Genomic DNA, 134,370 nt, shown 5'->3' on the forward strand with positions numbered 1-134,370 from the left:
AATAGCTACCTCATGAGCCAGATAACTTGAATTTTCCCATCTATACAGCAGCCATCCAGACTTTATTGCAATCTTCCCCAAAACTTTGGAGCAAAGTAGGTTTGAGAAAGATCAAACAAAAACTGGGGGAAACCCCGAAGGTGCACTAATCCACCATGGCGCTGTGGGAAAACCTGGGGGAAAACACTTCCCAAAAGCATTAAACTAGGGGCAGGTAACCCATATGAAAGACATCAAACCAAGCTCTATGTATATTACAATCCCACAAGAGTAAAGGGAAAAAACGAAGTACAGAATCCAGCTTCCAAAGAATGACGGCATTAATACTTTAGAACAAGTTTCTAGTTCTCAAGCTTGCAAGAATATGATTGCAAATATATGGCCAATGCCTAATGAAAGGTGTGAAGTCAGCCTGGTCAGCATAACAAGGCAGACTATCTTACCTTCCATGTATTTCTGTTAAGCAGAGGCTAGATGGTCATCTGTCAGCAATGCTGATTCTATGAACTTAGGCAGTTCATGAGAGGGAGGGCATCTTGGCCATCTTCTGGGCACTGGGGGTGTGGGAGGGGGGAGGTAGTTGTGAATATCCTGCATTGTGCAGGGGGTTGGACTAGATGACCCTGGTGGTCCTTCCAACTCTATGATTCTATTGTGGTTTAAATGTCAGTGAACTTGAGCCCATCAGACAATAAACAAGTTCTGAGTACAGGTTTATTGTTTTTATTTTTTAAAAAAATATTTCTATCCTGCTTTTCATCAGCAGGTCTCAAAGCAGCTTGGTTCATTAAATTCAGGTAAAAATCTCACTTCATAACAATATAATGCAAATAACAAGGGGAGGGGTGGTTTGCCATTGCTTGCTTCTGCATAGCAACAGTGAGCTTCTTTGGTGGTCCTCCCATCCAAGTATGAAACAGAGCAGACCCTGCTCAGCTTCATCCTGGGACAAAATTTTAATGGCATTTTATTTTCAGTGCACATAATGCCCAGGTAAATTGGGTCGCAAACCTGCTTCCTAGAACTGCAATTCCAGTTGTTCTTGACAAATTTCTGCTCACTGTTAAAAAGAGATGAATCAACAAGCAACCAAGGATATCCAGAGAGGTCAAAGTGTTTTGTCTCCTTTCAGACCATAGCTGAAAAACATGTTTTACAAAGAATTTAAGGGAATTTTTAAAGCTTGATCCATTGTTTTTTTTAAAAAAAATTCCTTGTTATCGCTATGTTAATTGTGTATGTCGCTTTTTATTTCATTTTATTGCAAACTGTTCAGTATGAATGTAGTCAATAAATAAGGCGGGATGGGGGAAATGTGCTGCTGCATGCTCTGTTTTCCTACCAGGCGTGGAATTTTTCACATTATTTCAACTACTTTATTCTCCAGACTCCCAGAAGGATATTTGCAATTATAACCAATTGTTTTAACTGTCGGTTGCATCTGCTGGCGTTTTCTTCTTCTGTGGTTGCTTTCCTTGTTGATTCCATTAATGTTTGTAAGCCACTTCAAAAGTTTCAATTTTATTTAATTTCCTTTATACCCCACCTTTCTCCCCAATGAGGACCCACAGTGGCTTACATCTTTCTCCCGTTCCTTCCTTTCATCTTCACAACAAAGCTGTGCAGTAGATTAGGCTGAGTGTGTGTGAGTGGCCCAAGATCCCCTGGTGAGCTTCCACCGCAGAGTAAGGATTTGAACTTGGGTATTCCACATCCTAGTCTGACACTCTAGCACTACACCATACTGGGTCTCACAAGACAGATTTTTGCTGTATATATAGCAAAGGCAATATTCAGTGCATAAACCTCATACTCTCAAGAGAGGAATGATTTTCTACCAAATTCCCCCTCCCACTCCAGACACCCACTTTGCACATCTTATGCTGTTAATGAGGATCTGCAGAGTCCAGTAAAAAAAAAAAAAAAATTGTGGGTTGCTGCAGGTGGAGCAGGTGGGAAAGCCTCTTTCAGATCTTGTAGAATACAAGCCAAGATCACTAAAGACAGACACAGTCACCTTCATCCCCAGAAATGCAGCTCAAGGAACTTACATAGCAAACCTCAACAGAGGTCTTGTATGCATGGCTGTTTCACTTGATGTCACCCCTTCAGGTCTTTGTGTTGATTAGGCATGCTGTTTCCAACCATCAGGGGTCGCCTCGCTCTCCCCCTGCGTTTCCCCGCATTTTGCCAGCGTTTTCAGGAACCTGTTTTAGATCTCGAATTTGAAAACGCGGTCAAAACACGGGGAAATGCAGGCAGAGAGCGAGGTGACCTCTGATGGTCCGAAACAGCATGCCTAATCAACCCAAAGACCCAAAGTCGTCGGAAGGGTGTCAGTGAGCCATGCATAAAAGACCAGAGTTGCATCCTTCTAAGCCCAGTGGCTTCAAAGTTCTCAGAAGGGTCAGTGAGTTTACAGTCTGCTGAGCTTTTCTGCCCAGTTTCCACGTCCCCTAAAATATTTTCACATATTACAACAGTAGCATGCAGTTAGCAAGCAATCTCTGACAGATTACTTGTTGAAGAGAATGGTGTTTAAGAGCAACTATTAAGGTCCATCAGGAGTAGCAGCAATCCAAATTGGCATCCCTTCCCCTTTATCGCCTCTATATTTTATGTGATTGATTGGTTCTTCAGTTCATCCCACAAACCTGTCTGTGCAGGAATTCCCTTGCCTTTTCAAAACTTTGAAGTTCTGACTGAAAAACAAACCCTAATGCTTTTTGTTCAAGGAATGACTCTGAAGAGCCTGGCTTTAACAGGATATTGGATTAACTCATCAATTCATTCATCTGGGGCTATTCTGTATTATATTTAGGGAATCTTGGTTCATGCCATAATAGCACATTCTCAGACTGAACCACTGCAATAGCAACCACTCTTAATGCAGGAATTCACTGTGCCACTCTTTGAGCCTGAGGCAAGAAATGCCATTGACAAATACATACTGACATCACCACACAGGGAAAACCATGTTTCTTCCAGAGCACACGACACCCAACGCTTCTGCGCCCAACACATTCTAACCTCTGATGACGGGCTGCAAATATTTTGGGCATGTTTCAGACACCAAATGTTACAAGAATCAACGCACACAGTACTCTATGGACAGATTACATATGACAAGATACTCAAGCAGTCCTATGCCTCACAGTGAAAGGGCTGCAGTGCAAAACCTTAAACCCCAGCACATGGATCTTCGCTGTGTAAATGAACGTCAGCTGTGTGCAAGAGAATATTTTTTAAACAATACGTTTGTCTTAAAAGAAATCCTGTTAGACAGAGCTTCAGCCTGAAACGTTGAAGAGTTAATTATTAGGAGTTATGCATAACTTCACTCCCTGACATTCTGGGGTTGCTTCTGTTTCCTGTGGCAGCTATTTTGTGGTTACATCCACCTCCTTGTGTCAGAATTCCAAAGGTGTGGCAGGCTTAAAAAGGTTGGGGACTCCTACACTAGAGAGACAACCGGCGCTCCTTGCCAGCTGTCGCGATCCCTCTTACGTGGGTACTGAGGGAGAAAGAGAGCTTGCTTGTTCGTTCGCCAGAATGTTTATCTGGAGTTTCTATTTTCTCCTTGTTAGTCCCCTTTACTTATTTGACCTCTGAAGAAATGAGACACCAGAGGCTTTTTCAAGTTAACAGAGAACAGAGATTTACTAAACACTATCCAAGGGATATATTTGGAGGGGAAACTGTAGTTAGAAGCATAGAACCAGAGCTATTGTGTAGAAGTTTCACTTCAGAGAAGGCATAGATCTTAGAGGTACAGAATTACAGTTCTTAGATTAAGTTCACAATTTCAGTTCAGTTCCCAGAACTACTTATAGATGTTCCTATTCAGACTCTGCTGTCTAGCTAACCGGGAGTTGGAGATTATACAATCTCTCTTCCCCAGAGAAACATGGAAGTATGGAGATTTCTCCTCAAATCTCTCTTCCAGTTCTCACAATGGATCTACCCCACTTCAGTGGCAGTAATCCCTAAACAACACCTTGTATTTGGAATACCTCCTTCCCAGAGCCTATTCCTTCCCAGTGACCTCAGAAAGGGCTTTTCCTCCCAATCTCTGCCCGTCATTCCATAGGATTTGTTTTACACCAGTTTAGGCAAATCTGAACCCTCAGGTTCCAAGAGTCAAACACATCTTCTGAACATGCAGGTTCAGACAATCAGAATCCAATTCCTTTCTTCAGAACAGAGTTCCTTAGCTCCGTCCACTCCCTTTCTCTGAGCTTCTCTCAAAGATTTTTGTTTGTCAGAGCAGCCAGAAGCAGAAGGAATACCAGAGAGATGAGAAGAGGCTTTTAATGTTGATTTATCAAGGTCAGCCTTGTCTGCTCAGTCTGGCAGAGGCTCTCCAGGATCTCAGGTGGAGGTCTTCCACATCACCTACTACTTGCTCTTACAACTGCAGATGCCAAGGACTGAACCTGGGGTCTTCGGCATGCAAAGCAGATGGTCTACCACCGCGGCCCCTCCACAATAACTATATTTGTGCCTGCTTAGGAAACATAACTCTTTATGATCTAACCAGTTTTCCATGCTCCAGACTCCTCTATGTCAGACTACTGCAATGCTCTCTATGTTCGCTGCATCTGAAGGGTTACGTACCTCTTTGGTTTAAAGGGCTTGACTTACAATCAAGACTTCACTTTTTGTATAACACATTTCATTTTTAGCAGCATCTGCCCAAAGTATCTTGGTTGAATTTCTGTGACAGATGGGTTACCCGTGATACCTTTAGGCATTCGCATTTTTTAAAAATTTAAAATATTTATACCCATGTTTGCTCCAAAGGTGCTTTCCAATGATTAAAATATTAATACAGTAAACAAAATAATATGAAAAAACACACACACCACCAACAAATAGGCCAGTTATAAAATCAGTGAATTAAACCAGCAGCGTCCAGGATCATCATGATAAAATAAAAGCCAAAGCAAACAGTGCTGGGCTTAATCACCAGCATTTCCATCTTAAAAGAAATTGCAGACTGGCAGGGACCGAGACCATTGTCTGCCTGAGACCTTGGAAAATTACAGCCAGCCATGGTAGGCAATTAAGAACATAAGAAAAGCCTTGCTGGATCAGACCAAGGTCCATCAATCCAGCAGTCTGTTCACACAGTGGCCAACAGGTTCCTTTAGGAAGCCAACAAACAAGATGACGGCAGCAGCATTCTCCTGCCTGTGTTCCAAAGCACCTAATGTAATAGACATGCTCCTTGAATAACATATACATGGTATATATGCCCTTTCTTGTAAAAAGAAAAAAAGAATAGGTATGTATTATGGCTGGTATTCATTTTGACTAGTATCCATGGATAGCTGTATCCTCCATTAATACGTCCCCTCTTAAAGCCTTCCAAGTTGGCAGCCATCACCACATCCTGGAGCAGGGAGTTCCACAATTTAACTATGTGTTGTGTGAAGAAATACTTCCTTTTATCAGTTTTGAATCTCTCATCCTCCAGCTTCAGCAGATGACCCCATGCTCTAGTATTATGAGAGGGAGAAAAGCTTCTCCCTGTCCACTCTCTTCATACCATGCATAATTTTATAGACCTCTTTCTTAATCACCTTCTGGGTTACAGAGCTAGACACAGCATAGGACTTCTACATATGTTTATTGAACACCTTAATATAGGCTTCTCTCAGCCTTCCAATGCATGTACCCTGCAGGAGATTCTTCAAACCAAGAAAAGGAACACAATGGAACTGAAGACTTTGCTGCCTCCTTTGGGAACTTCTGCAGATCTTTTTCTTTGCTGGAAAGGAAGACTTGCCCTCCCCCAAGAGTTGTGTTAGTCTTCCTGACTGCTGTTGATTGTAATCTTGAGTTTGGCTGTCCCTCCTCCCTTTAAAAAAATTCCCACAACCTCTCTCCTGGAACAAAGGCCTTATTTCAGTTTTGCCTCTCCAATGGAAATTCCTAGCCCTTCAACAGACGGATAGGGTCAACTCCATTACCAGTTCTGCACAGCATTCCTCTCTCTGGGAAGTGTCTGCTTATTTTGGATGAACCTTTAGCAATAGTCCAAACTTTTCCCAGTATGGGCCAAGTACTTGGCATCTCGTAACACAAAACATATTTAAATAAGAAAATGTGAACAAGACAAATAAGTGCAAAGATGTCTATTCCATGTTAACTTTGGAAAAGCACAAAGAGAACTTTGGAAAGGCACAATCTGACTTTTGGAAAGACACAAATAGGGAGAGAGAATATTCAATACAGTGCATGTAAAGTTAAATGAATGAATGTGCAACCTATGTGAAGGTGAATGATAATTTCAAGCAAGCAGATTATGTGCCAGCAAAGGAGAGAACATTATAACAATGTGCTTCAAATCTCCCCCAAGCCAGGACCCACCTTTAGTTGCTAGGCGGCGGCAACTGACCCAGCAAGCATGTTAACAGGAAGTCATGGGACATTAGTTTTTTGACAGGAAAAAAAGGGTCCAGAGTTATGACCTCACCAGAGAAATGGCTTTGTGCTGCTAGAACACATAGAAGAAGATGATGAAGTTGGTTTTTATATGCCAAATTTCTCTACCACTTAAGGGACACTCAAACCGGCTTACAATCACTTTCCCTTACCCTCTCCGCAACAGACACCCTGTGAGGTAGGTGGGGCTGAGAGAGCTCGAAGAGAACTGTGACTAGCCCAAGGTCACCCAGCTGGCTTCATGTGTAGGAATGGGGAAACCAACCTGGTTTACCAGAGTAGCATCCGCCGCTCATGTGGAGGAGTGGGGAATCAAACCCGGTTCTCCAGATTAAAGTTCACTGCTCCAAAACACTGCTCTTAACCACTATACCACGTTGGCTATCCATGAACTATTGGAAGATCTATTGCTGGGGACATGAACCACCCAAGCTGTGCTGGGAGGGGGAAAGAAAGAGAATGCAAGGAATAGTTCTTGTAGATAGGGGTGAGCCTCTGTACTCACCTGTGCTAAAAATGAACCCTCACCATCCTGTTACTCCTTCCCAACATGTGTGCAAAGAGAAACAGACGGCCCGGTACTCTAGATCTGCATAAGCAGGTCTTTCAAAAAAAGCAGTAAAAAAGGTGAATCTTTGGGGACTTACGGCCCAGGAGATGAGGATTCTATTCCATGGGTTGCTGTTCCATTCTGACACCAAAAGAAATAACTTACAACTAGTACTCAAATGCAAGTAGAATTTTATTTACACATTCAGCCCTTCAATTGGACAGGAAACAGATTTGTAAATTACAGATGATGCATGTGATGGATCTGAGTTAAACTGAGAGTGACAGGCCCAAGATAATCCAGCAAGCTTCATGGCACAGTGGGCCACGCAGACCCTAGTCTAGCACTATAACTACTACATCATGGTGGCTCTCAACTGCTTTCTGAAAGAGGGAAGTTTGCATCTCACCCTTGGACGGACGCTGCCAACCACATCTCTAAGGGAACCATAATCAAAGGGCAGTGGCTGAAAAATGAACCAATCTGTCTTCAGCAATGACCAGTTTCTGCAGAGACCACCATTTAATGCTCAGGCAGCCCATTCCTGGGGGAGGTGGATACATGGCGGCCAGAAATGGCACACTACGCCGCCTACGAAGAGGTTTCCTGGCCATTGCAGAAAATAAAAAAAGGCGAAAATGGGGGAAAGCCCCCATTGAAAAGAGCAAGGAGGTGACACAAAAAATGGTGCCGTAGTTCCACCACAGCAACAAGGGGCATTCCCGGGCTGGAAGGGGTTAGCAAGCTGAATAAAGTCAGCTCCGCCCCTGGGAATACCCTGGGATGTCCCCTCCCATGCTAGCACCACGTTCTCTTCTGGGATTTAGTTCCAGGAGAGGCTGCGCCGGCAGGGGAGCCCTGTGCAGCTCCGCGGTGCCCAGGTGCTGATGGGAATGCCCCCCGCGTCAGCGCAAGTGCCCTTTTTCCCGTGACAAGTGGATTTGAACATATTTTATGTTCAAATGTGGTCATGCCGCCTCCAAACCACTCCCCCCCCAGGAGTGTGCTCATAATAAGCTCAGGCAAGTTGATACATGGCAAATGTTGTGTGCCTCTCACAGGAACCGTGGCTGTGGCCCACTAAGGAGTGAAGTAACAGCACACATCATTTTGGTCGCAAGGATAGCTCTGGTTCTGGTAGCAATGAGGCTTCCTGGGGGTGGACACAAAGTTCCCCATCACACCTGAAACAAAGCACAAGAACTTCGATGCCCTTCCTTCAGCGCTGCAAATACGATTGAGCCCTTTCGTTGCAAGAGAGGAAAAGTAACTCTGTAGTAGCCAGCAGAGCCATAAATAAAATATGTTCAAATCCATATTTCAAAGTGATTTGCTGTGACAATTCCGTTGCGAGAGCAGAGACATAAAAATAATACCCTGTTCCACATATCAAAAATGGTCATTGTTCTGTCTAGTTCCATTCCCCCCCCCCTCAAAAAAAAAAAAAAAAACCCAATCTCCACCCTATTTTAAAGGAGCCTGTCTGCTGGTACAGGTGTGTTTATTCAATTTCCACAACTTGGATTTGTGTGGAATAATTAGCCTGCTGCTAGGCAGAAATTTCCCTTACTGTAAACATAACATAATTTGTGCTTTCCCCTTTTTTCTGATTAGCTGTTTACAAGCCCTACCTTCTGCAGGGCTTGTCTAGGGCTGCCAACCTCCAGGTGGTGGCTGGAGATCCCCTGCTATTACAACTGATCTGACAGAGTTCAGTTTACCTGGAGAAAATGGCTTCTTCGGAAGGTGTACTGTGCTCCATTAATGATGATAATGAAGAAGAGTTGTTGTTGTTTTTTGCCAACGTTCTCTGCCTCTTAAGGGAGAATCAAACCGGCTTACAATCACCTTCCCTTCCCCTCCCCACAACAGACAACCTGTAGAGGAATTTGGCTGGAGGCCATGAAAAGGGGAGGCTGACCTCAAGTGACCACTGATTGTAAGTATGCTTACAGTGCAACCCTTAGAATGCTTTCCTGGATGTGAACCCGTTAAGTAGAACTGAGTAGACCTGTTTAGGATTGCACGGTTAGTTGAAGAAGAGTTGGTTTTTATATGCTGACTTTCTTTACTACTTAAGGAAGAATCAAACCGGCTTACAATCCCCTTCCCTTCCCCACAACAGACCCCCTGTGAGGTAGGTGAGGCTGAGAGAGCTCAAAGAGAACTGTGACTAGCCCAAGGTCACCCAGCTGGCTTCATGTGTAGGAATGGGGAAACAAATCCAGTTCACCAGATTAGCCTCCGTCGCTCATGTGAAGGAATGGGGAATCAAACCCAGTTCTCCAGATTAGAGTCCACCGCTCCAAACCACCGCTCTTAACCACTACATCACGCTGGCTCTCCCCTCCCTAAACCCAGCCCTCGTCATGCTCTACCCCCAAATATCCAACTATTTCCCTACCCGGAGCTGGCAACCCTAGGCTTGTCAGCTGTTCATTGGTGTATCTCACTGGAGAAGCAGATACAACATGCCAACAGGAACAGTTTGTTTTTGTAAGAAGGTGGAACTCGACTCCTGGAAGTCCCCGGTCGAATCAAACCCTCTTCTGGATCCCTTGCTGGAGTGTGTTGCTTTCCCCGGAGCTGCCCAGCTAACACAGGACTGACTCCATTTTGAAACCTTTCGCAATATTTTATAACAAAGGGATGCTTGGAATTATGCAAGTTCTGCAAGCCAAGGCCTGGTACCCCACCTTCACAAGGCGACTAAGAAAGGTTTCTGCTTCTGGTATCTTAAGTTTTCTTTGTTTTCAGAGTTTTGAGAAATATCTTCCTCCTTTTCCTATTAAAATGCGGTGCAGACTGATTATAAATTAAACCAATTTTCTTTTTAATTGCATTACTAAAGCTTGGACGGAAAGTTCCAAGGAGCAATGGGATACTATTAAAAGGGTTGTGGGTTGTTGTTGTTGTTTTTTTAAATGGTACACCTTGAGCAGCACACTGAAGACATAAAATATAAAGAATGGTGTGGTGCCGAATGAGGGGGGGAAACCCTTTCTGCACTGTGTAGACTGCAGAGACGGCAGAGTGTTTTACAGAATGTAAACAGGAAAACAGAAAGATGGAGGGGCTGGGAAGCAGAGCTTACAAAAGATGCTTCTGTACACTTCTCATTTATCAGAGTTGCAGCTTTCTTTTTACCAAGCATTAGTGTCCATACTGTAGCACAAAAATAAAATGCAGGTACTCCAGTATCTCAGTCTATGAACCACTGTCCCATTAAAGAATCTGCAAACATCTGTAGATTCCTGAACAAGAGCTCTTCTTTAAAAAAAGAAAGAAAAAAGAACAACCTGCGTGGTTTTCAGATGCTTTTTAAGAACTCCAGCTCCTGCACCAGCGGCATTGAGTCACTGTTTAGATCATCAATCTTTGCTTCTGGTGAAATCATATGGTTTCCACCTCTGAGCAAAATGGAGCACCTTCTTACGCTGGTCCTCGAAGTTCTCACGCAGTCCTTTACGCCAAAGCCTGGGCTCCAAATCCAACATGCCACCAATGATTTCCTTTAAAAAAAAAAAAGCAGGACAAAAGAAGAACCATATTGCTCTTAATTATGGTTGAAAGCCCACACCTGTTCCAAACGAGGACTGCAAAAAGGTATTGGGAGGGGGGGGGAATCATTCTAGCTTTGCATTTTAAGAACAGGTGACTCACACATTTGGGCAAAATGCATTATGCAAAAGACTGCGTGGGTGGACAGGGAGAATGAGGTAGAAGCAAGATCTCCAATCCCTGGTAAAGGCACCCCCACAGTGTTTGAGATTCCATTACACACACACACACACACACACACACACACACACACACACACACACACACACACACAGATTGTTAGTCCCTTAAACGATTATTGTCTTTCTAAAATTACTGTATTGATTGTGCTGAAAAATTAGCCTTCTGTCTTCGAGCAAATGTTTACAGTAACTCTTGCTTTGTGTGAAGATCTCAGCATCTTAGCAGAACTACCTGTCAAAGCCACAAAAGACTGCACCTGCCCTCAGGCATGCTTATTTCGTCTCCTGCATTCCAGTGCTAACGTAAGCAGTGAGCTTCTCAGCACAGCACGTGGGGGAACATCTCACACGCCAGCTTCATCTAAGCAAAGGGAGCACTGCACGCATTTCATTTGGCCTCCAAAATGTGAAAAAGGATTTTTTATTCCCCCCCCTCCCAAACCATGCTTGTGTCTCTAATCATAACATTGATTACGCCACACAATTAGGCTTTTGCCTTCAAGCAGACGTTTCATGAGGCTCTGGTTCTGCGCGGCAGGATCTCAGCATCATGCAGAACTACCTAATGACAAAGCCACAGAGAATGTGGCTCTCAACAAGCAGGCAGAAATAAAGCTGGTGTGTTTATTTCAATTCTGCCATTTAATGCAAGCATAAGAAGTGACGGCTCTTTTTTACATCACATGGGGGAACATCTCGTGCTCTACCTTCTCTGAAGTGAATGAGAATCGTACATTTCCATACCTTTCCAAAATACAGAGGGAATTTGTGCTGATCTTCGATGACATGGGCAAATCCTGCTTGCAGGCCGAAGTCTACAGAGAAGTAGGGCAAGCCTTTTGGAACCTAAGCGCGGAAAACAAACAGTGCATGAATGATATCCTTCAAAGACAGATGTTTAATGTCAGCTCCCCTAGATACTTAAAAGTGACAGCTAATATATTTATTTAGTAACACCCAGCCTGCAGTCATATTTATTTAGACACACAACCTTATCAGAGCTTCAGGGTGGATAACAAAAGCAAAACGCAGAATGATTTAACCCGGTGCCTCAAAGTCCAGCCCACAGGGACATATCTTTCAGTGCCTCTGAAAGGTTTTCAGGAGTGGATATTGGCAATTCTACAATAGAAGTTGGTTCTTGTAGGTTACCCGGGCTGTGTAACCGTGGTCTTGGAATTTTCTTTCCTGACGTTTCGCCAGCAACTGTGGCAGGCATCTTCAGAGTAGTAACACTGAAGGACAGTGTCTCTCAGTGTCAAGGGTGTAGGAAGAGTAATATATAGTCAGAAAGGGGTTGGGTTTGAGCTGAGTATTGTCCTGCAAATGTATTGTCCTGTAAGTATCAAGATAATGTGCTAATGAGGGTATGGTATGGTAATAGTATAGTATGTTAATATGGAACCATTGTATCCTGAAGTGATCTGTTAATGTGTGTAATCTACTCTGAAGATGCCTGCCACAGTTGCTGGCGAAACGTCAGGAAAGAAAATTCCAAGACCACGGTTACACAGCCCGGGTAACCTACAAGAACCAATGAACTCTGACCGTGAAAGCCTTCGACAATACTACAATAGAAGTGTTTCATACCTGGATTTGGGGGGGGGGGCTTTCTTCATGCCCTACAGTGTGCCCTTCAAATTCAGCTGGGGAAGCAATGGAGGAGGGGAGGGGCTGTGGCTCAGTGGTAGAGCATCTGCTTGGCATGCAGAAGGTCCCAGGTTCAATCCCCTGCATCTCCAGTTAAAATTGTAGATGATATCCAATATGTTTAGGCATAAATGCTAAGAACAGCTGGTGCAGATATACTCTAAACACAGATCTGGGCTTATCTTGCATGGAAGTCATCAAAGGAAGTTGTTCCAAATAGTTAAAACTTTCCCACAGTTTGGACATCAAAGTCACTGAATGCTTCACACAGCAGTCTAGTCTGATGTGATTATAGCGGTGGTATCCTAGTCTTCCTAACAGAAAGCACTCAAAGTGTGAAGGGCAGATGGACATCTCCAAACACTTAAACCCATGAGCTGGGGAGGGGGGGGCTCTGAACAAAGCCCCCCTGCACTTGTATACAGATTGAACAGAGCAGCCTGTTTGCCCTCTTTACTGAGCATGTTTACAACTGGAAACATTGAAGTAATGATAACATACCCACAAGAGACATAAATCCTATAGAAAAATGTGAAAATGGTTCTTAGGGTAGTACAGGTATATTCTCAGTAGCAGTCACTAAAATGGTCTCTTGGGGAAACTTATGATCCTGTAAGAATGCTTTATGGAGCATTTTAAGTATGATGTTAAGAGCAGTAAAGATTTCCCAGGCCACACTCAATGATACAAAAACTCCATCTGTCTCCAGGAACATAGGAAACCAGCAGCCAAGCAGGCGTGGGAAACATGAATACGGTTTACCGGGGCACAGTCCGGGCTTCAAGCCCATTAGCACGACATGGTTTGTTTACGACTTTTCAGGAATACAACATTTTTTTTCTCTTTTATAACTCATGAGATTGCAATGTGCCGGCATTGTAGAGACAGGCTCATGTTTCAACCTTACCCAACAAAATCATGGTTGAGAAGCCGTACTCTGCCGGCATTTTGTATTCTCGCAGGAGGAATAAACATCACCGCTACATCTAATCTGTTATGCCTAGGAAATGCGGTAACCCGAATTCAGCAATACCTCTACGCACATTCTTTAGCAACATACACAATTGAGAACATGTGCTTATGTTTCGGAGCCTTAATAGCTTCAAATTATCTCCTCGCCGCTAAGTTACCTAGGCGTGTCACAGAAAACCCTTTCTGAATTTTCGCTTTAAAAAAATCCTGCTTAAATATGCTTTGCAAAAGTAATTTTGATACCAGACTTCCGTAACTAGTTTAGTATTGGGAAATGAAGAGCAGGGAGCAATCAGAGATGGGAAACGGGAATACAAAGCAAGGGAAAAGGGAACACAAATTATGCTACATTAGAAGCACTTAGCCCTGAAATTTAGTTTTGCAGCTATAAAATTAAATGATGTTTGGAGCATTGGTTCTGAATGTTCTGAAACACAGAAATAATCCTCCTTACCAACATTTGCTCATCCTTTTTATGACTTAAGTATACGGAAGCAAATAAGTCTACACCCATGCTGTTCCACTGCAGAATCTATAACAATGTAAAGCTGAAATACCATTCCATTCTTGTTCTGATAGTTAAAATTGGCCATGAGATTTAAAAATCCCCCTCCCAGCTATAAAATTAAATGATGCTTTGGAGAATTGGTTCTGAATGTTCTGAAACACAGAAATAATTCTCCTTACCAACATTTGCTCATCCTTTTTATGACTTAAGTATACAGAAGCAATGTTAAATAAGTCTACACCCATGCTGTTCCACTGCAGAATCTATAACAATGTAAATCTGAAATACCATTCCATTCTTGTTCCGATAGCTAAAATTGGCCATGAGATTTAAAAATCACCCTCCCAGTTCTCACCTGAGCTGTCTAACCAGCACCAATCTGTATCGATTTTAACGTTCAAAACTACAACCGAAGATCTTTATACCAATTTCGTTGTTTGGCCTGTGAATTTAAATCTCATATTTTCTATCAGCTGTGTTTTCTCAGCTCTGCCTTTCAATATCTAGTTCAAGGGAAGGAAATCACTCACACGTAAAAAAAAACCCTGGTTTGTGCCAAACAAAGAACAAGATGCTTCAATACATACACATCTGCGAACATCTTTTGAAGACAAATCAATCAGCTTTTTATTCATGGACCATTCTTCGTCACACTCCATTATAGCTTTCTGAAAAAATATTGCAACGGTATATGAAATGTTCTTCGAATGGCACAGTAAGTCATGACACATAAACTAATCAGAAAAGAAAAGCAGGTCAGAAGAGTGAGCAGTTTTAATAACGCATATTAATTTTATAATGTAAGAAATTAATTGGAAACATTCTGCAATTTGTAGAATTCAATTTACATACATTACAGAAAAATGAAGACATATTTATTTTATTAGGCACCTTTCTTTTTTTTAAAGAAAAAATAGTTTTAGAACTGCTATCTAACTTGAGGCAGACACAAATTACCTTGAAACAAGAACTTTCCATTTACTGAGCTAAAAAGGAAACAGAAACTTAGCAGTTCTGAGAATTTATTAAGTTCCGTTTGCCTTTTTTGTACATTTTAAAAAAAAATTCAAGTTAAAGCTCACTAAGTCAATTGAAATCTACAATACTTGTATTTTGGATTTCAGTCACTATGTTTTCATATTGGAAAAGGTTGAAAGAAAACAAATAAAGAAACCCAGCTTCAACCAACATTCCCTTCATATGTATATCTAAGCTCCCTAAAATCTACAGAAATGTTAAGAGGTATGTTACTGCCCAAGCAATGAAACCAAGACAGAGTCTCTGACTTGCATACTCTCCTCCCATGCCTGCACAGTCATTTCAAGCGTACGCCCAACCCCTTACAGCACATTCACACACTCAGGTCCAGGCCACGGTGGACCCCTTCCCATCCACACTGTAAAATGGGACAGCGAAACCGTGGGGCCATCACGACCAGCCTAAACAGCAGGATTCATACTGATTAAACCAGGCAATGGTTCTGGACTTGGTAAGAATCAGTGTGGTGTAGTGGTTAGATTGGCTCTGGGAGATCTGGGTTCAAATGCCCTCTCCATCATGCAGTTTGCTGGGTGACGCTGGACCAGTTACTCTCCCCTCCCCAACCTCCCACAGAGGGCTGTTGTCAGGATAAAAGGAGGAATGCAAAACCATGCATGCTGCGTGGTGAAAGCCAGTGTGGTGTACTGATTTAGAACAGTGGACTTTAATCTGGTGAACCGGGTTTGATTCCCCACTCCTTCACATAAGCGGCGGACTCTAATCTGAAGAACCGGGTTTGATTTACCACTCCTCCACATGAGTGGCAAACTCTAATCTGGTGAACGGATTTGATTCCTCACTCCTCTACAAGAAGCCTGCTGGGTGACCTTGGGCCAGTCACAGTCCTCTCTAAACTCTCTCAGCCCCACCTACCTCACAAGGTGCCTTTTGTGAGGGGGGAAGGGGCAGTGATTGTAAGCAACTTTGAGACTCCTTAAAGGTAGAGAAAAGCGGGGTATAAAAACCAACTCTTCTTCTTCCTCGCTCTTTGCAAAGAGTGAGATTGAAAATGTCCTACACGGATAGACACGGCTCACTTTCTGCACCTTCCACTTTGCATGAACCCTTTAGGAGTCTGCACTTCAACTGCTTTTAACTTGGGCAGCAGATGGTAAGTTAATGATGAAGTTTACATGAAGTTGCGTTACATTTTTTGAGCTTCACCAAGACTTTATGTGAGCTCAGCTTTAAAACTGAAGCACAGCAACCAAAGCATCCTGAGGGGCAAGAGAGACTAAACATCATAAATACCTTGAAGTAGATGGGAGCCATGTCCCCGACTTCTCTCGGGAGAGGGATGCATTCGTACACCATGTGGTATCGCCTCTTTGTGCTCAGGTGCGTTTCGAGGAAGATGCAGTCCAGTTCTTCAGCTTCAAACATCTTCACCAAAGTTTTTCTGAACGCCTGGAGAAGGGTTGGAATCAAGTTAGCTATGGTTTACAAAAAAAGATTAAAATATTTAAAAGATTACGTAACACCCTTGTATTAGTATCTAGAGTCACTGAGAAGTCTTCCGTTCCATAGGGTAATGTCACATTACATTTGGCATAATGAGCTCATCCTTGGAACATTAGAATTCATTTTAAATATTTATGCAGTGTGCTAATGCCACTGTCAGGTATCTTCAGATCAGTCAAAATGATAGTCATGCTGAAGTTCAGAAAATCTGAGGGCACCGTAATTGGAGCCGGTCACAACAGGAGGTCCCAAAAGTGTTGTTTCCCCAAAAAGTTAATGCCTTGTCTTCTATTGACTCCAAATGCCAATGTTTTTCCGCTCTTCCTCCCAATTATACAATTCATCAAAAAGTGACATTTTCATCAGGTGTGATTGACCTTTAAGTCAGATACTAATATTCCCTTAAAGAAAAGTAATCTTTCTTTCGTCTCCATTGGGCACAAGTTTACCCAACTCTTCACTGTAACAGATCTGACCCGGGTTTGTGCTCCCCCATCCTCTCTATAGGATGGAATGTCACAATTGATTACGGAGCGGATCAATTTATATCTGAAGTGGCGGGTGGAATCTGGCATTCTTTTTTTGAAACAAATAACTAGATGCCTGAGTTTCAGGTGGAAATCACGGTTTGGATTTCCAATAAATGATAGTTGATTTTGGGCACCCAAATTTGAAATACTGTAATGGTTCCTGGCAGAGAGGAGGTGGGTGCTAAGAACTTCCTTCAAGTTGAGCTCCGTCAAATTCTGTCCAGCTAGAAACCTCAGCTCTTGAAGCTCCTAAAATCACTGATAATCTGTAAAGCTTTAGAACCATACATTACAGAAATCACATGTAATTTTAAATCCCATAAGCTTCACCATCTCGGTAAGGTTAGGGTGTGTTACACTCAGAGGCAATTTCCACATATAATTTCCATTAGTAGCAATTTCCACATATAACTGCATTTTTTAAAAGATGGGAATGGCTTAAACAGTTTGTCCTCCAAACACATGTATTGGAAAGAAAATCAAGGCTTTCTGATGCACTTATGAGGGCAAGCAGTTCAATCCTGAAGGGGGGGAGTTGGCTTAGGAGCCGGCGTGACCCCCAGCGGCGTAAGTGCCCCGTTATCCCAGGATAACTGGCATTTAAGCTGCCATGGAGGGCATCCCCACCGGCCCTGGGACGTTTTAATTTGGAAAAAAGGCTTTTGTTCCCCTTTGCGGTAGCCAGGAAGTCTCTGAGGCTTCTCAGCTGCATTGTCCCGGCTGCCACGATTCACATCCTGCCCCCTCCAGGAATGGGCTCTAAATAAAAGCCATGGATGCAGACTCATCATTAATCAGATTAGATTATTCCTAAACAATATTTTCTTATTAGTTAATAAGCCAATTCCTTGCCTAATTCCTGATTTTGGCAATGCCTGCTTAATTGCAAAAGTTTACACCAGCATCTACCTAACAAGGTCAAAATTCAGGCAGGACGGAGGATTATTCGGTATCCTTGTGCAGCACCAGAGACAACTTTGGCCAACTGGAGTACAAGGGTCCTGAGGAAGCAATCAACGGTACTTGAGTATGTCCCATATTGGCACAATCCTACCCACCATGACAAGACACTTGAGGGGTTTAATACTTGGCACTACAAAAGAAGCAGCGAAGTTTATCAGCAGGTCGCTGGTAGGGGTATTAGGTTTTTCACAATGTTATTCAAAGAGCAAAGCTTTAGAGCCAGATATGAGCTTGTCAAAAGTCAAAGAACACAGGCCCCGAGCAACCTTAGGGTCCAGTTACAGAAACATTCTCGGAACCTGAATACTGTCTCCCAGACAAGAAAGCACTCTGCTTTCCTAAGTAATAAGAAGGGATTAGAAACAACAGAGAGGAGGGAAAGGCAAAAGGTTACAGCGCTTGTTGAAGTCAAGGCAACAAGTCTGCAAAAAATTATACCTCCGGGCCAGGCAAAACTTCTGACTTGACTTTACAACTCGTGCTGTAGAAGTACAACTGCTCCAAGACTGCCACAATTCCAAGCGGAGGGCTATCAACCAAAAATACTGCCACCAGGCTGTCCGCACAGTGAGGATATTTAAATGCAAATTAAATTCAAACACCTCCCTGGCCAGTATCTTCAAGAACCACACACCAGTAAGCGGAACTATTCATTATGCTATTCTAGTCGCTGCGACCAAGAAGTAATTCAACAGCTGACAGATTACTGCCTCTCCCTTCTACTAGTAGCCACCCTGCCAACAGTGTTTTGGAGACTTGTGAGCAAAATTAAACCGAGAAGGGCACTTTTGCCGCTGCAGTTACTAGAACAAGAATCTTCTAAGCATTTGAGCAACGCACAACCCCCCGCTTGCTGTTTGAATTCCAATGGTTGAAGAACAGCTTTTGGGGACAGGCCACAGCTTGGTGGTAGAGCATCTGCTTTGAATGCAGAAGATCTCAGATTCAATCCTCAACACCTCCAATTAAAAGGATCAGGTAGAAGGCAATGTGAGAGACTTCTGGAAAACCCTTCCACGTGACCTTGGAAAGCTGCTGCCAGTCAGAGGAGGAGGAGGAGGAGAAGAGGAGGAGTATGAGTTGGTTTTTATATGCCGACTTTCAAATCGGCTTACAATCACCTTCTCTTCCCCTCCCCACAACAGACATCTTGCAAGGTAGGTGGGGCCGAGGGAGCTCTAAGAGAACTGTAAGTGGCCCAAGGCCACCCACACACCTTCATGTGTAGGAGTGGGGAAACAAATCCAGTTCACCAGATTAGCCTCCACCGCTCATGTGGAGGAATGGGGAATCAAACCCAGTTCTCCAGATCAGAGATCACCGCTCCAAACCACCGATCTTAACCACTACCAAGCTGGCTCTCAAAGAGAGGTGAGTGGCAGATCGGGGCACTAAAGGGGGGATATCGCGGAGGAGCCATGAGGGCTGTGATGGGGGAGAGGGGGGTGAACACAGGAAGGGGGTATAAAAGAAAGACCCAAACAGGCCGATGAGGAGGGCAAGCTGCCAGACCAAGGGTGACGTGGTTGTGGATAGTCAGGGAGAGAAGGAACAAGGTGGCACAATCCCCTTCTCCCATTCTGAGGCCTACAGGGTACTTCCACAGCAGTGGGCACAACGGCAGGTATACAGGCAGTGCAAGGGGAGAAAATGGAACATCACAACTTAAAAAAAACACCTAACAGCAGCAGGGTGCAAAATCTTTTATCCTTGTGTAGAGATCATACCAGCTGTGGAGGTTCATTTCTCTCTATTGCTTGACCAAAATAGTGTGTGTGTGTGTGTTTGTGTGATTAGACAGGAATTTGGAAGGCTTGCACAGACAATCCATTCCTTCTTCACAGCCAGCACACCAACTGCTTTGAGGGAAGGAAGAAGAAAGCATGGCAATGAATGCCTACAGAGATTCTAGTTCTCTTACAGTATGATCCTATGGAGAATTATTCCAGTCTAAACCCACTGAAATCAAGGGGCTTAGACTGCAGTAACTCTGCCATAGGATCGCAACGTTATTGCTTCATATCTTATTTTTGCACTGTGTTCAGTCAGCTGTAACCCACCCTGGAAGTCATTTGGCTGAAAGGCAGAACCATTCAAATAAATAAGTAAACATGAGGCCTCTGCACCCACAGGCGGAAAGGGTGACCTCAAACTTTACAATGTTAATGGCCAACGGTTTCCAAAGGCACATTCAGACTGGTTTAAATCCATTAAGGAACATGTCATACAGAAAATTAGTATGTAATGGCTAATTTTCATACAAGTTCCAAACAAAATAAAAATTAGCTTACAACTGTAAATGTTCAGAAGCAGTGCCCAAGTGGAAAATGACAAGGTTAGACTTAACATGACTTTTGTGCTAGGATTTACAAAAAAATACTGGAGAATTGAGGGGACCTTAAGCAAGTGAGTTATCTTAGGCACCAGAATTCAACCCTGGTTCTAAATGTGGGGTCGCAAAGCCTTGAGTTTGGTAGACCTGTGGTACACAGAGATGAAATTGGCAATAACTTCTCTGTGCCAAGCACTGTAAGCAGTCGGACCCCCTCCTCCCATTACAGAATGCCATGAAAGATTTTTGAAAGATTTTAATCTTCTCATGAAAGTTATTATAATAGCTTTACTTGACTTGTATTTATTTAATGGATCCATAAACGGCCAAGCTACTCAGGAGATGTGCATTTTGCAGAGTAGATGGATCTTGCAACCGTTTTTGCAGAATTTCCCAAGCATATTTAATTACTATTTCCCATAATATATAAACAAAGTATTCTCTCTGCTTTCCCAGAGTTTAATCTATGTTTAGCTCCTTCCTCAACTCCAGCAGCCTCCACATGAGACCAAGTCCTAGAAGGCTTCTGGCTTGAATGACCTAAAGCTGACTCCATTAATCCTGCCAAATTAACAGTATCCTCAAGTGTAAAGCATTCCTTCCTTTGAATTCGATACAAATAATATGACTTGTCTGACACCACCACCTACTACAAATCCTCATTAAGGAGAGGTTAGTTTCAGCTTGTTTGACCACGGCCTCGAGCCAAAGGATTTAAGTTTTTAAGGGCTTACGGTGCAGTGACACTAACATGACCTGCAAATGAGTTACACAAATTAGTTTTTATCAGGGACTTGGCCTTGCCAGGGGTCTGAAATTCTCCAATCAAAGCTATTTTGGATCCAAATAAAAATGTTTTAAATTATGTTTTAATTCCATTAATTTAAAGCACAAATACCCTTGTTCTCACTTTGAGGAGCTGAGCAACGCCTATGTATGGTCCCATCAAAGGCACCTTAGAAGAGCAGGCATGCCTAGCTTCATCGTTTGCTTTCAAAGCCATGCTGTAGTCCAGGGATAGGCAGCTCTTGGCATGTGGGCCAAACACACCAGGCCATTTTGCTTAGCATGGAGGAGGAAGAGGAAGAAGAAGAGTTGGTTTTTATATGCCAACTTTCCCTTCTACTTAAGGGAGAATCAAACTGCTTACAGTCACCTTCCCTTCTCCTTCCCACAACAGAGACCCTGTGAGGTAGGTGGGGCTGAGAGAGATCTAAGAGAGCTGTGACTAGCCCAAGGTCACCCACCTGGCTTCATGTGTAGGAGCGGGGAAACCAACCCGGTTTTCCAGATTAGCCTCCGTCGCTCATGTGGAGGAGTGGGGAATTAAACCTGGTTCTCCAGATCAGAGTCCACCGCTCCAAACCAATACTCTTAACTACTAGACCACGCAGGCTCAAAAAAAGGCAAAATTCTGTTCCGGAAGCTAATAGGAAATGGAGTGAAAATAAAATTGCCAGTGTGCATTGCCTCTGTATAAGCCTATGGAGCAGCTGCATTTGGGATACTGCTATCTAGAACTGTTTGCGCACTGATTCAAAAAGGATACAGTACAGATGGGAAAAGGTACAAAACCCTACCAAAATAGCTGAGGAGTTGCTGCATCTTCTCTACGAGGAAAGACTAAAGAGCTTGAAGGTTAGGAAAAACAGTGATTAAGAGGGGGAACGTTAGAGGTTGATAAAATTACACGGTGGGGGAGGGAGAGGGGGGGAGAGAGGGGGGAGAAGGGGGAGGAGAGAGAGAGAGAGAACGTTTTCTCCCAAATCTATAACTCTCCTTCACCCATAACTCAACGCCAGCCAGTGAAATTGATTGGCTCAGGACAGACAAAGGAAAGTACTTCTTTGCACAGCATGTAATTAACTTAGGGAATTAATTTATTTAGTACCTATATCTCTTGTGTCAACAGAGCAGTTCTTGCTCCATAAGAGAAGGATACCGCACAGTGAAAGCATTTTCCTCTTAGCCTTGCTGTAGAAGACAACGATTTGGTAAAACAGTCTGACCATTTTAAATTGGCCCTGAACTCTTTTCTGCCGTTCCGTGGATATTTAATGTACTCTTTGTCCTGGATAGATGTGCAACCACTGTACTTATTCGAAGAACAGTTTCTCTTATTTTCAACCGTATCACCTGATAAACTAGCATACTGAAAAAGCTGCTAACCTTTACAATACCCTCTCAGTTTTATTTTTATGTGGCACAGCATTTTTCAGAATGCTGACTTATTCCAAACTTTGCGTAACTGTGTTAATTTCACCCCCTTTTTTGTTACTGTATCTTCACAAGCCTTCATTTCCTGAATGCTTGAAAGAACACTGAATACTGTTTGCTCAAAAGAAGAAGAAGAGTTGGTTTTTATATGTGGACTTTCTCTACCACTTATCAAAGCAGCTTACAATCACCTTCCCTTCCCCTCCCCACAACAGACACCCTGTGAGGTAGGTGGGGTTGAGAGAATGTGACTTGCCCAAGGTCACCCAGCCGGCTTCGTGTGTAGGAGTGGGGAAACAAATCCAGTTCGCCAGATTAGCCACCGCCACTCATGTGGAGGGGTGGGGAATCAAACCCGGTTCTCCAGATCAGACTCCACCGCTCCAAACCACTGCTCTTAACCACTACACCATGCCATGTGCTTGGGAGGGGGGGCACAGAAAAATCAGTGAAAATATAACTGCTGTACCAGGGTTGCAGGCAGGTTGAACATGGTAGTGAAGTGCCTGTGTTATAATATTAATTCCGAATTAATATAACACAGTAGGAGGTTGATAGTTCAAACCAGTTGTTTATTAGGCCTAATATACATACGGGGTGAAACTGCCCAAAATGCGCAGGACAGTCCTCACACTCAAACAAAGGATTACAACAACTTTTATAACCTTGGATTAGGGATGTTACAATTACGTCAATTCACTGGACATTGGCTGTCTAATTCATTTTAATTAGCATAACGTGTACACATTGGCCAAAGCTGTTTCTAGGCAAGCACCAGGTCTTGTGACCACATTCCTAAGACATTGCTTTTCTCTACAGGTGCACGGCTGTGCCAGCAGCTCATAATGATGTCTGCCAGACTTATGCTAACTTAAATGATTATACATTAGGGCATCTGTTTCAAGGATCAATACTTTACCCCTTATACCTGGGGCTGCAGGTCTATTACATATATGTGCTCTTCACATGGTACTGTGCCAGATGCTAAGTCTTATATTTTGGGCTTAGCATCTTTATAAGTGCAAGTATGCGAACTGGAGCATAAAAGCATACATTTCCAATACATTTCCCATAGTATATAATGATTTCAGGCATTACAGTAGTCCTTTCCAAGAGCTATGGATGCGACATTCTCCTTTTAGAATGAATGAGACTTTGGCTTGGATCCCTAAGAGCATTTCTGTGGATGGATTTCCACCCTCGAAGCATGACTTTTTCACCTCCCCCCTCTACTGCAGAATAAATGTCCTCCACCTCACAATATTACTTCTTTGGGAGGTGAGAAAGTCACAGCCCATGGGCAGAAATCCTTCCATCTGCAGAAATCTTCAAGTGGATCCAGGCCACTGGCTGAATTGGGCCTGCAGTGTTTAGATTTTATAACAACATCAAACCCAAAGATTTGGCTACCTGGATTTCTTCCCAGATGTCTTCATCCAGAAGGGTGGCTGCAGTGAAGTGCTGCATAGGGACAATCAGGCAGTGACCTTCAGTAAGGGACTGGTAGTTTGGCAGTGATAAGTAGACCTATACAAGGAAGGGCAGAAAATACATGAATGTTTAAGTTCTAGTTAGAACATAAAAGCCATGCTGGATCAGACTGAAGCCCATCTGGTTAGAACATAAGAAAAGCCATGCTGGATCAGACTGAAGTCCATCCTGTCTGTCAGCAGTCTGTTCACACAGTAGCCAACCAGGTGCCTCTAGGAAGGCCACAAACAAGACGACTGCAGCAGCATTATCCTGCCTGTGTTCCACAGCACCTAACATACAAGAACACATGAAGTTTCCTTATACTGAATCAGACCCGTGGTCCATCAAAGTCAGTATTGTCTACTCAGACCGGCAGTGGCTCTCCTGGGTCTCAGGTAGAGGTCTTTCACTTCACTTACTTGCCTAGTCCCTTTAACTGGAGATGCCCGGGATTGAACCTGGGACCTTCTGCATGCCAAGCAGATGCTCTATCACTGAGCCACGGCCCCTCCCCAGGGGCCTCCTGTGAAATTTATTTTATTTAGTTTTTGAATTTCTAACCTGCCCTCCCTGGCCAAAGCCAGGCTCAGGGCGGGTACCAACAATAAAATCACAATTTATATCTATAGACTAATAAAAACATCTAAAACAGTAAAATGCTGACTCGAAAATTATTAAAAACAGAAGGTGCATCAAAAAATATAGTACACGCTGCAGCATAATAAATAACACGGCCAAACAGGCAAGCCACCCCTCTCTAAATGCGCCAGTTGTAAAAGAGTAAGGGGGGGGCGGAGAATAGGGAGGCCAGCATTGGGGAGGGGCTGTGGCTCAGTGGTAGAGCACCTGCTTGGCAGCAGAAGGTCCCAGGTTCAATCCCCGGCATCTCCAGTTAAAGGGACTAGGCAAGTAGGTGATGTGAAAGACCTTTGCCTGAGATCCTGGAGAGCCGCTGCCGGTCTGAGCAGACAATACTGACTTTGATGGACCAAGGGTCTGATTCATTATAAGGCAGCTTCATGTATTCATGTGTTCAATACCACCTACGGCTGCCCTCAGTTGTAGGCCTGGCGGAAAAGCTCTGTCTTACAGGTCCCACAGGGCCCTGATGTTACTGGGCAGAGCATTCCACCAGGCCGGAGCCAGGCCTGAAAAAGCCCTGGCTCTTGTCGAGGACAGCCACACACTCCTAGGGCCAAAGACCACCAAGTTATTTTCAGCAGAACGTAACATCCTTCAGGGGTTGTACCAGGAGAGGTGGTCCCAAAGATACGAGGGTCCCAGGTACTGGAGAGAATAGGTATGCATCATGACTGGTATTCATTTTAACTAGTTAAATGGCCTATATCTAAAGTGATTGCCGTTTTAAATAAAGGCAGTCCTGTTTCTGCTCCTCCCCAACAGAAAGCTAGGACCACACTAGACTTATGGCAGCAGATCCCTCTCTTCACATGCACGCCTTCCCTAATCACAGTGAAACCCTCCCCCAGCCCTGGGGCTTAGTGCTCTACTATATTCTCTTGCTGTCACTTTCTTTTTAAGTGCAATCCAACACTGGAAGTGAATTTAACTGGGAGGAAAGAATCTGGCAGGGCAGATTTTTAAAAGGTCAGCTGCTGGTGGGGACAGAAGGATTCAGGATCCTTCTGTTAGGAGGTACAGCTTTGCATTTAACTACTGCAGCAATTTTAACGTTTGCATGACACTGGAAGTTCAAACGAGATGCTTGAAAGTGAGTGGCGAGATAAAGTAAAGAAGGTTTATCTGATGTGAAAACTCACATCTCTCCAAAGGATTCAGGATCCTTCATCTTTGCACATCTTTTGCTGTTAAAATTGGACCACTCAATACAAATTTTGGGTAGACCCATACCTAAAGACACAGGTCTTCCAGGTATCTGACAAAGTGTGAGCTTCAATTCATGAAATCTTATACCCTGGAAAATTTTGTTTGTCTTTAAAGTGCTACTGGACTTTTGTTCTAAAGAATAACACAGCTGTGTGTGTGTGTATGATTTTGCTGTCACAGCTGACTTATACCAATCCCTAAGGTTTTCAAGGCAAGAGACGTTCGGAGGTGGTTTGCCATTGAGTCGTGTGTCTGTGTGGGCTGAAAGAGTTCTGAGAAAACTGTGACTGGCCCAAGGTCACCGAGCAGGCTTCATGTGGAGGAGTAGGGAATCGAACCCAGTTCTCCAGATTAGAGTCCGCTGCTCCACGTTGGCTCTCACTAACACAGATACCCACCTGAAATAGGCCTTCCTCCATTGCATCTGATAGACTGCTGGGCTTAGAAGTGTTTATTTATCAAATGAGGAGAAACAATCCACTTCTGCATTTGTTTGACTCTAACGGGGACTATGGATAACTATACTATAAAAATTTGATGTCCTGATCGAGTAACATGGCAGGCAGCTCAGGATCATTTTTAAAAATTGATTTTATACCTTTTGGTAATAAAACAAGTCAACAGCATAACAGACCAACCCTTCTTACTTATCCACCTTAAATTTGGACTGGTCTGATTCAGTTTTGCTTGGCTTTAATCATAAGTTTTTTTAAAGAAGCCAAGATTCCAGGTAAAACATTCTTTTCATAATCATATTTACACTAAGAGCCATTTGTCCCACAGTGAAGTTTTTGCACTTTGGTTTGGAATTATAAGAGGGATTTACCAAGCCACAGTTCCAATAATAAAATGTTTTTCAACTGGAAGACCAGGGTGATTGTTTGAAAGTCACTTCTGAGCTGCTCTTTGCTGGTGCACACCAACAAAAGAGCAGCTTAAGAATATCCTGAGAAGGAGACTAGTGTGGCTCTTCATGCCCCCCATCAGACTATTTAACATTATCCGCAAGTCTTGCAAGACCACACTTTTATAGCAAGGTAAAAAATAATAATGCATTTATCCCAAGTCTTACCAAGTAATACATCGAAAGCCGCACTTCACACATGAAACATAAGGCAATTTGTTTTGATTGCGCTTCGGTGCAGCAGCGTTAATTTCTTGGACATCATTGCGCCCAAGTATGTTCTGGGACACCAAAATTCTTTATGATGGCAATAAAACATACTGCTGAAAGGCTTTTTATTCTACAACCTAAGGATTTTGTGTGCTTGCGTTATCAGAAAGATACCAGGTAACACAGACAATGCTAGAAGTGTCACATTTAATCACGGCTGCAATTTCACGCAAAGCTGATTCAACCTGTACTTTACCGCTGCAAAATAACTCGCTGAAGTCCTTCCAGGAGCAGAGATGCTTGTCTGCATAGAGGTAAGACTATGTAGTTGTAACACTTAAAAATTATAGGCATACAAAATAGTTTTCTGTAACTGTGCGCACACAAAAGGAACAGAAGTATCCGGTACTCCCAGAGAATTTCAGTTTTTTATTAGTGTGCCTCCACAACATGAGAACTGGAAATTTTGTTCTGTCTGTCTCTGTCTTGTTTGAGATACTGTTGAGTCAACGTGGTGTAGTGGTTAAGAGCGGTGGTTTGGAGCGGTGGACTCTGATCTGGAGAACCAGGTTTGATTCCCCACTCCTCCACATGAGCAGCGGAGGCTAATCTGGTGAACTGGATTAGTTTCCCCACTCTTACACATGAAGCCAGCTGGGTGACCTTGGGCTAGTCATACTCTCTCAGCCTCACCTACCTCACAGGGTGTCTGTTGTGGGGAGGGGAGGGGAAGGTGATCGTAAGCCGGTTTGATTCTTCCTTAAGTGGTAAAGAAAAACCAACTCTTCTTCTTTAACTAACAGTGCAATACTAAGCAGGTCTACTCAGTTCTACTTAATGGGTTCACGTCCAGGAAAGCATTCTAAGGGTTGCACTGTAAGCATACTTACAATCAGTGGTCACTTGAGGTCAGCCTCCCTTTTTCATGGCCTCCAGCCAGATTCCTCTACATTTGTATCGCTCTTTATATAAATTACACCTCTCATGGGATGTTATCAAATCCCAAAAATCCAAATATGGCATTCAGAACAACACATGAACACATGCAAAAATATATACAGATTCCCTCTGATCCCTCTGAGCACTATAAACAAGGGAAGCCAGCAAGTCCCACCTCTTTCCCTCAAACACAATTTTTAAATTCCCACCACATTAAAAAACAATCTGCTCTGTCGCAATGGAAGAACCAGCAAGGGGCCCCATCTAGATATATATTTTCCACAAGGAGAAGATGCCATTAGAAACCGATGCTTTAATTAAGTTGGCGTATTATAATAACGACAAAAATACAAAAGAACTGGACGCTTGCTGGAATGTTACTATTTCAAGGACGGAAAAAACACTCCAATCTGTAAATCGCAGAGAGGTAGTAATGTAATAATCATGCGGATTTTAGATAAATAGAATATTGCTTGGTTCATTGTTATGGGTATTTTTTTTTTACTTTAGCAGCACGGTTTTAGTTTCTTTTCAAGCATTTGTATTATGAGTATTTTAGTAATGTTATATTTCCATTTTCTTTTATTGTTATATTCTCATTTTCTCTTCATAATTTTTTTTTTAAAAGGAGAAGATGCCATTGCAGAAAAGGGAAACCAAAATGGTCAAGAGGTTGGAGAACCTCTCCTGTGAGGAAAGGGGAAAGAGTGTAAGGATTTAACTATGAGGCGAGATGACTGATAGAGAAATAATGCATGGTGTGTAGAGAAAACAGAGAGAGAGAGATCCAATAAGGACAATGAACATAAGATTCACGACAAAGTACACAACGCATAATTATCTTATGGAATTGCCTCCCAGATGTAGCGGTGGCTACCAGCTTAGATGACTCTAAAAGATCATTAGGAAAATTCGATGAAGACAGGAGCCTCCACATTCAGAGGCAGAGTGGGAAACAGGACGCCGGATTAGACGAATCATTTACTCTGTTAAGCGTATCCCCACAGCACAAACAGAATAAACTTGGAACTGTAACTTGCCCCTTTCCATTCCTTTCACAGAGCACGGCTCTGCTAATAAAATCTTGTCCTTCTGGAACATGCACCTGTGCCGGCAAGCTGCTTCTCCATTTGCTCGCCTTTATGAAAAAAAAGGGTTAGTCAGGAGCTTCAGTCTGTTATTAGGCACAGATTAGCTTACCTTCACCCAAGGCACAAGCAGAGCGTTATTAGAAAAATCGGTACCTCCAGAAAGCAAGGGGGACGTCCATGCAATTTAAGAAGGAGAAGTACATGCGGCCATATGTTCCTTCCTACGTTTTGAGAGCTTTAGATAATGCTCTAACCCAGATACCACTGCAAAGTTTATGGCATCGAGGAGCTTTTTCTGTTTGCGAAGAGCTCTCGGTGGAACTCTCTGCCTACAACAAGCATATGGCCAGCTTGCTTAGGGCATTTAGGAAAGGGGGGGGGAATCTTCCCATTTAAAAAGGCATTTGGCTGACTTTTAAATAATTTATATTTTATTCTGGTTCCAAAACTTTCTGAAATATGGACAGGCAACCTATCAACTAACAGGGAAGAGAAGACAAGAAGCACCAGGGGGAAGCTTGCGGGGGTGGAGAGAAAAAGAAAAGAAGAAAAAGTGAAGGAAGCCACAGAGATAGACTAGCGAGGTTCTCCCATTACAGGCTTTGGCCCTGTCAAAAATCGATGGGGCAAAAGCATACTGTGATTTTTTGGAACTGTGTTTTAAATGTTTCACTTGTTGTGTTGAACTTTCTAAGCTTAGTCACTGGCTGCCATGACAGGGTGTCTTGTGTTTTTTTTTAATTGCAAGGTATGATTAAAATGTTCAGAATACATAAAAATCCCAAACCACCTTATTTCTCTCTCTTTTTTGAAGTACTACTCTCTTGTGGAAGAGTCGCCTCATACTCTAGAGCAGAGGTTCCCAAACTGTGCTCCAAGGAGCACTTGGTGCTCCGTGAAGCATCTCCTAGTGCTCTGTGAAGAGACTGGAAAGAAAAATACTACTGTCATTCAGTTTAGTATATAGGTGCTAGGTGAAAATTAGTGCTCCGTGATGAATTTCTCTCCTGAAAAGTGCTCCATGACTCAAAATGTTTGGGAACCTCTGCTCTAGATAATGATTATTTTGCAGTGGGAAATAATCTGATGTCAACTTACAGATGTCCTCTTCAATTAAACCAAAATGTGTCTAAAAGGGAAGAGATGGGACTGTCTGTAGGCCTGTATGACTTTGTTTTGTCTTTGCGAACCTCATTTTATTTTACATCTTCTAATTTCAACTTCTCTCTCCTCCGTGACCCCTTGCCCTCTTACTGCTGAACTCCGCTTTGACCTCCTGATTATTTACTCTAAATATTCCGCTCTTGTGTATCATTGCAGCAAGGTCGTCTCCAAATCCGGAGCCTCTGAAGTGCTGCGGAAGATTAACTTGATCATTCAAGACGGTGTCTTATCATCTTCGCCTCACCCTTGAAGAAGTGGTTCTTTTCTCTTAATTGGAAAGGCCAGGAACATTCAAAGACAATAAGTCATAAGAAGCAATTTCACTTTTAATCTCATAAAAAACCTCTGGCACCGAAAAAACAACCCTCTTTCATCCCTTCCCATTTGCATGTCAAAACAAGCTCAGCTGCTCTCTCACCTTGTTACCAATTGCAATGATCAGATGTTTCGGAAGTTCAGGGCTACCGAAGCAGTGGGGACACTTCTCCATGCACGCGGTGAGCTGCCGGTGCTCCTGGATGGCTTGTCTCCTCTGCCTTTCCTCCTCCTCACCGCTGCGCTCACCCTTGGCAGCGTTGGAAACAAACATGTCGTCCAGCGTGTAGTACTCTCGGTCAGTTTTATCTGGAAACTGGAAGGAAAGACAGCTTCAGGAGCTACAGCGCAGCTGACTAAGTGCCAAACTTGGACCGTGGACATCTGCATTCAAATCCTTGCTCAGCCAACGAGAGCCAGCGTGGTGTAGTGGTTTGGAGTGGTGGACTCTTAATCTGGAGAACCAGGTTGGTCTCCCCACTCCTACACATGAGTGGTGGATTCCAATCTGGAGAACCAGGATGGTTTCCCCACTCCTATACATGAGTGGTGGATTCCAATCTGGAGAAGCAGGATGGTTTCCCCACTCCTGCACATGAGTGGTGGATTCCAATCTGGAGAACCAGGTTGGCCTCCCCACTCCTACACATGATCAGAGGTGGTCTGCCAACCCCTGCCTCTGCGTAGTGGCCCTAGACTTCTGCAGTGGTCTCTGTTCCAAGCACTGATCAGGGATGACCCTTTTTAGTTTCCGGGATCCGACAGTATACGGCTAGCCTGGGCCATCCAGGTCATGACAAATAAGGGAACTAATGTGTGGGAAACTGAAAGAAGAGAGGGATGACCAAGAGAAAAGCCAGTCCCAGGCATAAGGACTACATGTCTACTAGCAAGACCCTTGCTCTGGAAAACACAATCCTTTATGCCCTGGGCCTTTTCAGTTGCTACCCTGCTGCTGTGGAACAGCATCCAAGAAAGGGATGAAGCAGGAAATTATCCTTGTGGGCTCCCAATAAGGCTATAAAACAGAGCTGTTTAAGAGAGCTTAAAGAGGGTCCCTGGCTTATCTGTTTTAACGATGTGCTTAAATGATTTTACCTGATGACTATTTTTGTATAGCGGAAGTTGTTGCGACCCGCTTTGGGTCCTGACTGCATCATGAGAAAGGCAGGATACCTAAATACCCTCCCTAAACAGGCAAACAAGTCAGAAAGTGCAGAGGGAGGATAGGAAATATATCCGGCAGACATGCACAAATGGGTGGAAGAAGCAAGAAGATGAAAAGTGAATCATAACCTGGGGCAGAAAGGAGGAAAGAACTCTAGTATACTCAAAAGCGACCCCACTGTGACACTTACACATGCAATATAAGGGCCTGTTCAGGCACTCCAAATGTTACCAGGCAAGCTGTCCTCAAAGAAGCATTTGCTTGAAGAACCGCACAAGAGACAAATATTGTCCATGGCCACAGCTTCCTGGTTATAGCTACAGCAGCTCATTTTTCAGCTGCCAATATTGTGGGAATCAGTCCAGATACTTACTGGTGGCTGAATCACTGGGCAGCATGTTACATATATACATACTCATACATGCCCAGGAACAATCACAGTAAAATGCCTGAGTACAGCAGGGAATGTCAGAAATAATCTAAAAGAGATGGAACAGTGGTGAGAGGGGAAAGGGGGGTTAGGAAGTGACAGAGAAACATCAAGGAAGATTGTCATAGAAAAATAAAATAGGAAAGCAATAATTAGTACCAGGCAGGATAGGATAAGTAATGTTATAATAACAGAGGAAAGCTACTTAGGTAAGAAAGAGGCTGTTGTTTTTGCACACATGGATATATGCACTTGCAGTTTTCTCCAAATAAATGCACAGAAGTACATAAAAATATGGATAAATGGGAATCAAAAAGTGCATAAAAACAGTGAATGGGGAGACTAATGCATGTACCCTAAGTTAATTATACTTTACTCTCTTGTCCTACCAATGTTTGCTGGACAAGTTAAGTATAAGCATTTTTTCATATCTTCCACTGAGATCCCAAAGAGCTCCTTCTCAACCATTTCTCACATTTATATGAACTCCAAGGAGCTCAGGACAGCAAGAAGATTATCCCCATTTTATTCTCACCACAACTCTCTGAGGTAGGGCCATGACTGATCCAAAGCCACCCAAGTCTTGGTTCATGGCTTGGTCTTATTTATTCCCAGTGTAAGGCCAGTCCTCCTAACAATTACACCACCTTTGTGCCTCAAGTAAATAAGAGGAAAACTGTCAGCAGAGTATCCCAGAAGGGTAACGTGTTGCTATCTGTGATATAATCTGGTATCTGACACATTTTCATGCGGTTTCCATAGAAACAATATACATTTGGCTCAGAAAACTCCTAACAACGTACAATACAAATGTCCTTACAAAGTGCGAGAATCCACAAAACCTGTGTTACAATGCCACACCCTACATCACTTATACAGTTAAATCCACTCAATACAGACCATATAACAACTGCAGGAGACTTGTAAAAAGTCTCGGACAGTATTTCTTTAAATGTAAGGCTAGCCTTCATTGCTTCAAAAATCTACAAAGCAGTGTTCATTTTAACATCAGTATACTGACAACACAATACTGAATTTTAGAACTGACACACAGCGCAAAGATGACAGACTAATTTACAAATATAATTTTGCAGAATGTAGTCAGAAGAAGTAGAGGAGGAGGAGCTGGTTTTTACATGCCGATTTTCTTTACCTTTTTTGAGGATAATCAATCCGGCTTACAATTGCCTTCCCTTCCTCTCCCTACAACAGACACCTTGTGAGGGAGGTGGGGCTGAGAGTGTGACTAGCCCAAGGTCACCCAGGTGGCTTCATATGTAGGAGTGTGGAAACCAACCTGGTTCACCAGATTAGAGTCCACCTCTTAACCACTACACCACACTGGCTCCCCCCACTTATTATCACTTTATTATTGTGATTAATTAAAAGATACAACTAAGAATGCTCTTACTCATTTTTGCAAGGCAAATTCAATTTTAAAAAACCATCCATGCATCCCCTCTGAGATCTGCATTCCAGATATAGAGTAGTAGGAATGCGCTACAAGAAAAGTAACCAAAAACATGACTGCCTTCCACCAGTACTTCACTGCTTGCCCCTTCTTATTGGTTCTGCTTCATCTAGGAGCCAGTGTGGTGTAGTGGTTAAGAGTGGTGGTTTGGAGCGGTGGACTCTGATCTGGAGAACCGGGTTTGATTCCCCACGAGTGGCGGACTCTAACCTGGTGAATTGGGTTGTTTTCCCCACACCTACACATGAAGCCCAGCTGGGTGACCTTGAGCTAGTCACAGCTCTCTCAGCCTCACAGGGTGTCTGTTGTTGGGAGGGGAAGGGGAGGTGATTGTAAGCTGGTTTGATTCTTCCTTAAGTGGTAGAGAAAGTCGGCATATAATACAGCATATAAAAACCAACTCTTCTTCTTTTCCTTCTTCATCTATATTCCCCTGCCCCTGCCTTCCTGACAAAGGCTATGCCTTTCTTCCCTAGCCTCCTTGCACACACAGACATGTCAATTTCCGGCGTGAAAGGGCCTTGTCAATTTCAGTCACCTGGGGGGGGGGGGGTCAATGCAAACAGTGAAATTGGCAGGTCCAGAGCCCTGGAAGGTCCAATTTAAACATTTAAGCTGGACCCAGGCAAAAGCTTTCCCACAACTGTCTCAATTGAATGCTCTTGTCACAAGTGGTAGCCCACACACATGGAACATTTCCACACTGCAGGGGCCAGACTTTCCCAGCACACCATTGCTATGCATGTAGCGACTGGCATATGTGACAAGAGTGTTTTTTAAAATACCATAAGCTGCCTGGAACACTTACGTGGGTGCTCTGCCAGTTACATTTTAATCAGACTAAAAGGTTTGGGAGGTTTTTGGGGATTTTCTTTGGAGGTCAGAACATAAAGCAATCTAAACCGAAATATGTAGGTCCCCTCTCCAATGACAGACAGGCACCTGCCTCTTTAAAATAAAAACAAACAAAAAATCGGGGACAACTTCAGTGCCTCCCTCACCCTTACCTCAGTCACCTTCTCCGTATTAAAAATCCCACCGGTCTCCATTAGACCACATGTGGACTTCAAGTACTGTGATCGTTTCTTGGAGGGTTTTGCCATAAAAGAAAAACGCTGATGGGATACACCTGACAAGACTGCATGAACAAGTGCAGAATTGCACTGCTACTAGAAAAGGTGCCCCTCCCCACACACAAACACAAATGTTCCTGTGATTGCCGGGCTTCTGATCAGACAATATGACCGAAACTAGGCAGCCGTTTGTTTTCCAGAGTACTTTTCAGAACAGGAGGAGGAGGAGGGAAAAGAAGAACGGTGATTGTACGCAGCACTTCTATTCCACTCAAGCTCCTTTGACAATACTTAGGCTTCCTCTCCTTATGCAAAACCAAGCATCTAAGGATGTCACTCGGGCTTGTGCGCATGACATTCCAAACTTCAACATTCATAAGTTTGGGAAACAATTCTATAGAAAACGGGAGACAGGGTCAAACAAAATATTGTCGAAGGCTTTCACGGTCAGAGTTCATTGGTTCTTGTGGGTTATCCGGGCTGTGTAACCGTGGTCTTGGTATTTTCTTTCCTGACGTTTCGCCAGCAGCTGTGGCAGGCATCTTCAGAGGAGTAACACTGAAGGACAGTGTCTCTCTTATACCAAGACCACGGTAACACAGCCCGGATAACCCACAAGAACCAAGGGTCAAACAAAGTTTCTGCATTCCAGCAAGAAAAAAATTATTTCCAAGTGCAACTACACAAAGAGAACAGATGCACATTTTGTCTTCTTGGATGATTTCCCCTCATCCAGTCGAGCTTGTTATTTTGAGACAATTAAAAAAACCTGCTTTTGTCTTCAGTCTGAAGACTGAAAAGCAAACTCTAGGCCTGTCGGGCAAAGGAATCTCCATTTATTCTAAACAATCACCAAGTATAACATAAAAGCCAACAGACAGATCACGATGGGTGGCAGTGTTAGTCTGTCTGTAGCAGTAGAAAAGAGCAAGAGTCCAGTAGCACCTTAAAGAATAACAAAATTCCTGGTAGTGTACGAGCTTTCGTCACAGCTCCCAGCGTACTGTAGTGGTTAAGAGCGGTGGTTTGGAGTGGTAGACTCTGATCTGGAGAACCAGGTTTCATTCCCCACTCCTCCACATAAGCGGCGGAGGCTAATCTGGTGAACTGGATTTGTTTCCCCACTCCTACACACAAAACCAATTGGGTGACCTTGGGCAAGTTACAGCTCTGTTAGAACTCTCTCAGCCCCACCTACCTCACAGGGTGTCCGTTGTGGGGAGGGGGAGGGAAAGGTGATTGTAAGCCAGTTTGAGTCTCCCTTAAGTGGTAGAGAAAGTAGGAATATAAAAACCAACTCTTCTTCTTCTTCAGATAAGCTCATACCCTACCAGAAATTTTGTTAGTCTTCAAGGTGCTACTGGACTCTTGCTCTTTAAAAGCCAACAGCACAGGACCTGCATTCGTTATAGGCTACATCTGTGATCTAAAGCGATACCACACACAAAGGAAAACTATGCAATGCTGTGTGTGTGTGAGGTGCCACCAGGTCACAGCTGACCTATGGCAACCCAGTAGACTTTTCAAGGAAAGAGACTAACAGAGGTGGTTTGCCACTGCCTTCCTTTGCATAACGACCCTGGTATGGTGGTCTCCCATCCAAATACTCACCGACCCTGCTTAGCTTCTGAGATCTGACGAGATCAGGCTACCCTGGGCCATCCAGGTCAGGGCTATGCAGTGCTGTTTAATATTTTGGAAAAACTTAATTTTTAATGGGACCATGGATATTACTTGATCTAATCCCATATTTACACTTTCTATTAATTTTATATTAGATATTGATTTAATTGTTGGATAGGATAAGAATATGGTAATTAAAATAGTATTGGGGTTAGCTCTGTTAGTAAAAGTTTATACAATTTATTTTAAGATAAAAGAGGGTGGGGGGAAGTCAACTTGCGATTACCGTATATACTCACGTATAAGCCGAGTTTTTCAGCCCAAAAAAAGGGCTGAAAAAGCCACTCGGCTTATACGCGGGTCAATACGGTAGAGGGGGGAGGGAGGGGGAGGAGGGAGGGGGGATCTTACCCCCGCCGCCGCCTTTCCCCAGCCGGGAGTGGCCTCCAAAGGCCCCCTGCGGCTGCAGGGAGGCCGCGCCGCCGGATCCGCCGCTTCCCGCCACCAGGAGCCCAGAAGGTAAGCCTGCGGGGGGGCGGGGTTATAAGCCAACCCTCTGCTTATACGCGGGTGCCTAATTTTTCCCCATTTTGGGGGAGAAATTAGGCACCTCGGCTTATACGCGGGTTGGCTTATACATGGGTATATACGGTAATTTAGTAATATTATAGAATTTTTAGCATTATTAGTTTTTGTTAATATATTTTAATATATGTTGATATATTAAAATGAGAAAATAAAAAAATATTTTTTTTAAAAAGGGTTATGCAGTGCTAGGCACTGTTATCTTCTGGCGCGTCAGCTGCCAGTGTCAAAGAGGCATGCTGCTTACAACACACAACAGCAGCTTGCCTCTACAGCCGAATGAACTGCTCCAGAAGAAACCATGCATTGGATCCAGCCCGGTTTGGCAATTTCCACTGATACCCCTTTCCCACTGCAGACCCCCCTCATGACTTATTTAGCCCGGTTCCCTCTCTTTCTCAGCTCCCCCTTTCCCTTCTCTCTGGGTTGCTGCCGACTACCAGCCTTCAAAGAACCTCTACTGCTTCAGTACTCTTTGACTGCATTGCCGTTAAAAAGGCTCTGCTCTGCAACTGCATCTCCCGTTTGGCTCTTTCCCTCCAGCCACTGCAGGGATTAATAACAGATGCACATACACCCTCCGGGAATGGTGGGATCAACTCCTGCCCCTTCCCGTTTCTCCTGGGCAAGCGTGTCCGAGTTGGGCATGAAATGATCACAGAAATCAGACCGGCAGCATAAAGTCGCAGAAACACCCATCAAATCTGAGCGAGATCAAATGAAATGCGAAATGACTGTAATCCTCTGATCCTGTTTTTTGCTCATCTCTAAGAAGTTCCTTCTTCTGGAGTTACAAGCACTCAGAAACGATTCACACCTCTATGCCATGGATATGGGTCTGGCCCTCTTTTCAGCTGCACGTGGCCATTGCTACCAATGACACAGCTCCCTGTCTGAAGCAGTTAGTTAAGAAAAGATTAAGACAACCCCCACCCGCCACCCCTGCTTGTGGTCAGGATCAGGAAAGGGTAGAAATAACTGTATACCCCTTTCATTCTTCCCCCTCTCTAAAGATAAATCTCCTGCCTTTCCTATTTAAGGTAAGGTGACGCTTGATCATTTGCCTTTCGAACCTCTGTAGGTGTGACTCTCCCTATCCTTCTTGTTTTCTCCTAATATTCCGCTTAGAGATGATCAGTCAAACCCCCCTGCTTTCCCCTTCAAATCCTGTTACCCAGGGGAAAAGATGTTTGTGTGTAAAGTGCCATCAAGTCGCAGCCAACTTATGGTGACCCCATAGGGTTGTCAAGGCAAGAGATGAACAGAGGTGGGTTTGCCATTGCCTGCCTCTGCAAAGCAACCCTGAAATTCCATGTTGGTCTCCCATCCAAATACTAACCAGGGCAGGGCTAAACTAGATTCTATGGCAGCTACAGATTGGACATGGAGTTACCAATGCCATTTTAGAGAAGAATCTGGCCATTTACGAACGCAGCGAGGGCCCGATATTGATTTGGCTCATCGTGAATCTGGACTGGGTAATCTTGTCGTCATCGTCCCCCCGCCCCCCACCGGTACCTTTCCAAGTATCAAAACAGCCAGTGGGGGTGGGGAGAACTCCACTTTGGCTCTCAGTAGTAACCTCTGCACATGGGGGAACAAACCAGACACATTTATAATAAACATTGATGGAAATTCTGGGGTACGGGACATTTCTTCACACAAGGATTAAGAAAGTTCTAGAGGAGGAACCAGAAATTCATTTCGCCGGATACTCTGTACAATTAAAGGGGAATTTCAAGGCCTTTAATACCAACACCACACTGCAAGAAATGGATGCCCATCAGCCTACATATAACCATCTTCTGTAATCTATTATTAATTATTATTTTTAGACGCTTATAAAAACTAGGCACTGTACAAATAATAAAGAAACACAAGAGACCACAGTGTCAGGCTCACAATCTAAACTAGGCAAAAGATCCATAAGTGAAAGGGAGTTTATTGGTGCCGTTTATAGCTTGCCTTTCTTGCTGAGACTAAAGGTAGATTTTTAAAAATATATGTATTTAAAATAACAATGCAATCAAACACCACCCAACAAACAATGCAACAGGACTACAATTTCAGAACTGGAAAACAATGCAAATGCTGTCTACCGCATGATACAGTAGAGGAAACTGACAGATGCGAAAAATGCCGCTTGCAAGAGTCAAGTTTTTATGCATCAAGTGGAGGAAAGATGGGTGGGGCGCAGAGCTCAATTCTACATTAAGGATGTTATTAATAAAGGAAGCCATCCTGATATACCATACACACCAGAGTCCGCTTCTGCCACATTTTTAAGCCAGTGCTTTATTTTAAATCTATTCACTTTGAGCCCCATAGAATGTATGTTCTATGCAGACACAAGTCCCTCTGTACCCGTCCCTCGATCCCTCCATTTTTCTTTCATCAGTTTCCCCACCATTATTTCCACTCTTTCCTGCTCCATTCCCCCATCTCTACTCCTTCCTGAAGCGGCTTGGTGACACCATAAGGCTTTTACTCTCCTATCCCATAAATGTACAAAGTTAGGGGGGAAATCATCACCAACTATACAACAGTTAAATTGTGGAACTCCCTGCCCCAGGATGTGGTGATGGCTGCCAACTTGGAAGGCTTTAAGAGGGGAGTGGACATGTTCATGGAGGATAGGGCTAACCAGGGATACTAGTAAAAATGGATACTACTCATGATTCATACCTATCCTCTCCAGGATCAGAGGGGCACGCCTATTATATTAGGTGCTGAGGAACACAGGCAGGATGCTGCTGCAGTCGTCTTGTTTGTGGGCTTCCTAGAGGCACCTGGCTGGCCATTGTGTGAACAGACTGCTGGACTTGGTCTGATCCAGCAAGGCTTTTCTTATGTTTTTAACCAATATTTACTCTACTATATGCTTCTGTACTCAGGTTCATTGGTAAGGCACATGATTTGCATACAGGAAGTCCCAGGTTCAGTCCCTGGTGTCTCCAGTTGATATTGGATATTAGAGAGACTTTTCTCTGCTTGAGAGGCATGAGAGCTGCTGTCTATCAGAGAAGACAATACTGAGCTGGACCAGACACTGGTCCATCTCGGTGAAAAACAGTTTCATAGGCTCCACACAAGCACAGTGAAGCAGGCGCTCCCCCCAGTCCTCCATCTCACTTTCTACAGGTTTGGACGGGACTTGGATGTTCCTGCAAAGGGCTGCAGCAGTGAAAACCTGAAATTCTCCCAAGGTGTTTGTGCAAATATTATCAGAGGACAGGAACACAATCAGTTCATGGGGCTTTTTGCTTGGCAGATGTGCACCACAGGGGTACCAAAAGGGGTACAAAAAGTATCTTTATACTATAAGCAGAGAAGAGGTGCATTGTTGGCTAGGATGCTCAGGAACAAAAGGAGTATTTACTGCAACTTTTACTTCTCCTTCCCCCCTTCAGAGTTGAAAATTACAGCTTTAAATGGCAATGTAATAGTTATGTAAATATTATAATTAATCCCCAGACAAAGATAATGTTCCTAGAAGAGATTGTTAATACACATGGATGAGGAGTAAGCACCACTCTTTTGGGGTGATAGCTCCACATATAGAAGAGAAAAGAAAAACAAACAAACCCAAATCTTATTACATAATATCCTGTAGCAACATGTGTACGTATTTGACACTATTTATTACCACAGTTTTGTAACTAGTTTTCTATTTATCGCCTCTCGTCAGCAGATCTATTTCTTACTTGCATTCACCCACTAAAACCTTCATTCTCCCCAGTAATTACTCTAACGCAATCATAATTCAAGATGCCCCTCATGTATGAATGCAAGGAGAGTTATTGCTGCTGCTGAAAATCTGCCAGGAAAAAAAAGTGTATAGATTGTGTAAACTGGATCAGCGCGATTTTAAATTGCCATGGCAACACTGACATCATCCATTTTAAATGGCAGAATTCATATTTCAGGAACGTTATATTCCAAATATACTACAGGAAACTGACAAAATCAAACACTGCTCATATTTGTGAACATGAGGCTGAATGAACTGCAAACAGATATCGAACAGTGTAAAGGTATGCGGGGCAGGATTCAAACCACCGCCAACAGAGCTCTGCTTGCATATTGGGCTGGTCATACACACACCCTTTTTTCCAATAACACCCCTAAAAAGCTGCCTGCAAGGTCAAGTGAACAGCCAGAGGGACACACATGAAACGTGGAGGGCCACTACTGGAAGGGAGTATCACCACTGCCCCCAGGCTGGGGTAAAAGTGCCTTATGCTCACCTGCAGGGATATGAGTACACAACTGGGAGGAAGCTTACTGGAAGTAATTAATTTGCACTGATAAGGATTCATTATGCAAATATCCTTATTACTAGTCTTAATACCACTATGACTTCTTACGTATATATTTGTTGACTAATTTGCGAACGAGTAAAATGTCTGCCCTGATCGACATAGTCCAGGCTAGCCCAATCTTGGCAGATAAGAACATAAGAAAAGCCATGTTGGATCAGACCAAGGTCCATCATGTCCAGCAGTCTGTTCACACAGTGGCCAACCAGGTGCCTCTAGGAAGCCTACAACCAAGACGACTGCAGCAGCATTATCCTGCCTGTGTTCCAAACCCTGCGGAAGCTAAGCAGGGTTGGCCCAATTAGCAGCTGGATAGAAGACCACCAAGGAAGTCCAGGGTTGCAACGCAGAGGCGGGAAATGGCAGGACACCTCTGTTCATCTCTTACCTTGAAAACCCTATGGGGACACTGTAAGTCAGTTGCAACTTGATGGCATTTTCCACCACACAACATCTGCCAACAGTAACCTTCGACTGAAATAAAGCAACTGAAAATAATTGAATTGAACTAGTATTGCACAGACCTGCTTTATCAATTATATTGGGCAGCCATACCAACAAGACCTACTCCAATCCACGTTGGCTTCTGCAAGTGCTGCAGAAATGTAAGAAAAGTTTTTTTAAAACGTAAAGAGAGATAAAGACCATGAGCTAAAGCCCCACTGAAACCAAGTGGATGAATGCACAAGATCAGATATCAGATTGCACACTATGCTTCTCAGAACCAGAGGTTAAAAGTGGAAGGATACAAGAAAGTGCAAATTTTAAGCATAAGCAGAAAAGGCCAAATTTAACCATAGTACAGCTAGCAGGAGTTAATAAATGGTACAATAACTCACCCCTACATAATGCACTGGAAAAGGGTGAGAAGTTGGGAAGCTTGTAGTTGGGAAGATATCTCCAACGAAAAAACACAGCTTGCTTGTTTTTTTAAGTGAAGAAGTATATTCCAGTAAGGGGGGAACTTGACAGGGCCCTGGTCTGGGCTGAAGGCTCATTGCTATGATAAGCAAGGTTAGAATGTAAGAACAGCCTGCTGGATCAGACCAGTGGTCCATCTTGTCCAGCATACTGTTACATACAGCAGCCAACCAGTTGCCCTGGAGGGCCAAAGAAGGCACAGAGGTAGGTCTTCCCCCCCTGCTGCCTCCTAGCACTGGTACTCAGACGTTTGCTGCCTCTGTAGATGGCACCGCCCTTCAGTCACCATAGCTAGTAGCCATTGGCGGACCTCTCCTCAACGAAACTGTCTAACCCCCTTTTAAAGCTATCTATGCTCGTGGCCATCACTGCATCCACTAGCATTGAATTCCACAGTTCAATTACTTGTTGAGTAAAGAAGTCGGTCCTGAACCCTATTTCCCAGCAATTTGGGAAAGTACTAGTACCTTCCCAAGTTCAAGTGCTATGGGAGAGGGAGAAAAAGATCCCTCTATCCACTTTCTCCATGCCATGTATAATTTTATAAACTTCTGTCGTATCTCCCTGTAGCAGTCTTTCCTCTAGACTGAAAAGGCCCCGACTCGCCAGCGTTTCCTCATACAAAAGGTGCTCCAACCACCTCATAATCTTGGTCGTCCTCTTTTGTACTTTTTACAGCTCTACAGAATCCTTTTTGAGATGCGTTGACCAGAACTGCACACAGTATTCCAAACGGGGCTGCACCACAGCTTCATACAAGAGCACTACAACACTGGTCTTTTTATTTTCAGGACCAGGCAAGGAGGTGATGTGAAAGACCTTCGCCTAAGACCCTGGAGAGCCACTGCTGGTCTGAGCAGACAAGACTGACTTTGATGGACCAAGGGTCTGATTCAGTATAAGGAAGCTTCATGTGTATGTGCTCATCAGCATCTCCTCCCTCCTTTTCTTTTCTTTGTGTGTCTTTTCAGTTTCCAAGCCTGAGGGCAGGGTCGGCCTCTCTTCATTGATGAGAACTACTTTGGGAGCGGACTGGCCATTTAGCTTACAGGAAATATTCCCGTTGGGCCACTGCCCTGGAGGAAGGCTGGCAGCCAGGAATGAGCACAGCCAAGCCCCAGTAGCTCTGCCAGTGAGGCAGAGTCCATTCAGCTCAGACCTGGCCGGTGGCGCCCACAAGGGATGTCAGTCTACCTGTCACCCCCTTCGTCAGCCTGGCTTGTTCCCGAGTAATTTTAACGTTCCAGTCTGCCCCTGGAGACAACCGTCTTAGTAGCTGAATATAAACATGACAAATGGTGCAATCCTGGGTAGATTTATTCCAGTCAAAATCCACAGAAATCCACGGGTTTAAAGCTGGAATAACTCTGCCTGGAAATGCGCCGATGTCCTCGTTTTACTACTCTGGCTCTGTCCCTTTTCTTAAAACTAATTATTTCAAGACGGCTTTGTTACAAGGTGCCTTCCACCTTCACAGCTCTGTCTCTGCTCCTAATTCCCACTGAGCATAATGCAGATTCAAAATCATCTTTTTGGACAGCTCTGTACACCCAAGTGAAATCTATTTGGCTTTCATGTCGAAAAGCAAAAGGCGCCGAGACAGACCTCGATGTGAAGATTTCCCTGCCGAGCGCAAGTTCAGAAGCAGTTTTAAGAAATGGGGCGTATACTCCTGCTTCTCTTACACTATACATTGTATTCATTCTGCGTTAGAAATTACCCTTCAGCATTCCTACCGTAGTTGCAACAGAACTTACTCCTTAGGAAGAGGAGTTGGCTTCCGAGAGACAGACCAAGATACAGCAGTCAAAAAAGACAAATGAAAGTATTTCACAATACTGAAGGGACCCTTTTCCTCATATGCTAGGCTGAGTATCATTTTCGGATTTTCCTCAATTCCCACCTTCCTCCCTTTGAGAAGATGACATTCATTTCAATGGGTATATTTCTCATTTCTCTCACAAATTGAAAGCAAGGAAGAAAAAGTCATTATATGGTTGGCAATTTCTGTGCATTCCATTAACAGAACTGACAAAAATGGCTTCGTTCTGCAAATGTTTCAAAACGCCCGTTCTGTTTCGAATTTGCTTTCAAAGTTCATACAGTCATAGTTTTTAAAAGATGCATGTCATAACGATGTGTTATAGTCATATACACAGTGAAAACCAGTCAGGTGTAGGGGACAGCATGTCAAACTTGGACTGGGAAGATCTGGGTTCAAATCCCCACCCTTGGGAGAAGTCACCTTCTCTCCTCCTGACCTGTTTTAGAAGGGGCTGTGTTAGTGAGAATGAAACAGACCCTTGATCCATGAAAGTCAGTATTGTCTACTCAGACCGGCAGTGGCTCTCCAGGGTCTCAGGCAGAGAGGTCTTTCACATTACCTACTTGCCTGGTCCCTTTAACTGGAGATGCCGGGGATTGAACCTGGGACCTTCTGCATGCCAAGCAGTGGCTCTACCACTGAGCCACGGCCCTTCCCTATTATCTTACTGCAAAGTAATGGAATACTGTAGAAATATGCTAGACATCTTATGATGCCAGTTAACATTTTTTCTTATCCTACCCAGCCCATATGTATCAGTACCCAGGGCCCAAATTTTCCATTTCCCTCCTCTTCAAACCATTAGATGTGTCTCCAACCATTATCTCCTCACAACAACCCTGTGAGGTAGGTTAGGCTGAGAGTGTGTGACTGGCCCAAGGTCACCCAGTGAGCTTCCATGGGAGACTAGGGGTTTTAAACCTGGGTCTCCCAAGATCCTAGTATGACACTCTAACCACTACACCACACTAGCTCTTCAGAACTGCAAGGTTAAATACATGCCTTAGGGCTTAACTATATGTTAAACGCAAATGCATGCAATCAGCACCAATGGTCCCTCTCTATCATTGAAAGCAAAGAGAAGTTGGCAGCAGTGGCTTAAGGACTGCCTAATCCTTATTCAGCCCGCTCCCCTCATCATTCCATATCTATTAATTTTTTTAACCTTTCCTTCAAAGAGTTAACATAAGGGCAGCAGGCATAGTTTGCTTTTTCTCTATTATAATCAATCCTGAGATGGAAGTTACAGGCAGAGAACATGTAACTGGCCCAAGGTCACCCAGTGAACTTATGGCTGAATGGGGATTTGAACTCAGACCCCCCAGGCCTAGTCTGAAACTCTAACCACTATACCACGCTGTACTGCCATCCCAGCACTACTCAAGTTATCCCCCCCCACACACACACACACCTGGTGTGTAGGATTCCAAATGAAAGTCTGTCCTTGCAAACACATTAGGGTTGCCAGCCCCCTACTGGGGGCAGAGGATCCCCTGCTTTGGGGGCCCCCGGCACCAGCCAGCTGGCCGGCAGGTGTCTTACTGGGCTTAAAATGAGACCTAGACATGGACATTGCTGCCACGATGGTGTCACTTCCAAAAGTAGGATCATTACATCGGTGACGATGATGGAGACACTCTGGTATTTGGGCAAAATATGTTAAAACAGCTTCAGCTAAAGAGTTTTTGCCCAAATACCAGAGCATCTCCTTTATCGTTGGTGACGTGATGGCTTCACTTCTGGAAGTGACGTCATCGTGTCACCAACGACGAGGCCTAGGCCTAATTTTTAAGTCTGGTAAGACCTCCCCTCCCCCGCTGGTTGCCAAGGGGTACCTGGCAAACCTAAAGCATATGCTTAGACCCTCAGGGAGGGAGGAAAGTAATTAGGGAGGGGGGCTAGTTTGGAACAAAGACATCATGAGCATGGAGGGGTTAAGCCTCCTTCCACTACCGCTTCTCCGTTTCACACCACTCCCTCCTGAATATAGCATGAAGGGGGAGGCAGCAAAAATCCATTCCTTTTGGATCCAACCCAATGTAATTCATAGTTTTAATCCGACAGTCTCACATCTGGAGTTTTTTTCAGTAACCGATTCTAATTATCAAATTGCTACAGGAAGAGAAGTACTGCATATATTAAGAGTTAGGACAATACAAAGGGAAAAACAGTAAGACTTTAATGTATTAAATACAAGCTTTAACTAGCAAATAAGGTGTGTTATAAATAAGAGCCCAGTATTTTTTAAATTTACGTCACTATTCCTACAGGACTGTATTGTAAAAACATTCTAGATATCAAGAAAACTTTTTAATATTTGCTTCTGAACATTGAACAGGATTTTAGGGCATGTTCTATGGCATGTAATCAGCTACACATGAAGCTGCCTTATATTGAATCAGACCCTTGGTCCATCAAAATCAATATTGTCTACTCAGACCAGCAGCGGCTCTCCAGGGTCTCAGGCAGAGGTCTTTCACATCACCCACTTGTCTAGTCCCTTTAACTGGAGATGCCGGGGATTGAACCTGGGACCTTCTGCATGCCAAGCAGATGCTCTACAAACTGAGCCACAGCCCCTCCCCTAAAGGTTTCTGGCCATAACTTTGGGCCTGGCTCCATGAATACCCTAGCATACACCTAATGATCAATTGCAGCTGTACATTGCTCAGATGAGCAATAGTGAACAACCATCTTTCAAGGAAAGTTGCCTTCTATTACAGATCTGGTCACTGAGGAACCTCTGAGAAGCTTCCAAGGAACTCAAAAGTTCCCCAAAACACAACTGGAAAACCACCACCACAGAAAAATTGAGAATAAAATTAAGTATGTCCTTGTCAGAAACATGCTGCATTTAAATCTCACTAATCACAGGAGGAAGCAAGAAGAGTCATCATTAGGGTTGCCAACCTCCAGGTACCAGCTGGAGATCTCCTGCCATTACAACTGACCTCCAGCCAATACAGATCTGTTCGCCTGGAGAAAATAGCCACTTTGGCAATTGGACTCTATGGCACTGAAGTCCCTCCCCCAAACCCCGAGCTCCTCAGGCTTTGCCCCAAAAACCTCCCACCGCTGCCCAAGAGAGACATGGCAACCCCATTCATCAGCAACCACATACAAATGAAGCACTTCTGCACATTAGTGAATAAATGAAAAACCTATATTTGAACAGATCCGTCACTGAGCTAGTTTTCCACAGTCTCAAAATATCCATGTAAAAGCCTCAAGAACACCTTAGAACACTGCACATCAAATGGAACTTATTTTAGAAAGTTGAAAGTTAAAAAAAAATAAGGGAAAAGTTCTTTCAGCTTTAATATAAATTCAGACACGTCAGGCCTTACCTTTGAAGCCATTCTCATGAAAAGCTTATTTTGATCCTCCGCCGTTCTCATTTTTTCATTCCTGACCAAATCCTTCAGGCTCAGATTATCATCGTCCTGAAAATATCTGACCCTTTCCTTATCCATGTGAGTAGTGACCTGAAAGTGAATAGCAAGAAAACAAACAATAATTTTATATAAGTGCCAAATATCTTTTAAAAAAAAACAACCTACACAAAAGGCCAGAGCTTGAATTTTACAGACACCTTGATTTGTGCAACATAGTCCAAAACTGATATAAAAGTGAATTCATAGTAATTATCCGATCTCTCAGATAGTTTATTGTAGTAATACAATGGGCTTCTGCAAAGAGCTCACTGGGCAAAAAGCAATGAACAATATTTTTGCAAAACAAACTACTGTGCGAATCCTATCAATTTAGATAGGAGTCAAAGGAAAAGGTCAGAGAGGGACACTATCTTCTTACCTACTGTTGTATCAGCTGTCAAACACCCCAGCTATGAGTGAAAGAAGGGAGCTGGCAAACACACCACCTTTATAATTGCTGTTTGCACTGCAACCCCCATTCTGTATTCAGAATAATACAATTTGTTAGAGGTCAATATTTTAGAATTCACTCTTCCCCTGGAAAACATTCAAAGATCAAATGAACCCTTAAGTAAAAAAAGAGTTCGTAAAGCTATGGCTTTCCATTCTATACCACAGTAATCTAGAACTACCCTGACAGCTTTCTTACATTGTTTTGGGGTTCTTGTTACATTTGGCTCTTTTCCCACCAGACACACTAACAAAGGTTGCTTAAGAAGCATATTTGAATAAGCTGTGAAATGAGAACGTTTATTTATTATAAAAATACACACCGCCTGTCTTTTCCTCCTTCCTCCTTTTGGTTCCATCGGTTCTTCCGGAGAATTCACAGGCCAGCTTCTACCAGCTTTATCAGTTCTCAGAAGGATCACGTCATAGTCTTCTTGGGGGACTGTTGTCTATATCAAGGATCAAAAATAGCTTTTAAAATATGGCAAGAAAGTAAACAAAAGCAGGAGATACTAAAAGCACTAAAACATTGTAAACAATGGATTTCTAAAATAAAAAGTGTGTGCATGAGTTTATAAAAGAACTAAAGAAAACAAGCTAACCAAAAAGAAAACAAGCTAACCAAAACAAAATTATTCAAGGAGAGAGAAATAGTGGCCATTGACTATAATCCCTGCTCTGAAGAATAGCTGGCCCTATATAAACAGTATCATTTAGATGCTCTATTCCGGGCCTTCCATGAAAGCACATTAACCATGCTAAATAAACCAAAATTTGAAACTATAGCCTGTAGTGGATTTACAAACACAGATAAGAGGGAACCATGGCATGGTTAGCATTTGTGCCCATATTACTCTGAACTATTATTAAAGTTATGAAGGGAAGGGAAAGTTAACTCTGGGGAAAGTTAATTCCCAACACTGGCTTCTGAGTTGTAAACCATGGTTGGCAAGGGTCCAGGGTTTCTTCTGCATCAGACCCAAGCAATAAGATGTCAGCGAGTGGGAAATTATTTTTAAATTTGTAGAAGAAAAAGAGATGATAAAACAAAATTAGAGGGGCTGTGTCTAAGCTTCTTGCTTAGTAATTAGAAAGCAGCAGCTCGTTGTATTTTAATTGATTAAATTAGCTCTAATAAGAGGAATGTCATCAAAATTGGGCATATTAAAACAGACTTTGTCAAGCTTGATAAACACCTATATAAATCTCAATCTGAAGCCATTTTCAGACAAATAAACAACGTGGCTGGCTCACATCTGCTCATCCTGCCCGTAATGACAGCTTATCCCTGAAAGCACCGACAGAGTAAGAAAGTTTTGTAGTTATGAAAGCATCAGGGCTCTAAGGGCTTAATTATATTCTTCAGGAAGACCTTCACAAAAATAATGGATAAAGGAGTGAAAAGAAAAATCAAGATGTACACATTTTAACGATCAAATGAGCTTGTTCCTCCATTACCCAATAGATATTTTTCCTTGGCAAACCTTTTAAAAACCATACCTTTACTCTTCATCTTTTCCCCTCTGCCCAGAACTGTCCTAAGCTATTGTCTGGTCCTTTTTCCAACACCAGGACAACTACAAAGAGTCAGTACTTCAAAGACGTCCACTCTTTATGATGCCACTGGACTTCCATTTTATTACGCAAACTATCGAATCTAACGAGTGACATGACAAGTACAACTCAATGCACAAGATTGGACCGCAAATGTGCAGAACTGTCCATACGTAAGGGCAAAGTACCATTTCACAATGAGATCATAGCTACTGTCCACTCTGTTGTGTTACGCTGTTGTGTCACTATTCATAATCAGAGAACTGAGTGTACTGCAGAGCTCTTGTAGTTCAAAAGCATAAACATAAAGAGTACATGGTCACCCATAAAGGCTCTCTGGATGAAATAAAAGCTACTGTATCTAGGCGAGCAAGCATAGTGGGACACTGTACGTCACTGTACCATGGAAGCTCACTGTACCATGGAAGCTCACTGGGTGACCTTGGGACAGTCACTTGCTCTCAACCTATTCACAGGATTGCTCTCGTGAGGATAACAATTCTAAGTTGCTCTGGGTCTCCCATGGGGACAAAAGCAGGGTACAAACATCTAAATACATAAATAAATCCATATGTCTGTGATGACGGGTTGGTCCATATAGTGGGAAGCCCACAAAAGTACAATACAGGGCATGGGTTATATGCAAAGGTTCTCTTCCACTTGCATAATTGCGCTTACAGTAGTGGAACAGCAGTAGAAAAGAGTAGCATCTTAAAGACTAACAAAATTAGACATGTGTCTAATTCACTCTTCTTTACTTAAGGATAGATGGAATCACCTTCTAGCTCTATCTGAAGAAGTGAGCTGCAACTCACAAAAGCTCATACCCTGCCAGAAATTTTGTTAGAAGAAGAAGAGTTGGTTTTTATATGCTGACCTCCTCTACCACTTAAGGGAGACTCAAACCGGCTTACAATCACCTTCCCTTCCCCTCCCCGCAACAGACACCCTGTGAGGTAGGTGGGGCTGAGAGAGCTCTTAATAGAACTGTGACTAGCCCAAGGTCACCCAGCTGGTTTTATGTGTAGGAGTGGGGAAACAAATCCAGTTCACCAGATTAGCCTCCGCCACTCATGTGGAGGAGTGGGGAATCAAACCCGGTTGTCCAGATCAGACTCCACAGCTCCAAACCACTGCTCTTAACCACTACAGCACGCTGGCTCTTAGTCTTTAAGGTGCTACTGGACTCCTATTCTATCCTAAGGTGCTACTGGACTCCTATTCTTTTCTACTGCTAGTGACAAACACGGCTACCCATCGTGATCTAACTCCTAGTGAAATAGAAGTTGGCGCATCTTAGTATGACTTTCCGATTTTGTGGAGTAGGGATGATGGCAGAGGGCTCAGCATTCTGTAAACTTTGCTCCGCTCGTGGTACTCTGAATTCAACTCCATGACTTATTATATCACTGAATGTGCTTAACCTCTGCATCAGACCTCAGGCTCTTATTTACACAAAAAATCAACTCAATCTATATGATAGATGACTCTGAGTCATTTACTGGAAATGCTGTCTATAATATTTGGGCATTCAATTCAAACTGTGGACCACAAAAGCTTATGCTAGAATAAGACATTAATATGGTGGGGGGGGGGTTAATGCTACAAGGTGCCTCATGATTCTTATTTATTTTATGGCATGTTATTTAAGCATAATTTAAATGTTTAAAAAATTCAGTATGTGTTTTTAAAACCATCAATTCTTATTCAGTTCAGACGTCTGCAAACTGGTTTGAATATTCAGGAAGTGCAATATAACTGATTATAATTATAAATGCAATAAAATATTATTATTAATAACAAACCAGGACTAAAATCCATCTCAATAGTATATGGAGTCCAATTAGGCAGCACTACGGACTCCTAGCAGACATAGGATTAAGCTGTTAGAGAAATGGGGACTTACTCCTAACAAAATTAAGCTGAACTGAGAAACTAATATCAAACAATACTAGCACAATCTATGATAGGAAAAATCCCAAGAACCACACTGCATATCAGATCTAGATATTCAAGATAGCATCCAGGCACCTGACAACTTCCCTTGCCTTGGCTTAATTTAAATCTGCTCTTTACAGAATTCTTTGCAGAATTATTCCTCTTAAAAAAGGTAAACGAAAGTGCTTTCCCTATTTATGAAGCTCCACTGCTCAAGGACACACGAATACATTTACACAGAAAAGTCACGCTCTGCCTCCAGTCTAGGGTTGCCAACCTCCAGGTGAGACTTGGAGATCTTCTGGAATTACAACTGATCTCCGGACAACAGAGATCAGTTCCCCTGGACAAAACGGCAGCTTTATCAAATAGATTCTATGGTATTATACCCTGCTGAGGTCCCTTGCCATCCCAGACCCTGCCCTCCCCAGGCTCCGCCCCCAAAGGCATCTCTCAATTTGAAAACCATAGTTCACATGGACCTCCTGTTACATCTGCAGCTACCTGTAGCAAATAATCTGTATTGAGAGTTTCAAATAAAGATAACCTTTCAATTAAAGGTAAAGGTCCCCTGTGCAAGCACCGGGTCATTCCTGACCCATGGGGTGACATCACATCCCGACGTTTTCTAGGCAGACTTTGTTTGCGGGGTGGTTTGCCAGTGCCTTCCCCAAACCATTCAATTAGCCTACAAAATTTCATAGATGGCTTTAAAAGGGGATTAGTCTGACTCATGGAGGATAGGTCTACCAGTGGCTACTAGCCATGGTGACTAAAGGGAACCTCCAGTTACAGAGACAGTAAACCTCTGAACACCAGTTCCAGGAGGCAACACCAAGGGAAGGCCTCAGCCTCTATGCCCTGTTATTGGACCTCCAGAGGAACTGGTTGGCCACTGTGTGACACAGGAAGCTGGACTAGATGGACCACTGGTCTGATCCAGCAGGGCTCTACTTATGTTCTTATCCAGTATTACTTTTTCTAACACTAGAACACATTATTTGAATTCTGGTCATCAGCATACATTATATGTTGCCCAGATCAACATAAATGTCCCTTTGATGTTCCAAACAGGTGATTACAGTCTATATTCCCCCCAAGTGACCTGAATATGGCCTGTTTCTCTCTTGCCTATTAACGCACTGCTTTAAAACCTAGGAAAACAAAAACCAGAGTGTCTAAAGATGGCATGTTAAGTAAAATACAATCTTGGCGTTGCCCCCAAGAGAGACAGGCTGTTCCATAATTGAACAGTAGGAAATGAAAAAGCTCTCCTATAACACACAGTTTAATTTGAAGAGTAGCCAGTTTACTCTGAGCAGCCAAGCAAAAGAAGCTGACAGCAGACAGATAATTTGAGGTCGCCAACTATTAAACTGGAACTGCTGCTCGACACTTAACAGCTAAAGTAAATGATAAAAATTGCAAGAGTCCCTCTTATCAAAAAGACGGGAGGGATGATATCATTGCCCACAAAGAAATGGGAAAAATTCATTTCTTAAAATATTACTGACTCAATGAGCAGATGCATATTGCATGAACACAAAGAGGATGAAAGGAAAACCGCAGCTTTCCACCGAGAGCCAAACGAAATTAATCTAGGCATGGTATCACGGAGGCATTATAAATGATGTATAACGTTTAGATGAAGAAACTAACTTTGATACCCGTAACAGCTAGATACTCAGGAATAAAGCATAATATTTGCATTCATAGATTCAGATCACCTATCTACAAATAAATATTCAGAATGTCTGTCTTTTTGGTTATAATTGAACTTCCAGTGTGCAGCTTCAGAGATAATTATTTTATTTAAACTATTTCTATTCTGCCCTTCATTTACAAGACACCCCCAAGTAACTCACTGTAACCAAATAAAATATATCACTCATCACAATAAAATCAACACTGAAAGAAAAAAATCCAGCAACCAGATAAATAAACCAACTGTGTTATAGAAAACAGGATCTTAAACGTAGAGTTATCGTTACCACCATTATAATCAAAGCCAATTTAAACCAAAGCTTGTCAAAGCAAAAACTAAAGAAGAGGGGGCAAAACATGCCTCATGGAGGTAAGCATTCCACATCCTCGCTGCCACCACAGTGAAGACCCCATCCTGTAAGACTACCTGCAGAACACTGCGGGAGGGGCACATGGAACACAGCTAAGTTCATGTGGGAGAAGGCAGCCCCTCAAGTAGACAGTTTCATGCCTATTACCAGATAATGGCAGGCAGGAGGGCAGATTTTAAGGTCCAGCAAAGTCTGCAGTCCTTTGTCAGCTGGGCATTGGCAAGTTGGTCTAGGAAAATCCAAGAAAGCTCTCAATACTAGCCTTACAATGGTTGGTTAGTAGGTTGTGAGGGGTCCTTTCTGTGTTGTTGCCCTGACTGGAGAACGCCCTCCTCGGAGACACTTGTGTGGCACCAAATTTGCTTTCTTTCAACACAAGGTTTGAGTTCCTGCGTATCTGGCAGGTGATGGTATTTGGCAATTTTGGGGTAATCTCTTGGTGGTTTTACTTTATTCTTAATGTGGGTTTGGAGTATTATTTTCAGCTTTTGTGCTTGATAGATTTTTCTTTTCTTTAAGAGACCTTGAAGGCTTTCTACAAGCAAAAGGGCACAGCATCAATTATTTTTTAAAAAGAAACAAAAAGTGTTTGATAACTGCAGTTAACTGAAGCCAGTGTGGTATAGTGGTTAAGAGTGGTGGTTTGGAGCGGTGGACTCTGATCTGGAGAACAGGGTTTGATTCCCCACTCCTCCACATGAGTGGCGGACACTAATCTGGTGAACTGGATTTGTTTCCCCACCCCTACACACGAAGCCTGCTGGGTGACCTTGGGCTAGTCACAGACCTCTCCAAACCTACCTCACTAGGGAAGGGGAAGGGAAGGTGATTGTAAACCGGTTTGATTCTTCCTTCTCTAAGTGGTAGAGAAAGTCAGCATATAAAAACCAACTCTTCTTCTAACTCCAGTGCCATAAAATTAATTTTTACTTAGAACATAAGAACATAGGAAAAGCCATGCTGGATCAGACCAAGGCCCATCAAGTCCAGCAGTCTGTTCACACAGTGGCCATCCAGGTGCCTCTAGGAAGCCCACAAGTAAGACAACTGCAGCAGTACCATCCTGCCTGTGTCTCATAGCACCTAATATACTTCTTCTCAAATGTCTCCCATCAACATATTGGCTTTCAGCAAGTTCTTCTCTTCAGTTCCAGCTAATCAGCAACATCCGGGCTGCTAACTAGCAAAGAGACCTACATAACACAAGAGGCAGTGTCTTCCATATTTCAAGATGTCTTTAAAATATGCATGTAAACAGCCGCTGGCATAGCTGCGTCTGGCAAGGATGAATTCCCTTCTGATGGGAAATGAAAACTTGATTCTTTTCATGCCACAAATGCAACCAAAGCCCACCGTCTAGCTGATGCCCTAAAAGGAGAGCAAGATGCTGCCCACCTAGTGATTTTCACTGGCCTCAGCTGTCAGGCCGCCATCAGTTAAGCATACTTCAAGGGCGCATGCGGTAGAAGCTGTGCAGTTTAATTGAAAGATCAACCGCACTCTCCCAGATGCCCTGGCTCAAAGCCAAACATCTTCATCTAACACACACAGGAATGCAGCTTAATTACTCATCTTAAATCTGTGTAATTACTTTCATAAAAAAATGTTTTCCTTACATTTTAGAGACCACTGACTAATGAACCTTAGAACACCAATTAGGCATACTGTTCATACTGATGAGCTCCTTTTATAATGACTTTTCAAAATCTAAAACCTTCCTAATTGTATCACACTGAATCAAGGGATGTAACCAATTCATGTTTAATTAATCTATGGTTTAGATTTTTTTTCCAAAATGGGCTGCAAGTGTTGACTTTACAGCTCATGATGCTTTCCAGGTTACGAACTATCTTCAAGCTTTTGATTACAGAAGGCTCTCTAAGTATAGAAGGGTTCTTTTAGGCTTATAGGAACACTGCATTTGGGGGGGATGAAGAAGAAGAAGATAAGGAAGATGAAAAAGAAGAAATTGAAGAAGATGATGAAGAAGAACTGGCTTTACTGTCAGCCATCTAGTAAATCAATATGGATCCAAAGGCAGAACATAAATATCTTTATTTAAATAAATAGGATGTTTGCAGAACATCTGCTTTAGTCACTTCAAGGCTCTGCAGCAACTTGCAAGAATACTCTGACATTGTGATAGATGTGGCTAATGCTCAATAAATGTGGGGAAAATCCATGTGGGACAAGATCCCCATGCCCACGATTCTTAAGATGGGATCCCATCCTGAGGAATTTTTCAACAGTTCCTTGCTACACAACCAATTCAACATGCCCATGCCTCAGTAATTCCCAAATTGTGCACTATGAGAAATAAGAAAATCCAGTCATGAAAGACTCCTATGAGACCAAACCACCCTATGCACAGAGAATGTTGCCTTCCTCGTTGCTTCCTGACTCCTGCTTGGGTTCTGCATCCTTCCAATCAGCCTTCACTGGGGTTAGTTAATCCTGCTACGTTTTTGGATCAGGTGTGATTGGATCATTCAGTTACTTCTGATGCAGGAGGTTTATCTACCCTAAGAGGAACCTGCCTGCTGCGTCTCTATATGAATAGGGGAGGGCCGTAGCTCAGTGATAGAACATCTGCTTGATACACAGGTCCCAGGTTCAATCCCTGGCATCTCCAGCTAAAGGGACAAGGCAAGTAGGTGATGTGAAAGACCTCTGCCTGAGATCGTGGAGAGCCGCTACCGGTCTAAGTAGACAATACTGACTTTGACGGACGTTATTCAGTAGAAGGCACTGTTCTGAGCTACCCTTCTGATCAGGAGGCAAGCTAAGATTGGATACTCCTGAAGAAACACACACTACATTTTTCCCTCTTACACTCTTAGAACTTTTTGTTCAGGAAAAGAAATCCTCGTTGAGCAGAAATTTGGGGAGCACGGCCACAGCTCAATAAAAGCAGTGTACCAGTAAAAAAAATGTTTCTCTGACACACAGGCATTCTCCATTTACTTTGGATAAATAAGCTAGTAAAAACACAAATCCAATTTTACTGAAGAGACAGCACCAAATGCATGTGTCAGACAAGATTCAACCAAAGGAACTGGCAGATATTAGAAATTATGATGAGCTGGAAAACATTTGCAATGGGGGTATACAGGCCGGAACCCATCTGCTACTAGACGTCTGGTATCATCCAAGATTCTGGATCGGGTTGCATATTTTTACATGCACTTAACCGTTCATTTAACCCCCATGATACCATGTCTCTTGTCAACTCTGATGCATACTTAAAATTGCTTTTTTGGAAGGTAATGTTTATATGTGTTCCCTTATTTATCCCTAATTAGGGAAGTCAGCAATAAAGCCCACGTGAGACCAGGGCCCTGCGGGACCTCAAAGAGTTCCGCAGGGCCTGTAAAAACAGAGCTATTCTGCCAGGCTTATGGTTGAGGCCAGCTACGGTTTCCTACATATGATTGCTGGCCTCCTTAACCCTCACCGCTGTAGTACTTAGTTCAATCTGCTTGCCTAGTTGTAATTCATATTTTACATTTTAGAGACGCCTTCAGTAATTTAAGTAAATTAAGTAAGAGCCCCGTGGAGCAGAGTGGTAAGCTGCAGTACTGCAGTCCAAGCTCTGCTCATGACCTGAGTTCGATCCCGACGGAACTCGGTTTCAGGTAGCCGGCTCAAGGTTGACTCAGCCTTCCATCCTTCCAAGGTCAGTAAAATGAGTACCCAGCTTGCTGGGGGTAAAGGGAAGATGACTGGGGAAGGCACTGGCAAACCACCCCGTAAAGAAAAGGTCTGCCTAGGAAACGTCAGGATGTGACGTCACCCCATGGGTTAGGAATGACCTGGTGATTGCATAATTTTATAGGGCTATTTTAAATGTTGTTTTAATGGTAGAGAAAGTCGACATATAAAAACCAACTCTTCTTCTTCTTCTAACATGCAGTGCAGTCAAAGCTCTGCTCAAGACCCAAGTTTGATCCTGACAGATGTCGGTTTCAAGTAGCCAGCTCAAGGTTGACTCAGGCGTCCATCCTTCCAAGTCTGGTAAAATGAGTACCCAGTTTGCTGAAGGTAAAGCGTAGACTGGGGAAGGCAATGGCAAACCACCCTGTAAATATAGTCTGCCCATGGGAGCAAGCCCAGGTCAAGATCCTCTGGTGAAATATATTCGTCATTTTTGGCAGCCACCATTTTGTTTAGGCAGGAATTTGAGCCCTGCTGTTGCCTGAGGAGGCAGAAAAAAAGCTTTAAGGCAGATTGAGAACAGATAAATTATAGAGATTTGCTGTGGTAGAGCATCTGCTTGGCATGCAGAAGGTCCCAGGTTCAATCCCCGGCATCTCCAGTTAAAGGGACTAGGCAAATAGGTCATATGAAAGACCTCTGCCTGAAACCCTGGAGAGCCGCTGCCAGTCTGCATAGACAATACTGACTTTGATGGACCAAGGGTCTGATTCAGTATAAGACAGCTTATGTATTCATGTGAATTAGAAATAAGTAGAAGTAGATTAGTAAGATCTGTAAGTTTCCTATCGAAGACCTAAATGCAGCAGAGAGCAGTGCTGAAAGCTGCTCTCCCTATGCGAGGCAGAAAACAAACTGAGAAGGGGTCAATTTCCCTCAGGAGACTGGAAGTGAAAGATCTGTTCCTGCCTCCCTAAGCAAGTGAAGGAAATAACCCAGTATGAAGATGCCCTCCTCCTCAGACCGAGAAAGACCCAGTACTTGCACAGAGGACCACCTTTACCTACATATAGTTTGCCCTTTCTGGCTGAGACTCCAAGCGGATGTATGTGGTACAGAGTTCTAGACTCTCCCACCCCAGGGTGGAGGAATGAAAACTGAGGATCGACCAAAAGCACAGACAACATACACAGCAGTTAGGGAAGCTGCCACTTCACAATCTAATGGATCAGTTAAAAGTACAATGAAAATATGAGCTTGCCTTGAGGGTCATTCAATCAAAAGGAGCAGTATAAACCTTTAAAACAAAAGTTTAAAATGCAAACACCTCCTTGATCATTTTTGTGTGAACCGTTCAGTGTGCAAATTTTTTTGGAGAGATATTACTTCCTAATAAAACCCCGAATATAACTTTCTGAAGAATCACACGTCCCTTCATTATAATGCCACAAGGTACCTGCTGAATGTCTTTTAGTGTTGTTATGATGATTTAGTTCTATCAGCTCCCTGGAAGGCATCAAGCTTTATAAAATCATCTGCATTCTTCCTGATACATTTTTGTCAAGCTGTCAAATTTTGTATTTTGCCAGCTTTATTATGCATTTTTGTAAACTTGTAGATGCAGCTTATTTGCCATTGTTTCTTCCATTTCAGTCAGCTTTCTTTGCCCATGCCTCTAACATGACCGTTTACCTTTTTTTAAAAAAATTGTGTTATATATTATTTAAATTGAGTATCTTTCATGGTGCTAAGGTCAACTTTGTGTACGTTGTAAGAGGCTTAATTCTGCAACGGCTGCTGTCCTTTCCAACTAGCAAAGGGTACTTAAACACAGACCATGGTAATTAGGGCATTATTTGGAAGAGAACTTGTGCTGGAATAAATTGCCTCTTCTACTGTTGGCTTCTGAAGCAGCAATGAGAAAGTCATTTATTCTCTCAAAATTAGAAATCCACATAAATGTTCCAAGGTGACCTTTCCCAGTCAATGTGAACATAACAAATGGACCCATTTATTAGGCTGACTGCATTTGGATCTTCCAATAGTACAGGTCTGATGACCCAATATGGGCTGAACGACACCTAGGGGTGGTACGGGCATTACCAGATTATTTCCTTAACAGAATGGGAGTGGGCTGAAGAACTGCATATTATATTTTGTGAACAGGGTTGCCAACAGGCCTGGAGAAAAATTTCCTATCCCATAAAGGCTTAATGGAAATAGGCAGCTGAAGTGTTTTGGGCCATGGAGGTAAATAACGCCACCTGGTAAGTAACATCCCATTGTGTGTGTTAAGTGCCATCAAGTCACTTCCAACTCATGGCGACCCTATGAATCAACGTCCTCCAAAATGTCCTATCTTTGACAGCCTTGCTCAGGTCTTGCAAACTGAGGGCTGTGGCTTCCTTTATTGAGTCCATCCATCTCTTGTTGGGTCTTCCTCTTTTCCTGCTGCCCTCAACTTTTCCTAGCATGACTGCCTTTTCCAGTGACTCTTGTCTTCTCATAATGTGACCAAAATACGATAGCCTCAGTTTTGTCATTTTAGCTTCTAGGGTCAGTTCAGGTTTGATTTGATCTATAACCCACTGATTTGTTTTTTGGCAGTCCACAGTATCCTCTGTTAATGGGACTGTTTTTTTCTTCAGACTGTTGGCAACCCCTACTCAATAGTTAATTTCTTCCTCTCACTTTAACCAAGCAACACTGACATTAATCACAGTTATGGGTAGCTAGATTACCTGCTTAGTCAGGGTTGGAAGCTGCTTCAACTATCCCAGTTAGCCTTAACCACAGTTAACATTAGTGCTGGGCTACCGCTGAGGTGGGGAAATTCATTTCAAGGAGGAAATGAGCAATTCCATGGTTAAGAGATTAGCCCTGATTCATCTGCAGCAACCTCTGCTGAAGAAAAGAATCTTTCCCTTTCATTTGGAGATGGAGATAGAGAGAAAACAAGCACTGGAGGTTGTTTTGAAACTGTCATTCAGCTCTATGACATACATTTGTACTCATTCCCTGCATTAATTTGATTGAATAAATCCTGTCAAAGTTCTATACCAGTCTAGAGTAGCATAAGATGACTTGATGCACTTAAGTTATTTGTAGAGCAGAAAGTAATTTTCTGGTCCCATTATATATACAAGAATGCAAAAGGGAAAGAGGAGGTCATTCTTTTCCGCTAATCTTTTGATACATACTCATAATTTTGCCAAAGCACTGTCAATAGCACAATAAATTCACTAATCCTCTTAAGATCCCAGAATGAATACTTTCTGAATCAGCTATTAAGTGCGTTGAGCTTTCTTATTTTCAGACATGCACCTCACTATTTTTAAATGAATAAGCTCTTATAAATATACAATGTAAAATATTCTCTTCAGGATTCGAATTTCACTTTTCCTGAAGTGCTTTCGTTCAATTAATTTCCTTCATAGAGCTTATATATCATTGTTAAAGAACGATCACACAAGAATCAAGAGACTTGCTTTCACTACTTGCATACAGGTAAAAATGAATTATAACACTTAAAACTGTAGTTAACCTTTTTTGTTTTAACTGTCCAACCCTAAGATACAGGAGAATTAGTAGTAAACTGACATCTTATACATTTCTACAATAAACATTTGGAGTTTTCGAGAGGAGAATTAAAAGGCCAAAACCCTCTTTGACATTGCTTACTGCTTATTATTACTGGAAAATAAAGCTATCAAAATGGTCGCTATTGCTTATAAACTTATACCAGCAGTGATGTTTGACGCCCTAGCTACTGGCTGTTAATCAAATTTTAATTGACCATTGGCCTCGTAAGTGATTTAAATAAATTTGCATATATAAAACTTCAGAAGAAGGAGGAGAAAGAGTTGGTTTTTATATGCCAACTTTCTCTACCACTTAGGGAAGAATCAAACCAGCTTACAATCACCTTCCCTTCCCCACAACAGACACCCTGTGAGGTAGGTGGGGCTGAGAGTGTGTAACTAGCCCAAGGTCACCCAGCTGACTTCATGTGGATGAGAAGGGAATCAAACCCAATTCTCCAGATCAGAGTCCACCGCTCTTAACCACTACACCAAGCTGGCTACACCAAGCCAATAGCAAAGATTAGACATTCCAACAAAAACAGTTTCCAAAGGTAGATAAGCGTCTTCTCAGTTCCCAGCCCCATCCATTAACGTTGCACCAAATTTGCCACGCCTATTAATTTTGCCCCCTCTAATCAACCTGACCTTTTGTTGATTAACAGGACAGTCCTAAAAATACTTTCCTGGAAGAAAGCCCCACTGAACCGGAGTAGCCCTGCTTAGGGTGGCATTATTAGTAACTAACTTTAATTAGAAGATTAAGTTACTCTTGCAACCCTGCTTAAATATGTTCTTGCATTAATCTCACCCTTTTTTGCCTTGCTGAAGCCTCCAACATTGTAACTGAGCTGTATTCCCAGTGGTTACTTTTTAGGTATGAGGCTCTGGGTTTTGAACCACAACCGCATGGCCTGAGGCTGGGATTTTGTCTTAGTGAGCTACTTAGGACAGCCTTTGCTCAGAGCCTGTTCAGAAAATGGATGTGTGGGCTATACATCCACTTTCGAAACCAGCAGTTAGTTGAAAGCTTCGAGTATGGCCAGGCCTAAAATAAAGGCTTTTACCTGTACCCTACCTGTGGCTTCTGTCTTTTCTAACTCCAGTTCCACCAACTCAGGGGCTCTGAGCTGTCGAACTCCTAGTCTAGACTTGTGCATTCATCTACATCCCCAGCCTGGTCCTTACACAGACTCTCGTTTTGCTGAGGCATTCAGCTACATTTACAATCCATAGTCAATTAAGCTACCTATTTGGCTTGCTGGCAAGTCTGATAGCTTTTTAAATTGAAATATTTGTTTGCTGAAAGCCATACCAGCTCTGCTAGAAAAAAGCACTTCTGGCGGGTATTTTGTGACTTCACGAACTATTTAGACATCTGAAACTGACTCAAGTTCCATGACAACTTGCATTAACACCTTATCTTTAAAAAAGTAAATCACAACTGGAGTTGGCTATAAAAAAACATTATTTCGAACAGGGCAAAAAAAAATGAAGCATACTAGCAATCCACCCATCTGGGCTCGCAAATTCAGCATGATCATTATCACTTTAGTCCCTCTTTAATTAATGCTGGCATCCTCCAACAACAATACGGCACCCAAAACAGAACTGCAAGCTGAATTTGAAAGAAGATGGACGTTAGAGCAAAAGGCAGTTTGTGAGAAGATGTAGAATGCCGAACTGCACAACAAACTGGATTTTCAGTGGATTCCATCCCATATGCTCTGTACATGCTAATGGAGAAGTTGGTTATAGCTGGAAACTCAGACAGAAATGACAAATGTCCTACTGCAACAAACCCTGCCCCCCAAATACAAGCACTACAAAAAATGTAAGACCGTCTAAAGAAACTGTTTTCCAGAACAGAAATAAACAGAAAGAGGATTACAACACAACCAGCTCTTCCCACAGAATCATAGAATCACAGAGTTGGAAGGGACCACCAGGGTCATCTAGTCAAACCCCCTGCACAATGCAGGAATTTCACAGCTACCTCCCCCCCACACCCCCAGTGACCCCTACTCCATGCCCAGAGGATGGCCAAGATGCCCTCCCTTCTCATGATCTGCCTAAGGTCATAGAATCAGCATTGCTGACAGATGGCCATCTAGCCTCTTCTTAAAAACCTCCAGGGAAGAAGAGCTTACCACCTCCCGAGGAAGCCTGTTCCACTGAGGAACCGGTCAAACTGTTAGAAAATTCTTCCTAATGTCTAGACGGTAACTCTTTTCCTTTAATTTCAACCCACTGTTCTGGTCCCACCTTCTGGAGCAACAGAAAACAACTCAGCACCATCCTCTACATCACTGGTTCCCAACCAGGGGTCCATGGACCCCCAGGGGTCCGCGAGAACTAAATTAAGGTCCGCAAAACAAAGTTCTAAACCCATAATAAATTAATATTTTCACTTAAAAGTTCTCTATTATAAAAATATATATATTCAAATATTATTCTAAGTTTAATGATTAAAGTTTATTTTCAAATTCTCTGAATTTTTATTTTGAACCTTGGGGTCCCTGCACCGAACAAAAAAGTCCTAGTGGTCCCTGGTCAAAAAAAGGTTGGGAACCACTGCTCTACATGACAGCCCTTCAAGTACCTGAAGATGGTTATTTCAAATTTCAATACCTTTATTGGCATACCATCAAGCAGTGGTTATCCTATCACCTCTCAGTCTTCTCTTAAGGCTAAACATACCCAGCTCCTTCAACCTTTCCTCATAGGACTTGGCTCTGCCCACGGTAGCACAAGCAGGGTTTAACACCAGCCTAGCACTATCTAACTTCAGATTCTCAAAACTCTTAATTCATGGATCAACTCTGCATATTTTGTAGTCCAGGTGCCCTGATTCACACACAGAGATGTGAAGATGTCTTCGCAGACCTATCAAGGTCAGTACTGTCTACTCTGATGGTCAGCAAGCCTCCAGGGTCTCAGGTAGGGGTCTTTCACATAACCCACTGCTTGGTCTTCTTAACTGGAGATGCCAGGGATTGAACAACAGACTTTCTGTATGCCAAGCAGATGCTCCTTCACTGAACCACGGTCCCTCACCAAATTCATATTGTAGGCCTTAGTGTAGACAGTCTTACTTAAGAAATGTATATTTCACCTTTTCCTTGCACCCACAGTGGTTCACCACAGAATACAATAACACAGGCAAGTAAAAATCTATACTTAAAGCCAACCAGCAAATAAAACATAAATAAAACATCAGCACAACTTTAACAGAAAAGAGAGTTTAAGAATGAATAAGGCTTGGCTTCCTGTCCTGAAAACCTCCAGACTAACAAAGACTACAGTCCACAATAGCCATGCGAATTAACTTTGGATTCCACATGTTAACAGATCACTTCAGGATACAATGGTTCCATATTAACATACCACACCCTCATTAGCACATTATCTTAATACTTACAGGACAATGATTAGCACATTACCTTTGATACTTTTTGCAGGACAATGACTCAGCTCAAACCCAACCCCTTTCTGACTATATATTACTCTTCCTACACACCTGACACAGAGAGACACTGTCCTTCAGTGTTACTCCTCTGAAGATGCCTGCCACAGCTGCTGGCGAAACGTCAGGAAAGAAAATACCAAGACCATGGTCACACAGCCTGGATAACCTACAAGAACCAATGAACTCTGACCGTGAAAGCCTTCAACAATATTTTAAAACATAAATACTTCTTTACTAAATTGATTAAACTTTGGACATAACTGCCACAGAATATAGTGGTGCCTGTGAACATAGATGGCTTTAAAAGAGGGTTAGACAGAATCATGGAGGCTGGGTCCATCATTGGCCACTGGCCATAGGGATCAAACAGAACCTCCCTATTTAGAAGCAGCAAACATCTGAATACCAGTGCTAGAGGGCAACATCAGGGGAAGACCTCAGCCTCTGCGTTCTGTTGGTGGCCCTCCAGGGTAATTGACTGGCCACTGTGTGAAACAGGATGCTGGACTAGATGGACCACTGGACTAATCCAACAAACAACACTGGAATAACAAAAGACTCTCGGAAACACCTATCACTCCATTCACAGCCTGAAAGGCATGCCTTACAACCTTTACAGAAGCTGGATAACAAAGTTGTCTCTTCTACCTCTATGGGAGGAATTACTTCAATTGGCGTAATATATGGCAGTACTCACACAGTCATTAATGGATGGATACACACTGATGTTCTATGAACCCCAAGTGTTTTCCCCTCCTACAAAGCAAAATAAACATGCGGGTGGGTGGAAGTAGGAGCCAAAATGGATTGAGACAATTTGGTACACTTAAGACAAATTACTGTAAAGCCATCTCTATACAGAGCCCTTCACTGGCATAAACTTGGGCAGGATTCTGCTCTGTTTTACTGTCAGCCGCACTGAATTGAGGCACAAACAGTCCAGCACCGTCCCTGAAAGCAAAAATGGATTTTTGTCCCCTAATTTGATGCCTCAGAGCTAACACCATTCAATTAAGATGATGATTTATAGATACTATTCTCCATAAAGTTAAGGTGTGATGCAGAAACACCAGATATTGACATAATTAGAAAAGTGAATGCAGGGAAGCTAATAAAAGTGTCCTGGGTTGCCAATTATTTTTCCTCTAGTTGGGTACTATTTTTTTCAGAGCATCTTGTTATTGACTCCTTGATTACCTTTGGCCACATCCTCAGATGAGTTGGTTCAGTCTTGATGCTTATTAGAAGATTTAAGAGTTTAGAACACAGCAGAGCGCTGAAGAATTCTTATGTGCTTCATCAACAAAGTGAGCTATTTAAGCTACAATCTATTCTGAAACTATCAGAAATCTTGCGGGGAAATGTAAAGTAAAAGTTATTACGCGATGTTTGAAACAACCCAAAAGTGTGTGTTCCTAAACATACCGAAGGAATAGATTAAAAATACTGCAACAGAATAGATCCAAATCCCCAAAAGGCCTATTTTACAATAACAAAGGAACAGATACAAATTACTAAATATAATTGACCAAAATCCCAAAAAGACATACTTTATCAGCCACTATTACTGGGGGGGGGGGGTTTAAATCTATATTTGGAATTACTTATGAGTCTATCATCAGCTGCTAAAAAAAAAAAAGAGTACACTGCTACAGCTTTCTCCAGTGTGGTATAGTGGTTAAGAACGGTAGACTCTAATCTGGAGGAACTGGGTTGGTTTCCCCACTCCTCCACATGAAGCCTGCGGGATAACCTTGGGCCAGTCACAGCTCTCTCAGAACTCTCTCAGCCCCACCTGCCTCACAAGGTGCCTGTTATGGGGGATGGGGAGGGAAGGTGATTGTAAGCTGCTTTGAGGCTCCTTTTGGTAGAGAAAGTGGGTATAAAAAACAACTCCTCTTCTTCTTCCACCACTACATCAGCAGACTCTTCCCTGGTGGTGCACTTCCAAGTACTTTGAGAAGTTGTAAACCCCAGACACGACTCTCAGGAAAACAAGGGATCTGTAGTATGCTGTGACACTTTGTTTATTGCACAGAAGAACTGAGCATGTCTGGAATGACACACGCCCACACACGTTACCTTTGTTTGTTGCCCAGTGTTGGCACTGATCACTACAACATCTTGGATCATTCTGGTTTGGTCACAGATTATTGTGCAACTGATGGCCTGATGGAGAAAATGCCTGCCACCTGCAGTTTTAGACGACCAACCAAACAGCGGTGCTTCCATCAGTAGAGGAAGACGTGGGGCTGGACACAAAGAACTGGGAAACTAGTTCTGGAAGCCTGGATGGTACCTTCAGGCTTTTTGACCTCGAACATGGCAAATGGTTTTTTGAAAGGGGGGGGGCAAGGAGGAGGTTCAAGCATGATGGTCAGCACAACAAAGAATATCACTGGCTTAGCCCAACTGTTTGTGGGTCCCCTTGAGCTATGCTGGTGGTGCTGTAGGAAGCTTTCAGTGGCCCAAAAGCCATTAAAAAAAAAAAAAGTAAAATAAAAATCAGGACGTGCAATTCCTTAGGAGGAGGAGCCAGTATCCATGCCTACCACCAATGAGCGATAAGCTTGAAGTTTAGAACAGGGTTTGGATGCAGAGCATGGAAACTAGCATAGAGACAGAAACAATGGAGTAACACACCCTTGCTAAATTCCTGTTTGATTTGGCAAATTCATCAACTTCTGTCTGATCTTCACACGTGTAGTTAAATTGTGGAACTCCCTGCCCAAGGATGTGGTGACGGCTGCCAACTTGGAAGGCTTTAAGAGGGGAGTGGACATGTTCATGGAGGAGAGGGCTATCCATGGCTACTAGTCAAAATGGATACTAATCATGATGCATCCCTATTCTCTCCAGGATCAGAGCAGCATGCCTAATATGTTGGGTGCTTTGGAACAGGCAGGATAATGCTGCTGCAGTTGTCTTGTTTGTGGGCTTCCTAGAGGCACCTGATTGGCCACTGTGTGAACAGACTGCTGGACTTGATGGGCCTTGGTCTGATCCAAAATGGCTTTTCTTATGTTATGACCTGCTCCCAGCATCAAAAAAGCGGCAGGGTATGATGGGTAGGTCTGGCTGTGATTAGTGGTGGTACATGCTGTAAACTTGGTAGGACAAGGCTACTGCTGTCTAATATTGACACTATGCCTATTAAGGAGCCAGAATGGCTCTGTCCATCTAGGCTGGAAGCCACACGGTCTTCTGACCTTCAAAAAAGATTCCACCCATTCTCTGTGCTGCACTTTAAGCTCCTATAACGTCTTTGGGGGTGCAACCTCCTTTCCTCGGCCTTCAATCTTCAACACAGATGCCACAAGGAACTGCACTCATCTCTTCCAGTCCTTGCCTTCCTCCCCGTCTTCCATCTACATTTCACAAGCTACTCTGGGCAGAGACCTGTCTTATGGGTTAAGATACTCCACAAAGGTTCTTTTACCCTGGACACATAACAGCGATAATACACGTACTCCCAAACACAAGCAGTAGGAACTCAGAAAAACATGCTATAATACTGAACTGTACTAAACTGGGTCTTTAAGAAATTCCATTCACACAGCCATATTGTTTACATAGCACAAGTCCTGTGTGGGAAGTACTCTCTGATGATGTTTAACAAGCATATTAGAACGTGTCACTGTTTTCGGTACCGTGTATTGCTCACTGTTGCTTTTGTTTTAATATTCAAAGAAATTATTGTTTCCTTACCGCCTCCTCAGACTTTCTAGCCGGAATCTGTGCTCTGCTTTCTTTTAGCTTACGTGCATTGTCAAGCTGGGTCTGAAGCTTTGCGGCTAAATCCTTTGGACAGAAGAAAAACACTAAAGTTAGCTGTACCGCCTTTTTCTAACAAGCACAACAAATGTGTCTTATGTTGAAATACATTCTTCTCAATGGTCCACATTTTTAAAAATCACCTTACAAACATATGATGTCAATACCCTGTAAACAAACCATTATTGCAAGCACCTGAAGTTCCTATTTACAGCTGCAGCGTGCACCAAAGACAAATCAGTTTAAAATAATGGAACCAATCCCGAAGTGGCTTCTAAAGAGATTAGCGGTACGTTTTGGCAAACGGGTTTAATCAGCAAATGGTCACGGGGCTCCCAAATACTCTTGAACAACAATGCCTCTTGGGACTAAAGCAACATGAGCAAAAGAAGAGGGGGGGGGAGAAATAGAAATTATTTAAAGATATTCAATCCTCTTGCTTCACATACCGTGTTTCCCATCAATTCTGCTTTCACAATCTTGGCTCCCAGTCTGTTCATTTCCTCTTCACTTAGAATACGGGGACTTTCATCCTTTGCAGCAGAGCTGGTGGAACACACACACACACAAAGTATTCAACATCCACACCATGAGAGAGGAGAAATATTTCATTAACGTTAAGTGCCCCAATGTACTAGACTGGAGCATACAAAGTCATTTTCTCTCTCCCTCCCCCAGTTTATGTTCTTATGCAGTTCTCAAAACAATTTGTAAAGAAATGTAATGGTTTTATATGGCTTACAAATGTTATATAGTTTGGCAAAAACCACAGAGTCTTATTTGTTCATGCCCCCACTGAATCTGCAACCATGTCCAAGCACCAGTCCCCAGAAGGTAGACAGGAAATGAGTCATAAGCAGAAAACACAGCTTCCTCTTAACCAGAGTCCTCTTTTCAAACACATCAATGTGCATATATAAAATAAGCCCAGCAAACGCAAAGAACTACATATGGTTTATTTATTTTCCAATTTGTATCCTGCCCTTCCCAGCAAGCTGGCTCAGGGTGGGTAACATCATTAAAACATAACATATTTGGAGGCCCATTACAATGAAGGAAAATGTGTTCTACTTGATTGCCGTACGAGTAATGCAGAATAAAATGAGCAGTCTTCTCACAAAACCGTTACTTAAATTTGCAGCAAGGCTAGAAAGAACTATTTCTCAGGATGTTTTCAGAGTTGTCATATGCTTTTTAATATTAGCAGCAATACTTATACCTTCCATCTTTATTTTCTAATGCCTAGAGAGCCAGTGTGGTATAGTGTTTAAGATAGGTGGACTCTAATCTGCTGAACTGGGTTGGTCTCCCCACTCCTACACATGAAGGCAGCTGGGTGACCTTGGGCTAGTCACAGCTCTCTTAGAGCTCTCTCAGCCTCACCTACCTCACAGGGTGTCTGTTGTGGGGAGGGGAAGGGAAAGCAATTGGAAGCCAGTTTGATTCTCCTTAAAAGGTTGAGAAAATTGGCATATAAAAACCAACTCTTCTTCTTTTTCTTCAATTCCCCCAAGGAGTTCAAAACCACCTCCATACAAAAGAAATATCAACAGGCAACCAGTTAGTGGGCCACATCCCTTCCTCTCTTAATTATTTTCATGTTTTATTTATGTCCCACTTTTCTCCCCGTTGGTGACCCAAAGTGGCTTATCACATCATTCTGTCCTCCTCCACCCTACCCTCACAGCGACCAACCTGTGAGGGACATTAGATTGAGAGTGACAGGTCCAAGGACACCTGGTGAGCTTCCATATTAGAGTAGGGAGAGCCAGAATGGTATAGTGGTTAAGAGCAGTGGACTCTAATTTGGAGAACCAGGTTTGAATCCCCGCTCCTCCACATGAGCGACAGATGCTGATCTGGGTTGGTCTCCCCACTCCTACACATGAAGCCAGCTGGGTGACCTTGGGCTAGTCACAGTTCTCTTCGAGCTCTCTCAGCCTCACCTACCTCACAGGGGGTCTGTTGTGGGGAGGGGAAGGGAAGGTGATTGTAAGCCGGTTTGATTCTCCCTTAAGAGGTAGAGAAAGTTGGCCTATAAAAACCAACTCCTCCTTCAAACCTGGTTTTCCAAGGTCCGAATTCAACACTGTAACCACAACACCAGCTCTCACTTTATGGCCAGCTCCAAATACCCATCTCTTCCTTGTGGCTTGACCCATAAGGACTCATCCACAACTAGGATAAAGTCCAAGTTTGTGTAATGGAAACAGTCTAGCTAGACTGAGCTACATTTCAGCATATCTGTCCCCATCCCTCTTGCCTCTCTTTTTCATCCCTACGATGTTCCATTCAGTCAAAATTCAGACTGCAAGCTCCTCAAGGCAAGACCTCCTTCTGCTTATATTCCTCTCTATAAAGCCCTATGCATATTAATGGAATAAGAACCTTTTTAGTTATTCTCCTTTTCCTTCTCTCTTTCTTTTCATCATGTCTTTCATATTGGGAGCTATTATTTTAAATTGTGTTTTTTTTAAAAAAAATAGCATAGAGCTGGAAAAGGTAACAAAAGGGCAATCCAAGACCTCAAGGGGTTGATGCACCTTCCTTACAAGCAAAAACTAAAGAAGCTGAGACTTTTCAGCTTCGGGAAAAGGATTATTAAGGGGATGGAGGATTATAAGAAGTGTGTGGAGAAAGTGAGTAAAGAGAACTCTCTCCTTGCTCCTCTTATAATACCAAACCTTTAATTCCACCAATTCAACTGATTGGCAGAACGGAGAAAAGGAAGTACTTCTTTATACCATGCAAATTTATCTTATGGAATTCACTGTCTCAAGATGCAGTAATAGACTCTAGCTTTGAAGGGCCTAAAAGAGATTTAGACAAATTAATGGAGTATAGTGCTTGAACAAGGCTGTTAATGACAGGACATTTTGGAGGACAGTCCCCATGAGTTGGAAGCAACTTGACAGCACTTAACACACACAGGTCCACCAATGGCTACAAAAAAACCTCCATGTTCATATGCAGTTTACCACTGAAAACCAGCTCCTGATGGGAAATAGCAAGGGGGCATTCAAGTACTGTTTGTAGGCTTCACAGGGGCCGCTTGTTAGTCTTTGTGAGAGACGGGATGCTGGTCTGATCACGCCAGGGCTCCTCTTACATTCTTTGTCCCAACTGCTTTAGCGGAAAAGTAGCATTATAAAGAAAACTAGCAAATAAAGCAGTGTGTAGAGAAGAGAAATGGCTTGCCCAAAGCACCTCGTATAGTTCAGAAGCAGTTATAAACTTTGGGGATAGAAATACATTCTGGTTTTTAGACAACTGTGAGAAAGCTCCACTCTTTGGGCTACAATGGTTATCACATCACCCGTGATGCCTGCCACCTGCTGAACCAACAACTTTATGTGCCAATTTACACCCACAATTTGATCTCTAACCGTATAACCTCTCAACCTGTCTGTCACTAACAGCCAGTTATCTGACACTACAACTGCCATGATCCAGAGAAAGTGCTCACAACCACCAAGCCTGATCAATTTATCAAGCTCTAACTGCATTTCTTAACACTCCTTTATACTGAACCTCAAAGATAGAAAATGGAAAAAAAACAACCCAGGGTGTGATCAACTTGTTTCAAATGCTGAGCTGGTGATCAAAAGTGAAATACTAAGAGAAAAGGAAGTTTCCAATGACCGATATAGATGTAATGCTGCCCTCCCTTTAACCATTGCTCATAGCTTTGGAGCAGGCTGTAGGACCACACTTTGTATGGGTGCGAAAGCTGGACAAAGCTGATAGGAAGAAAGTAGATTCCTTTGAAATATGGTGTTGGAAGAGAGGGATACAGATACCGTGGACTGGCAAAAAAAAAAAAAATCAGTGGGTTATAGATCAAATCAAGCCTGAACTGACCCTAGAAGCTAAAATGACTAAACTGAGGATATTGTATTTTGGTCACATTATGAGAAGACAAGAGTCACTGGAAAAGACAATCATGCTAGAGGTTGAGGGCAGAAGGAAAAGAGGAAGAACCAACAAGAGATGGATTTACTCTATAAATGAAGCCACATCCCTCAATTTGCAAGACCTGAGCAAGGCTTTTAGATGGGACGTTTTGGAGGACATTGATTCATAGGGTCGCCACGAGTTGGAAGCGACTTGATGGCACTTAATACACACACACAGCCTCTCCTCCTTCACGGCTCAACTCTCCCCCTACCCCAAATAGATCTGAGTTACATTAGAATAATCTAACTATGGGTCCAGAACTGTTAATCCCAGCCCTGCACTCACAAGCTCCACTGAGACCCTGGCAGCCAGCAGAGGGTGACCCAGTAGCCTGTGAAGAAGGAGAAGATTTTATAGAAGATTTATAGTGCCCAAGTAGGCACTAAAGCAATAAAACAATAAAATAATAGTCTAAGCAAAGGCTTAGGGCTAAAAAGAAAGTAAAAATACGCTCCACGGAGCGGAGCTCAGTCACAATGCTGCTCTCAGTTTCAACCGGAACCGGAACCTTTTCGTGAAGAAGGAGAATCCTCCACGAAGCCCCAGAAGGAAGTAGATACCCAAGCAACAGCTACACCCAAGGGAGGCATGGCAGGAAAGGGGAGTGGGAGGGGCAAGAGCCCACGTGGGCCAAGCATGCAGCCCTTTGAGGAAAACAGGAGGGAGCAGCCATTGGCACTGGGCCCAGCCCCAGAACTGTTGTGATTGTCAGAGCCCAGGGCTGGCCCGCCTCCAGGCAGCCTTTTGAAAAGCTGTCTAAGGGTTGGCCAGGGAGGAAGAGCCAGTCCTCTCCTGCAGCTAGCAGGGAGAACAGTAGGACAGCTAGAGAGAGAGGGCCGAGATGAAGCTGAACTTTCCTCCTTTTGTGCTTCTGAGGCTCATCCTAGGCCAACATCAGGAAGGAGGTTGGACAGCGAGCCAGTCCCAGGCTCTGACACCCTGGCAGGGGAGCCTGATACTAGGGCTCACATCTAAGCAGGATTTGTAGTCACATTTAACAGTGGTGCTAACAAAACTTTCTTATCATTAAGAAGAAGAAGAGTTGGTTTTTATATGCCAACTTTCTCTACTACTTAAGGAAGAATCAAACCAACTTACAATCACCTTCCCCTCCCCACAACAGACACCCTGTGAAGTAGGTGGAGCTGAGAGAGCTCTAACAGAGCTGTGACTAGCCCAAGGTTATCCAGCTGGCTTCACGTGAAGTAGGGAAACAAATCCAGTTCATCAGATTAGCCTCCGCCGCTCACGTGGAGGTGTAGGGAATCAAACCCGGTTCTCCAGATCAGAGTCCACTGCTCCAAACCACCGCTCTTAACCACTGCACCCTGCTGGCTTAAAAAGAAAAGTTTAATGTTTTTAGTCTGGAAACTTATTGTAGGCTGCTCAGTGGTTCATCTTTTTAGGACTGTGTTTTTATGCTGTGGCCGGGTTTTTAATGCTGGATTTTAATCAATAAACGTTAATTTTTTTTCTTATTGTGTTTAGTTTTTACGCTGTCTTGGGCAGGTTCCCTGGAGGGACAGCATAAAATTTTCTAAATAAACCAAACCTTCATTAAACCTTAAAAGAGAACTGCCACACAGCTAGCCCTATGAAATTTGTATCAATATCTGTCCCTCCTCTTATTGCCCTCATAAACAAATGGGACTCTGTTCAACGTGATTAATCCAATGACCAAGATTAAGTAGGGCTGATTCTGTGAAACATAGTTTTAGCAAGCACAAGATATTGCAGCAATGTTTAGGGGTTTTCTTCTAAACTTCACCCCCTTCAACTTCAACTCAACAGCTATTAGAACCCAGGATGAAGTGGGAACAGTGGAACTTACCAACAGCACGAAACAAATTAGAGCTCATCTCTTAGTGACCGGCATTTTTAATCAGAGGTTTTATTTCTTTCTGAACAATCTGGTTCTTCTCTCAAGTTCTAGTTGGATGATTCTTTTGCTAATACTGAGCGCCGCACTGATGGCACAGGCATGCACAATAGGAGTTCAACTGCACAATAGGAAACCATCCTCCCTGATAATTTCACCCTCTCCTTCCAACAGTGACAAAGAGTCTGGCCTGGTCACTTTGCTGCTGCTTTATTTCTGGGCAAAATCAAGTCCTGCAACATGCCCTCATAGAACTATCACGTTTCTATGATATGTCCATGGCATCATAAGAACATAAGAAAGGCCATGCTGGATCAGACCAAGGTCCGTCAAGTCCAGCAGTCTGTTCACACAGTGGCCAACCAGGTGCCTTTAGGAAGCTCACAAACAAGACAACTGCAGCAGCATTGTCCTGCCTGTGTTTCACAGCACCTATAGTAGGCATGCTCCTCTGATCCTTTTTGGCTGTTGAAATAATCTAATCATTTTGGCTGCTGAAATAATCTAAACAATCTTAAACCATCTAAATCAGGGGCATCAAACTCATTTGTTATGAGGGCCGGATATGACAGAAATGTCACTTGGTTGGGCCGGGCCATCAGGACAGGGGTGGGGGGATTGACTTGGATGGCTCATGGGCCTGATAAGAGGGCCGTATGTTTGACACCCCTGATCTAAATAACCTCAAATAAAACCGGCCTTCAATGAACAATGGCTGAGGGGTGTGGATGGGCATGTTAGATCCAGCCAGGGACATAATTTTAAACACAGTTCCTTATTCTGTAGACACAGAATAACCTTGCACTGTGATCCTGGTTAGTGTTCGTTTTTGCCCGCCTGTCACCTGGAGAAGACAGACAGAACAGAGTCCTAATTTCAATTTCTCTACACACACAGTCCAGTAACCTGTTGGCAAATCCTGTTTCCACCATTGTAACTTTCCTTACAGCTCTCGGTCATCTCTGGCTTTAACAATCTGGGAAGACAGGAGGGTCAACCTCTCAAGCCAGCATGGTGTAGTGGTTAAGAGCAGTGGTTAGGAGCGGTGGACTCTGACCTGGAGAACCGGGTTTGAGTCCCCATTCCTCCACATGAGCAGCAGACTCTAACCTGGTGAACCGGGTTAGTTTCCCCACTCCTACACATGAAGCCAGCTGGGTGACCTTAGGCTAGTCACAGTTCTCTTTGAGCTCTCTCAGCCCCACCTACCCCCCAGGGTATCTGTTGTGAGGAGGGGAAGGGCAGGTGATTGTAAGCCAGTTTGATTCTTCCTTAAGTGGTAGAGAAAGTCAGTATAAACCAACTTCTTCTTCAAGATCTGGGCTTGGCTCAGGGGGCACTAACTGCTTACCCCTACACATTATTAGTGCCCTCTGTGACACAGCCTTGGTCCTGAGCAGAAGCACCTCAGACTCCAGGGAAATAGCATCAAGAATCATGCCCATTCTCAGAGACAGAGTAACTCAGACTGTAGACAGCAGGTCATGAACTCCAGGTGAGAGACAATCCATTACCCAAGCCAGATCCTGAACTGAGGAACACAGAAAACAGAGAAAGCTGCTCAGGTCCTCCTAGAAATACAAGCAACAACGGCTGAAACTCTTCATTTCCCTGTAGCTCCTTGCCTGAAGCACCAATAGACCTACACTTAGGAATTTCATAGCTCCAGGCCAGTCACTCTATTGCTCAGTCCTTTCTTCCACTCATTGGGCACAAACAGAGCTATCACCCTCAAGGACTGATCAAGGTGCAACCAAATTCTTTCCACGGCCCCACCTATTGCAAAGCACATGCTTGGGTGGGGGGGTGGGTAAGCAAACCAAAAATCAAAGAAAGATATCACAATTAAACCATCCAAACTATATCTGCTAGAAATTCAGGTAACGATAACATTGTTCATCTACCCACACAACCATAATACCATAATTCTGACCAGAAATCTTCCAACAGTGAACCTAGAGAATACAACTGGAAAGCCCTATGAAGCTTCAAAATGGGATCTCTGCAGACCAAGAATCCTGCTGAACACTAATTCCAAATAAAATCTGTGAACCAAAAATGGCTTTCAAAGTCAATGCTTTGAAATCACTCCAAAGATAAATCCAAGCTTCTAAAGCATATGCTCATGGGGATACCTAGAGAGCCAGCATGGTGTAGTGGTTAAGAGCGGTGGACTCTAATCTGGACAACCAGGTTTGATTCCCTACTCCTCCACATGAGCGCCAGACTCTAACCTGGTGAACTGGGTTGGTTTCCCCACTCCTAAACATGAAGCCAGCTGGGTGACCTTGGGCTAGTCACAGCTCTCTTCGAGCTCTCTCAGCCCCACTTTCCTCACAAGGCGTCTGTTGTGGGGAGAGGAAGGGAAGGAGATTGTAAGCCAGTTTGAGTCTCCTTAAAAGGTAGAGAAAATCGGCATATAAAAACCAACTCTTCTTCTTCTAATGAACATCCTGTTCTCAAGACTTAGATTTCTGATCTACAAGCACTCCAAGGAGATTACAAATGCTGCTTTGTGGTGGGTTTGGAAGTGGTTGGGTTAAACCACCACTCAATTCCACTTTTTGTAAATGTGCATCATAAATGCAGCACAGAAGAGTTTCCAGCCTTCTAAGTGTTTCAAGTAAGTGTAATCAACTCTACACAGACAAAATGTCATTCACCCTGAAGAATCAGAAACACTTTACTTCCACAATAAAGTATAGGCCTTTCATAGGCACAAAGAAGAGGGAGGCGGGGAGAAAATGTCTTCAGCAGTATACAGCAATACTCTATTGTGATTCACGTTGAAAACTACAGCACGTTGTCCGCATTGAAATTAAACCAGCATGGAAAATGAAAGAGTGTGACTAAGCTACAAAATGGTACGCAAGTGAATAACTTTCGAATCTACAACTCAGGTTTTATGACTTTTTCAAGTAAAAAGAAAAAGATCAGAGCTGGAGGCGATCCACTGACATTACATTGTACGTAACCATTTTGGAAGTAATTATTAAGCTTACTAAAACTCTGCTACCAATTACTATTTGTGTCCTATCTCTGAAGGAGAAATAAAAAGGCCGCACCAGTCACAGGAAATAAAAAATAAGGCCAATGGAGCAAAATAGGTAAAAATATATTTTATTACTCAGAGTAATAAAGAAGAGTATAAGTTCAGTAGCAAGTTGCTAATGGAAGGGAAGCAACTTGCTACTGAACTTATACTCTTCTTTGGAAAACCACTGCAAGACTAACAGATTTCCCTGAAGAAGCCTCTTGGGCGAAACGCGTCGTAGGGAATTTTTATCTGAGTAATAAAATATATTTTCACCCATTTCACACCATCAGCCTTGGCCTTATTTTTTATCTCCTATCCAAGAAGTAACCAAGAAACTGGAGTTGAATCCTATGCACTGCCAAGTCCTGGCAGAAGCAGATTTTTGCTGCTTTGACACACCAGCCCAGAAAGGAAATGCCAGGGACCTGTGTGAACAAGAAGTCATGGGATGTGGGCAGCTGCAATGAGGAAGGAGGAAAGGTAAGGGCAACGTCATCCATATGCTGGCACAAGAAGAAGAGATGGGCAATTTCCCTTCACTCCCAAACAGCAGTTGCCTGGGTTGCATGGCTTCTGCCCATGCAGGTCCCTCAACCCCCAGCAGTAAATAACCCCCAGTCCTCAATTACTCTTCACTTTGAGTTTGGATGCACTGAATTTTATTATCTGTAGACATGAGGCAAGTATTAAGTCCTAAGTGTTGACATTAGGTGGGCTAGGAAGCAAGACAGACGAGCATGACTGCACAGCTTCACCAAGCACAGCTTCACCAAGCCCAAATCATGCATCTGAAGGGCCCCTATATTTAGCTCCAAGTCTTAATTTGTGCTAAGATTTGCCAGGACTCAGTCCTGGGATTTGTTTTCGATGTAACTTGCAATGGAGTAAAGACAAACAAAAATACCCCTGAGCAAGCGCAAAGTATATTTCTGTTCCCACCAATTAAGTACAGAAAATCCCCAGCATTTGAGAATTAGGGGGCAAGTCTTTCAGATCAGCAGGTGTTATTTTCAGGCCGGCTGGAACCCTCAGAATCTCTTTTCCCCCTAGAAATTAGATATTGTTTACTTTTCCCACCAGTTATACAAGTTATGTGATTTATCCAGTCTCTTGGGTGACTTTCAGGAAGAAAAGCAATTATAAATTAAGTACAAAGAAATTAAAGGTCATAACCCTAAAAACATATTTCAGCTTTATCCCTCCTGCAACGCTGTAAGACCTTTCTGCAAAATAAATTCTTAGATACCCTAAATATGATGATTTACTATGGGATGGCTCCTTGTTTTCCAATGCATCTTCTGTGATCTCTTCCTTTTTTTCTCTCGGATCATTCTCCCTGCTGGTAATAGCCATTTCAGTTTTGGATGGCTTTTCATCAAGGGTGGCCCTTTCAGTTGTGAGTGGTTTTTCATCAAGGGTGGCTTTCCCATCTCCTTCCTTTGGTTGTGCTCGGCGCCATCTTGGAACATCCTCGGTACTGTAATCAGGCTTTCTGAAGACACGTCTCACTGGAATGTCCTCAGTATCATAGCTGGGCTTTCTGAAGCCAGAAGTTGCAGAGCCATGAGTATGTAATTTTGATGATGAAAAACTCTGCACTTCTTTCTCTCCATCTTCACCAGGTTTCCAAAATGCAGGTTTCATGGGGCTTGGTAATGATTTCTCACAACTTCTTTGATGGGAATATTGTGCAGTTCTACAAGAAAAATCTTTGACTGCAGATCCTTTACTACTATGACTTGGCTCTTTCTCTTCTCTTAGTCTATCTCTCACATAATATCTCGGCTCTTGAAAATAATCTTTGTTATCTCTGTCCTTAGGTTTTCCTTTGTATCCATCCCTCTCCTCTTGCTTGTCTTTGTCCTTCCTTTGTCTCACATGGATCTCCTTCTTTGAATAGTCACTTTTTTGCCATTTTCGACGTTCATTTCCTTTTTGGATTGCAGCCCTCTCAGCTTCTTTTAATCTTGACTCAAACAGTTCTGTTGACTACAAGAAAGAAGGGAAAAACACATGGCATTTTTGTATTAAGGAGGTATGAGAATACAACCCAAAGGGAGGGAATACTCTATGTCAGATTTTAAAAGAATGGCATTTGAAACTGTAACGTGAGTTTGATAAGTCTGGTAATACCTCATGGAAATCCACTATTAATTATTTTTATCTCACCTTTTCATCAAGAAGTACCTGACCTTTCAACAAAAAGGAAGAGACAGATCATTCACAAGACAGTTTCTCAGCTTTTGTTATATAAGTCCAAGAGTTGGTAACATCTCACCCCACCCTCAAAGAGGTACTAAATTTTGTGCAATACTTTCTTCACAGTGGTCATTGACAAAATTTTGTTCTTTAGTAAAAGAATACATGTGGTGAACTGTGTCATCACCTCTGTATGCTGCAATAGCTGAAAAAATCACAGAAGATCCACACTTTCTTAACATCGTGCATCTACAGAGAATACACTGCGGCCTTCTGAATACTTCTGTTTAAAAAATGTCACATTTAGTCCGTGGACCAGAACAGATGTCAATATCAGGTAAAGTAGAAAACTTTTTTATGTGATAACCTGTTCTGATTGGTAGCATACCATTTTTTATGATGTAATCAAGCCAATTTTTTCTACCTTTTCTAATCTGAGCAATAACTTGCAAGCCAAGTGACCAATTTCAAATTTTAAAGCACAGTTGAAAAGCTAATAAATTCCCCTGCAAATAACTAATACCAATAATGCCTCTATCAATTGCCATTTTTGTTATGTAAGGCATAAATCTAAGGAAAAAGTCCATTTTTTCCACCTTTCATAAGGTTTACGGCATATAGCGCTTTATCTGCTCCAGACAGTTACCTGAAGTATATTAGACAATTGCTGCTTATTCTTTTGCCTTTACAATGAGCCACAGCATGAAGAAATTCATTATATGCCACAATCAGGAACATGAGAATGGGTCCACGTTTTATTTCATTTTTATCAAATCTAACTTTATAATAGGTAACTTTGTGTTACGGCAAAGAAACATCTTTTAATTTTGTGAGTACAGCAACTATTCAATATGCATACGTTTTTATTTACAAATCTTAAATTATCGTGATTTGATGAATCTTATTCTCTAAGGAAACATATATAATAGTAATACTGTGTTATGGCCTCAGTAGTGGCTTCTTCTGTGTTTGATTTTATAAATTTGTCCCTTTAGAACTATCATAGTCTGATAGCTATTTATATTTACACTGGAAGCCCTACCATCTAGGCCTGGGACAATATAGACTAACTAGAGGACAACTCAGCAGCAAGGAGACATCCCAGAGTCAATGGAATTGCCGTCTAGACGAAATCACTGGGCCTCACTTCCCAAATCAATGCTTCATTTGATGAAAACCAAGAACAGAAGCCTTTCTAGCCAGTCATTTATATTACCTGTGTACAACATCAGCAAAGGGGAGGGTCCACCAATAATTTACAGTATCGAGGTAGACACCAAGACATTATTCTGCTACGCTTTGCAGAAGAATCTCATATGGCTTCTGGCATGCATGTCAAACCATGAAGACCAATCAACATGCAGTTGGGTGGGCTTTAACATACTTATCCATGATGATGTCACATTTGTACAATACAATATTGGCCACTTGCCCACAATAAATGCTCCTGCAACTGAAATGTCAACTGTTGATGAGGTCCTTGTTGCCCAAAGAAGACAGTTGTACATGGGAAATCAATATCATACAGTCTATGCACTTGTCTAAGACTGGGTATGTGTTTGATGAGGCACTTTAGGCAAAAGCTGTAGAAACCCTATGGAAACATTACCTGATATTAATATGTCAATTTTTGGCTCTTGGCCCACAGACTAATTTGGAGAAAATGGGTAGGACGAGAATTTGTATCATAAAGTTCAATTTTAAAGCAAAACAAAATCAATAAAAAGCTTGATGTTGATTCTCACCAAAGTGGACTGATTTGGCACAAGGGAAGCACTTGATAGAGAATCTAAAGACCTGGACTAATTATATATGCTCTGATAAAGGTGGAGTTCCCCCAGCCAAGCTGCCAGATACGAAAAATTGGCAAATGTGCCAATCAGTTGCCCAAGATGAGAAAAGGGAAGATGGATTTGGTTCTCCTGCACCACATTCCTGCCAAATGACCAATTAGTGAAAATGCCAGTTTTCTGACAGGGCTATGCACTGCAGCCACGACTGTTTCACACATATATACTAAAAGCATTATGCAAGTGAAGACTGGATCCCATCAGCCATGTCTACTAATCGACCCTTTTACTGGGGAGCTCCATTTTCCCCCTCTTTGAACAAAAAAAATTTTATAGTAGGGGGAAATGTTCCTCTTTCAATGCTTACCCCGTATCTTTCAGCTATGATTTCTTCTAAATCCCTGTTCTCTCTCTCAGACTGCTCCTTCATTCTTTGGTATGATTTCTTCAGCCAGCCTAACCCACCATCTTCTACAACTGCCGCTAAAGAAACAAAAGTAATTTAAAAAGTGATATTTGCATACTACACATTCATATCATAACCCCATTACTAACTGCATATGGCGCGCATCACGCACATTATGTTAGCACAGACAGAAATACACTTAATGCTGGCACAGTTCTCCAGTTGGCGCTCATGTTCTTATACTTACTTAGAAATACAGCTCACCTTCAACATGGGGGGGAAAACAGTCCTATCCTGGATTGTGTGAACAAAGCAGAATTGACAGACTCTCCATTTTTATGCATATCATTCTTCTGGCACATTCAGCAAATAGCCAAACTCGTGCTGAAGCATAACATCTTCTGCTATTAAATGCTTTCAAGGTCTGTATTCTACTGTTGTTCACATCACAGCAAAGAGCTGCGATGCACAGAATTGAAGACTTACAACATCCCCGACTATGAAGAGATGGATACACTGGAGTTTGCTCTTCCTAGTGTTGCAGCAATCTCTACCATTCCTTGCACAACAGACTTGGTACTATATTCTAAATGAATTCACAATCCACTGAAAATGAATTCACAATCCACTGAAAAGAATTTTTTTTTAATCTGCACTTCCCGCAGAACACTAGGAGAAGAAGTGAAGTGGAAAAGGCTACGGTACATAAATAATATCCTTCACAAACCGCATCCATAATGCGCTCCATTTAAAATGGGATTCAGAGAGTTCAGCAGCTGAATATGTTAAAGCTGCAATTTGTGTAATGGAACGAAAGAGACCAAATGAGATGACAACAATTTATCATGTCCCGCTACAATCAGGTTCTTTTTTTTAATTAGTTGAACAATGGAAATCTCCACTGTGAAACTGAAGGTCAAGCCACTCAAGATTTTAGAAAAATAACGTTAAAAAATATTCTGCAAAGCTATGTGCAACGACTTTAATCCAGAGACAGCACCAGAACCTGCATGCAAATATTAATCTAGTTTTAATTTAGCATTAATGAGGGGTATGCGGAAGACAGATGGTTGAGCTATAACTTTTATAAAAAGACAACACTACCATCTTAGCTGTGGTACCAAAATGACAGAATATTCCTCCCCAGGGATATTACTCTGATCACCCTTCTATCACTGTTTTAAGAACATAAGAACATAAGAAAGGCCCTGCTGGATCAGACCAAGGCCCATCAAGTCCAGCAGTCTGTTCACACAGTGGCCAACCAGGTGCCTCTAGAAAGCCACTAACAAGACAAGTGCAGCTAACTCCGCTAACAGGTGATGACTTTTTGTTCCATCTGGCACTCCCTCAATGATCCCTTCTTGCTACTTCATGCTTTAATTGCTTTCTCCATTCCTTATATATGCTTTAATTGCTCCATCATAATTGCTTTAATTGCTTTCTCCATTCCTTATATATGTATTTTAGTTTAGGTTTTAATAGGTTTTATGACGTGTTTTAATTGGTTAGCCATCTTGGAGACCCAAGCCATAGAAAGGCAGGACATAAACTTTGTACAAAAATGAATAAAATAAAATACCTTTTATTGAATTATCCTCCTCTGATGGTAAACCTGTGCCACCATCCTTCCAGTAAGGGTTAAGTTCTCTTTCAGAAAGCAGGGACTGAAAGTAAGGGAAAGACGTCAACTACAGATCTGTCGAAGCCCCTTCACCCCTCACCAAATCCAGTTTGATGTTTGTTATGCCTTCGACCATTCTCTGTGGGTATCGAAGCTATCCCCTTTCATTTTGTTTTTTAACAATAAAAGACTGCAAACACATTTAAAAAAAATTAAAAATCTAATTCACTACCTGATTTGAAAAAGGAGAAGGTGCCCCCAAAAATCTGCCATAGATTAAAGAAATAACAATAACAATAATAATTTAATAATATATTGGATTTTTAGGCTGCTCTATGCCAACAAGCCGGGCTCAGAGTAGAATACAACATTATGATACAATTTAAAACCAGTACAGTATATAATTTAAGTTAAAGTTAATTAAAATAGACAGCGCCCTGCATTTATGACATCCTAACAGAGGAAGAAGGGGAAGGAAGAGAAGGGAGGCCAGCAGGACAGCAATCATTGCTGTCCTCAACCAAACGCTCAGTGGAAGAACTCCATTTTACATCATTTCTTGGTACAAAAGATTCTGACAAGTAAACAATCCCATGGCTTGCTTTATCACAAGCCACATAAAATTATAGAAAAAATGGCTACCTATACTTCTATCATTCCAAGACTTTCAAGAATGCTGTATTTTAGCCATTAACAATGGAATGTCAACATCCATGGAACAAGCAAACAGTGGTATATGTAACTCATTTGTTTGAGCAAACGGATATTGTTTTTTAAAATCTACAAATGGTCTGTCTGCACAAGCTGAAAGTCCACCAAAGCACCAAGCATTTAAGTTTGTAGGCAAATAAATAACTGTAGGTTCTATAATAAAGTCCCCAGAAGCTATTTATCCAGGGTTGACACCTCTGCCCCCACAATTACCTCAGGGGACCACAAGCCCCACTGAAAGTACGCTGCTGGGGAAGTCAACTGTCATAGAATCATAGAGTTGGAAGGGACCACCAGGGCCATCAAGTCCAACCCCCTGCATAATGCAGGAAATTCACAACTACCTCCCCCCTCCACACCCCTAGTGACCAGAAGATGGCCAAGATGCCCTCCCTCTCATCATCTGCCTAAGGTCTCAGAATCAGCATTGCTGACAGATGGCCATCTAACCTCTTCTTAAAAACCTCCAGGGGAGGAGAGCTTACCACCTCCCGAGGAAGCCTGTTCCACTGAGGAATTGCTCTAACTGTTGGAAACTCTTTTGATTTAATTTCAACCCGTTGGTTTTGGTCCAACCTTCTTGAGCAACAGAAAACAACTTGGCACCCTCCTCTATATGACAGCCCTTCAAGTACTTGAACATGGTTATCATATCCCCTCTAAGTCTTCTCCTCTTCAGGCTAAACATACCCAGCTCCTTCAACCTTTCCTCATAGGACTTGGTCTCCAGACCACTCACCATCTTTGTTGCCCTTCTCTGGACACGTTCCAGCTTGTCTACATCTTTCTTAAATTGTGGTGCCCAAAACTGAACACAATACTCTAGGTGAGGTCTAACCAGAGCAGAGTAAAGTGATACCATCACTTCGCTTGATCTGGACACTATACTTCTGTTGATGCAGCCCAAGACTGCATTTGCCTTTTTAGTTACCGCATCACACTGCTGACTCATGTTCAGTGTTTGGTCTACTAAGACCCCAAGATCCTTTTCACACACACTACTGCTCAAACAAGTCTCCCCCATCCTATAATTATGCATTTGATTTTTCTACCTAAATGCAGAACTTTACATTTGTCTTTGTTGAAGTGCATTTTATTAGTTCTAGCCCATTTCTCCAGCCTGTCAAGATCATTCTGCATCTTGGCTCTGTCTTCTACTGTATTTGCTACCCCTCCCAATTTAGTTATCATCTGCAAATTTAATAAGCATCCCCTCTATTCCTTCATCCAAATCATTTATAAAGATGTTGAACAACACAGGGCCCAGCACAGATCCCTGAGGAACTCCACTAGTCACTTCTCTCCAAGTGGACGAGGAACCATTAACTAGCACTCTTTGGGTACGATCTGTCAACCAGTTGCAGATCCATCTAACAATAATAGGATCTAACCCACATTTTCCCAATTTGTCAACTAGAATACTATGTGGAACCTTATCAAAAGCCTTACTGAAATCTAGATAAACTATGTCTACAGCATTCCCCTGATCCAGCAAGGTAGTAACTTTCTCAAAAAAGGAGATAAGCTTAGTCTGACATGACTTATTCTTGAGAAACCCATGCTGGCTCTTAGTGATCAGATCCATCCTTTCTAAATGCTCAAGGACGGACTGTTTGATGATTTGTTCGAACACTTTTCCTGGTATAGAAGTCAAGCTGATGGGTCGGTAGTTACACGGAACCTCCTTTTTCCCCTTCTTGAAGATGGGGACAACATTTGCCCGCCTCCAATCTTCTGGCACCTCACCTGTTTGCCAAGACTTTTCAAAAATAATGGACAGAGGTTCCAAAATTACATCTGCAAGTTCTTTGAGTATCCTTGGGTGCAATTCATCTGGCCCAGAGGATTTTATTTCATTTAAAGAAACCAGGTGTTTGTGCACTACCCCAATGCCAATTCTAGGCTGCAAATCACGTGTTCTGTTTATGCCATGTTGAGCACCACTTCCCTCACGAGAAAAAACTGAGGAAAAGTAGGAATTGAGGAGTTCTGCCCTCTCCATCTCCTGTTACAATTTCACTTTCAGGTCCACGCAATGGGCTTATCTTGTCCATGTTCTTACTCTTACTCTGTACATAGGAAAAGAACCCTTTTTTGTTGCATTTAGCATCTCTCGTTAGCCTAAGTTCATACTGAGCTTTAGCTTTCCTAATACTCTCCCTACAAGCACTAATTATTTGCTTATATTCCTCTTTGGTTATAAGGCCCTCCTTCCACTTCCTAAATGAGTCTATTTTATTTCTCAACTCTTTAAAAAGCTGTTTATGGAGCCACCCTGGCCTCTTTAGGCTCCTCCCATTTTTCCTTCTCATAGGAATGGTTTGGGATTGCGCCTTCAGTATTTTATTTTTAAGAAACGCCCACCCTTCTTGAACTCCCTTCTCCTTAAGTATTTCTGACCATGGGATTCTACCTAGCATAAGTTTAAGTTTGTTAAAATTTGCTCTTTTGAAGTCCAACCTATATGTCTGACTATGTACAGGTTTTCCTCTCCCCCAGATTGTAAATTCCAAGAGTACGTGGTCACTACTACCCAGGGTGCCTACTACTTTAACCTCATCGACCAGTTCCTCCCTGTTGGTGAGAATCAAGTCTAAGACAGCAGACCCCCTTGTTTCCCTGTCCACCTTCTGGAATAGGAAGTTGTCAGCAAGACAAGTCAGGAATTTATTGGATCTTGCATTTTTATCAGTGCTGGACTTCCAACAGATATCCGGGTAATTAAAATCTCCCATGACCACCATGTCCCGTCTCTTTGAGAACTTTGTGATCTGGTCTAGGAGCGCCCCATCCAAGTCCTCTGCCTGGTTTGGAGGTCGATACCGGCCCCCACGAGAATATCACGATTATTTCTTATTCCTTTTATGTTTACCCATAGAGTCTCGACTGCACTACCATGCTCAGATTCAGGTAGCAGCAGGTTATGCCTTAATGGAGTCAACTTGGGAGTCAGCCAGCTTGAAGGAGCTCAGCTGGCTCAGCAGCAGAAGCCAACCCACCCAAGTTTCTACCAGATGCGACCCTTATGCTGGGACCCAGGGGAGCTCCGATAAAGGGGCAGGGAGGGCAGGCAGCATTGACCTTCTCAGAGGAGATCAGGCTGGGCAGCTAGCCTTTTAAAGAACACCAGAGGGAAGGGCCAGAGAGCTCACCATCCCAAGACAAGGATCCATTGGCCCAGGGCCTGTCACTCTCCAAGACTGGGTTGAGGAGGAAGGATTGACTGAGCCTGGGGTTGGCCCTCCCCGGAGGAGAACCCAAGGAGGAAGAGCCAGATGTATTCCCCGGCAAGTGGGAATTGGTAATCAGCAGAGCAGAGTGTGGGAATGGGTGAAGAGAACCCGCTCCCTGCTCGATTCAGAGGTTACTCTGGGACACTTGCCCAACAAAAGCAACCCTGGAAGATAAGACAGCCCTGGACTCGGACCCAACCCCAGCGGAACCTAACACTATTTTAATGGCAACTGATGGAAATGTTGACTTTCTCCAATTGAACAACTGACCTCATAAATTAAATTCTAAGTCCAGTCTGGAGATTAGCAGTCAACAGCTTCCAGCTCATAAGAAGCTCTCAGAGAACTGGTAGTCTAGATCTAGATAATCAAAAAGCTCTGAAGTGCCACCTCACCATGTGTTCTTCCTTAACTGAGACTACAGAATGACAAGACTCCAGACAACAGAATGGCACCTTGAAGAAATCCAATTTTCACCGAAGGGAGGGAAGAAAGCAGAGACATATCAGTTCTGTTCTTGAACTGATTTGGAACAATTTATTTGCTGCCTGGAGTTATCCCACTACCCTGCAGATAACTCATGCTGCCAAATCCTTCTTTTTTCCTGTGATCACTCTACAGCCAAATACCTCCAGCTGTAAAACAAATCTCTGGCTACAGATCCACATCACCTACCCACACATGTCTACCTTCAATCAGTACCCAAAACATTGATCCTACTACCCAACAGGAAATCTAATGGCCAAATCAAGGCACCAGCCAACAATGGCTCTAAGGGTTGATCTGGCCATACGTGTGGCTAGTTGAAGAATCCCAGGTTTTAGCTTAGGGAGCTTAGAAGCAGAGTAAGTTTCCACAGTGATTAGTTTCTTACAGTGCCATGTGCATTAACAACTTAACCTACCTGCTCACTTGCTTGGGCTTTCTGTTGCTCCCATAATTTGTCTTTCTGTTTTTCAGCCTTCAGTGATGCTGAAGATAGCGTTTTCATAGTCATAAAATTTAAGGACATCCACTCATCCCTCTGTAAACAAAACAAACTTTAAAATGTACTGTAACTTAAATTTAAATTTATAAAACACAATTCAGAAAAATGCTGATTTTGTAGTACAAATTCAGGAACACAGGTCAGGCTTACAATGATGTTGAGAAAAGATCGTATGTGATGGATATTTCAAGCCTGCCTCCTTTTAATACAAAAAAAATTAGGAGTTCTATTAAAAGTTTTTATGATGAATACGAATACAAATGGGTTTCTACTACATGGAAACACATAGGAATGAATGTATCTATAAACTATGATAACCTAGGGAAAAATAATTTCGATAATCTAAAATAATTCATCAAAAAAGGTCTGGCAGAAAGGGTAAGATGAAGATTTTCTGGCTCAACAGCATTTATATAATTAAAATGATGATTTTACCAAAGATATATCTTTTTTCAAAAATTACCAGTAAATTTTACCTACACAAATAATCAAAGAATGGCAAAAGATCACATACAGTTTTATCTGGGATTTTTTAAAAACAGGTTTTTTAAACATATCCTTAGGCATCCTCACAATAAAGGTGGAATGTTACCTTCACATTTAGTATGTAGCATCTCAGAACATTAATATTTTTCTGTACACAGAACAAAATTCCAATAAGCAGTGGGCAGACACCGAGAGATCCTGTACTGGCCAATATACTTTAGAGGAAATTGTCTAGATACAAGATTAACATTGTCTCAAAGATTTATAAAATAATCCCTTTTTAACTGCTACTCTCAAAATTTGGGACAAATGGTGAGAAAAATTAGCTCCAGGCATATTTTCAGCACAGATTTCTTGGGATAAGACTCGTTTCCTCCAGGCAGAGACCAGGGTTCTTTTTTTGTTTGGAAGATGTATAATCCTACAAAGAATATGTGATGTGACTCTAAAAGGGGTAATATTACCAAAACAAAATATGCAGGGAAAAACTTCAACTGCGAATATCCCCTAGGCTCACTATCTTCTATTGCAACATTTCATAAATACCTCAGCTATTAAGAAGGAAATTACCAGGGAGGTAACACAGTTTGAGAAGATGGTAATAAATCACCCTGGCTAAATATGTAAAACTATACCTATTTGACACAAAATACTGGGGACTTATTCTTGGCACAGGGCTCCCAGTTATGTATATAAATCTGATCTATGATCAAGACGAATAAAGACTGATTGGTATATAAATGGGGAAAAGACATCGGCTTGCCTCTTGACTTTAAAGGATGGTCTTATATGGTCTTAACCTACCCTTCTGCCGGCTTCTATTATTATCTGGGGACTCTGTTTTAAAATTTTTGTGTGAAGGTATTTGACCCTGAAAGGTTGCAACATATTCACAAAAGATACCCATCTCTGCATAGGAGAAAATGTGGGTAAAATGAGTATCTTCTGTCATACTTGGTAGCTCTGCATCAAAATTCAGCAATTTTGGAACCTAATCAAACATCATATTCAAAAGATCACCTGGTACTCTATCCCCCTTCAAGCCAATACAATCCTGCTGGAACACATAAGCTGATAAACGGATTCTTCCAATTAGGCAAGAACTTAGAAACTTACTTTTGGTGTCTGCCAATTTACAAATTGCCCAAAAATGGGAAAAGAAAAAAAGTCCCTACCATTTCAGCCTGTTACTCCAAGATCTAGGAAATGATGGTATTGGAACAAAGGTCATCCCAAATTGAAAGGTATAGAGAATCCTATGTAGACCTGTAACTTTACCAAGAAATACCTCTTTCTTTTTGTACACTAAACCCTAAAGCAAATTCTGTTAAAAAAAACAACTAAATTCAGCTCAATCTATATACTTTAAACCAGGGGTGGGGAACGTCAGGCCCGGGGGCCGTATAAGGCCCTCGAAATCATTTGGTCTGGCCCTTTATGGGTCCTGGTAGATCTCTAGCTCAGAAGGATGCTGCTCTGCCTGAATCTCTTGGGCCCAGCTGGGGACAGCAGAGCTCAAAAGCGAGTCGCTCTATGTGGCAGACACTCGGAGCCGTCTCCGGTAGTGCCTCTTGGCTAAATGTTTGACCAAATATAGCAGGCTAATTTTTAAGATGATAATTTTGTATGGTCCCCGAATTATGTTATAAATATGCAAATAGCCCTTGGGAGAAAAAAGGTTCCCCACCCCTGCTTTAAACACTAACTGGGGCAACACATATTTTCTTCTAAATATAATTTATTGGTTAAAATTGGCTAAAATTGGCTTTTTAATTATTATTATAAAGTACCGGTTGCTGTAATTGCTTCCTTTTGTTTCTGTCAAGTAAACTGCAGAAATTTGTTTTGGTCCTCTCTGTTTGTAAAGTCTAGGGCCTTTTGTTATATGTAACTTGTAAGTTGTCACCTGTTGTAACCTATGGCTATTAATACTCCAATCCCTAATCTTTGGTTTTGGGCCAAAGGCTAATATCTTTGTCGAAGGCTTTCATGGTCAGAGTTCATTGGTTCTTGTAGGTTATCCGGGCTGTGTGACCGTGGTCTTGGTATTTTCTTTCCTGACGTTTTGCCAGCAGCTGTGGCAGGCATCTTCAGAGGAGTAACACTGAAGGACAGTGTCTCTCAGTGTCAAGTGTGTAGGAAGAGTAATATATAGAGTAATGTATAGATAATATATAGTCGGAAAGGGGTTGGGTTGAGCTGAATTCAGCTCAACCGAACCCCTTTCTGACTATATATTACTCTTCCTACACACTTGACACTGAGAGACACTGTCCTTCAGTGTTACTCCTCTGAAGATGCCTGCCACAGCTGCTGGCGAAACGTCAGGAAAGCAAATACCAAGACCACAGTTACACAGCCCGGATAACCTACAAGAACCAACGCTAATATCTTTGTTTTCTGATAACTGATCTCAAGAAGGTTTAGATCACAATAAAGTCCAAATTGTCTCAATGCTCTTCTAAGACCAACTGGTGTCCTAGACAACAAAACTGTGTCATCTGCAAAAAGCAGGGCTGATATATGGCGGCCCGCCAAGGAGGGAGAATGAGTATCAACTTGGCCAAGATAACTAATCATGTCATTAACATAGATGGCAAAAAGGGTAGGGGCCAGGATACAGCCCTGCTTAACACCTTTAGTGGTAGGAATAGGGTTAGTAAGGAGGTCTTGTTTATTATATGTAACTTGTGAAGAAGAGTTCACACAAAAATAAAAAAAGTTATTTTTATGGTCACTCATATGCAGACAACAGTACTGTTCACCTCTGCCATTTCAGATATACATATTTGGGATGGTATGAGTAAGGATAGCAATACATATTGGGAAAACATACGAATGAATCGACATCAATATGAATATGAATTTTTGATTCCTCCATTTTGTAAATCACTCCTTTAGGAGAATTTACATACCACCTTAGCCCAGGAGTGCAGGGGGGGAAACTGGCTCTCTGTGCACACGGCTTCAATCTCTGCCGCATCCATTTGGCAGAAGCCCCATCCATTATGGGTCACAGGTGCACCGCGGAGCTCTCATGACACCTAGCTACTCAAACAGTGCCCAAGCATCAGATGGGCCATTAAGTGGCTCCCAATTAGTGTGCATATTTATTTCTGCCTGCATTTGGGAAGCATAAAATTGTAACTACAGTGTCGAGGGCCAGCTTGAAGGCCTTTCAAGAAAAACAGTTTAACATCTGCTCCACAAGAAGATTTTTATATACTTGAATCCGGCACGACTTCTTCATATGGGAATTCTAGAGCAGCAGGGCCCAGATTAAATATTGTCTGCTCTAAATGTACACCAGTGTGGTTAAGAGTGGTGATTTGGAGCAGTGTACTCTAATCTGGAGAACCAGGTTTGATTCCCCACTCCTACACATGAAACCAGCTGGGTGACCTTGGGCTAGTCACAGCTCTCTTAGAGCTCTCTCAACCCTACCTACCTCACAGGGTGCCCGTTGTGGGGAGGGGAAGGGGATTGCAAGCCGGTTTGATTCTCCCTTAAGTGGTAGAGAAAGTTGGCATATAAAAACCAACTCTTCTTCTTTTTCTTACAGGAGACAAAGGACATACACGAGACCTAGTTTTTCGTTCTGAATCAGTGGGGAGAGAGCTATTCTGTCAACTGGAGATTCACCCTGTGCCATGGTCTAACCACATTCTTCCTCAAGGCACAGGGGACCGTGGCACTGACACTCTGCAGGAGCAAGGGGGCAGTTAAAGTGGTCTACACACAGAGACTAACAGATCTGGCCAGCCTCCAGAACACCTTGGGTGATCTGAGTATTTGATTCCACGGCTGGAGAACAAAGTTTACTGCCGAAAGATTAAAAAAATTAATATAGCATTTTCATTTACTTAAGTGATGTGTGGGGAGATGGGAGAACAGATGCATAGGAACTACTCAGAATGCAACGTACAATTTAAATTAAGGAGAATCATCTCATCACAACTATGCAGACCAAACAGCTCACAGGCAAAGAAACAAGAGATGATGTGCTATGCCTGAAGTTAGTTGTGTAGATGTCAAAACATCCTTTACAGCTGCCCATATCAGTGAAGAAGATTCGAAGACACAGACAGAGGATAACCAACCACCTGAGTCATAAAAGTGCCTAGACGTTAACAAACTTTGCCTGGAGACTTCACATGATGAAATAGGGGAGAAGCCTAGAGAGCAATGATGCCAGAAAACGTCCTCAGGGCAGGAATGGACAGCAGCTAGTTAGGAGTTCGCAGTGACATGCAACATGGGGAAAAAAACTCAAGACAGCATGTGTATCCTCAGCCCACATCATCCAGCAAACACAGCCATGTTCACACTGAAGCATCCTGAATCCAGCTGTTTGAAAAGAAAGCCACCTCTTTCTCAACTTCACTGATGCGCCCTACTTTACTGAGCAGAACAAGGTTTTTACATTTCAGGCATCAGCATGATGCTACTGCATCCATAAATAAGAAAAATATCCTCCAACATTATCTTCCATGCACTCTCTAACCAACAAATACATTAAACAATCTTAAGAATAATGTAGCATTTATAAGGACGATATATTATATCAACAAAAAGGCAAACTAATATAGGTTTTGGAAAGCAAGAGTTTGGATTATAAAAGCTAAGCATTGTTACAAAAGAATTCCAGAAAGAGACTGTGTGTGTGCATGTGCGTGCGCGGGTATGCACAACAGTGTTCTCGATGCTTTGTCAAGAATCCAAATTCTGTTTTAATTGGGCCGATTAATTGGCACAGAGCATTTTCCCACTTCCCTCATGCTGTCTCTGTCATATTCCATTCCCCAAGGGTACGTCAGCAAAATGAAACGGTGGGTAATACACAGAATCCACAGAAAGAGTAGAACAGCACACAGCATAGTTGGGAGAGGAACCGTGCCTCACGTTAAAGGCCACCACCCATAATAGGAGCACTCTAGCAAAAGATAATGGCTTTTGTGCCTAAAGTCTTCACCAACAACACAGAACAATGGTTAAATCCTGATTGCAACAATGAAGTGCTTACTTTTGGCTGGATCATACTGCTGCAAATTAGGCTACGCTACCAGATCTTTATTTGCATGACACGGTAGTCCTGCTCAGCCAGCGGAGCTTTCGCCAAATTAGGAGAGAGGTTATTTTCATTCAAAATTTAAAGCCTATTCCATGAGCTCAATACGAAAGAGTTCTGACCATTCCTGATCGTGAAAGGACACCTCCCGCAAAGGGGTAGAGCACTTCTAGATCCAAATACATTTCAGAATGTACTAAATCCAGAATGGACTATTCAAAAACAAACAGTGTGGGACAGTGGCTAAGGAAATGAGTAGCGAAGTCAGGAAGTCCTAGGTCACCAGGCAAGTCACTTTCTCTGAGCTTCAACTCTCCCACCCCCAACAACAACAAATCAAATCTACATGGCTGCAAGAATCAGTTGGAAACATTTTGAACATTCACTAGAACTATGTAAATGCTAAATAACAAAACACTAAAAAATGAAAAATGCATATTACACAAAACTCAGTTATACTTCAAAACGATAATGACTTTTACCTGAACTGTTGCTGGGCTTTCTATAGTGCCGGGCTGTTCTTTCTTTACGGTCCAAGCTTTTTCTGTGCTAGAAGAGTCTGAAACAGAAGCCTCCACCCATTCTTCTGAAGAATCCTAGGAAGACAAGTTTTTTCCCTCATGATAAAATGATAAAACTACTCTTCTTTGTGCCTTTTAAGTCCAGCTGTTTAATAACATAGGATTTTCGAATCCACATCAGCAAAAATAAAGTCAGATACCAGAAAGCTATTTTTTGTCAAGAAGGAAGAATGAAGGATGGAAGAGATTTAGGCATTTCAGTTCTGTTCAGATATCTACTTGGTTCCAGATTTCTGCAATTCAAATCCTACTAAATTTTTATTGGGTCTGCCATCCTGTTGACTATACTGACTTATACTGGTTAATCTGCCTTGAGTCTCAGTGAGAAAGTAAATAAATATTAAATTAAACATTTTTAAAACAATAGTGTGATGTGGACTGCAGCAAAGACCCCTTTACCTGTATTTACAGGAAGAAGACTAAATTAAAATTATGCAAATCAGATTAAAATTATGCAAATCAGGGAAGGTTGCATTTTAGATTTATGAAAGCAATTTTCACCCAGGGGAAGGATACCTGAGAACCAATGGGCTCATTTGGATATTTCTCACATGACAATATGACACTATATAAAGTTGTTTCAATGTTTTAACAAGCCATATTTTAAGAAGAGTTGGCCCAAGGTCACCTAGCAGGCTTCATATGAAGGAGTGGGGAAACAAACCCAGTTCTCCAGATTAGAGCCCGCCACTCTTAAACACTACACCATACTGGTTTACAAGATCACCACACTCACAACCATGCTTCTTAAAGTGAGCCAGCATGGTGTAGTGGTTACGAGCAGTGGTTTGGAGTGGTAGACTCTAATCCGGAGAACCAGGTTTGATTCCCCACTCCTACACATGAAGCCAACTGGGTGACCTTGGGCTAGGCCCAGCTCTCTTGGCCCCACCTACCTCACAGGGTGTCTGTTGTGGGGAGGGGAAGGTGATTGTAAGCCGGTTTGATTCTTCCTTAACTGGTAGAGAAAGTCGGCATATAAAAACCAACTCTTCGTCTTCAAAAACTTGTACAAAAATGACCACTTTAAATGAAAGCCAAGGTCTTACGAAGATCAAGCCGGGGCCAGATGACTTCTGCAAATTTGTTATTTTATTTGGTCTTATAAAAAATTCAAAATGGGAATACAGGAGTGACAGTAATCACAAATCTCACCTACCATGTTTTTTTAAGGGGGGGACATTTAACGAGGCATTCAGCGAGGAGGAACTAATCAAGTTGCCGGCAGAAGACTCCAATTTTGCTACAGTAATAACCCAAACACTGAAATGAGGACAGGCGGAATCAAGCTCACAAACCAGCAGAAAATATCCTAGCTCTCAAACAGAAGGAGCTGCCTTCTGCAGAGCCAAGCTAGTGTAGCCTAGCTTTATCTATTCTGACAGGCAGAGCTTTTTCCTGGCCCTGCAACCAGAGATCTTTTAAAACCAGAGAAGCCAGGAGCTGAACCTGGCCACTCACAAATTCACGGCACGTGCTCCACTGTTCTGCGATGGCCCTTGAGCCGCACTGCCAGTACAGCCGCGGGAAGAGAATCAAGCCCGCGATAATGCAAGCGACATCTGTGTTGAGCGTACTGCAGGACATTTCTCAGGAGAGGAACCTGGCGAGGAAATTGATGCCAACCTTCTGCTGTAGAGAGAAGCAGCATTACTAGCCACTGATACTACTTTCTATTAATCTATCGAATCAACTGCGCTGGTCACTCTTGATGTGTTTGATTGAAACAGAGAGGAAGCTTCTTCTTCCAACCTGCAAATGGCATTTGTACACACAAGAAACTGGTCGACTGGATCTAAGCTTTTGGCTTCAAACGGCTTAAGAACATACTGCAGCAGCAACTGTACACATTAAGCATGCACAACCATCATCTTTAGAAACACAATTACCAGTAGCACCTTTCTTTTTGCCATCCAGTCACAGCTGACTTATGATGACCCCCCATAGGGTTTTCAAGGCAAGAGACATTCAGAGGTGGTTTTCCATTGCCAGCCTCCGCATCACGCCCCTGGTATTCCTTGGAGGTCTCCCACCCAAATACTGGTGGGCACCTCCTCTTTTAGCTAAGCTATTCACCCAGGTAAATTCAACAAGTGTTATCCCCATAGGGTAGAAATTGAATATTGTAGCCCCTGTGTGTAAAAGGGGAAGTAAAGCAGACCCTCAGAACTATCATCCAATAAGCCTGCTCTACATAGCTGCCAAACTGTATAGAAAATTCCTTCTAAGCAAGTTGGAGGATTGAGAGGCTTCCAACCATGTTATTCATCCTAAGCAAGCAAGTTTTAGAAAAGGGCAATGTACTATTGATCACTGTCAAATTCTTTACCAACTAGCCTTTCAAAGTACCAAGGGACCCACTAAATCCTTGTATGTGGCCTTTGTAGATCTGACAGCTGCCTTTGACTCTATTGATAAAGAATGCCTTTGGACGAAGTTGGTTGACACAAACACATATAAATGCCTATTATTTCTGCTACAGGAACTAGGGCTGTCAATTCGGTTCGGCCCGAACTGAAAATCAGCCGAATTTCCCTTGATTCGGCGGTTTTTAGTTCGGGAGGAACCGAACTCAAAACTGGCGGGCAACCGGGGGGGCTGAATTCAGCGAGTTCGCGAGTTCGCGAATAAATTCGGCCAATTCGGGGCCGTCAGTAAGCAGCATAACCTTCAGTAAGCAGCATTCTCCTCCCCCGGCCAATCGGTGGCCAAGCTGGGTCTTCTTCTGGCCAATCAGTCAGGATCGAGTACTGGAGGAATCAGCTGATGTGCGGCCGGCCGGGGAAAGAGATAGAGAGGGAAATCCTCGTGTGTGTGAGGGGGTGCTTGTGCACATTCGCTCCTTTCCGTGGCTGCAGGGGGCGCATTTTTTGGGGTACCGACCCCAAACTTTCAGGGGATATTCAGACAAGTTTTCTTAAGAGACCACCCAAGTTTTGTAAACATTGGGTCAGGGGGTCCCGAGATATGGGCTCCCCCCTTTTTCTTTCCATGGCTGCAGAGGGCGCATTTTTGGGTGTGCCGACCCCAAACTTTCAGCGGAGCATCAGACAAGGCTTCTTAAGATACCCCCCAAATTTTGTAAACATTGGGTCAGGGGGTCCCAAGATATGGGCTCCACCCCTTTTTCCTCTCCCCCCTTTTCCATTTTCGTGGCTGCAGGGGGCGCTTTTTTGGGGGTGCAGCCCCCAAACTTTTATCATAGCTTCAGAAAATCCCTCGTAAGAGACCACCCAAGTTTTGTAAAGATGGGTTCAGTGGGGGCAGAAATATCGGCTCCCCCCCCCCTTTTCTCTTTCCGTGGCTGCACGGGGCGCATTTTTGGGTGTGCCGACCCCAAACTTTCAACGGAGCTTCAGACAAGGCTTTTTAAGAGACCACCCAAGTTTTGTAAACATTGGGTCAGGGGCCCCCGAGATATGGGCTTTCCCCTTTTCCCTATTGGGATGAATGGATCACCCTCGAGAGATGCATACATATGGATCTTATATTGGATACAAATGGAATCATATTGGATTACCCAGCCTCCCAGCCCCTCCTGCTGGAACAGAAGACAGCCACAGTAAGACCCCTTTGGGGGCTTTAATCTATAATTTTTCTTTTCTGTGTGTGTGGGGGGGGAAGCAGAGTATGTGTGTGTGTGTGTGTGGGGAGGGAGCAGTTTCTGTGGGTGGGGGGGGGAAGCCAAAGGGGGCTTTTGCCGGTTCTGCCTGGGGTGTGGGTTCCCCCTCCAGTCTCTCTCTCCCTGGTTTGAGGGGGGGGCTTCATTTTTATTCTTCAGGTTTTTCCTCATTCATAAGATCAGTTAGGTTATTTTGATGCTTGCTCAAAACTGGTTTTCAAATGATGACTTAAAGAATGCATCTGCCTGGTCCCAAGTCCAATGCAAAAGGAGAAATTCCACCCCCTCCTGCTCATTATGCATAGCTAGCTGCCTCTGTCCCTTTCCATGGTATGCAAACTCCCAGGTGTCAGGTGTTGCTTTGCACTGTTGCAAAGATGTTGCATTGCGTGCTTGTGTTGCTTTGCAGTTGTATTGTTTTGCAAAATTCTTCACACCTGCCCGGCCCTTTGCATGTTTGCAAAGGTGTTGCTTTTCAGTTGTGTTGCTTTGCAAAGTTCTTAGCACCTGCCCCACCCTTGCTCTCATCAGCTGTTTGTCGGGGCTGGGAGCTTTGTGCATGGGCGGCAAGCTCTGCTGAGAGATGCACATTAAGGGTGGGGGGGACCCCTTTCAGGGCCCATATCTCAGCCCCCCCTGACCCAATCTTTACAAAACTTGGGGAGTCTTTCAATATACGTCCTTTGAAGCTCTGCTGAAAGTTTGGGACCTCTAAGCCCAAAAATGCCCTCCCCCAGAGCCGCGGAAAGGCGCGATTGTGTTTTTAATGGCTTTATTCAGCCGAATTTTTTTTCCGAACTTTGAATTCCCGCCGAATTGAACGGATCCGAAGTGGGGGAGTTCGGACTTCGGCACGTACCGAACCCACAAGGGCCAAATTCAACCGAATCCGAACTGTACTGAATTTTTTTTTTGACAGCCCTAACAGGAACTACACACGAACATCTCTGCAAAAATTAGGGTGGGCACCTCAGGTTCTTTAATGGAAGAAATCCCAATTACTAGAGGAGTAAAGCAGGGGTGTGTTTTAGCCCCCCTGCTGTTTAATTTATATCTAACCGACATCATCCCGAAGCTATCCGGCTCTGAATTTGTTTCTCCCTCTCTAGGTTCTCAGAAAATATCAGACCTTTTATACACTGATGATATGGTTCTGGTCTCCCTTACACATATAGCTCTTAGAAGGCTGTTGCATAAACTGTAAGAAGGAGGCCTTAAATATGCCAAGACCAAAGTGATGGTCTTGAGGAAAAGGCCTTGCAAGTTTAAGTGAACTATAGATGGAATCCCTGTAGATCAACACAGCACCTTTAAATACCTAGAGGTAACCTTCAGTGAAATTTTAACTTGGAGGGCTCATTTGGCAATTACTAGGTCTATAGTCTTAAGATCTGTAAAGGCTATTCTGAAATTTTTCTACATGAAAGGAGGTTTCCTGATTGATCCAGCTCTGAAACTATATCAGAGTAAGGCATTTCCCCAACTCTTATATGGCGTAGAAGTTTGGTGTTGGAATGCTTGCTGGAATCTATCCAAAATCTTCTTTTAAAGAGAATTCTAGCTTTACCCCTACAGCCTTGATGCGAGCAGAACTCGGTTTGCCCAAAATTAGGGCCCATGTACACATAGCTCTTTTAAGATTTTGGAGAAAGCAAAGCAGTACCACCAATCTACACCGCAGGCAATGTTTTAACAAGATGATGCAAAATGATGCTTCCCAGTTAGCCTGCTATAACAACATCTTGCATTGCTACTCCATATTGGATGACACCCAGGGTGTCCCCATGGCAGGTACCAACATTCGTGATTGGGTGTTTAAGTGTGACGCTGCATCAGACAGGCAGTCAATTTCCTTGTCCATCAACATTAAAACCCACAAATAAAAGCTTAAAACTAGACCCAATTTAAATTTATATGGTGCCCTACCTCACTAACTAGCTCCTATAAAATGTCCTCGTTAAGGAGGCTGGCGAGAGACGGAGATGTGAAGAGGAGATGTGAAGAGGCCAAAACCTCCAAGAGGTCCACCGGCCCAGGGAAAAGGCAATGGCAATGGGGATGGAGAAGGAACAAGAGAAAAGAGAAGGGAAGAATTTTTTAAAAAGAAAAGGGAGGGAAAGAAAAACAAATAGGGAACGGGGTGGGGGCAGGGAGGCCAGCCAATCCATATAACAGTCACTGTCCTCAAGCATATGCCTGGCAGAACAACTCCCTCTTACATGTCCTGCGGAACTGAGCCAAGTCCCTCAGGGTATGGGTCTCATTCGACAGAGTTTCACCAGGCTGGGGCCAGAGCCGAAAAAGCCCTGTCCCTGGTCGAGGACAGCCAGATGGTTCTGGGGCTGCAAACAATGAACTTTTTAGTATCATATAATTACAGCCCCAAATATTGTTGGCAACAGCCTTCTACTATCTGGGATCTCAGACAGCAACTTACAGGACTATCGAATGAATCGTCGTTTTTTTCGGCTTTATGCTTCTTTTCTTTTTTGGATTTTTTCGAGTGCTTCTCCTTTTTCTTCTTTTTGGTAACAGAATGTTCCTACATAAAGAAACATTTATATCAATGTGTCAGGTCAGTACAGGAAGGCACATGCCCTCTCACTGTTTTTAAACTAGTGATATTGAACATCAGCTTAACCGTGATATCAGTCCTCCATTGCTACTGTGATTTCTCTCATTTAGATTTATTTCATTTATTTATTTGAAGTATTTATATGCCCACCTTTCTCCTGAACATCAAAGGCCTCAACACACCCTGGATTGCTGTTTTACAGTGCAGTCCTAGGTAGAGTTACACTCCCCTAAAACCACTGACTTCAATGGACTTAGGAGGGTATAACTCTGCTCAGGACTGCACTGTTCATGTTGCATTGAATTGTACATCACGCCAAGTGCTCCTGGACAGAACGATGACAAAAAATGTTTTATAAAGAATTTGGGCAGAAAGATATTTAAGTCCCAGAACAACAGAAAATAAGAATATGCTTAAAAGGGAGATGGGTATTGTGATTCACAACCAGTTAAAGATTTTTCAGTTGATTAACAATCTGGGTTATAACCAGTCACTTGTTTAAATCTGAATTCATGCCGAAAATAGTCACTAAAAATGCTCTTTTGTATCTTGAAGAAAAGGGTTCAACCGCTACTAAGGGTGATCATTTATCAAAGAAACAACTATAGCTCCTTTCAAAGAGTTCCCTACTCTCTCCAACAAACCCAAGAACACAGAACATTCCATATAATAGCAATTAACCAATATGGCCTGAAAAACCAATTTTATAGGACAACTCGGTCTCTTAATGCATCCTTCCCACACCGGATGTTAGCTTTAGATATTAAAGGAAAGCAAAGCAAAATGTCTTCCTCGTCGAATTTCATCCAGAAAAGAGGGAGCCTGGAGAGCAAAAGGTCCTTCAAGAGCCCCAAATCAGCCTTTGCAGATTGTCATCACTGTGACTTACCAGGGGGCCCAATTCAATCACAGGGGATCAGCGACTGAAGGCTTACCTGATTAATTGTGCCATCAAAGCGCCAAAGCACCAATCAAAGCTATTAGCACTGTTCCACTTACATGTATCGTTTTCCTTACAAACTATTCAGGCTGCATGTGTTTAGACTCTTTAAACCAGTTTTCATACGACACTAATTTAAAACTGGCGTCTCTGCATTAACTATTTGGACTGGGATCCAGCTTTGACGCCAATGCCACATTTTATTATTTATTTGATAAATGTATAGATTACCTTTCAACATCGATTTGCAAAGCAGATCTGGGGCAGATGCCCCATCACTATGCAACTCCCTCTCCTCTAAACAACCATCACAGCTTGATCCTGAAAATTTCCCCCAAGGAGACTCTTTTTATTCGAACAGGACTTTGGAGGCCTGGATTAGTTTTATTACATTTCTACCCCACCCTCCCCAGCAAAAGCCGGGCTCAGAGCGGCTCACATAATAATATACTATACAATAAACCAGAATAAAAACATTTTAAAAGCAATGATTAAAACCTGCCCTATAAAATCAGTAAGTCAAGGACAACATGTGCCCGATGGCGCCCCTAGTGGTAACATGTAGGCCACAGCAGGGCATGCAGGTAAACGAATCCCCATAAAATGGAATGAGGGATTGGCAGGAATTATAACTGGTAGCTGCTATGGGTCTTACTACAGCCTATGGCAGGGGTCCCAATGTGATACCTGTGGGCACCATGGCACCCACTGGCCCACCAAGTGTTTTTTTAAGGAAGGTTTCTGATTGATTAATGGAGATTTGATTGGCTGTGCATTTTTTTAATGTTGCTTTGGCAGCCGCTGCCACCACAGCACAAATGGTCTGCAGTGTATTAGATAAAGGTAGTCCCCTGTGCAAGCACCAGATCATTCCTGACCCACGGGGTGACGTCACATCCTGACATTTACTAGGCAGACTTTGTTAGCGAGGTGGTTTGCCAGTGCCTTCCCCAGTCATCTTCCCTTTACCCCCAGCAAGCTGGGTACTCATTTTACTGACCTTGAAAGGATGGAAGGCTGAGTCAACCTTGAGCCGGCTACCTGAAACCGACTTCCATCGGGATCGAACTCAGGTCGTGAGCAGAGCTTTTGACTGCAGTACTGCAGCTTACCACTCTGCGCCACGGGCTCCTTCTGCACTATATTACTGACGTTAAACTGTGGCAATCATTTTGTGGCTGGCTCCGCCTCCAGTTTTTGTTGCTGTGCCCACCACCATCCCGTGTCAGAACTCCAGATGTGCCCGCAGGCTCAAAAAGGTTGGGGACCCCTGGTCTATGCTTTAGCATAGCTGATTAATTATCTGGAATCTGACTGCTAAGAAGATGTTTGATACTTCTTTCTTTAACTACTGCTACCTGCCTAGAGCCAGTGAAAAGGCTAGAAATGTGTTGTTGTTTTTTAAGTGCATCAAAACCAACTGCAAGGCTAACATCAGGGTCACCTTGGCACTGCTGAGGCGCCCGTTTTTTATGAGGTCATGCTACAAACATCACCTTCTCCAGCTCCTCCACACGTGCATTCACATCGCTGAGCATCCACGTATCCTCCCCTCGCAGTCGCTTCAGTTCTTTGCATCGCTCTTCCTTTTCATAATCAGCTTTTGCCTAAGACGGAGGAGAGAACAAAGATGAAAATTAATTATAAGACAGTACAAGTGTACACATAAATATTCCACTCCTCCTTCAGTGCTTAGTCCTTAGGTACTTTATAAATTATTATATAAAAATCCTCCTTCAGTGCTTAGTCCTTAGGTACTTTATAAATTATTACCAGGGATATTCATTGTGGATAAGCACATAACGCTTCATGACTTCAGAAGTTACTTCGTCAGTCCGATGATGCATTACACTGGGTAAGCATGCTCTTTTTTTAAAGTTAATAATTAACAGTGTGCTTTAATATTTCAGTTAAATCTGCAATAAGTCCTGGAAATTAAGACATATATTTAACCTCAGAAGAACAGATTCTCTTGGTAGTCATACTTTTGTTGCCCCTCCCCCCAAAACCCTGCAAGAAGCAGCCATGTACTGCCTTAAAGAACACAACATTTGTTAGAGCCTAAGCTTTTATAAGCTGTAAAGAACTTCATCAAATATACAAAGAACAGAGTTTGATTACCAGCATGAAGTACAATTTTCTTTCTGTAACATAAACCAAGAATTATAAAACTGTTGTATCAGCCAAAACACAACTTATGGGATCATCACTTTGATCACTCAACCAGGGAATGATAAAATTATGCTACCTTACTGAATTACCACCTCACATTTTACAAAACCTTTCACAAAAGTTAGCTGTCCAATCCTAAGAACCATTGCACTGCGAAACAGATGTCTAGGATCAAGTAAGAGCCGTACAAAAAGCCAGCATGGTGTAGTGGTTAAGGGTGGCGGACTGGGTTTGATTCCCCGCTCCTTTATATGAAGCCTGCAGGGTGACCTTGGGCCAGTCACAGTTCTCTCTGAACTCTCTCAGCCCCACCTACCTCACAAGGTGCCAATTGTGGGGAGAGGAAAGTAAGGTGATTGTAAGCCACTTTGAGACTCCTAAAGGTAGAGAAAAGTGGGGTATAAAAACCAACTCTTCTTTTCTTCACAGCTGATGTCATTGCATTAGTACTGTGAGATGACCCTGGTCTTTGCACTGAAAGCATAAAAGTGCAAATTAACCCTGTGCAGCACAAACCTGATGCAATGCAAGGAACAGAATCATAGAGTTGGAATGGGCCATAGAGGCCATCTAGTCCCTCAGCCTTTCCTTGTTGGGCTTGGTCTCCAGGCAGAAGATACCAGGTGTAAGCCCTATTTGCTGACATTGCTGTTTAAAGGATCTCTGTTGACAGCTTTTGAGAAACACCTCTCTGTGCCCAACAGCAATGCCTAAATGGAGCTGTTCACTCTTGTAGCTGCTAAAAGCTAACATCAGGAATAAGAATATGACGAAATACTAACAACAAAAATAGCTCAACAGAGAACAACTTTTCAGATTAGAGGTGGCAGCAAGATCCTACATGGGTAGACAGAGAAAATAAATGCCTAGCATTCCCAATAAATGAGCTGCAGCATCCAAAGACAATCCCCAAACCAACTGCAGCCATGAACTATATAATACCCATGATATTTCTGTCTCCGAAAGCACACAGTATTTTCTTTCTATCCCTATATGATAATATTCCATCCCTCCACATGGGAGGTCTCTACAATTTCAACCTTCCTAACAATAACAAATAATTTTGCCCAGACTGATTTTCAAGTCCAGCTTCAGACAGTGACCTCTGGTTCCATTTGCCTCATACAATCGCACATAGCTTACTGACATCAATCTTTCTGTTCCATTCTGCATTTTATAATTAAATCCCCTGCTAGTTGCAGGTTTCTTTCCCGTGCTATAAAAACCAAGCAAAACCATTTCACATTTTTCAAGCCTTACCAGGTAAGCATTTTATTCTAAGAGCTCATTAGTACTGTTCAATAGCACAAAAAATCCAACTAACTTTCCTTTTGTCCTTGCAGTTTTATTTATACTTCCTTGTGATTTTTTTGCCTTGTGAGGCCTGGCTGCATTGAACTCTGATTGTTTCAAACACATTAGGAAGTCAAATGATTAAGACCTTGACAATTTTTTTCCTGGTGGTGGAAGCCCACACCAAAAATTTAGGAGCCAGGCTTCAGGGTTTCATGATTTTAATGACCATATTTTCTAATTATTACTAAAAACCTATTGCTAAAAAAGCTAATCCTAACCTCTTCACAGTTTTTTGTAATTTTATTTAAGATATGACAAAACTGTTGCCATGTGTGTAAATATGGGGTAAACCTTGTCATAATCTCAGCAAAAAGTACCCTCTAGCCCTAGTTTGACTTCTCTCCAGTAATCATATTACTGTTTTAAAAACTCAATTTAAATCAGTACTGGACCCAGTATAGAAAGCAACTAGGTAAGAAATGAATTCATCTATCACCACTGAATAATGTAAAGTTAGGAGGAGGAAAAGGAGAAGGAGGGAAGAGGAGGAGTTTGTTTTTATATGCCGATTTTCTCTACCTTTTAAGGAGAATCAAACTGACTTACAATCTCCTTCCCTTCCTCTCCCCACAACAGACACCTTGTGAGGTAGGTGAGGCTGACAGAGCTCTAAGAGAACTGTGACTAGCCCAACGTCACCCAGCTGGGTTCATGTGTAGGAGTGGAGAAACCAACCTGGTTCACCACAATAGTCCGCCGCTCATGTAGAGGAGTAGGGAATCAAACGTAGTTCTCCAGATTAGAGTCCACCGCTCTTAACCACTACACCACGCTGACTCTCTGTATAAGCTTGATTTAACATATAAGTTAAGTTTACATACAACGGCAGGAAATTCATGTGCATTGATTATCATGTCATGCAACAAAACATTCTGATAAATAAACTTTGAACTTCCACTGAAAATGGTCAAGACACGCTGCAATAACATCATTGCTGAAAACACTACAAACCACAATGAAACGTCTAGGTGCCATGGCGACCTGGTGCCTGGGATTTATTGCAGCCTAGCTTAAAACAGCTAACATATGCACATACAACATGCACATGTTCAAATCATGCTTCATTCAGATACACAGTGAACGTCCCAAACCCAAACAAAATTATATGCAACATTTGGGCGCAGACAGATGCCTTCGGATCGAAGAGCTATTCTGGTGCGTCACTGTCTGGTGTCGCCCTCCCAGGCAGCCAGAGGAGCAGCATTTTTAATTTGGTGCTTCCCAGCTTGGCCAATCAGGGCTGGAAAGACATGGAGCACGGTTTATGCTCCGTTTCTGTTTAAAAACAGACAAACTTCCTGAAACTCTGGCTATACAGCATGGATCTACCTAGTCTCTGACGAGGAAACAGATTTCTTTAGCAAGTACTGCCTGCCCAGTCCCGCATAGTCCCGGCTTGCCTTCCCACCTAGCTCACATTCACTATCAAGTTGAAATATTTTTAGCTTTCCAGCAATACTTAAAAGTATAACCTTAAGACACGTCTTGCATACGACTGACTTTGGTGCAATAATTAACAAGATGCATATCTTCATGGTTGGGAAAGGGGGAGAAAGGAGGGGGAAAACATATTCCACAGTGCCTCCTTTGCAGCACTGCGACACGCTGCATGATCCTGTGGGATCCCTCTTTTAAGATCTGGACTGCCCAGCATCATGAGGACAGGGCAGCGTTCAAACTTAGAACGCTACCAACATGGTGTAACAGTTAGAGTGTTGGGCTAGGATCTAGAAGGCACAGGATCTAATCTCCATGGACTCTGTCCACGGAAGCTTGTTGGGTGAACTTGGGCCAACCACTCTCCTTCAGCCTAACCTACCACACAGGGCTGTTGTGAGGATAAAATGTAGTAGGGGAAAATTATGGTGGTAAGCCACATTGAGTCCCTTTTGAGGGAAAAGTGGGATAAAAATATAAATAAATAAATAGTTTCCATGTAACAACACTTGTTTGCTCCAGGAACCAACAAATGGCAGCCATTCGTTTATAGGCAGCTACAGAGGTGTTCTCACAGAGTTATGACGGCCCCTGCTCTGCTGGCCCCGCCGTTTTAGGTTATTTTCTGCTCATAAGCAGACTTGCAAACTGATGTGAGCTTAGGCTGTATCACAGAAATTCATGAGAATCAAGGCTGTCTACGCAATCCCATGGGCTCACTCGCTCACTCCATCTATCACAGATTACAGCATAGCTGTCTGACAAATTCTAAATACGTAAATTGGACAAAAATATCAAGAAATGCATTTAGCCTTTTAAAAACCAAATTCATTCCATATTACACTGAATCGCAGGAAATAACCCACACTAAGTTCCATACTACTATGTAGTGAGCCAGCGTGGTGTAGTGGTTAGGATCGGTGGACTCTAATCTGGAGAACTGGTTTGATTCCCCGCTTCTCCACCTGAGTGGTGGATTCTATTCTGGTGAGCCGGGTCAGTTGCCTCACTCCTACACATGAAGCCTGCTGGGTGACCTTGGGCTAGTCACAGTTCTCTTAGAGCTCTCCCAGCCTTACCTACCTCACAAGGTGTGTGTTGTGGGAAGGAGACTGCCGGTTTGATTCTCCTTCAAAGGTAGAGAAAGCTGGCATATAAAAACCAACTCTCCTTCTACTATGCCCCAAAAAATAAAATACAGAAATTTATGTGCCATTACTTTTTTATCAAAATTCTACTGTCTAATCCTTTCTATAATGGGAAATATAAACCAAAGACACTTCAGCAAAGCAAGACAGTACGTGAAGATAAGATATGTAACCAAGATGAAGACAAAAGAATTCGTTTTTAAAATCCTTTTAAACCCTCCATTGTAAGATATTTCAGAGAAAGGAACCATTTTATCAGCCTTTCATAGATATTGCAGTTTATTAAATCCTAAACAATAGCTCCAACAAACCTACCAGAAACATTTTTTATAAACTTCAATCCTGAGAGATTTGGTAGTTTCCACGAGTCCCTCCTCTACATTCTCAAGAGCAATGCTAACCCTCGCATATGAGAGAAGCGGCAAAAGACAGAGAAAGAACCGTCAATTAATTCCAATGAATAATAAAGCAGTCTGCCACTTCTGTCTGCATATACCAACACTGGCTCAGTTCAGATCCAATAACCGCCAAGTCACGATTCGGTGTTAAATTAACAAACTGAGGCTTGTGAACATGTTCAGCTCTACTCTTCTTAGATGCTGCTAAAGCACCGCCTGCCATCTGTCCAAACCAGCAAGCCCATGGCTTACAATCTCCCTGCAATGGGGAATTGTGGGAAGGTGCAAGGATTGGCGCGTAGAGCCTGAGACCCACTCGCGTATCACCTAGCCAAAGTTTGGCATTACATTGGAACCATTCCATTGGCTACAGTCCAAACAACTGAGAGATAACAAGTAGTATTTCTTTCTTTGGAGAACCGTCACTCATGCCATGTCATAAATTGCTTTTGAAAGTCCTCTCCAAGTGATTAGCCACACAGCATGGAGAGAGGGAGCACTGTTTGAGAAATACAAGTTTGAGTGTACACAAATAATTCAGTTCTTTTAATCCAAACTCATTGCCTAGTATAATTTATCCCAAATTAAACTTTTAATGTTTGCCAAGTGAAATTTAAGCACCAAGATATACAGTGCTAGGCCATGCGTGGCAATTGGCAGGAGTTTCAGGGGCGGGGACACGGGGGGTGCATGGCGGTGTGTGTGCCACTGGGTAGCTATAGGAATTGTCAGAAACTCTATGGTAAAGCCACAGAGTTTCTAGCAGTTCCTAGAGATACTTCTCATGTGGAGAACCAGGTTTGATTCCCCGCTCCTCCACATGAGCAGTGGACCATTTCCTGGGCCATCCTGCTGAATGTTATAATGTTATACCAAAGCCATTTATGGACCATGTTCCAGCCTTTACTTTTACCTTTCTGAAGGTTGTGCTCTCCTTGTCTCTAACGCTTTTTAAACAACCAAAATTATACATGTATGTCAGTTTCACCTCTTGGGTCAATGAAATTGTCAGTTTTGAGGCATTTTTGAGAGCCAACCTGGTGTAGTGGTTAAGAGTGGTGGTTTGGAGCGGTGGACTCTAATCTGGAGAACCAGGTTTGATTCCCCACTCCTCCACATGAGCAGTGGACACTAATCTGATGAACCGGGTTGGTTTTCCTCACTCCTACACATGAAGCCAGCTGGGTGGCCTTGGGCTAGTCACAGCTCTCTTTGAGCTCTCTCAGCCCCACCTACCTCATAGGGTGTCTGTTGTGGGAAGTGGAAGGGAAGGTTATTGTAAGCCGGTTTGATTCTTCCTTAAGTGATAGAGAAGTCAGCATATAAAAAACCAACTCTTCTTCCTCTTCTTCTTGACATCACTTCTGGGGGTTTTTCCAGATGTGATGCTGCAGTTTACACAATGCTGATTTTTTCCCTCCCACCACTACTTGGTGGCAGATAACAGGGGCTGCTGGCAGAAGCCCTGGCAGCCCTACCAAGATACCGTATTTTCTCAAACAGCAATCATATACTGAAAGCCCTGGCCATTTACAAGGGAGTGAAAGGGGGATATATAATTGTTTGGGATTGCTAGCCACAATCTTTTAAGAATTCATAGTGATGTAATTTGGCTTTAGGATTTCCATTTTTTAAAAGAAGAAAGAGAACACATAAAACTAATTTATCTGTTTACAGGAATTCAGTTCTAAATAAATAAAGGCAAGATACAAGCAATAACCTAACTATAATCTTTCATGCTGATCAATTGCTAAGGCACCAAGCCTATGCATACTTCCCAGTGAGCTCAAGAAGTTACTTCCAAATAACATCCATAAGATGAAGTAGTAAATTAACCTCTGTTTTCACAGATTAAAGCCAGGCCTACTCAGACTTTCAAACCAAATTCATCTCATGAAGGCCCAGAAAAAGCACATTAATTTTTAATGAAATAACTGTTCAAAGTGCAAGCTTGTTTTCACCTTTCTTTCCAAAAGTATCATACCAACAGAACAAGTATTTGCTCAACTCAATGTCTTGCAACATGAAATATTGAAAATAAAATACTAGTTCCAGCATTAAAAGAGGCTGACAGCTCCAACAGGTATACACCTCTGACATCCCCTTTGGCACCACAGCTGTTTTCCAGAACCTGCTATTCTATTAAACTAATCTGCATTCTGATGACCGGTCACAAGGCAATGAACAAAACACAACCAAGCATTTCCCTTACACACATTCTACTATTCTCCATTCAGTGAGAGAGAACTTTTTTTCCCAAACTGTCCTTTACTAAACCTAGAAGACTACTAGCACTGGGAGATCTCAAAAACCTCCACAACTTTAGCAGTGTATTTTTGCAGTGTCCCTCAATAAATGACCCAACGCCACCTTCACTTGCGTTTACCAGTTATGAAGCTCAAGTGTTCGAACATCTACCAAGCTTCGGCTGTCATACCTACAACACATTAGCACAAAGAGACCTAGAAATACGTTGCAGTTAAGACACAACCACATCTTACAAAAGAAACAAGGCTGCCACTGAAAACAGCATCCCTATGTCCTAATCTCACCATCTATAACACCCCCTAATATTGTGACATTATAATGTTGTGTCTCCCCACGCTTGCTTCACTTCACTGGCTGCCACTGGTGGAGACTGGAAAACATACAAGCATACCTTGGGAATATTGCAGGTTTGGTTCCAGACAGCAGCAATAAAGCGAATATTGCAATAAAGCAAGTTACACATTTTTTGTTTCCCAGTGCATATAAAAGTTATGTTTACACTATACTGTAGTCTAGTAAGTGTGGAATAGCATTATGTCTAAAAACAGTACTGATTTCTTGATTCCAGTCTCCCTTTTGGTTGATGACAGAGCCAAGGAACAGAAAACCTTGAACAATTTCAATTTCTTCCTTGTCAACCTCAAAGTTGTGTAATTCCTCAGTAGGCATTACTTTTGTCTTATTGAATCACGCTGTACAACCAGATAAAAATATGAGAAGTATGAGGCGCCTGCTCGGTTGGTGACTCGAGTTTTGTACTGTGCAGTCATTTTATCGCTGATTTGTTACTGGAACTATTACCCCTACCACCAAGATTCAAATTTCTTCAGGGATAGTTTAGTACTAAATTCAATTTAATTACCATCAAAAGATCAAATGTTAGCCTAAAGCATCCCAAAGGAATCAAAATTAAAGGACCACTACATCCAGCTGTGGTATTCACTGTAATTACTCCCCACACACACCTCTCACAGAATAGAAACAACTGGATAGAGTTTCCCTTTCAAATATAACACTAGCTATATTTGTTCTGTCACACAATTGTCTTGTAATCAAGCGAATACTGGAGGCAAACAAGGAAAAAAGATGAGTACATCGCTTAGAAAGAGATTACTTTCTTAATAATAGAACACCAGGTCCTTCTATCGATAGGCAACAGTATCAAATTTCAATTCAATTAACACTACCAAGAATGATTGTAGGGTTTATCTTCAGTTATAACACAGCAATTTTATTTTACCTTATCTGGTCTCTGCTTTCCAAGAAAGACCAGACTAGAATCCCATATCCATCTTATTCATTTATATTATATTTCCAAAAGTAAAATTTCTCCCCATTTACTGATTTTGTTCACAGAGGAAATTCATGTTATCCAAATCATTTAGCAAGCGGCTTGTAATTAACATGATGCATTTTCCTGTCTTGGTTTTTTAGAAGCAGGTATAACCAGGTAAAAATTCCCCTTACAACAGAAATCCTATTTTCCCACAAAACCTTTAACATGATCTCTTAATACGCATTCCCTACTGAAGCTAAACGGCTCAAGGAGAAAGGTATGTTTTGCCATTCACAAGTGTTGCAGAAACAAATACAGAAGTGAAATAAACAAACACCGAGAGATGTGAAAGCACAACTCCCCCATTCAAAAATTCAGAAAGAAACCATCCCCCTAAACTCCACACACACGCACACACATTTTTCCAACAGAAAAACTGGAAATTTGGAGTAAGCACTGGGGAAAAAACCTTTAATGAAATATTTGCTCTTTTGGAATGAGTTAAATGGTTTTTTTAAGACAAGTTGTCACCCAAAATGTGTAGTTTAATAATTTTTATGTATGATAATCTACATAATAGAAAATGCTAATTCATGCATTTATTGTAGACACATATACAACATACTTTCACACATATATTTACTGTTTAAATGTGACCAATTTTGTTCGCCATTAGCAGGCTATAATGTGTTTCATACACTATTTTTCTATGTACGGTAATAAAGTTTAACTCATTATCCAAATAAATTAGGCCTATTAAGGCCATACAAGATAGGATGCTGGACTAGATGGACCACTGCTCTGATCTAGCAGGACCCTTCGTATGATACAAGACTGTTTCTATGCAGTTGATAAGGAAGAAGAGACATTTTGAACTTACATTGGATTTATGTGTACTGGCTGTAAAAATGCCACAATGTTAGATAAGTTTAAGAAGACAACGCCATTTTAAGTTGTAAAGTTGACATGTAAGTAAAATGGAACCATCTTGTATCCAGGAAGAAAAACAAAACAGCGTTGTGATAGGTAGAATAGAACCCCTCCGCGTGGCCTGCCATTGGCCAGAGGGGGAGAGAGGGCATGTTGCGTCGGGACTATAAATTGAGCTGTGCTGCGTCACAGGCTCCAGAGAAAGCACAAGGTGCTCTCTCTTCGTGAACTGCAGTCATGTATCCTGAATAAACTGATTGCTACTAGCTGCCTTTGTTCGACTGATCTGTGATCCGTCCATAACACAGTTAATACACTTTTTTCTTTACTACAAAATCTGTGTTGTCTATTTTCGACTTTCATTTTTTTCTGCCACTCAGATTTCAAAAACTCACATGTGCAAAGGTAGCACAGAATGCTACCTTTGCAGCTGCCTTCATTGAGTACACTCAGTTTTGTTCCAGAAAACCAACAGTACAATTCTAAACAAAATTACTGTCAGGCGTTCATTCTTGCAAACTTCGTAAATATAACCAATAGTACCTTTTTATATGCTAAATTACAAATTATGCATTTTTTGTTGTTAAACCAGTAAAATAAGTATAGGTTTGATCGGAAGGTATGTAGTGCATATCTTTTCATTTTCCCACAAACTTGTAACATGCTTGATGGCAAGGGACCTGTTTTCTCATTCTTCTTAAAGCACCATGTAGTGATGGCACTATATAAACCATAATAATAATAATGCCCAAGGTCACTTAATATGGTTTAGTTTTCTGGAGCCTTCCCCCCACCAGGTGTAAGTGGTAACTGGCTGCACTTCAGAGAGGTTGTTTACTACTACCTGATATTTTAATCTGTTGTTGCTTTTATTGTGCTTATAGGGTCTGGAAATTTTAATGGCATTCCTTTCAACTAGTTTTTATCGTTTGTTAACATTTGCATTTTATGTATTATTTTTTAGTAAAATTGTAACAACCTTTGGCCATTTGCAATAATCTCTACTGCTAGTATGCTACTACTGTACAAGAGATAATGTGCTAAAAATAAAAAGTGCAAGAGCCATTTTTCTCTGCATTCTGCCACTTAAGGACAACTATGGTAAGGAAATATCCTGCTTGCATTTTATTTTAACCACACTACCATATTCATCGTCAAGAAGGCGAAAGAGTCTTCACAAAGGATGCTTATAGATGAAGTGGGAACTCTGATATCTCTCAGTAGTTGTGAAAGCAGAACTAGAGTTACTCTTCAGTTTGAACCTTGAGTACATAAATGAGTTCTTATGGATGTGGTGCCACATTTATTAAAAACAAGGGCCACTTCCCATAGGCAAGCACCACTTCCATTATTAGAATAATAATTGATCGCACATGTAATCTGCCACAAGCGATTAACAATAAATTATGTCCATTTCGACACATATGTACGCATCAAGAAGCCATTACTGGCTGCTGCTTCCCACTGCACATATATGCCATGAGGACTCATCAGGGGTTCAAACGATTTCCTACAAATACATGTCACCCCTGGCATTAAAACAGAGCAGACAGAACTGAAAGCACAAACATTGCCACAATAACTACCTTTATTACCAGAATGTAACAGGGCTGAGGACTAACAGGTGCATCCATGAAGATGCTCTGCAAACAAGGTGACAATGGGCCTTTCTACCTGATGCTCTATGTGGGGTAGATTTTCCTACCTGCCTTGCAATTGCCCCTCCCCCCATAGAACCCTGGGGACTGTATTTTGGTGCATGAAATTCTTCCATTTATATATGGGAGGGTTTGCCTTGGATTTGCCACTCTCTATACACATTTTTTTCCCCATCCAAATTCTCAAAATTCAAAAATAAGCCCCCCATGCAGAGTTTTGAGAATTCAGATGGGGGAAATGCAAATCCAAGGCAAAACCTCCCATGCATAAGTGGTAGGGTTGACAGGTCCCTCTTCGCCACCGATGGGAGGTTTTGGGGGCGGAGCCTGAGGAGGGTGGTGTTGGGGCAGGGGAGGGACTTCAATGCCATAGAGTCCAATTGCCAAAGCGGCCATTTTCTCCAGGTGAGCTGATCTCTATTGGCTGGAGATCAGTGGTAATAGCAGGAGATCTCCAGCTAGTACATGGAGGGTGTTAGCCCTAACAAAGTGACCTTAGAGAGCCTCAGCCCGTTCATGAAATCACAGTTCCCAGAAACGTGCCCTATAATTCGAGGGATCCCCTAGAGAAAGAAAAGGGCAAGAGTCCAGTAGCACCTTAAAGACTAACAAGAATATTTTCTGGTAGGGTATGAGCTTTCGTGAGCCACAGCTCACTTCTTCAGATACAGCTAGAATGTGAATCCATCTGTCTTTAAGTAGAGGAGAGTGAATTCAGACAAGCATTAGTATGTAAATGTTAACAGTATGTCAATGTGAATAGCAGGCGTGATGGGATTAGGTGTGGTCTGCAGAAAAGTCTGTGATGTCCAGGGGAGAGACGGGGGTGGAGAAATCAGCATTGGTCATGAGCCACGAATGCAAGGTCTTTATTCAGCCCAGGTAAACGCATTGACTTTCGTTTGAATATCAACTGTAATTCAGCAGTTTCTCTCCACACTCATCTCTCCCCTGGACATCACAGACTCTTCTGCATACCACACCTAATCCCATCACGCCTGCTATTCACATTGACATACTGTCAACATTTACTTACTAATGCTTGTCTGAATTCACTCTCCTCTACTTAAAGACAGATGGATTCACATTCTAGCTGTATCTGAAGAAGTGAGCTGTGGCTCACGAAAGCTGCCAGAAAATATTCTTGTTAGTCTTTAAGGTGCTACTGGACTCTGGCCCTTTTCTACTACTGCAGACAGTATGAGCTTTCTTCAAAGGCCGGGTATGAGCTTTCTTCGAAGTGAGCTGTGGCTCACGAAAGCTCACACCCTACCAGAAAATATTCTTGTTAGTCTTTAAGGTGCTGCTGGACTCTGGCCCTTTTCTACTACTGCAGACAGACTCACACGGCTGCCCACGGTGAATTATCTTCAGAGAAAGAAAGGCATCCCATGACAACCGAGCACTGCTGTTCAGAAACGAAGGACACTCCTTCAGTGGACCTGTTTCTTTTGCAGCCATTCCTACACACTGAAGGGGGGGGGGGACTGAAAGGACCTCGGGACCTATGGTGAGGAGACCCCCTCCACCAGCTCTTCGGCTTCCTCAAAAATGGGGGGGAGGGAGACGAAAAGCCAGGCCGGCTCTGTCACCTGCTGCAGCAGCGCCTCACGCTGGCGGCGCCTCTCTTCCTTCCGCGCCGCTAAACGCCGCTCGCTCTCAAACCCGGACGCCATGCTTGTTCGGGGCCGAAGGAGCGCGATTGGCTGCCGCCGTCAAGCAAGCCCGCCCCTATTGGCCCCCTCTCCCCGCCAAGGCGCCTGCGCAACGCCTAAGACCGAAGTGACGTCAAAGCCACGGGACGCTGTTCCGCCCACGCCCGTCTGCTCTTTACGCCACGGTGGGCGCCGTTCTGCGTTTCCTTGGCAACGCCTCCGCGCTGCATTTGAATGGACGTCGCTCGGCTGAATGAAGAGCGCTGTTCAAAGAGCGCGGGCAGAAGTTGGCTTTTTTCCCCCTTCTTCTTTTTTTGTCTTAAGGAAGCTGATATTTTATTTCCTTTTTTATTATTATCATCATCATCATGCACAATAAAGATAAATTAACCTTATTCAGCCCTGACCTGGATGGCCCAGGCTAGCCTGATCTCGTCAGATCTCAGAAGCTAAGCAGGGTCAGCCCTGGTTAGTATTTGGATGGGAGACCACCAAGGAAGTCCAGGGTTGCTGTGCAGAGGAAGGCACTGGCAAACCACCTTTGTTAGTCTCTTGCCATGAAAACCCCCCAAAACGGGGTCGCCATAAGTCGGCTGCGACTTGACGGCACTTTACACACACACAACCTTATTCTGTGTTGTTGCTATGCCTTTTTTTTTTTTGGCTAATGTATTAAAGACTTGATGATGATAAAGATAAAGCAGAGGGAGAGTGATTAGCCCAGCGACCTCAAGAGATAAAACGTCGTGCAGAAAATACAATTGCATTACTTTGTACCTGTTCCATCAGTATGAAAAGCTGCACGCACCCCTGGTTGTTAGGGTTGCCAGGTCCCTCTTCGCTATCGGCGGGAGATTTTTGGGGCGGAGCTTGAGGAGGGCGGGGTTAGGGGAGGGACTTCAATGCCATAGAGTCCAATTGCCAACGTGGCCATTTTCTCCAGGTGAACTGATGTCTATCGGCTGGAGATCAGTTGTAATAGCAGGAGATCTCCAGCTATTATTACCTGAAGATTGGCAACCCTATTGCTCCGTGGGAAGTCAGGAATTATTTTCAGTTGGAAACTCAAGAATATGTTAATGCAATGAAAGAATAAGACGTCCACAACTAGCAAAAGCACCGCCCACTATAGCAACTGTGCAGTTTCTCCATCAAACATGGTGATGAAGGCCAGTAGGGCTTCATAAGAACCGCTAGGATGAAACACCAATAACATCCCAGGGATGTCCCTGTCTTTTGCTACTCACACCAGATTGCTGTAACGAAGAACAGCAGCTCGGTGATGTTTCTGGGTCAGACAATGAGGCCTAGTGGTGAGGTGTTCCATCAGGAAGTTGAAAACATGAGTGAAACCCCCTTGGAAGACTTTACTATCGCCAACTCCTAAAACTTGTTAATGTTGTCACTATGATTTTAAATACAGTGGACAGCCATCCCCACAATTCTAAAACTGCTTTGTAACAGTTTTGTCACAGTAATGGGATACTGAAGAAGAAGAAGAAGAAGAAACAGCAAGAGAGAAGTCCTCTGAACGGGAGTCCCAAGCATAGGGAGCTCCAATTAGGGATGCCAACCTCCAGGTGGGACCTGGAATTACAGCTCATCTCCCGACTACAGAGATCAGTTTCCCTGGAGAAAACTGATGCTTTGGAGGGCGGATTCTGTGGCGTTGTACCCCACTGAGGTCCCTGTCCTCCGCAGGTTCCATCCCCAAATCTCCAGGAGTTTCCCAACCTTGATATGACAACTCTATCCCCCAATCCCCTGCCAGAGGCCAGGGGGGACCTAACAGCCATAGCTCCAGTGGAGGTAGAATTGTTTGAGGGAGAAGACAGCCCTCAAATGGCTGGAGAAGCAAATATTATAGGTAGAGCTATACTGGAATATAAGAGCAGAGAAAAACTAAATCAAGCCCATGGAGGGCCTTTGCAATAAGAACAGCTCTGAGAGTGGACATGACAAACAGTATTGTGGTTGGAGTCTGCTTCAGACCGCCTGATCAAGGTGAGGAGGTGGATGCTGCCCTCCTTGAGCAGCTTGATCAATGTATCCAAGCAACGTGACCTTGTAGTTTTAGGAGACTTCAACTTCCCAGATGTGGGCTGTTAAACAAATTCTGCTATAGTTCCACAGTCATGCAACTTCCTGAATTGCCTGGCCAACAACTTCCTTTTCAAAAGGTGAAGCTACAAGGGGCTTGGCCATACTCAATATTAGAAAACAGGCAAGAACTGGTAGTTGAGGTGAAGGTGATGGGGACCTTAGGGGAATTCCTTTTCCTGTGGAGGACCAAGGAAGTTCGTAGCTAGATGTGTATGTTAGATTTTAGTAGCGTAGTCTTTTAATGAACTCAGAAGTATGACAGTAATTCCATGGGCATGAATGCTGGAAGGAGCAAGTGAAGGATGAGCTATCCTGAAACAAAGACTCTTACAAGCTCAAGCCATGGTAGGGGATCCAAGAAGCCAGTATGGAGGAACAGGGAATTCCATGATGCGCTAAGGGAAAAAAAGGAAATGGTCAAGAAATGGAGGGAAGGACATACCTCTAAAGAAGAGTGTCTGAAGCTTGCTAGGCACTATAGGTCAACCATCAGAGAGGTCAAAGCTCAAAGTGAGCTGAGGCTGGCCAGGGAGGCTCGCTATAACAATAAATGCTTATTCAGATATGTGAGGAGCAAACACAAGGTAAAAAAGGCAATAGGTCCCCTGTTGGATGGAAATGGAGAAACTCTGGCAGAGGACAGAGAGAAAGCAGAAAGGCTCAATGCCTATTTTGCCTCAGTTTTTTTTTCCTGAACAAGTGAATAGGCTCATCTAGAGATGGTAGTAGGCAAGCACCTGCATCTGGCCTGCTGTTTGACATGGACAGAGAGATTGTTGAAAGGCACCTGGCTACATTGGATGTGTACAAATCCCCCAGGCCAGACAGTATGCACCCGAGAGTGCTCAAAGAACTTTCTAGAGGGCTTGCAGAGCCATTGTCCATCATCTTCAAGACCTCTTGAAGGACAGGAGATGTGCCACAAGTCTGGAGGAGTGTGACTGTTATCCCAGTCTCCAAAACAGGAGGAGGGATGACCCCAGAAACTACAGGCCAGTCAGTCTGACCTCTCTCCCAGGGAGGATAATGGAGCAGATTTTAAAGGGGTCAATTCTGGAGAAGAGATTGAAGGGGGGCATGATTACTCAATTTATGTATTTGAAAGACTGTCACTTAGAGGGGGGCAGGGAGCTGTTCCTGTTGACAGCAGAGGATGTGTGTGTGTGTCATCAAGTCACAGCTGACTTATGGTGACTCCAAGGGTTCTCAATCAGAAGTGATTTGCCATTGCCTGCCTTATGTGGGCGGAGAGAGTTCTGAGAGAACTGTGACTTGTCCAGGTTCACCCAGCAGGCTTCATGTGTAGGAGTGGGAAATTGAACCCAGTTCTCCAGATTAGAGTCCACCGCTCTTAACCACTACACCACACTGGCAGCAGAGGATAAGACTCGCAATAATGGGTTTAAATTACAGGCAGAAAGGTACCCAGTGGATATGAGGAAAAATGTTTTACAGTGAGAGTAGTTCAACAGTGGAATTGGCTGCCTAGGGAGGTGGTAAGCTCTCCCTCACTGACAGTCTTTAAGCAGAGGTTGGGCAAACACTTTTCAGGGGTGCTCTAGGCTGATCCTGCATTGAGCTGGGGATTGGACTAGATGGCCTTTATGGACCCTTCTAACTCTATGATTCGATGAAACCAATTTAGGACTAAAGAGGGGCACCACAGGGGCGGAGTGATGAGAGAGGTGAATGGTTTTTGGTGGCACAGTTCTGGTGAGAGGGCCCAAATGTAGTATCTGAAGGCAGAAATGAGAAGTCTGCAGAAAGCAAGGTTGGAAATTAGTGGTGGAGAGTGCTGGCAAGTCACAGTTGACTTATGGCAACCCTGTAGGGTTATCAGGACAAGTGACAGAGATGGTTTGCCATTACCTGCCCTGGACTTCCTAATTACTGGAGTGTAATCCAGAGTTTCTGGCAGAGGATGCTACTCTATTTCATGAAAGTAGTCCATACTGTGACTCTCCGGTTCACATAATGAAAAACAGGCACAGACATTTATAAGAGAGGAAGGCATGAATTCTTTCTCTCCACAGATTGGATTCCAAACCTAACTTCTCAGAAGTATCTTGTTCTAACCTCTCAGATAAAATTCAGTGTGAAATGTCTTGAAGCTAGCAAGATATCATCTCTGGGAATGGCTTTTCCTTTAATAGATTTTCATTCTGCTCTGTCCATCTGTCATTATAAATTGAGTGAGAAGGGCAGAGGTTTTATTTCCAACTCTACCACAGCCCAAGGAAACATTAATCTCATCGAAGTTTAAACAAATTCTATTAGCAGTGAAAATCATGAAAGCTTCCTGTATTGAAAAACACATTCGCCTCAATGTATTCAGCATTTTTTTACATCATACCGTAATCCATCTTTAAATTGCCTATGCAAATACAAATACATTACTTTTTCTTCTTAAATGTGCACATATAAAATGGATCGTCCTTGCATCTCAGTTTACCCAGCTCTGGGACATTTGCTTTCTTTCACTTAGTGCTCATTCGTTATGTAACGGTATATTATGTATCATCATAAAAGCTAGCATTCAAAAGAGTTAAGCTAGCCTTCTCCCTCTTGACATTTTTCTGTGAAACTTATCTTCTGCTCAGTCGTTTCAACACTGGGGCTGCAGTGACAGGAGAAGTAGGGCTGTCAAAAAAAAAATTCGGTACAGTTCGGATTCGGCCGAATTTGACCCTTGTGGGTTCGGTATGTTCCGAAGTCCGAACTCCCCCGCTTCGGATCCCCGGTAATTCAGGGGGATCCGGAATTCGGGGGAAAATTCGGCCCCAGCGCGCCTTCAGAGGGATTCCCTGAAGGCGCGCGGGGGCCCTTTAAACTGATCTGAGCCTCCCAGCTGGGAGGCACAGATCAGTTTAAAGGGCAGCCCGCCCCCCTTCAGCGGGCTCCGCTGGAGAGGCTCGGGCTGCCCTTTAAACTGATCTGAGCCTCCCAGCTGGGAGGCACAGGTCAGTTTAAAGGGCAGCCCGCGCCTCTCCAGCGGAGCCCGCTGAAGGGGGGCGGGCTGCCCTTTAAACTGACCTGCGCCTCCCAGCTGGGAGGCTCAGATCAGTTTAAAGGGCAGCCCGCGCCTTTCAGCGGGCTCCCCTGAAGGGGGGGCGAATTTGCCGAATTTATTTGAGAACTCCCGAACTCGCTGAATTCGGCCCCCCCGGTTGCCCGCCAGTTTTGAGTTCGGATCCGTCCGAACAGAAAATCACAGAATCAGGGGAAATTCGGTTGATTTTCAGTTCGGACCGAACCGAATTGACAGCCCTAAGGAGAAGCCCTTGTGCCCATGGGGCTCTGGATCCAAGACATTAAAATGAACAAAACATTACAAAAAAACAACCAGAGCATAAAAACAGCCTAAAACACTTGGCAGCCTAAAATTATCCTTCTAAAACAGTCCTCAGGCTAGAAGCAAACTGTAAAACACTTTTACATGGTCAAGCCCCTTAATTAAAAGCCTGGGTAAAAAGCAATGATTTGGCCTGGCACCTTATACTGAGTGAGGTAGATGCCTGGTGAGCCTTAAGGGTGAGGACAATCTACAGCTGAGGTACCACCACTGAAAAAGCCTTGTCTGCGGTCCGCACCTGCCTCACTTCTCCAGACCTGGGTACAGAAAGCAGGCCTTATGGGGAGGATCTTAATTGAACAGTTGGACAGTACAAAAGAAGGTGGACCTTTAGATCCCACCTTTCTTTTTCAATGGGGAACCTCGAAGTAGCTAACAAAGAAAATGTGGAATCAAATGGTTGTGAATGGCTCAGTGGAAAGGACTTTGCTGCCTCTCCCATTTGGACCAGGCAGACAAATGCAATGGATCTTATCCTCTCATCCTCTTAAGGTAGCTGGCCACTGATGGAGCTTGAGGGGAAGAGCCAAGTTGCAGCGGGACCAGTGGAAAGAGACTTACTCCCTCGCCTTACTACTGAGCTTTATGTTTATTCACGATTGCCTTATTCATATGAAGATTTAAAAAAGAAAATGGAGCAAATGGGCTAATTTGCCACCCTCCCCTTATAAGTGTCCTATTATAGGAATGAAAGCTTTTTTTTTTTTTTGCGAGTGCAAGATTACTGATGGAACGATGAAATGGTCACAAATGACCGTGTGAGTGGGGTTTTATTGTTCTTATGACCTCTGCATTGAGATAGCCAGAAACAAATTGGTTGGGGAGGGGAGTTGTCCAGACTCTTCTCTGCTTTGCTGGTAAAATGACCACTCGGTTCAGATCAAATGAAAGAATCCGGCTGGTGATGTTTTTTTTTTTTTTTTAAATACACTACTGCCAATACGAAGCAGCATTTTCAGGGGGAGGGACCCATGCACAGTTCAGAAGCTCCACATTTTCATTGGGGGTGCATAATTGATCTCAAAGCACTTCTGGAATTTATTGTGGGGGGAGCCCCTGTGCACAGTGTTTTGAGAAGTCAACTGCAAATACTGTGCAGTTAGACAGCAGCAGATCTAGTAGAAACCGACCATCGATAAAAGGCCTAAACCTTACCTCCTTCTCCCTCTTAACTTCACTGGACCCTCTTTTTTGAAAGAATTTTTCTCCCAGCCCAGCTCCAGTACCCAGAGTGAAGGAAAAATAATCCATACAATGGAGGACAGCAAGGTTAGGGCTCTCAGAGTCTGGTAGGATTTGCAATAAAATACTGCTCACATTTTACACTAATCCTACATGCTACTGCTGCTAGGTACCATTAGTCTTCCTTACTCTTTAACTAGGAAATGCCAGACTGGGAGGCACAGAGAACAGCCTTCACTCTGTTTTGACTTTAGCCACTTCGGAGGTATGGCTGTGTGTATGTGTGTTAAGTGCCGTCAAGTCGCTTCTGACTAATGGCAACTCTATGAATCAAGGTCTTCCAAAATGCTTTATCATTAACAGCCTCGCTTAGGTCTTGCAAACGGAGTGTCGTGGCTTCCTTTATAGAGTCAATCAATCTCACATTGAGTCTTCCTCTTTTCCTGCTGCCTTCAACTTTTCCTAGCATTATTGTCTTTTCCCCGTGACTCTTGTCTTCTCATGATGTGACCAAAGTATGATAGCCTCAGTTTAGCGCTTTTAGCTTCTAGGGCTACACGACGTTATCATGAAGCTAAAAGAGAAGCTAAAAGAGGGCCATACTTCTGGTTAAAAAATAGAGGGGGGAAATGGCACTGCCACTAGTGTTGGGCAAACAATTTGCCCCTCTTTAAAGCCCCCCAAGTTGCCTGAATAGGGCCCCTGTCCCAAGCTGTGAGCAGTGTGGCAAAATTCGAGAGGGAGTAATCGGGCTCAGCTCAGCCCTATATGGAGATTCTGCCCCTGCTGGGGTACAAATTACACCCCACCACTACACTTCCAAGAAATAGAGCCCAAGTTCAAACAACATTATATCAAATAACAGAAGTGACACAATGGAGGTCTTAAAAGAAGGTAATCTAGATGAGCAGTGGTGTCCATTTCTGTTTAATCACCTACGGCAATATAAAAGACGTTGCTGAGGGGTTTATAGGAAGCAGACCCTGTTTATTTCCTTTTGGACGCAAAGAGTCCTAGAAACCCTGCAAGCAGCTCTCTTAGCAGAGAAAGCAAAAGTAAGAAAGAAAGCAATTAAAGCAAAGGAAACCAAGGGGGACATTATCCTAATTGCTTGCTTTAAAACTCTTTCATAAGTTTTCATTTCATTTTTAAAACAGGGTGACGTTTTGCTCACCTTTTAATCTAAAATCCTCCCTACTGGGGAAAACAATCATGTTAATAAAAGACAATAGTCTCCGAAGACATCGCTCCCCATAACTGAACTCCCAACAGGGAGGCATTAACCTTTACAGAGTGAGTCACCATTTCCCATTTAGCAGAGAGTTTTACGAGCGCTCTAATAGGAACTGCACGAACCACTGGCGATTTCCACAATGAGCGATTTCGCATGCCTCCCCATTGCCTCACCAAGCTGCTTGATGCCATGCATGAAATTTGTCACAGAAAAGACAATTGTCAAAAAGGGTTGCGAGGGGGGGATATTGTTAAGGGTTTGGGGGGAGAAACTTTCAGGAGAAAGCAAAGTTTCTCCAGGCTGGCAAAGGTGGGAAATGCTGCCTTCTGTTTGGAAAGCATGGGATTTGTTTAAGAAAATGACGGCAAAAAGCTGCAGAAATAATGGGTAAATTCTGCACGCTGTGTACGGTATGAACTCCCAGTCTGAATCTCAACACTGCACTCCAGAGAGCCATAAATGTCATAGCCCATGAGGAAAGAACAGGCAAATGTGAGGGAGAATGCCAATCCTGAGGGCCAAAATTGACACCCCCCCCCCCTCCCGTTCAGTTCTTATTTATTTCAGTTGGTTTTGGAAAACAATCCTTTTGTCAGTTCAATACCCTTTGTTTCTGAGATGATTGCTAAGACTGAGCTGGGAGTATTTTATGATCCGACAAAAGAAATAGAGTCAGGCCCATGAGAGATTGTGCACGCATACACACAAGAATAAAAGGTGGAATGGTTATTTTTCTTTGTCAAATCAATTATGTTTCCTGAAGTGCAGACTGTTAGTCTCTGCGAAAGGGCTTCTGTGGAATTATTTTTCTTCCTCTGTTTTTCAAAAAGGGCTGCTTCCCAGGCTGGGTTGGTAGAACTTTTTCTCCCTGGCTCTAGGAGCAATCTGCAGACACCTTTGCAAGGAGAAAAGAAAAGGCTAAGGACCCTTTCTTGGAGTCGTGTGTGTGTGTGTGTGTGTGTGTGTGTTCTTTTAGTCGCTCTCTCTCTCCCCCCCCCCCTTATAATCACACTGCCAGAGCAATAAACAGCACAATATTTTGTTTGGGGGCAAACGCCAATCCCCTCTGTTGTTACCAGAGCCACAATCCACTACTGTTTCCTGGGCCATCCTGCTGAATGTTATAATGTTTTGTGTATGTGTTTTAAGTGGTGTCAAGTCGCTTCCGACTCGTGGCGACCCTATGAATGAAAGTCCTCCAAAATGTCCTGTCTTTGGCAGCCTTGCTCAGGTCTTGCAAATTGAGGGCTGTGGCTTCCTTTGTTGAGTCAATATTAGAGCAAAGCCATTTATGGACCATGTTCCAGCCTTTTCTTTTACCTTTCTGAAGGTTGTGTTCTCCTTGTCTCTAATGCTTTTTTAAAAACCAAAATTATACATTTATGTCAATTTCACCTCTTGGGTCAGTGAAATTGTCACTTTTGAGGCATTTTTGAGAGCCAGCGTGGTGAAGTGGTTAAGTGTGGTGGTTTGGAGCGGTGGACTCAAATCTGGAGAACTGGGTTTGATTCCCCACTCCTACACATGAAGCCAGCTGGGTGACCTTGGGCTAGTCACAGCTCTCTTACTCAGCCCCACCTACCTCACAGGGTGTCTGTTGTGGGGTGGGGAAGGAAAGGTGATCATAAGCTGGTCTGATTCTTCCTTAAGTGGTAGATAGGGTTGCCAACCTCCAGGTACTATGGCCATTTGGAGCAGCCTTTTGGCACAGACTGAATTCATATTTCTGCATTAGATTGCTATTATTGCATCTACAAAGAAAAGTTATTTAATATTTATGAAGATGCCAGCTGATGAAGCTGCAATTTGGCAGTGAAAACGCTTGTGAACATCCGGATGGCGTTACTGTTGACTTCTTCATCTTCTGTTTATTTCTTCAACTTCAGCTTTCCTTGTATTAAGACTTGAAGAACAACCTAAGATAAGACTCTCACTTACCTTGAAAGAGACTTTCCACCTTGAACTCGTTTGTATATAGATTCACTATTGTCTTCACATTTCTGTAGATGTTATATGTCTTTCACAATACATTATATGTCTTTCACAATACATGTTTGCATAGTCTGCTTGTGTATTATTTAATTTGAGCTAAGTACTATAGTACCCACAACCTTCCAGGTAGTACTTGTGCATTTATTTTCTTCAGAACCTCCAGGTACTAGATGGAGATTTCCTGCTATTACAACTTGTGAGCAGTCCCAGGCTGGTTCTTCAGAAAACTGATATCCAGCCAATAGAGATCAGATCACCTAGAGAAAATGCCCGCTTTAGCAATTGGACTCTATGGTATTGAAGTCCCTCCCCAAACCCCACCCTCCTCAGGCTTTGCCCCAAAAACCTCCTGCCGGTGGCAAAGAGGGATCTGGCAACCCTACTCCTTACCATACTCCACCCTCCCTGAATACTTCCATCTTACCTGCAGGTTCTCTATCTTACTTAGACTACCCTATTGTGGCCTTATGTCACAATCAAATGCACCATTTGGATATGTGTGATTTTTACTGATTTTATAAGGCTGATTTTAATTATTGTTTTGATAGTTTATGATGTTTTATTGTATATTTCTATTACTATGTGAGAAGCCCTGAGCCCGGCCTTTGCCAGGGAGGGTGGGCTATAAGACAAATAAAACAAACACACACACACACACACACACACACAAATAAATAAATAATAAATACATGCAGCCAAGAGTGCAGGTGACGGAGTGCTTACGGGGAAAGGCTGGGCAAGGGGCAGGGGAGATTTTCAATTGGCGATTCCAAGAAGTGAACTTGGGTAGATGCTCTGCTACTGAGGCATGGCCTCACCCCAATACCACAAATAGTCATGTTTAGCCCTCCATCTGCAGTATGGAGATTAAAAATAATGGCCTGCCTTACAGGACAGGATAATGATGAAGAAAAAGAAGAGTTGGTTTTTATATGCTGACTTTCTCTACCACTTAAGGGAGAATCAAACCGGCTTACAATCTCCTTCCCTTCCCCTCCCCACAACAGACACCCTGTGAGGTAGGTGGGACTGAGAGAGCTCCAAGACAGCTGTGACTAGCCCAGGGACACCCAGCAGGCTTCATGTATAGGAGCAGGGAAACCAACCCGGTTCACCAGATGAGCGTCCAACACTCATATGGAGAAGTGGGGAATCAAACTCCAGAGTTCATCACTCCAAACCACCGCTCTTAACAGCTACACCACGCTGGCTCTCTGATATGATAATATACGCTAAGTGCTTTAAACAATGAAAAGTGTTCTAATGAGGTCAAATATGGGGTGGAACCTGAGATTCCATCTTCCATTCATGGAAGACTCATTTGTTGCATAAGTACAAAAGATTCTTCATTTAGCAGAAAGGATCCAACCCAGTACTTAGCATTTCTTTCTTGCATATATATTAAAGAACTGAAACAAGCACGGCTTTGTTTGTTGGTTGGTTATGAAATTATCTCTGTCTGATTACCGAAAGCAGAGTCACCCCCAAGAATGATTCATTAAATGTTTATGATTAAAGGGGGGGTGTTGCTATTAACTTTGGATAAGTCTTCTCTGCAAAATTTCTTAGCACAAAGGCTACCTTTTCTTTTGGCAAACCGACCTTCCACAGAACTGTTAGCATTACTCCCTATTAATGACTGACTAGCTGTGTCTGAAACCATCTGGAGTGTGAAATGCTTGCCCATCTGTTTAAATGTTATAGTGAAAGCGCTTACGTATGAGGCCTTGCCCTCCGGATTGTGAAGAGTTCGGCCTCGCCCTCTTGTGTATAGAGATATGCCTGAAAAACTTGTGAATTTCTCAGTGACGCATAATTTGAAGCTTCTGTTGACAGTTTTAAACACATCAGCTGCTCATAGTGAGTTGCCTCTCTGCATCAGTATCCAGGTGTTGAAGACATTCCACTTGCAAATTAGGATGCTGAAGGACCCCATTGCCTATTTTCTTGTCCTTGAACAATAAGTTTTTAGTATCATCATGCAGGATGGCCAGATCCCCGAGATGGATTCTATTATGTATGTGTGGGTGTACGGAGACAGAGTTCCAACAACAACCGCTTTACTAACAACCTAGAACTGAATGGAATGGAACTGTACGGAACTGAACTAGAACTGCCAACACCCCCACTTATATGCCAATCCCAACCATTTGGAGCCACACACCCCAAGTCCCTGATTAGCCGGTTGTAGTCCATGGTCCAATGAGAACGAAAGCGCAACCCAAGTCCATGACTGGGCGGCTATAGTCCATAGTCCTATAAGAATCGCAGGCAAAGGAGCCTGGGGACCACTTCAAGCTCAACATGAGCCGTGCTTCCAGCTGCATACATAACAGATTCTGTACCTTTAACATCTCTGCAGAAAAGGAAGGAACACAGAAAGCTTTCTGTCAAGGTTAGTATTGCCTGCTCTGACTGGCAATGGCTCTCCTAGGTCTCAGGAGGAGGTCTTTCACATCACTTACTGCCTGGTCCTTTTAACTGGAGGTGACAGGTACTGAACCTGGACTTGCAAGGCAAATGGTCTACTACTGAGAAGTGGCCCCTTTCCTGAAACATACTAAAAAAAAAATCAGGTGCATCTTTCCTATTGGTGGTAGAAAGTGCTGTCAAGCTGCAGCTGACTTATGGCGACCCCATAGGGCAGGGGTGAGGAACCTTTTTTCTGCCAAGGGCCATTTGGATATTTATAACATTATTCGGGGGCCATACAAAATTATCAACTTAAAAATTAGACTGCTATATTTGGTCAAACATTTAGCCAAGAGGCACGACTGGAGATGGCTCCGAGTGTCTGCCACATAGAGCGACTCGCTTTTGAGCTCTGCTGTCCCCAACTGGGCCCAAGAGATTGAGGCAGGGCAGCATCTTTCTGAGCTAGAGATCTACCAGAACCCATGAAGGGCCAGACCAAATGATTTCGAGGGCCTTATACGGCCCCTGGGCCTGACGTTCCCCACCCCTGCCATAGGGTTTTCAAGGCAAAAGACATTCAGAGGTGGTTTGCTATTGCCTTCCTCTGCGTGGGATGAGAGAGTTCTGAGAGAACTGTGACTGGCCCAAGGTCACTCAGCAGTCCCTCCCCTCTCCAAACTGCCCTCCTCAGGCTCTGCCCTCAAAATCTCCTGGTTTTCCCTACCCGGAGCTGGCAACCCTAGGTATTTCCCAACCCAGAGCTGGCAACCCTAGCCAACTGACTGGTGGACGGCACCAGCTGACATTGATTTTTTTTAAGCCATAATTCTCAAGTTCCCATTCTTTCAGTGAAAACTGTCATGTCACAGATATTAAAGTGTTTTTTTTCTCATTACAAATTCTTAGGTGGGGCAATGCTACCCTATACCACCACCCAAGCTACAGCCCTGCGATACAAGGGTATAAAATGTACAGGGGATATAGTTAATTAAGTGCCTATAGTTGAGGTTTTTCTTTCTTCCCCTGGTAGAAAAGAAATAGGGGAGAGTCCATAAAGGCCTGCAATCATGACTAAGAGGCTATCATAGGTAAGAGAAAAAGGAAACTGAATTCTGGTATCTGTATGTTTATTTGCCTCTCTCTTGTTTTCCGGTTTTAGGGGTAAGTTCTTAGATTTGGGGAAATATTAATGTGTTTATTTCCTACATTTATTTCTCCTTTGCTCAGAATTTAATAGTGGACATTTTCTTTCTCAAAAACATTTCTCTGCTATAAAAAGCTGTTGTTTTTCTCTTGATAACACCATAAAAACTGTAGCAATGTGGTCGCCATTGCCCACATTGAGGCTGTACCTGCCTCAAAAAGTGATCCACACACAGCGAGGGGGGGAGGTGAGGCTGTGGTTCAGTGGTAGACAATTTGCTATGTGTGTAGAAGATCCCTGGTTTAATTCTTGGCACCTCCAATTAAAAGGATCCTGAGACCCTGGAGAGCTTCTGCCAGTCAAAGCAGACAATCCTGATCTTGGTGGACCAATGAGGCCATTTTATCATACATGGTACAGCCTTTCTTGGACTGTACCACTTCAGGGTGCAAATGAAGGATCACACAACTGAATGTTCCTCCACATGAGAAAGAGAGAGACATATGTGGTCTTTTCTAACCAAGCTTTTCCTTTTAAAAAAGTACTACTTTCCCAGTAGGATACTGTTTTTTCTTTCATAGTATCCTTTTCCAAGAACATTTAAATGGATAGATGTGAACCTTCAGTTGATACTACAAGGAGCATTTATTGCCAGCTACTGCAGCTGGAGTTCCACTTATGCAAATGGTTCTTTTCCCCTCTGATGGCAGACAATGGGAGAGTTTTGCTTGCACACGCCATATGAATTTAAAAATCGGCAACAAATGAGATATATGTGCAAATCCAGCCCCAGAAGCTGTACATTAATTAGCTGCGTGATTTGATTATCTGTGCAATAAGAATGAAATTATTGCTCTTGTTAATGAAATAATGCTCTTGCTAATGGAATAATTTCAGATAAGTGAATCAGTACACTCATCACATTATCGCAATGATGGACGGCGTACCTTTTCCTCCAGCTTGTTATAAAACACTGCACTGGCCTAGAAACAAAGTGATTAGGATAAGAATGAACAAAACATAGGCCTAAAAAGAAACCTGAACACAAATGGAGTGGGCAGGAAGACAGATGGTGATCAAAGCAACAGAGAGAAAGAACACAAAGATCACAACAAAAAGGATGAGATTGACCCAAATGACGATATTGACATGTTGGTACTACTTCCTGGAGTGGTGATAAGTTCTGGGGTAGTGGGACAGAATTCGGTTTTCTTCAGGTGAGAGAGTGCTAGAGGATTATGGTGTAACTATAATATGTAATATAGGACTTGTTTACAAATACAGAAGCAGAGAGCATTGGCTCCAGGATTTGGGGAACCAAATTGGATAGCACAATATCCAACGATGTATGGATGCAGCCTTGGTTTGTGTCCCTCCTAGGGTTGCCAGCTCCAGGTGGGGAAATACCTGGAGATTTTGGGGGCGGAGCCTGAGGAGGGCAGGGTTTGGGGAGGGGAGAGACTTCAATGCCATAGAGTCCAACTGCCAAAGCGGCGATTTTCTCCAGGTGAACTGGTCCCTATCGGCTGGAGATCAGTTGTAATAGCAGGAGATCTCCAGCTAGTACCTGGTGATTTCTACCACCAATAGGAAAGATGCACCTAATTTTTTTTTAGTATGTTTCAGGCAAGGGGCCACTTCTCAGTGGTAGACCATTTGCCTTCCAAGTCCAGGTTCAGTGCCTATCACCTCCAGTTAAAAGGACCAGGCAGTAAGTGATGTGAAAGACCTCCTCCTCCCCCACCCTTCTGGGAAATCATCTTAAACATCTCTTTAAAGCCCCTTCACTATAGCTTCACTAAATCAAAGGGAGAACTCAGGAGGTTGCATGGGTAACTGAGGGGGGGGGGGGCTCACTGTGATTCTTCGCAACTTAATCCAAGGAGGAGGCAGCAGTTACCCATCCCTTCATGTGGGTCGTTCCAGCAGATTGGTCGTTCCCGGGTGTATTGGTTCTTTCCCCTTCTGTCTCAGAAAGTTGTTACACGGGAGAACAAATAAAAAGGTCACCCCCATTTTCTCTGGCAGCTTGAAGCACCGTGGTTCAGTCTGTCTCCCAGCCACTCTTTCAATGGTGGTACAGTCCAGATCCATCCCTAGTGCAACCACAGAGGTCTTGCTTGCAGTAACAACAAAAAGCCCTATTGAAACGGCTGCCGTTCTGCCTTTGTGCAGTTCGAAAGGTCATTGCAGCATTTGCAGTAATAAACAAACAAATCTTTCCATTCATTTGAATTTCAGATCATCCAAATGCCACCCTGGTTTGTGCTCATTTCAGATTTTGCTTGGAATGAGAATACTTTATCTACATTTGACTGTTTAGGCATTTCTCAAAGCAATCAGAGTCTATAAAAAAATTGGATACATTTCTATTATCCTGTTGTCTGGGATGGGGTTGCCAGCTTTCCAAGCTTACACTGCTTCTGTGCTTTTAACAGCAAACTGATCTGCTGGTGACAGATTCTTATCTCCCAGCCTCAAAAAGCTTATCTTGATGGTTTTCAGAGCATAGGGTAAGGGCCACTGAGAAGTTAATAAAGCCTGGGGCAAAATAATCTTACGGTTCTTGACCCCGTCTCCAATTGTGACAGAATGTGTGGGGAGAACCAGCAAACTTTTACCTTTCAATAAAAAGTTGTTTGTATCATTGAAAGCTCTGTTATTGTGTTTTTCTTTTAACGCAAAATATGTGAATGTATGAGTTGTTTTTTCTAAACTAAAACCTCAGTATTCAGGTTAAATTGCCGTATTGGCACTTGGCGATAAATAAGTGGGTTTTGGGTTGCAGTTTGGGCACTCGGTCTCTAAAAGGTTCACCATCACTGCATTATATGGTTTAGTATGTAGTATTTAACTATGATAAATTTACTAAATAACCATGAGTACTGATTCACTAGCTAGGTGATTTAGGCTTCTTATTTGACTCTGTAAGCCGTTCTCCTGAGGTTAAAACATTGGATGGATATAACCTTGTTTGTCCATAGTTTCGGAGGGCAGCAGTGTTGATCTGCACTGACAAAGGGAACTTGGTGCTCAACAGCTTATACTCCAAAAATCCTGCTGGCTCTTAAGGCACTACTGAACTCAAATCTACCTTGTTTGTCCACTAACCTTAGACAATATGAATATGGGGGGAGGCAGCAACCTTGTGAGACCCTGGGCAATCTTTTCTCCCTTTCTTTACCCCACATGGAACAGCAGCTGAACAGGTCTGATTCTAGTCACTGCTTACATGGGAGACCTCCTGGGAACCTTCTGTTCACCGCCTTGAGCTTCATGATGGAAGACAAGGGGGATGTGCATGCAATAAATAAGAGCAAGGCAGGGTTTTTTCTCTCTGTTCAATTGGTAGTCCAGTCCTGGAGAACGCTAGTCTGCGGCCGTCTAAATACAGGCTGCATTGGCACAACCAGTGTATAATTGCTGTCACTAACAACTGGAATATTTCCTACCTTTCCAGGGCAAGGCCACAGTAAGGCCATATTCTTTTCTTTTCTTTTTCCATTGGGTGCACCCTGCAGAAACTGAATGGAGATACCGTTGGGTTTTTTTTTGTTATTAATTTTTAAAAAATTATGTCAATAGAAACAGAAAACAGAAAAATATAGAAAAATAAAAAATAATACAAAACAATACATAAAAAATGAAACAAGTTCTGGGTGGTCATACAAAAATGTGATAAAATACAATAATTTTACTTACTTATAAACCGTGTTATGTCAAATTTCTAGCCTCTTAATAATTAGGGTTGCCAACCTCCAGGTACTAGCTGGCGCTCTCCTGCTATTACAACCGATCTCCAGCCGATAGAGATCAGTTCACCTGGCCGCTTTGGCAACTGAACTCTATGGCATTGAAGTCCCTCCCCTCCCCAAACCCTGCCCTCCTCAGGCTCCGCCCCAAAACTCTCCTGTTGGTGGTGAAGAGGTCTTGGCAACCCTATTAATAATAGATTACTTGCTTGTTCATTCTCTATATTGTGAATATTTTAATAATATCACAATAATTCTTGCCTTAGTATGGCCATATTCGATGTTCAGAACCATACTGGGGTTGCGCAAAAGTGTTTTCTGAATCAACGCCCAACATGCTCTTGCAGTCTCAGGCTAGAACTTCTGTATGCATTTGCAATTATCTGTTTCCAACCTACTTGAGCAATCTCTTGTTTTCTCACTGCCATGCAGAGTGATGGCTGTGCTTCCGCACTATATTTAATATCTACTGTGGTCATTTATTTTAATTGTTCCCATCCTGGTTCCCATTCCACTGGGCTGCCTCCATTTAATTGGCTGCCATTTGTCTCAGCTTCTCTCTGTCATGCTCATTTATCTGCCGCCATTTAGCCTCTACTGCAGCTGCATTAACCCAGTTCCCTCGCCTTGTGTCTGCTCCCAATCTTGCAGCTCTTCCGTTGGTTCGTATATCGCCTCATTACGCACAGCTCTACTCTTGACCTTCAGGAAAGGCATCTTCAGAACTCATCTCCCCCCCCCCCACTTCTCAACCAGGTTTTCTATTTCCTCTTCCACTTTATTGGCAACTTTTCGTGATCATAAATTTGCACACCCAATACTCCTAACCAAGGAAGGGACATCACTCGTGACTGAAACCATATTTCCACTCCCCCATAAAGAGGGGAAACGTCTGAGGAAGGCTTCTATTTATTTAATGTCCATTTTGTACTGAACTAGGGTTGCCAACCTCCAGGTACTAACTGGAGTTCTCCTGCTATTACAACTGATCTCCAGCTGATAGAGATCAGTTCACCTGGAGAAAATGGCTGCTTTGGCAATTGGACTCTATGGCATTGAAGTCCCACCCCGCCCTCCTCAGGCTCCACCCCCAAAGCCTCCCACTGGTGGCAAAGAGGGACCTGGCAACCCTATACTGAAATAAAGTTGTAATCCTAAACACAATTAATTCAGGCATGAATCTCATTGAACTAAATGGGTCTCACTTCTGAATATACATGCTAAGGATTGCACTGTTAGTTTGCCCTTTCCTGAAGGACAGCATACTAATTATCCTATCCTATCCCCCCCATATCCTACCCTATCCCTCGCTGAGAAACCTAGTTCTACCCTACTGCAATCAGGAACTGTGACCCCGTGCCTCTAAGCTAACCTGTGAAGCTAGGCTTTGAGACTGCATTCTCCCCTATGAACTTGCCCACCAGTTGAAGTTGTTATTGGTGGTCCTTCTGTGAGTGGCCTGTCCTTCAAAAGCAATACGGGCCCTGACTAGATGTAGGACCTTTTCTGTGATTTTATTCATTTATAATTCCTGCCTTTCAGCTATTTACCTTCAAGGCAGAAATATTGTTACATGATAATTGTATGGATAGAGACAGGTTTCTTTGCTTCAGCATGATCTGCTTCTGGGATAGTCTTCTTTAAAAAAAAAAATGGGAGCAACAGAGATGTCCTTTGATTACTCAGTACTGTGAAACTTGTCCGACCTGGTCCTGTGAGCTGCTACATTAGAAAGCACTATTTTGGCTGTGCGTCACAAATATGCCGTTTTTCCATGCTAAATTCTAGCTCTTTGTCAAGCTAGGTGGTTAGTTTCATCAAGCATGTGTGCTCAACAACCTGGAGGTTTCTAGGGAGACCAAATGAACTTTATTGTATTTCGTTTATTAAACTTTAGGTGATATGACTCTGGCAGTGCTACCTCACTGGGCCTTGCAAATGTTTTTTAAATAGTAAAAGCAAATGCAAAGAACAGTAATTGGCTATTGATTTATCCTCAGGATTCAACTGACAGAACTGAGAATATACAATCTAAAAAACGGAAGCAATTTTTTTTAATTCTTCCCTCAAGCCTAAAAAAAAAAATCACTTCAATTT

The 134,370-nt window shown here is 42.9% G+C and overlaps 1 protein-coding gene across 1 annotated transcript; it reads right to left on the minus strand.

Annotated features, from left to right (window-relative positions):
- Positions 1–10,340: 10,340 nt before the first annotated feature.
- Positions 10,341–115,145, minus strand: CWF19L2 (CWF19 like cell cycle control factor 2). Its single transcript, XM_056858128.1, has 19 exons — positions 115,037–115,145; positions 102,298–102,408; positions 99,724–99,828; positions 93,953–93,955; positions 93,566–93,679; positions 87,446–87,565; positions 82,556–82,640; positions 80,935–81,050; positions 77,825–78,567; positions 68,155–68,251; positions 67,640–67,732; positions 47,984–48,109; positions 47,124–47,261; positions 30,465–30,677; positions 23,828–23,944; positions 16,166–16,321; positions 14,461–14,541; positions 11,488–11,589; positions 10,341–10,512 (listed from the first exon to the last, which is right to left on the minus strand). The coding sequence occupies exons 1-19, from the start codon at positions 115,118–115,120 to the stop codon at positions 10,372–10,374; spliced, it is 2,745 nt and encodes a 914-aa protein (XP_056714106.1). The 5' UTR covers positions 115,121–115,145; the 3' UTR covers positions 10,341–10,371.
- Between the last annotated feature and the right edge of the window lie 19,225 nt (positions 115,146–134,370).

The sequence above is a fragment of the Euleptes europaea genome, chromosome 12 (genome assembly GCF_029931775.1).
Source record: "Euleptes europaea isolate rEulEur1 chromosome 12, rEulEur1.hap1, whole genome shotgun sequence".
Classification (NCBI taxonomy): domain Eukaryota; kingdom Metazoa; phylum Chordata; class Lepidosauria; order Squamata; family Sphaerodactylidae; genus Euleptes; species Euleptes europaea.

Bases quoted from the DNA above. Each gene is read 5' to 3' on its own strand.
- CWF19L2 (XM_056858128.1), bottom strand. From the start codon at position 115,120: ATGGCGTCCGGGTTTGAGAGCGAGCGGCGTTTAGCGGCGCGGAAGGAA. The intron at 81,051-82,555 runs GTATTTTATTTT...TTGTTTCTTTAG, and splicing joins GGAGGATAATTCAATAAAAG to CGGCAGTTGTAGAAGATGGT. The intron at 67,733-68,154 runs GTATGTGAAGCA...TTCTGTCCAAAG, and splicing joins CAGAATTGATGGGAAACACG to GATTTAGCCGCAAAGCTTCA.